The sequence below is a fragment of the Amborella trichopoda genome, chromosome 4 (genome assembly GCF_054954075.1).
Source record: "Amborella trichopoda isolate Santa Cruz 75 chromosome 4, AtrichopodaSantaCruz75HAP2 v2.0, whole genome shotgun sequence".
Lineage (NCBI taxonomy): Eukaryota > Viridiplantae > Streptophyta > Magnoliopsida > Amborellales > Amborellaceae > Amborella > Amborella trichopoda.
The window spans coordinates 37,621,716-37,731,946 of NC_142339.1; the positions used below are offsets into that span (position 1 = coordinate 37,621,716).

Sequence of the window (110,231 nt, forward strand, 5' to 3'; positions counted from 1 at the left end):
TTGGACACTTGATACCATTATGCTATTTTGTAGTAACTTTTGTCTATGGGTATTTTAAGTAATTAGTCAAAAGTACAGTAGAAATTCTTAATTAAAACAAAAATATTTAGTAACTATAGTTGACAATGACATAAGCGATATGATGTGTGACATCATCCACATGAAATATTCATTGTTTTTTAACCATCAAACAAAAATATTTATTAACTATAGTGGACAATAACATCATCGATATGATGTGTGACACCATCTACATTGAACATTAAGTATTTTTCAACTACTAATTGAATGTTACTATTTTTTTATGTAGAAATATCTATTCGACCTTTTCTTAATGACAAAAAATGCCCTTGCTTAAAAAAATTTGTATTGCAAATCAAGGCTATTTAAGGGCAAGTTTGTTTTTCTGAAAGATTTATTTCAGAAAGAACATTCGACTTTCCACAAGATTTAAAAACATTAAACTTTTCAGAAGATATCATTTAGAAAAACAAACGTGCCCTAAGTGGCCCTAAGTGTCCAAAAGTATTGAAGACTTTAAGGGCACCACAAGTGGCATAGTATAACAAAACCTTTTAAGTAAAGGGGGATACAAAAGAAAATACTGAAATATTTTTTGTGCTTAAAACAAAGTCCCCCTTATACATTTTATGTTAAGTCCCCACTTTTTGCATTTTTAATTTTTCCCAAACTTCCCATGTTTGAACTTCAAGGGCCAAAATATTTTTTCTATTTTTTTATTACATGAAAAGCCTTAGAAGTTTAACTTCCAATCCTATTTTTCCAATGAAAACTAGGTTTGATCTTAAACTTCAAGGCCCATATTTCACTTAAAAAGTCATGTATGCTAGGATAGGGCTTAATTTTCAAAGTCATCACTCAAGTACTTTTTTCGTTAAATGGTGACTTTTTGTTGGACTTTTGAGGGCAAAGATGAACCCACCAAACTCCCAGAAATTGATGGCAGTGTCATGAGACTAGGGATCGCAGAGATCAAATGTAACGACCCTGAATTTTGGGAACTGAAAAATAATGTTAATATTGCTGATAGAAATAAATACAAACAATAATAATAATAATAATAATAATAATAATAATAATAATAATAATAATAAATAAATAAATAAATATAATATAATATAACATAATACTTACATAAAGAAATAATTTTTGAATGAGAGTCCATCATACTAATATTATATACCATGTGGACTATTTACATAGGGTGGTCCATAAAAGACCACTCCTTATTTTACTCCTTTTAATTAATGTGTTAGCTTTCTCTTTTGTTACCTATAATACCAAAATTAACGTGTTTGGCCCTCTCTCTTGTTACTTTTGACGTGGCAGGTTAGTATGCCATCTCCCATTTTTCTTTTTAACAAACAATACCGAAGTACCCCAAGGTGACATACTGGGTCTGATAAAACCTTTATCTAATAATTCTTTCAATTGTTGTTTAAGTTCCTTAAGTTTCACATGTGCCATTCGGTAAGGAGCCTTAGAAATTGGGGCTGTCTCGGGAAATAACTCAATAGAGAATTCAATTTCCCTAGCAGGTGGTAACCCTGGCAATTCCTCAGGAAATACGTCAGGACGACCGGAATGGTGTCCAAGTTTATCTTTTCCTTTTTATCTTCTTTAATATAGGTAAGAAAGGCTTAACATCCTTTTCGAAAGAGGTGATTAGCCCGAATTGAGGAGATTAAAAATGGTGGAGAGGCTTCCTTGATACCTTCAAGGTATACTGGTTTATTCGGAATATAAAAAGTAACCCTTTTCTTGTAACAATCAATACTTGCATGGTATGCAAAGAGTCAATCCATGCCTAAGATCACATCAAAATCTTGAATTTCTAGGATTATTAAATCCACTAACATTTCCTTTTCTTCTATCGTTATCACACAAGACTTGTATACTAGATTGGTATTAATTGAATTCCCCATAAGTGTGGCTACCTCTAGAATGTATTCCTATTGTTCTGGTTCTACCCTTAAGTGGCATGCAAAGTGTGGTGACACAAATGAATGAGTAGATCCAGGATCAATCAAAACATGAGCTACTTCTTGAAAGATAGTAAGAGTACCTTGGATTACTGATTTTGAGGCCTGAGCATCTTGCTAGGTAATTACAAATATACTTCCCTTCGTCTGAGGTTTCTAGGCTGCCTCTTCAGGCTTCAAATGTTGTTACATTTTCAAGGCAGAACCATCTTTGATCTTGTGCCCCAACTTCCCACATTGGAAACAAGCTCTGATTTCCTAATAACAGGGTTTGAAATGTCTATTCCCACATTTTTTACAAGGCTCTAGTGGGCTTTGAAATGGCGCCAGCCTTGTCCTTTTATTTGCTCCTTCATATTATTGTCGATTAGGTGGTGTGGGCCTATACTAATTTCTCTGGCTATTTCTCTTTTGGTAATCTTCGCAGTCTTTTTTAACAATTTGCGCTCTGTCCACTATTTCAACATAAGTCCTTAGTTTTAAGACTGATATTCTGTTTCTGATGGCTAGTATGAGGCCCCTTTCAAACTTTTTTTACCTTTCTTGCTTCGTTGTTGACCATATGTGGAGCGAACCTGGCCAATTCAGTATACTTGGCCTCGTACTATCCTACTGTCTTACTTCCTTAAACTAATTTCAGAAATTCCATTTCATTTTGGTCTCGAATAAAATTTGGGAAGTTCTTTTCATTAAATGTCTCTAGAAATACCTCCCAAGTCAAGGGTTTATTTTCTTGGACCAATACTCCTTTTGCCATTCGCCACCAATGTTGTGCTTCACCTTCAAATATAAAAATTGCCAAGGCCACCTTCTTATCATCAGGACATTCCATTACCTCGAATATTTTCTCCAATTGTATAATCCATCCCTCGGCTTTTAGTGGGTCTACAGCACCGTTAAAAGAATGTGGGTTCAATTTCTTAAATTGTTCGATATTACATCCACCATTCTTTTCAAATTTCCTAGGGATATTAAACATATTGCTCTGAGTCCAAATACTTCCTACCGACATAACTGGATATGTCCTAACGATCACTACAGGTCTACTTAGACTCAAATTATCTCTTTCACTCTTTAAACATCAGAAAGCAACAATATCATATATGCGAAGTATCATTGAAAATATTAACATGAATTCACTTGAAGCAATTTAATAACAATCACTTCTATTGAAATATCTCTAAGTAGCCACTTAAACAATTTGTGCAATAATTTCTGAAAGTAATAGTTCTGAAGGACATTCTTGAAATCTAACATGATAACAGTCTAGTATCAATAGACGAACTTTTATGAGAATCCAAATTAAATACGGAATTATCACAATTTATGGAATTGCCAATTTGTAAATAATCATTTCATAGGCAATACTACAATCAAGTGCAAAAATATCAGTTTTTCAAATAATGAGGTAGACATTTGCATATAAATTTTACAATGTCTAAATATTCAAAAACAGTAGAAGGAAATCTCATAATTTTATTAAAAGTAGAAATATCATATTTATTTCTAATAATTTACAGTATTTAAAATTTTGAACAATAGACAGGAAAATTAAATTTATTTCTAAGTTACAGCGTTTAAAATACCTAACAATAGATAAAATATCACAATTTTACTATAAAAAAATGGATTATTTTTCAAGACTATGAAGTCACTTACGAACAAAACTTATAAAATAAAGCTCCTGGACCGAAATATCACTATTTATTAAAAACAGACTATTTTTCAAGAAGATGATGTCACTTACACATAAAACTAATAAAATAAAGATATTGGATAAAAATATCATTGTTTTATTGAAAGCTGACTATTTTTCAAAAGAATGTGATCACTTACTCCTTAAATTACCCTGATATGTAATTATCGTTGCCCTACAAGCATCTACCAAAATATATTACTGTTGCTGGGAACCACCTCAAGCTTGGCCGGTATTACCTGAGTAACATACTCCTCCGAACTCTAGGAGGTCTACCATTCAAAATCCATAAAGCTCCAACCAAAAGCCCAAAATAATATATAAGATTTACCTCACCATCTTCCAACTCCCATCCAGTAAACACGAGAGAGAATGAGAGAGCGCGTTTGATGAAACAGAGTCCCAGCCTCTGTTAAAACTAAGCCCGGTAAGGGTTTTTTTGAGAGAGTGACACCATTAAAATTTTAAGACCTTTTTTAAAGATGTCTCAACTACATGGACAGGGCTGCTGAGTTAGCCACGTCCAGTGATGAACCATCAACTTTTAAAACCTTTTTCTTTATTATTATTATTTTATATAAAGCTCATCCAAGATAGAGAGAGACTTTGTTTGGGAGATAGAGAGAGAGGTACTTTCATGACACCTCAAGTAAGGGGTGTCAATAAAATATTAAATGAGAATATAAAATGGGTAATAGATTATAATATAAAATGGGAGATGGCATACTAATCTACCATGTCAAAAGTAACAAGAGAGAGGGCCAAACACGTAAATTTTGGTATTATAGGTAACAAAAGAGAAGGCTAACACATTAATTAAAAGGAGTAAGATAAGGAGTGGTCTTTTATGAACCACCCTAAGTAAATAGTCCACATGGTATAATATTAGTATGATGGACTCTCATTCAAAAATTATTTATTTATGTAAGTATTATATTATATTTTATTTTGTTTATTTATTTATTATTATTATTATTGTTTGTATTTATTTATATCAACAATATTAACATTATTTTTTAGTTCCTAAAATTCAGGGTCGTTACATTCTTCCCCTCTTAAAAAAATTTAGTCCTCTAAATTTATGTACCTGATTACTGAAAAAGATAGGGATATTTTTCTCTGATTTCGTCTTTTAGTTCCCAAGTCAACTCCTCTCTTGAATGGTACTTTCATAATATACATACTAAAGGAATCTCCTTGTTGTGTGACAATTGCACCCTCCTATCCAGTATCAAAATTGGCTGCTCAATAAAGGATAGGTCCTTTCTGATCGGTAAATGTTCATATTTCAAGACATGGGATGGGTCGGGCTAATATTTTCGTAATGAGGATACATGGAAGACATTATGGATGTTTTCCAATTCGGGTGGTAAAGAAAGTCTATAAGCGACACGTCCGACTCTCTCCAGGATTTCAAAGGGTCTGATGTAGTGGGAGTTCAGCTTTCATTTCTTGTCGAATCTCATGATGCCTTTTATTGGTGAGATTTTTAGGAAAACTCGATCACCTTCCTCAAATTCAAGGTCTCTCCGTCGGTTATCGGCATAACTCTTTTGCCGACTCTGAGCTGTTCTGAGCCTCTCTCCAATTAATGCTATCTTATCTGAGGTTACCTGGACGATTTCTGGCCCCAAAAGCTTTCTTTCACCAACCTCGTCCCAACAGATGGCTGACCTGCATTTTCTTCTATACAGGGCTTCATATGGTGCCATCTGAATACTGGCTTGGAAGCTATTATTATAAGCAAACTCAATCAGAGGTAAATGGTCATCCCAACTTCCTGTAAAGTCAATGACACAGGCCCTTAGCATATCTTCTAAGGTCTAGATGGTCCTCTCCGATTGTCCATCAGTTTGGGGCTGAAAGGCAGTGTTAAAGGTGCATCGCGTCCCCATGGTTGACTGTAGCCTAGCCCAAAATCTAGAAGTAAACCGAGTGTCCATATCTGATACAATACTGACCGAAACTCCATGTAACCACACCATTTCCTTAATGTACAATTGGGTTAGTCGTTCCAAAGTGTAAATCGTGTGGATCGGTAGAAAGTGGGTAGCTTTGGTCAGTCGTTCCACAATGACCCAATTGTTGTCATGCCTTGAATTTGTTCTAGGCAAGCCGGAGACAAAATCCATAGAGATGTGCTGCCATTTCCACTCTGACATGACTGAAGGCTGCAACAACGCAGCGGGCCTTTGATGCTCAGCTTTTACTTGCTGGCATGTAAGGCACTTAGACACAAATAATGCTACCTCTTTTTTCATATCATTCTACCAGAAGGTTTTCTTCAGGTCCGATACATTTTAATACTTTCGGGATGAATAGTATAGCGGGAGTGATGTGCTTCTTCCAAGATAACTCTTTTCACACTCTCATCATTTGGATCACAAATCCGACCTCTGAATCTCAACAAATCATCACTGCTTATAGAGAATTCGTCATTTTTTCCCAGCATCACCTCTTCTACAATTTTTATAAGCTGAGGGTCCTCCTTTTGTGAACTTACACACAAAACTTATAAAATAAAAATCCTGGACGGAAAGATCACTATTTATTAAAAACAGCCTATTTTTCAAGAAGATGATGTCACTTACACATAAAACTAATAAAATAAAAATTTTGGGTAGAAATATCACTGTTTTATTGAAAATTGACTATTTTTCATAAAAATGTGATTACTTACTCCTTGAATTACTCTGATATGTAATTAGCGTTTCCCTACAAGCATCTTCCAAAATATATTACTGCTGCTAGGGACCACCTCAAGCTTGGCTGGTATTGGCTGAGTAACATAGTCCTCCGAACTCTAGGAGGTCTACCATCCAAAATCCATAAAGCTCCAACCAAAAGCCCAAACTAATCTATAAGATTTACCTCACCATCTTCCAACTCCCATCTAGTAAACACGAAAGAGAGTGACAGAGCGTGTTTGATGAAAGAGAGTCCTAGCCCCTGTTAAAACTAAGCCCCGGTAAGGGTTTTTATGAGAGAGTAACACCTTTAAATTTTAACACCTTTTTTAAAGGTGTCTCAACTACATGATCGGGGCTATTGAGTTAGCCACGTTAGGTGATGAACCATCAACTTTTAAAACTTTTTTTTTTTTAATATAAAGCTCATCCAAGATAGAGAGAGACTTTGTTATAGAGAGAGACTTTGTTTAGGAGATAGAGAAAGAGGTACTTTCATGACACCTCAAGTAAGGGGTGTCCATAAAATATTAAATGAGAATATAAAATGGGTAATAGATTATAATATAAAATGGGAGATGGGATACTAACCTGCCACGTCAAAAGTAACAAGAGAGAGGGCCAAACACATTAATTTTGGTATTATAGGTAACAAAAGAGAAGGCTAACACGTTATTTAAAAGGGGTAAAATACGGAGTGGTCTTTTATAGACCACCCTATGTAAATAGTCCACATGGTATAATATTAGTATGATGGACTCTCATTCAAAAATTATTTATTTATGTAAGTATTATATTATATTATATTTTGTTTATTTATTTATTTGTTTATATTATTATTATTATTATTATTATTATTATTATTATTATTATTATTATTATTATTATTATTATTATTATTATTATTATTGTTATTATTATTACTATTATTATTATTATTATTATTGTTTGTATTTATTTCTATCAACAATATTAACATTATTTTTCAGTTCCCAAAATTCAAGGTCGCTACATCAGACTTTACCAGAACTTCATGATTTTTATGTATACCTCTCCATAGCCATACTTAAAGAGGGATAAGAGGAGGACGTTCTCCAACATTTCACTTCTTCCTAGAATCTCTGAGAAACATCACCCTCTACTCCTATGAGATAGGTAGTTATTTTCTATCTATTGGATAGTGGCATCTTTTCTCTCTAAGAAGTCTTTAAAGTGGTAAATCTGAAGAAATAATAATAAGAAAGAAAAATATGAGACATGTGAGGCCCCATAGCCACTCACACGTACCAACATCTCCCACTTGGTCATGACGGCCAAATACATTAAAATATCATAAAGTTTATATTACTTAGTGGGTTTAACATTTATGAGCATATCCTTGCCATGAGGCTTTTCACGCTAGAGAGGTTATATATCTTATAACAAAAATATTCAAAATCATGTCATGAGGCTTTTCACGCTACTACAACTTTTCCTCTCATAACCAAGACATCAAAGAAAAAATATCGTATTTGGGAGAGTTCTTGACTTAGATATTTCTAAGTCTCATCAGAGCTATATGCTTTGATAATATTTCTGAACGTAATCCCTTTGTTAAAGGGTCTGTAATCATATCTGAAGATTGCAAAAAATTACAATTATTTTATTCTTTCCAATACTATCATAAACATAATGATAATCAATTTTAATGTGCTTACCCTTGAAACTATAAGCTCCATTTCTAATTGATGAGATACCAGCCTAATTATCACAAAAAAATTTAACAGGTCTGTCGGCTATATCCCTCTTCAAATCATTTATGAAGCGTCTAATCCAGATGGCATTAGTTGTAGCAATGCTACAAGCATTAGACCCAGCTTCCATGGTATACCGAGTTACACAACCTTGTTTCTTACTAAACCAAGAAACACATCCACCTTCAAAGAGGAATACAAATCTCGATGTTGATTTTCTATCATCTGAGTCTCCTGCAAAGTCTGCATCAAAGTACCTAGTAACCTCTAAGTTATCAGCTTGGAAGCACAACTTGTAATTTTTAGTTTTCTTAATATATCTGAGTATCATTTTTACGGCTTGCCAATGAGTCATCTCAGGATTACTCTGAAATCTACTTACAAGATCATATGCATGACTCAAATCAGGTCTTGTATGCAACATAACATAACTTATGCATCCTACAGCTTGAGCATATGGAATTCTATCCATTTCAGCTTTGTCATTATCATTTAATGGATACATTTTCTTTGACAATTTCAAGTCTTTACAAATGGGGTGTATCTATAGCTTGCAATTTTCCATCTTAAAGCTCTTTAAAATATTTTCTAAATAATTTTCTTGAGATAAACATAGAAGTCTCGAACTTTTATCTCTTGTTATTTTAATGCCCAATACATATGAGGCTTCTCCCATATCTTCATCTCAAAATAGGAACTTAGCTATGATTTGGTATGGTTAATCATGTCAATATCATTACCGACTATCAAAATATCATACATATATATAACAAAATTACTCCCATTATTCCAAACATATATACAATGGTCTAACTTATTTGCTACATAACCAATTTCAGTGATTGCATTATGAAAAGTAATGAACCATTGCTTAGAAAACAGTTTTAGACTATATAAAGAGTTTTTAACCTCGGCTATTCTGGATCTTGACTTTGTCCCGGTCTGTACACACAATAAATGTGATTTTAAGTACATTCTTTATAAATTTCCTAAGAATCTTAAACCTATTGCTCTGATACCATAATTATCACACCCCAAGAATTTACAATACTGTTATTCCTGAGATGTGACAGACAAAACATATATACATCTATTGATAAGACAAATTTACAGTGGCGAGGTCTTACAAAGTAACAAAAGAAAGCTAGCACAACAGCAATATCTTCCAAGGTTGATCTTGACTAGCACTCAAAATGAATCCGCAGTTATCCTGAAAAAATGTTTACCATAATTTGATGAGTTTGGCTACTCAGTAAGTGATCATCATAATCCTAAAAATAATCATGATTGAAAGATATCAATATTTTCTAAAATGAGATCTATTAACAGAAATGCATCAACAGTTTTACTTTCAATAAATGCATGATTAAGTATAATCTGAGTAATTGAAATGCTTATAACACTTTTAACGGCAGTGCATAATTCAAAGGATTTCACAAAATACCCTACTGGCGTCCCAAGTAGGTCACCTATATACCCCATCAGCGTCCTGATGGGTCCACTTAATCCCTATCGGCGTCCCAGATAGGTCCACTTAATCCCTGCAGGTCCACTTATACCTCACCGGCGTACCGGATGAGTCCACTTAATCCCTACCGGCGTCCCAGATAGGTCCACTTATACCTTAACGGCGAACCGGATGAGTCCACTTGCATATTTAAATTATTTTTAAATCTCTTTAAACATTCGAAAGCAGCAATATCATGTACTCAACATATCACTGAAATCATTAATATGAATTTCACTTAAACCATTAATAACAGTCACTCTCTATAACATTTCAAAAAGAACCAATCAAATATTTAGGGCTCAAATTTAGAAAGGTAGCAGTTTGTAAAGGCACTCTAGCATAATTGCCAATTTAATATGTATAGAAAAACTCTTATAGAAATTCAAGAATACAGAATTATCACAATTTATGGGATATCAATCCACAAATAAACATTTCACAATAATACTATAATCAATTGCAAAAATGTCAATTTTTAAATAATAAGGCAGTCATTTGCACATGAATTTTACAATATCTAAATATTCAAAATAGTAGAGAGAAATATCACAATTTTACTAAAAGCAGAAATATCACATTTATTTCTAACAATAGACAAGAAAAATAAATAAATTTATTTTTCATAATTTACAGCATTCAAAATTTCTAACATAGATAAAATATCACAATTTTTATTAAAAATATTATTTTTCAAGATAATGAGGTCACGTGCGCATAAAATTTATCGTGCCTAAAATTCATGATAATAAGCAGAAATAATTATTTCATTTCATTTTTAAAAAGAATGGATTATTTTTCGAGACAATGAGGTCACTTACACACAAAACTTATAAAATAAAGATCTTGAACGGAAATATCACTATTTATTAAAAACAGACTATTTTTCAAGAAGATGATGTCACTTACACACAAATATTTGAGAGGGAGCTTCCGATAAAAATTCGGCTCGAGGGTGGAGTTCACCGTGTTTCGATCAGAGAGAAAAATCTCATAAGTTTTCTAAGGTAGGAGTCTTCACCTCTCTGAATTTAAATTCTACTAACATATTATTTTATTCTTTTATTACGTTACAGGTGTGAGCGTTAGTTTACGCTTTAAACACCTAAAGCTTTTATTACGTTACAGGTGTAAGCATTAGTTTACGCTTTAAACACCTAAAGCCCATATCCTTTAGTGGACGTGGCAAGGGCAAGGAAACATAAAGCTTTTAAAACAAAAGCTTTTAAAAGCATTGATGGTCCCTAAGGACCATCATGTTCAAACGAATTGTCATGTATTAATAGTTTTTTTTTTTTTGAAAGTTTAGGATTGTTACAATATATCTTCTTTTAATTCTCTATTTAAGAAAACTATTTGACATCTATTTGAAATAATTTTAGATCATAATATACACTAATGTAAGGATGATCCTAATACATGAAAATTTTGCTACTAGAGAATGAGTCTCTACATAATTTATGCCCTCCCTTAGGTGAATTCTTTTGCTACTAACCTAGCTTTATATTTATCAATGGATCTATTTGCATTAAACTTTTTCTTTAAGACCCATTTGCAGCCAATGACTTTTCTATATTTAGGGAGGTCAACCAACTCTCAAATATGATTTCTTTTAGTAGAATCTAGTTCATCATCCATGGCTTGAGTCCACTCAGCTGAGTCATCTGAGTTAATAGCTTCAATATAGCTTTGAGGTTCATTTATTGAATCCTCACTCATTGAAGAATAATTATCTTCATTCATAAATATATAAAATTCTTCTAAAGTCGTAGGTAGGGCTCTAGTTCTTTTAGGCCTATATGGTATACTTGATTCAATTGAATCATTCTCACCAATTGTAAGTTAATAGGTTTACTTAAATTATGTTCATCATCTATATTTTCTAAGAAATGAGCATCACGACTCTCTACTAAGGATCTAGTCTCATGGTTATAGAATCTATAGCTCTTAGAATTGTTTAAATAACCTATAAATGAGTATTTTATAGTTTTAGTTTGTAATTTGTCTTTATTTTATTGTGGTATAAGTACATGTGCCCAAAAACCCCAAACTTTCAAGATAGTAAGGTTAAGAATGGACATTAGATCACTAGATCGGAAATCAAAATTTCATGAGGACCCAAGTAAAGTGATCTTGTGTGCCTGCTCAATACCCATACAGTAGTTCTTGTATACATTCAAGGGGTTGCAATAGTACGTATGCCTCTGTGATAAGATACACATTCCAAAGGAAACATTCCACATCTAATGGTGTGACGCTTGATTATTGAGGGAACTGTTTGAACCTTAAAGTTCGTCCTTCATGTGCACCATGCTAACCTCCCTTACAATGGTTGCAATGTGCAGCTCAAGGGAATCTCAAGATTTACCTCAAAGATGATACTTGCATGCTAACACAAATCAATGGTCTCAAAGGAAGTATGATGTACCTCAAGGCAGTAAGCACAAGGTCATCCATGTCAAAATGGAAGGCAATAACCCTTTGGTGCTCCCTCAAGTGGATCCAAATGCTAAGTTAATACCACTCGATTACTGTACCCTACAAGAACTACATCATGTTGGGCTGATGGCCTCTGCTTCAATCTTGTTTATATTGATTTTCACTATCATCTGGAGATGCTATCCATTCAAGCCACAAAAGGTACCACAGGTTCATCAATGTGCCAACCATCAAATGTAAGAAGTACTCTACCAAGTAAGGTTCACAAATAAATGCATACATTAGCCAACTAAGTAGGCTCCTCATGTCAATGGGTAGAGGCACTAAGTAGATGCCTCATGTCAATGAGGAGGAACTAAAATTATCATAAGGAAATTACTATAAGATGAAGATGCAAAATAGAACCACGAGGCACTTCTTCAAGATTTGCAGGATGTAAGCATCACCCGACCACTTGCTATAACGTTGAACTAGTTTAAAAAGCAGAAATGCTACACAAATAGGCTACAAGAACAAGATATGGTAGATGATGATCATTATGCTGATCTCTCGATTGTCAATACTACCATCAACCTAAATTATTATCAAACAAAATAAGTATCCATGAGATAACAGTTTGTTCACACAACTTATCACGGAGTATAAAGTATAAACAATCAAAATTCCATTAGAGACTTCAGACAGAGAACATTGTAAAACCTGCAATGAAATACACATCATTCATGCTTTCCCACTGAGTTTTCACTATTCTTATGAAGAATCACTGAGAAAAAAAGGAGACAAATTATGCAAATACATCTTATAGTGAAGTTTACAGCTATATGAAGACCAATAAATCGGTACGAATAATCCTGGTTAAATTTCAGAATACATTGAATATTTGAGGTCGAATATCAATTTTACCAATAAATTAAAAGAAAATTTTCAAGCTTAGGAAGCTAATATTTCCCTTATGTACATGTTATTCTTAAACAAAGCTTGGAAAGCACTCCAAGCATTCCGAGCAAAATGTTGATGTCAAATGCTTCCTAATGGTACATACGTTTATTCTATAAATAACTAAACACGATTTAAGGAATCTTACCTGATACAATAGGTAGTAACTGTAAAATGAAATAAAATATAGGCAGGATAAATGCACCCATAACCTATTGGAACCTCTTCCAATGTTGGACATGGTAAATGAATCCATGGAATGAGATAATGTTTTTGTTGGTTCATGTATAATTGATAGGGAAAAGTACCAATAATCCAATGGCTAAGCAAGCTGTAAAAAGCTTGATGCCAAGTTTGAAAAGTCAAAGAATGATGAGAGCATCAAGGCTGCAGGTATCGTGATGGACCCACCAAACTCCCAAGAATTGATGACAGTGTTGTCAGACTAGGAATAGCAGAGATCAGGCTTTATCAGAACAATAAGAACTTTGTGATTTTTTGTATATCTCTCAATGACTATGAAACCCTTCTTAAAGTGGGATGGGAGGTGGCCGTTTTTCAATGTTCAGCTTCCTCCTCAAATCTCTGAGAAACGTAGCTCTCTAATCCTAGGAGGTGGGTAGTTATTTTCTATATGTTGGATAATGACATATTCTCTCTCTAAGAAGCCTTTAAAGTAATAAATGTGAAAAACATTTAGATAACTAATAAGAGAAAAATATGGGATATGTAAGGCCCCATGGTCACTCACACGTACAACAGTTTTGAGCTTGAAGTTCCAAAGAACCATTTCAACAACAGAAAAATATGGTGGGGAAACTTGAAGGTATGAACCGATCATTTCAATAAAATTAAGAATGTGTCATATCAACAGTTTTGAGTTGAAGTTTGAAAGAACCATTTCAACAACAGAAAATTATGGTGGGGAAACTTGAAGTTATGAACCCATCATTTCAATAAAATTAAGAATATGTGTCGTGAATTCTACCATTTCACCAAAAATAATATACTAGTTTTGGGTAAGGAACTTGGAGTTCTCAACCTCGCGAAGAAATCAAAAAAGGCGAGAGTGAAAGAGGGATAAGCGTGTGAGTAATGAGTTTGGGGAGCTTTGATCTTCAGACCTAGAGATTCTAGGGGGTGTCTTTGTAGAGACTTGCTAATTATGATCTAAACTTACTCTTAATAGCGTGTTTGACAACAAGAAATTAAAATGTTCCCAGTATGTAACTGATTGTTTTGAGTGCTTGACATCAAGTTCCGTGACAATCTATCCGAATTAGAGGGCTTATTGGTTGTTTGCATGATAAGATATTAGAGAGCTTGTTGGTTGTCTGCATGATAAGAATATGGATGCACAATCATTTGATAGTTTGGGTTCTTGTTGGAATCAGTATACTTCATTCCAATCTGCTGTAATTTTGATTAGCTCGATTCACTGTGAGATTGCTACATTAGCATCACCCTAGTTCATGCAAACCTTAAACTTTGTTATATTGTTTTTATTATGAAAACAATCCGATAAAAAATTGAAAAAATTGAATTAGAGCTCCAAAGAATGCTCAACCCTGAAACTCAATTTTGGACAAATGCAAAAGATTTAAATCTTTTGGAGCTCCAAATGAAATATTATTTAGAGGAGCCACTCCAAAAATAGTTTATTTGAAAAAGAGGATTAGAAAAAAAAAAAGACTTACTTGGTTCAGATTTTCAGATTAGCTTGGGTAATCAGTCAAAAAAGTAGTTTTGATTAGCTTGGGTAATTTATATCTTCCTGTATCTCTCTCCTCTATCTCTTCTCCTACTTGCTCTAACCGCAGGTGAGATCTTGGGTCTCTTCTTATATGAGATATTTCCCTCTTCTGATACTTATCTATTTCTATGTTCTCTAGTCTATTCAATGCCCATTTAGCTCCTTGCTGATTGTGTATACCTGCCATATTCTGTAGACCTTTTGCTTGGGTTTTTATGAATGTGAATTTGAATTATAGACAACTAGAACTTAGAGAAACCTATGCTTGAAGAATATGCCCTTACTAATTATTTTGCTTTCTTTTATAGGATTTGATTAGATTTTTGTTATTGTGCTCTCTTTTGTTATGCTTTATTTATGGTCAATAGTACAGTGTGGTTATGTTTCTAGTTGAGCGTGTACATTTCCAACATTGTCTTTTTTTGCATCCTTGGGAACGTTTTGTGTGCTAAATGCTAAACAGTTCAACATGTTGAATTGTGGTCAATGCATTCTTATTCTTATATTTTATGTTGAATTCTATGATGGTTTTACTTTGTATAGTTTTGGCATATTCAACGCATTGAGTTTCCTTAAGCTCTATATGACAATTTTATGTGTTGTTTCTCTTTAAAGTGTCTAGACGATATTGATCTACATTCTCGTTGTTGTAGAACTTGGTTACTGGATTGTACTTCGAGCTTCCAATGATTACTAAAATTCGTTGTGGTACTTTGTCCTGGCTTTCTCTGTATTTTCTCTATTTATGTTTGAGCTGTAATGCCTTGTACTTTTTATTATTTATTTATGCTTACTATTTAGTGCCATCTAGTTTAAAGAAATCAACCTAACGAGGCTTTATTATAACTACTAAATATTACCAGAACAATTTGAACCGGTGGAACCCTATAGAGGAGGCCCAAGAACTTCTTTAACTTCCTAAGAGGTTATCAAACACAAAAACCATAAACTTCTTTAACTTCTCATGAGGTTATAAACACAGAAACCAGGAATTTCTTACAACAACTTATATCTTCCCAGCAAGGAAGAACTTCCAATTTACAGTTCATGAACTTGCTTTCGGCTATCAAATAGGCCCCAGATATTAGCGAAGGGAGTAGATGAACAATATATGCTCTTGCAAGAGCATGGAATCTTTTTGCAAACTTTTCGAGTACGATACGAGTACGGTCAGGTTCTTCCTCACGCGAGTTAACCCGCATCTGTTGTTGCATACACAGAGTTTGGTAGGTCGGTTTCTTTCCTCTCGTTCTCTTCTGTCAGTCGCAACTCAAACAATGGAGGGGCCATCCAACCTCAAGCGCCCACGCCCGCCCGAGGAATTCTCTGATTCTCACAAAGAAGACAACCGCCCTAGGTTTGTATTCCTGAAAAACCCTAGCCCCCTCTATTAACTTCTTCCCTTTCTTTTGAATTACTGGAAATCTTCTAACTGGATTCTTCTTCTGATTTCTAGGGTTTCTATTTTTCCTCTCTCTGTGGCTCTATCTATTGTTCGTTGAGTTTTTTTGTTTCTTCATGGCATTTGCAGAGAGAGGAAGGTGCGATTTCCTAAGGGGAAGAAGGTGAAGCGGACAGATGGGACTTCTCTGGTTAAAGATGAAAGCGGAGAAAATGTGATTGGATTGACCGACCCCAGATTCGCTGCTAAAGAGAGAGCGAATCGGCGTAACCAGATAGAAGCTGAGCTTTTAAGCGATGAGAACACAGGCATTCTCGATGATATCGCTGGGGCTGAAGAGGAGTATGAGGTATGCCATGTCTCTTTCATAAATTTGGTACACGTTTTCTTTGAATGTTTGTTAACCAATTAGAGTTATGGTGAAAACACACTCAAATAGATAATACTCTCTCTCCCCTCCTTTTTGTTTTTTTAAATGCGTTCCATTTGAAATTATTGTCCATTGGAGAACTAGATAAAAGCTTTCAGCTTTTTGTTGATTTTCTTTTAATTTTTTAATCCTCTCAGGGAAGGTAGCCATTAAAGTGAAATCTAGAAGTGGGTTGAGAGCAAGATTCCCACAACAGTAGGCTTTTTCACTTGATGATCCATCATTCTGTTGTTCTCAATTTGTTAGTAGCATGTGATTTCCTCAACTCTTACATATATTTATGTGACCCATAGACATTGGCATTTCTTATTCTTGATTTGAGTTAGATAAGCTTTGTAATAGTTTTGACTTTGCTTGTGTTAGACTCTTCAAAACCTTTTATTGCTCTGGGTTAGATAGTTTTCCAAACGTGATAGCATTCCTTCTAAATTTTTTAATTTGGTTGTATATTTTTCATGTTCCCCTATCATTTTTTGTTTTGGTTCATGGTGTTAAGACTGGAACGTGGGCCAAACTGGTGAGATCACAGGTCCGGACAGGTTGTTGGTCATATCGGTTAAATAAATTCAAAAATAGAAGATATGGAAAAATAAGGAAAACTTAGGAAAAAGAGAATCATGGAAAGATCAGAAAAAGTATAGAAAAAATAGATTTTTTCTTAAATATTAGTAACAAAAAAAATATAACTTACCTAGTGTTTTTTATCAAAAGAATGCATGTAACGTACCAAATAAACAAAAACATTGCCTACAATACAATCATTAAAGCAAAAACAACCATTAACATGAGTACAAGAAACAACATAATGCATTGATTTGGAAAATAAATTAAAATATCCTTTCTTGCAAAAACCATTGACGTTACTTGGACAGTAAAAAAAGAAGTTAACAAATCATTTCTTGCAAAAACTGTTTAAGTGTTTTTTCTATTTTTTCCGAATATAAACAAATAATCAGAAAATGGTGTAATGAAGTTACTTGGAGAGTTTACATATCCAAAAAAAAAAGGGTTTCTTGGAGTTGAAATAAAGCAAAGTGATGGTTGAATCTGCTAATATTTGTTGGATTTTTGTCCAAAAAAAATAGTGTTTTTGGGTAGAGAGAGAGTGCAAAAATTGCCAAAGTATCTCTCTCTATAAAAAATAAAACCACTTTTTTTAACCCCCAATCCATCTCTAGTATGAAAAAGACTGGAATGCCCCTAAAACCATTTCATTGGAATGAAAAAAAAATCCTAAGAATGACTTTTTTTGGATAAAGAAGGGGGTCTTTGGTGTCATTGTTAGGTGCCATCGGGACCAACTGGTTCGGTGCTGAACTGGTGAACCTACCGGTCCAGACATTGAGATTGGTATGTCCATTCGTTTGGCACCGGTTCACTGGACCATTCGATCCAGGGAGTAGACCAGACATTAGGATGTTACCTATTCACTGGTTTCTGGTTCAAACTTGCCAGTCTTTTTGGGTCTTAATGTCATTGGTTTAGGTTATTTTGCTTTCTTTTTTATTTGCGTAAGTTTGGTCATCTAAGGATAGATTTCAACCAAAACCAGAACTTGCTAAGTGAATTGAATATGTTGTTCTTGATAGGATGATGGTGAATTTGAGGAAGATGGAGTTCAAATTGAACCTTTCAACTTGAAGCTAGAGAGGGAAGAAGGTTATTTTGATTCTGAAGGGAACTATGTTGAATATCGTAATGAAAATGACATTAAGGTATCTTCTCCAGTCATACAATGGTTGCTTTTAATATGGTCTTTGTCCTCCTAGAATTAATATTTTGTGGCTTTTTAATCTAGGATGCATGGCTGGATAACATTGATGTTGATGGACAATATGCGAGGAAAAAAATTCCTCAAGAGACTAAAGAAGTGGAAGAGGTTAAAAGTTTTTCATCGGCAGAGATTGCAAAGATCAAGAGGCGCATAGCTAACTTACTTCGTCCTGGAGAAACGGTAATCTTGACATACATTTTTTTGTTTTGTTTAAGATCTAATTTTTATTTTTTTGTCTGTTCTTTTGATGCACTTTTGTTTGAGATCTGATCATGCATACTTTTTGGAATATAAGAATATTCATAAGAGCTTATTTTTTCCTAATGCTTGGTGGCTTTGGTTGTATTATGTGTTTAAATATTCCCATGGATGTTCTCTTTTATAAATGATATATTTATTGGTTGGCAGAAGGATGTGTTATGTGCTTATTTAAAAGTAAAGGAAATAAAATTAAGCTGATGGTTTATGAACCGAACAGTAACACTGACCAAAAAAATAATAATTAACAAGACAGAAACTCATAAGAACAAATGAGACATACAAAATTATTCGAACTATCGAGGGATCGAACTTATGAGCCATACTATGAAGCTGTGGGAGAGAGTGATTGAGCAACAACTAATACATGAAACAAGTGTATCACAAAACCAATTCGGTTTTATGCCAGGGAGGTCAACAATTAAGGTTATTTTCCCACTTAGGTAATTGATTGAGAAATTTAGGGTGAAGGTAAAGTACCTCGAGATATAATTTGGTGGGTGTTAGAAAAGAAGGTTGTCTCCAGATACTATATCGACTAGGTGAGAGATATGTACAAGGGTGTGCTAACAAGTGTACAAATTCTAGTGGAGAGATGAGTGAGTTTTCAGTAATAATAGGTCTATATCAGGGGTCAACGTTGAGCCCATACCTCTTTGTCTTAGTTATGAATGACTTAACTAGGCATCCACAAGATGAGGTACCGTGTTGTATGTTGTTTACGGATGACATAGTTTTGATCCATGAGACCCAAAGCGTCATCAACACAAAGAACTTTGGAAAGATGCCCTCGAATCTAAAGGTTTTAAAATTAGCCGGATTAAGATAGAGTATATGAAAATAAGTTTAGTAATAATAGAGTAGAGACGAGGAAGTAGTTAAGATTGACGGCCAAGAAATACCAAAAAGAGCACACTTTCGGTATCTTGGGTCGATAATTAATAAAAATGGAGAGATTGAGGAAGATGTCGCACATAGAATTAGAGTTGGGTGGGTGAGGTGGAGATGTGCATACTGGAGTTTTATGTGATATGTTGCATACTAATGAAGCTGAAGGTATAGCTGTGAGACCAGTTTTGCTTTATGGACAAAATGTTGGAAAGTCAAGAAACAACACACCCGTAGGATGAGTGTAGCTAAGATGTGAGGATGTTGAGATGGATGAGTAGCAAGACAAGAAGGCAAAAAATTTGAAATGAATCATAGTTGTGGGAACCTTGAGGGTAAGGCCATGGTCCTACCCATACTTACCGGAATCTCTCTTGGGATCCCGTGATTCCGGTTCGGAAACCCGTTTCCACATTTCCGTTTAGGAAACTTCACGAAAACCGTTTTTTTGAACCTCAAAAACTCGATTCCTTTATCTTGGAATCTCGATTCCATACCTAGGTGGGAACCTTTTTTTACAACATAGGAAACTCGATTCCTTGATTTCGGAATCTCGATTCCTCACATATGTGGAAACCTATTTTAGGAACCAAGGAAACTCATTTCCTTACTTTCGGAATCTCGGTTCAACACTTCTTTTAGAAATATTTTTCGGAACCACAAAAACTCGATTCTTTAGTTTTGGAATCTCGAATCTTTAAATTCGGAATCTCGATTCCTTAATTTCGGAATCTCGATCCTTAATTTCGAATCTCGATCCAACAGATATAGAGAAACTTGAACCCCCCTAAATGTGGGTAGACACTCCCAAACAGATTGAATCTGGCGTCCAGTGTAGTTTAAATCTTGATTCCATGATAAATGTTACACGATTCTACATGTAATGAAACTCGTTTAGTCAGGGTTTTGACTTTTGAATTATCTACCGTATAAAACGTTGGTTTCTTGTAAATAATAACCACGAAAGTAATGTTTTGTTTTCTAGTGGATGTCATTAGGTGGCATGTGTAGTAGAAGGGGGTATTATTATTTATAAAACATGTATTTTAGAAGGAATTTAATGAGATTGTGGTGCTTTTTTTAGTTATCTTTATTATGTTTCTTATATTCTTCTTTAACTTGTTCGTAGTTATGTGAATTGCTTAAGTGAACATCCACCATGTCTTGTCTTGGAACATTGCTTAGTGTTGTACTACCAATTGCCAAATGGTTATTAGTAATGTTATTTTTACTTTTTTTTGCCTGATTTAAATTCCTATAGAATAATGTTCCTTATATTTGCGGTGATATAAATTGCCTTGGTTTCTAAACTTGCTCATATGTTATGTCAAATTATTTAAATGGCCATAGAATAATGTTTCTTATATTTGCGATATGTAAACGGCCTTTGTTTCTGAATCTTGCTCATATGTTATGTGAAAAGACTGCTTAAGTGATCTTACACCATGTGTAGCCTCGCGACATCGCTTAGTATTTGAATACTGAATGTAAAGTGGTTATTACTAATGCTAACTGAATTTTTTCGCTTCTAATTTAAATGCTTATAAAATATTGAAACCATTTATTAATATATAAAGCAACAAACATGGACTGATAAATAAAACTCTAGAATTTATGCATTGTGTAATAAAAAAAAGTTACAATACTTCATAATAGAAAGTGAGAGAGAGATAGAGAGCGGGGAAGGGGAGGAGGAGGGGGAGGGTGCCTATGACTTGTTCTTTCTTCACTCTTTTGAGTTGCTGCGAGGAGCTTTTGTGTAATGGTAGAAGATATTGGAGGAACTCGAACTGTAGTAGACGATGGAGACACTCTTGGGGTGGAATATGATGGTTGCACTATTGGGGCGGTGCTTGGTGAAGTCTGGCTGAGGACGCGCTTGATGGTACCTTCAGTTGCCAATACATTGGGTTGGCTTGGAGTACTAGGTGGCTCTCTTGAAGTACCCGATGGAGTGACAGATCCCAAAGGCACTGGAGACACAACTCTGTCGTCATCAACATCGAGGCATGCATCCAATGATTCGAGAGCCACTATGTCATCCTCGAGGTGAGCATCTTCTGGATGAGAGTCCCAATTCTTCTCTTTCTCTTTGTAGTCCGCTCGCAATCTACTCAACAGTCTGTCATTGTAATGAACATACACTAATGATTCAGAACGATCCGCATTCAGCCAATTTCGTTTAACATTGTATATGTGGCTATACGTGCTCCAACATCTCTCTATACACAAGGAATTAACACTTTGTGACAACACCTTCACCGCAATTGCATGCAATTCTGGAGTACCACCACCATACATGTCCCACTATGACATTGCTTCCATAGAACTCGTATCAGCAATAGATGGGGAGAGGGCGAAAACCCCTTTATTTCCAAGGAAATCACCAATTTGTTGCCGCACCCTTCCTCATTCCATATCATCTGGAATCAGTGCATCAAGGGCTGTGTGGTAACATGCAGAAATTTCTGTGTCCTGGTGGGATTTCATCCTCCTTTCACCCCCAGGTGCTGGTGTAGCCAACCACTCTCGTGAATAATACTTAGAACTGAGAAGGAATGCCAAACAATGCAACGGAAGATTTGACCGGTCCCAATGAGCACCCTTTGAAATAACACAGAATCATCATATAGAGCCACCGCAATTTCCCCCAATATGGTATCCATGCGCTTGTATGCATCTCCCACGGCAACTCTGTCGCTATCAGCAAACTTTATTGTCTTCCATATTGGCCTTGTAAAAGACAATATCAATTTATTCATCTTCCAAAATTCATCGTCCATGATAGTATCACTTATGATACCATGTTGGTTATTTGATGTGCCTCGTTTCAAACCTTCCCACTCATTACCCAACACTAAAGATGTCAAGGCGACTCTCACTTCCATCAATCTTCTTAGCATGATATAGTGATACCCGAACCTCGTCTTCTTAGCCTTAAGAAGTTCTAAATTAGAATGAGTCTGAAAAATGTACAGACATCTTTTATGATTACGAATGTACTTTACCACTGATTTTGTCTGCTTACAATTCTTGCGAACGAAAGCAAAAGATGAGTTTCTCTTATTTTTGTCAACAATAGCCTTCATTAGCAGACTCAAAGTATGAGTCAAGCAACCCGACCAAAAAATGTGGGAATGACGGTGTTGAATTATAGTACTTGCACCTTTGCAATTGGCCGCATTGTCGGTTACGACTTGAACCACATTATACGGTCCAATCGACTCTATGGCTCTTAAAAGGATATCGGCAATCACTTGACTAGTCTTTTCAACTGATGAACAATCAAAGCTATTAATGAACATGGCCTTCCCAGCTGATACGGCCATGACATTAATCAAAGACTCGTTCTTAATATTACTCCAACTATCAGATACAATGGATACACCATAACTTCCCCACTCACTCCTAACTGCACCCAAAGCCTGATCGATCCTATTTCTCTTTGTCAAGCAATGTTGTTCGAATCCTTTCGTACTTAAGTGCCACATAGCCTTTTGGGCCGTTATTAACAGCGTAAATCATTTCATGGAACCTTGATCCCTTCGCAACATTAAAAGGGATGCCGTGGGCATAAAAGAAACAAGCCACCGCAACATCCACGTCATCTCTTGCTTGAACATTAAATAAATGTGGGATCTTGGCTTGGGTACCCTTTCTTTTTTTCATCAGGACTTTTGGTTTGCACTAATGATGGAAACAATGATGTATCCACCGAACAACCAACATCATTTCTATTTTGGCATTTTCTCACATATAATCTTTGGGCTTCATCCTCCTCAAACTTTAATGCCTCTCGCTCTTCTTTAGATTATTTTGGACAACTTGATATCCCTTATGACCCCTTAACAAATGGTGGTCCTAGAAAAAGGGGTTTCTCTACAATTGAAATTACATGTCCACTTTTTCGTACCACCGCTCCCCTTGCCATAATTGCCTACAACTGTCACGTACTTCCACAATGGAGTGGAAGTAGGCTCTTCGACTTCATCTTCATCCAACACCACAGTCGCATTATCAGACCCCAAAAAATCGGCATACCCAATTTCCTCCTCCATACCAACACCCAAACAAATTAACTTTGAAAACAAGTTTAGAGGTAGAATTAGTTTAAGTATGATGCTTTCTAAAAATCAACATAATAATAATAATAAAAAAACGTAATTTCCATTCTTTCATCCTTGCACAATCGCATTCTCAACCCCCATATCCATCAATATCCATTATTGTCTCCCCATGGATTGAATCTTTCCCTCCCCCCAATTTGGATTGCTCTCTCTCCCCTCAATTTGGATCTGTCTCTCCCCTCAATTTGGATCTCTCTCTCTCTCTCAATGGGTTATAAAACAAAAAGTAATCTATATTAATTGATGACGTCATCATTAAAAAAGTTGATGACATAACTAACAATTTAAGCCACATTAAATAAGAGTCATTGCATGAACAATAAAGTATAACAATAAAGTATAAGTCATGCACATGTAAACCACAAGAGAGTGAAATAGAGAGAAAGGGGATAAAAAGATGTCTGTCAGGCACAAAAAGCCCATACACCATACATATTTGACCACAAAATATACCCAATGTCTATGTGGTACGAGTAGCCCATGCAAAAGTATAGATCTCCATCAAATTTCATAAAAACCTGAAAAGAGGAGGCCAAGGGGAATGACATGAACCAAGAGTAAGCCAAAAAAGTCCCACAATTCATGATTGATGCTTAAAAATACCCCAAAATACCCAATCAAAGGTTAGAGGTTCGCCCAAGTACCCACACTCCCCACCCAAAAAACAATGCCCGAATAACACAAGTCCATAACGCCCTAAAACATTGTTAGCCTAACACAAATATGGGTTACATGGAAAAAATAGAAAGAGGCTAGTAGGTCCGACCTACTGATCCTCTTCCATTAACCTATGGACGGCCCCACTTGTTTCACCTTGCTCACTAAGGAGCGGTCGGGGACAAACGGGCATGGCACTTGTGCGATCAACAATTGAGCTTGAAGAAATATCGAAGTGGGCATCACGAGCAACCCAAAAAGAAGATGTCAACTGCTCTAACTGGGAGGTTAGGCTTAAAATCTCATGCTTTAAAAGTGATATTTCTTCGTTCGCTCATTGGGTATTGGCAACTTCTTCCACTAGCCTAGCAGTTAAGTTTGTATTTTCAGACTTAAGGTTTTCTTCAGGAGTTGGGTCAAACCCTACAACTTTAGCGTAGATATAGGCTTCTTTAGCTGCAGATTGCTCTGTCGCCTTTCTTCTAAAGCATTGCCCACCATTAAAGGTGCGCTCCCTAACAACTACAGATGCCCTAAAAATACGACATTGAGGGGTCCTTGAAATTTCTACGCTATAAACTGGTAAAGAGGGGTCCTCCTCGTTTTGCGATTCCTCTTGGAGAAGATTTTCGAAATAGGGTGGAATTGGTTTGGGTTGCCGTGGTCAGCGAGCCCGACGGCGAGGACGAGATGGCCCAATTGACAAGGCTGCATTGCGAAGATTTTCCATTGTACCTAAAAAAAAAAAGGGCCAAACCAATAGGGTTCTCTATAATGAATATTTAAAAATTAACAAATACCTTGTGATATATGCATTAACATGCAAATATCTCGGGGGCTACCTCAGGTAAGCTCTGAGATACTTGCAATTGCAATTAAATGCATATACAACAAGGTATAATACAACATGCATGAATCCGAAAAAAAAGCTATCAAACCAGCACAAAAGATACTAAACAGCCAACAAGACATAATATACTAACAAACCAACATATCAAATAAACAGTAATAAAGCGGTCTCACACTCTTGAGTTATTAAGAAACAATAATAAGCATCGCACATTAAGTAAACAGTCCTAGTCCTCAAGTGAAAATTGAGGGGCTGCAAACACTCTAGTATTGGTAAAAAGAGGAGCCGAGCTCCTCAACTTAGTCCTCTAGAACCTTGGCACCACGTACAACAGCCTGCACTTCTACGGCGTTCTTATTAAGCCTCACACTAAGTACATTTAGATGCCGATTGAGGCGCTCATAGTCCTCGTCAAGACGACGATTGAGACATTCAAACTCTTCCCAGAGGCGCATGAGATCTGCTAAATAACGATCAAACCTCAAGATATAGACCTCAGTTTTCTGAATGAGGTCCTCAGCCTTTTTGACCCATGAAGGATGTCCATCATTTGCGGGAATTTCCATATTCTAGTGTTCAACAAAAGTCAGAAAACATCACAAGGCAAAGAATAACATTAAACCAAAAAACAAGGGACATGTTGCCTATTTTTCTTCATCATAAGAGTGGTTCTACAATCTTCTACTAAAGTCCCTCTTAAGAGAATTCATGACTCACATTCCTAGAGAATGTTATCCTTATTGTCATTGTTCAGCCTACTTAACTGAGAAATTGACTAACAAACATAACGTACCATGTTAGAGGGAAATGTTTTGCAGTATACTGAACTTTGATAGTGACTCTAACAAAACCAATACTTTTCATGAGTGATGTATTATGATTAGAAACGCCAAAAAGACATTTGCATTAAGGGCCACGTCATAATATTTCAAATCTATCTAGTTAGAATTGCAAAAAAAATACATTGCATTACACAATACTTAATTCGAATTGAAATAAAACACTACACAGATTGTTAACCAGTACCAAAAAGCAATAGATACATAAAATGAGAAACACAATACACATTAGCAATTAAAAATAAAAAACCATAACTATTTCAGGATATTACGGCTCAGGAAATTGAGTCGATAGAATACAATTTCATTCATGAAAAATTTCACTCTTTCCAAATTAAACATCTCGGCCAAATGCTTTAGAAAAAACCAACGACAGAGGCCATGCCAAACAAAAGAACAAAACTAAAAGATGCAAAGCCCATGGTGATAGTTGATACAGACTGTATAAGAGAGGTATGAAAATTTGCAGTTCTAACAGAAGGATTCTTGTGACAGCACTATAAAGGAGATGAAAGGAAGCAAAGTATTGAGTCCAAAACAAAAACGACAAGCTCATATGCATTACACAAGAGGTAAACTATACCACAGATCTCTTAAGCAATTTTCTCACTTATAAAACAAAATACACGTGATATATGTTTACCACTATCACATTTTTTTTTAACAAAACCTCACCACAGAGAGCCATTCAAGATTTTTCACTCTAAAAAGACGCAATAAACATGATATTATTCTCCCATATCACAAATTTTTTTATACAAAAAAAAAAAAAACCACAGCATAGAGCCATTAAGCATTTTTCTTACTCCATAAAACCAAATCCACATGATATTTTATACCCCTAACACTTTTCTTTTTTATTGAAAGATTGCTCTCTTTAAAAAACCCATTAAAGATTACAAAGAGATCACTCACGGAGCCTTACCACAGAGATTACTCAAAAACATTTTCGAAAAAGAAATAAAGCGTTACACAGAGATTACTCACAGAGCCTAACCACAAAGATTACTCTAAAACATCAAGAAATTTTTTATACAAAAGAAATAAACCATACTCTAAAAAAAACCCAATAAACGTGATATTGTTCACCCATCCACATGATAATCTATACCCCTAACAAGGCATACCTTAAGGATGTGGTGCTGCGGTTGCGTCCACCTTCTGCACTCCGGTGAAACCCTGAAAATGGTGTTGTAAGGGTTGCTTCGACGCTTTGCACTATGGTCTTGAGAGATAGATAGAGGAGGGGCGGTGGTCTCTTGAGAGAGGAACCGATATGGGAGGGGTGGTTGTCTCTTGAGAGAGAGATAAAGGAGGGGCGGTGGTCTCTTGAGAGAGAGATCGAGTCTCAAGAGATAGATAGAGGAGGGTGGTGGTCTCTTGAGAGAGAAGAAAAAATGGCACGATAGAGAAGGTAGAAGGGAGACGTGATTGAAATGATGGATGGGGGTTTTATCAAGGCATGAAGAGGGAGGGGCATGAGTGAGAGAGATTTTGAAAAGATTTTCATGATGGCTTCATTAAATGAAGCAATCATGTAATATATAGACAGATTGGGTCGTATGGGTTTGATCGAGTCCGATCAGTGTTCAGATTTCAGACCCAATTCGATAATATTAAATTTAATATCAGTAAGACCCAAGTCGATAATATTAATATTTAAATATTAATATTTTATTTTATTATTATCTAATATTTTATCAAAAATATTACATATTATAATACACTACCGGGTCGTATGGGTTTGATCGGGTCGGATCAGTTCTCAGACCCACTTTGATAAATTAGATTTAATACTAGTATGACCCAGATCGATAATATTATAATATTTAAATATTAATATTTTATTTTAGTATTATTATATTTTATCAAATATATTACATATTATAATACACTATTGGGTCGTATGGGTTTGATCAGGTCAAATTAGTTCTCATACCCAATTCGATCAATTAGATTTAATATTAGTAAGACCCAAATCGATAATATTATAATATTTCAATATTAATATTTTATTTTATTATTATATTATATTTTATCAAATATGTTACATATTACAATACACTACCGAGTCGTATGGGTTTGATCGGGTCAGATTAGTAAGTCTGTAGGGGAGCTACCGGATTGTGGACTATGGAGTAGCGATTCACTCTATCCATGGGTGTCCAAGCCACATGACCTACAATTAGTGTATGAGACACTATACCAGTGGACTATAATTACAGTGTCATATTTCCCATCATCTATTGTACACTTTAGGTCTCTAGGGGAGCTAACCCGACTGTGGACTATGGAGTAGTGATCCACTCTATCCATGGTTGTCCAAGCCACATGAACTACACTTGGTGTATGGGACACCATACTAGTGGACTGTAATTACAGTGTCATATTTGCCATCGTCTATTGTACACTTTTGGTCTGTAGGGGAGCTAACCGGGCTGTGGACTATGGAATAGTGATCCACTCTATTCATGGGGTGTCCAAGCCACATGAACTACAATTGGTGTATGGGACACCATATCAGTGGACTGTAATTACAGTGTTATATTTCCCATCGTCTATTGTACACTTCAGGTCTGTAGGGGAGCTACCGGACTATCTTTACATTCCACGATCCCTTACTATAGTGTAGAGCACATTTATTGTAATCCTAGACCTGTAGAATCCCTAAGCCTTGGAGAGTCTTGAATACCTTTACATTCCATGATCCCTTACTACAGACTAGAGCTACCGGACTACTTTTATAAAGGGCTCGTAGGGGCCAACATGGTTAGCCTTAACATTCCAATATTAAATAGAAATCAGCGTGGGATAGATATACTTGTAAACAACGTGGCATAAAACACGTCATTAGGAGCATTTAATTTGTTAAATGCTCAATATTTTCCCAACTTTAGATATAAAACCAAAGCTTAATATGTTATTATCATTGTTTCACGGTTCACCATAGGGACTACAATTTTAGGTGGACTTGGTGACCATAACAAAACTTGGTGGTACATCAGCACATCACCACAAGTTGCTAATTATTAACTATGGGATCTTATCAAGTTTTCTGTTATTATTAACTATAAGTTATGGGTTATTATAATGGTTGGAACTTGAAACACAATAAATGCTCATCATTATCCCACTAAACAATAAGCTTTAGTTTGGTTGTTGTGGATTATTATCCATGGTCCATCACCTCACCACAGGGACTATTGATTTTAGGTGGACCCATAGCCGTCAATAAATGTGTGGTATGGCAATTTTATAACTCACACGTGAATGGCCATAAAAGGTAAACGGTAAAGGGTAAGGGTAAAATCACAATATTCGTCATTATTAAGTTTTTAATGCAAAAATCTCATGCAATCTCTCAATTTTTACCTCTTCCTCTCTCTCTCTTTACGTGGATGGTAATTTCTCCCTCTCCCTTTCCCTCTCTTTAGGTGGATGGCTCTTGAGCCTGCCACATGTATCACAATTTGAAGGTGTACAATCTCTCTTTCACCCCCTCTCAACATTTTCACCCCCTCTCAACAGCTCCCTTGCATCTCTCTCATCAACAAATCCTTCTCTCTCACAACCTCTGTCCTCTCTCGCCCTCTCTCTCTTGCCTCTCGCCACCACCTATCTCTCTCCCTATGGCAAAATACATCGACCTACCTGTTTTCTGCCCCATTTTACAGAGAGCTTATGAAAAATACGGCTTCCACTTCAATGACATTATCATGTTTCCATGTGATATGTAATACAACAATATAAATGTTATATATAATATTAAATTAATATAATAATTATATAAGATATATGATATTTATTATAATATGAGAATGATTATATATTATATAATATAGAAATATAAATATTATATATAATGTTTATTTAAAACTTGTACGTGAATTTATGAAGGACTCATAGGGCCTAATATGATTAACCTTAACTTTCCAATATTAAATAGAAACTAGAATGGGATACCGATACCGTCCAATTTCATTAAAGCAAAAAAGAACCATAGCACGGAGAGAGACACCTGTAATGGAATTCTGTTTACTAAATTAGTATAATAGGAAAATGCGCACGCACGTCAAGTACATTCTCACATGCATTGATGGTAAGGCCTACTCATTTTCATAACCTTTTCTCCTGGTTCTCATGACTTAAATGGTTGAAGCCTACAAAAGGCAAGCAACGCTCACTATGAACTTATAAGGCCTAATCATTTTCATTACCTTTTCTCCTCATTCTCGTATCTTAAATGATTGAAGCCTACAAATGGCAAGCTAGAGTATTACTATTAGTAGTCTGACACTTCGTTTTTTCACAACCTTTTCTCTTCATTCTCGTAACTTAAAAATTGAAGCCTACAAATGGCAAGCTCCAGTATGGTTAATGATTTACTCTCAACGCAAGGACTATTCATGCCATCAAAAAATTCGATGACATGGTCAATCGTAATCATGAGCATTTAATATTTTCCCAACTTTAGAATCTTATTGGGTTGTCATGGTTCATACTCACCATAGGACTACAATTTTAGGTGGACCCAGTGACGATCACAAAATTGGTGGACATCATCTTGAGTTGGTTACTATTAACTATGCTATCTTATCAAGTTGTTTATTATTAACTATGGGTTACATGTAGGATTACTATTTTTAGTGGTACGGCAACACAATAAATGCATATCATTATCTCACTTTTCAAATCATTATCCTACCTTTTCAAAAGTGTGTGAAAGTGTGAATTAGGTTATTGGATTCGAACAACTAAGTCGAGTTTGGTTGTTATGGATTATTATGCATGGTCCATCACCTCACCATAAGGGCCATTGATGTTTGGTGGACCGCCCCGTCAATAATTTTGTGGTGGATGGCAATAAAAACATATTTTAATGATCTTGAGTATAAAGGTTATGTACAAGTCTCGATTAATAGAATGTTAAAATATATTTACCCAATCATAATCGCCTATGTCGATTAATACAATGTTAAAATATATTTACCCAAACATAATCGCCTATGTCGGTAAGGGTAAAATATCATTAAAGGTCAAATCGAAAAAATCCATAGGTCATTATTAAGTTTTATATGAAAGAATCTCATAAAATATTATCTTGCTAGTACAATATCCCAATTTATCAAATCCCACTCATTGTCTCCCTCTCTCTTTCCCTTCCCTCGCCCTCTCTCTCTACGTGAATGGCTTTTAAACCTACCACGTGCGTCACTATTAAATCTATGATGTACCGTGGCCTCTACCCTATCACCCTCTCTCTCTCTCTCCCCCAAAACTACTTTAAGTTGTAGAGGAAAAACTAGATTTGGGACTACCCTGCCCCTCACAAACTCCTTCAGAGATTCATAGACTCAGAAAAATCATCAATATTTGCTTTAAAGGATTTGATTCTTATTGAGGAGAAAAAATGATGAATTGTTTATCATTTCTTCCGTTCCATTTTGTTCTCTATTGATGTTACTCTTTGATATTAATTGGAGACAAATTTCAAAATCAGAGGGAACAATGTTTTCACTGGATTTGTAGAATCCATCACTAGCTGGTTTTCTTTTGCAAGTAAATTGCTAGTCCATGTATCAATTTGCGCCTTTGTGTTCTTGAAAGTTTTTTACTTGTACCCACTTTCCTTAATTTTTCATGGGTCATCTACCATGTATTTGCTCATGACATTTCTTGAAATTTCTTTCTTATAATTCTTAGCAACCGCTCTCTATTCTCTCTTTCCCTCGTCCCCTATGCTAATCTCTCTCTACTTTCTCTCTCTACCCCTTGCCAATCTTTTTCACTCACCCCCTTGCTATGCTTCTTCCATTTTTTTATATGTCCTCTCTCTCTCAATGGACTTTCTCTTGCTTCTTCCATTTTTTTTATATAACCTATCCCTCTCAATGGACTTTCTCTCTCTTTTACTGGGTTGCTTTCATGGAGGGAGAAACTAAAAGCAGATAAAATGCAAAGAAAAATAGAAAACCTCTAATAAATAAATGGACTTTCAATCTCAGTCTCCTATTGTCTCGAACAAAACATCTAATAAATAAATTCACAAGAACCACTTATACTGGTCCCAACATCATCAAGACCAGCAATCATTACGGGGGAACCCAATATCACATTGACAATCACACTATCATGGTTGAAGGGAAGTCCACCGTGTAAGCAATAGATCACACTACCTTGGTTGAAGGGAAGGCCATCTGTAAGCGTTAGTGCTCTCTTGACCTAGTGCGCAGTCCACATTTTGATGAAATAAGCCAAGGATGCATTTATATGCAATCTCTCGGTGGATTACGTCCCACACTTAATAGTACACTTCATTTTTTATTGGTCAATACTTGCATTAAATGAGTAAAAGAAAATTGCATGATGTAACTTGTATATAGTCCAATTTCAACTCCAAAAATCTGATGCTCTTGTGTCGTGGGGACTCGGGATTGCTTCTCCTAAACTAAGAAAATGGTTTCAAAGATAAATGCTGTTCTCAAAAATAAAATTTATTATGAGAAAATCATTGTGCAAAACAATCATACACTGTTATGTGCCAACTCATAAATGAGCGAGAAGATGTGAAATATTTAATTATGAATTACTATAAGATTCTTGCAATCTCTTTGTGGAATACATTTCACAATTATTGAGTGTTCAATAGTTATGAAAAAGATGAGTAAAAAATATTTGCATCTTCCATCTTTTGATTAGGTGAAAAAGAACACGTATACGATCATTGCTTGTAACTTGTGATTAGGTGTCCCTGTCGAGATAATTTGATGATTTGGTCTAGTAGGGAGTAGGGACTGCTTCTCTTAAACAAATAAATAAAAAGGAATTCACATAAAACACATCTTCTCCTAAACAAAAAATTATTATTAAAAAAACTCAGTGCAAAAGTAACAAACCGAGTTGTATACTTTTTAATGAGGGTAAAGATGTGGATTACTTAGTTTTAACTCTTAACTCTAAATAACTCTTAATGACCACATGGCCACGTCCACTTAGTTCCAAAAAATTATATTCCAGAAAAATCTAAACTTCAAATGGTCAGATAGTTATTAAGTTATAACCGCCTTTGTTATTTGAAAAGACATCACGGTCATGTTTAATAGTTAGTAGCTTAGTACTTTAAAACTCTTAAATATTTAAATTTGATAGTTCGTTCTCTTGAAGGGGTACGTTGGTGTTCCAGTGTTAACTTTGCCAACCGCGTTATCTCTCAAATGATACACTAACACGTGTTGATGCCACCATCTTTCCTTCACGTACAACATGCTGCCTTGTAGTTGCGATAATGCTTATAGGCCCTATACCACACACTGCACAACATGCCGCCATGTAGCTGCGACAATGCCTATGGGCCCTATACCACATACTGTGATAGCTTGAGCTTGAGAAAACCCAAACTCTTCTAATGTCTAAAGTCTAAACAATCTAGTGACACCTGACACTTCCTAAATGGTATTGCAGTACTCCTAATGTCTAAAAATTCTACCCAGTGACACCTGACCAACTCACTCTTCAATACTTCAGAAACTTGATTCCAAATATGTAGGAACCACGATTCTACACAACAACATATCTATGTACCACATATGTCAGAAACTGGAATCAAGTGATGCCGGAAACTCAATTGCGCAATTGTAAATCTCGATCTCAAACCAGCATGGATCTCTTATCCACATAGTTTAGAAACTTTATTCCAAATATGTTACAAACACGATTCCTTAGATGATTGACACTCGATTCCTAATATATTAGAAGCATGATTCCATAAATGATGGAAACTCTATCCCACGTACAACGGAAACTCGATACCACGTATATTGGAAACTCGATTCTGTGTATATCAGAAACTCGATTTCGCATATATCGAAAACTCGATTCCGTGTATTTGTGAAACTTAACACTTGGAGTGTTGAACACAAGGGGATGGGAATCTCGATTCCAAGGAGGTCGGAATCTCGATTCCATATGTGGATGAAACTTAGACTTATTCCGATTGATACTCGATTCTTGAAAATTAGGAATCTCATTCCCAACGATTCCTATTGTACAGACACTGATTCCTACAACAGGGAACTTCTGGCCAGGGGCGATTCGGCGATTCTGGTTCCTGAAACGATTCGGGTTCCTAAGCGTTTCCAACAACTGTGGTCCCACCTTATGAATTCGATCCCGTGATTCCTCTAAGGAGTCTTAGAGGGAGTTGAGTTTAGAGAAATAGGGATCTCGCTCTCTATAAAGTGGGATCTCGGTTTACATGCTTGTAGAAACCCTCCAAGGAGAGGAGCTATACTAATAATTGAACTACTGCTCCTCTCCTTGATATTATAGATTCATTTATTTAGAATATGTAAATTGTGCATATCGAATCGCACTATACTTGAATTATGGTATTAAAAAACTATGTTTTGGTATCATTGTAAGATAATTTATGATATTATTAAACTGTATTATTGTAGTAAATTGGAGTACTATTGGCACTAAGCGAAGGTGTATGATAATGGATCAAGCGGGCATTGGTGTGATCCTAATTTTATCATATACTATTAATTGATCTCCTCTTATGTATAGTGGAGCTTAGATCCCCCCAAGTCAAAAGCTTGATCCCAGTGACTTGGGTTCTCGTTCCCTGGTATGCTAGGTTCTATCTCCTTAACTTGTTCGATGCATGGACGTCGATCCTAATCCCAGGGACATTCCACCCTAAGGCGGTTCGGCGTTCCCTGAATCGATCCCGCTCCCGAACCCTCTCTTGCCTTCAAACAACTAAGAAATGAATACATTTGGAAAAACTTAGGTTTGGCTCCAATACGTGATAAGATGAGAGAAAGTAGACTTAGGTGGGTTAGCTATGTGCAACGGAAACCCTGTACAACACTTGCTAGAAGGTGTGAGTTGGGTGGAAGGCTCAAAAAGAGCAAGGGGTAGGCCCAAAAGGACATGGTTGAAAGTAGTGAGAAAATATATAGCGAATTATGGCCTCACTGAAAGTATGGCCCTTGATAGAGAATGACTGACTAGGATTCCTGTAGCTGATAATTGGAAAAAGGCTATGATGTTGTTGACGAACATGACATAAATCATTCTTTTTCTTCCTCCAGGTACGAGGACTTAGGCCAATTGATCTGTTGAAATCAACATGGTGAACATTGTATTTGTAACATCAATCCATAGATTTTATTTGCAGGAATTAGAAACTAGAAATCTTGCGCCTGGTGATTGTGAATTTGGGGTTGTGTGAAGCTTGTAGACTAGTGAGAGTGGGATTGTGGGTTTTCATTAAGAATTTGCCTTAGGGGCTTCATATCTCTTTAAAGATTAGGAGTCTGTTTGGGAAGACCTCTAATGCTGATGTTTTCGTGCTCTATTTTGTTTAAGGGGTAGTCTCAACTCTCTTGAGTGAGAATTTTTTTGTTTTTTTGAATATGTTAAAACTCTCTTGAGCGAGAAACTTACAGGGCACTATGTGGTAGATTAAGCTGTTGAAAGGTTGTGCATAGTAAAGAGGAATTGGAGCTCCTGGGAAGGTTCTTTATAGCCTTTTTCTTGGACAATTGTTTTTTTTACTTAATATTGTAATTGTTTACTATTTCATTTTCTTCATAAGTAATAGTTAATTTAAATAAAGGACGCATGGAAATTGAAAAATAATCATTATCTTTTGCTTGATATGTAATACTTACTTTAAATACATAGGATACATGCAGTATAGAAGAAGCATATTGACGATAGTGGAATGAACTAATAAAGTCACATGACCCAAGTGTGTCACTTGTTGCATTGATATTTGCTGATCGTCAATCACATTGTTCACCTTCTTATGTTCCATTAAAAATATTGACAGATGCTCATTTCCAAGAGATTTGAATCTTTTCCCCAAAAGGCTGCCATATTAGGTTGGGTTTTTGTTGTAGCTCCAAAAGTAATTTCGCCATAATATTAATGTAAGCAATGTTCAAAAAGACGGACTCGGGCGCCTAGGCGATTTGGGTGCCTTGCCGCTTTGGCAGGCACCCAGAGACAAGGCGCCCTCACCAACATCAAACCCCCCCCCCCCCCATCCCAAACATAAAAAACAAGGGAGTACAAACATAACATACTTACGGATGAGACAATTATAGGGAGATTTAGGGCAATTTAGGGCAATTTTAGAGCCTTAGGGAGATTTAGGGCAATGTTAGAGCCCCAAACTCCTCGTGATCATGAAATAGACGAAAACATAATAGTACAACATTACAATACTTCAATGAGTACGATCACATAACAATTTACGGATGAGATAATCATACAAGTCTCAAAGAGATTGTAACTTGTAAGACATTAAAATGCTTGAAATCCCAAATGTCATTGAAGGAAACTAGAAATCCATACTAGAAACGAATACGACTTAAATGAATAACTGAATATGTAAAACATTTTAAGATCTTAGTTTGACTTTCACATAAGACTTAACCCATTAAAATATCACATAATCAATTATTATCAAATAAACTAAAACAAAAAAAAAAGAATATCAAAATAAGGCACATTGTACAAAAAAGGAATCAACTATTCATAAAAGAATATGATATATGCCCAATTTCATCGCCCAAGTGAGAAAAAATTCAATTAATCACCAGAAAAATCAATCTTTTAACTACAAACATATAAATATATCGTAAAAGAAAAAAAGTAAAAGAGAAAACACATGATTCATAACATAATGTGTTGTAGCAAAATAAAATCAAAACCCTATTTCAAATATGATAATACTTTAAAATGTCAAAATCAAATCGATGTCAGTGCAAATCTCGTCTATTGGGTCGCCAAAAGTTTTCAAAATCAACTAATAGAAGCTCCAAATCTGCCCACGAACTATTGCCTTTGTTTTGGGAAGAAATCAAAAAAATAAAAAATTTATCGATTTTTCTGTAAATCACAAAATAGTGGTTTTTGGGGGATTTTTCTCACTCTTAAGGCCACAGATTTTCTATTGGGGTTTAAAATACCGCCTAAATCATTTTCCCCCCTTTTAGAGGGGAAAATTGCATTTTTTACCCTCACCTAGGGTTTTTTTCCGCCCACTCGCAAGTTATCATGAGGCGGTGCCTAGGTGAGCTCCTAGACAATAGTGCCTAGGCAGCGCCTTGATTGCCTCGGGAGGTGCCCTGAGACAGGGCGCATAATGACCACACTTAGACTACGGCTAGGTGTTTTTAAATTTTTTCGCCAAGGCAGCCGCCGAGGTGGTTGGGCTGCCGAATTTTCGAACATTGAATGTAAGCATTGCAAATTTTATTGGTACCCTAATCATGCGTGCTCGGATTTTTTTGTGGTTCTGTTTATTATCTCTCTGGATAGCATGGCTGGCCCAGTTGGCCCTACCCTAGAGAGTAGGGAAGGGCTGAGTTGGAGTAATGGCCTTGAGGGCTGGCCCAGACCTGGCCCTTTTTTCTTTATTTTTCTTTGATTCTATTTGGCCCGTCCCGGCCCTAATAAAGCTAGGGCCGGCCAAGGCCGAGCCTAGGCTGACCCAATGGTAACTAGGGCCGGGCTATGGCTACAGCTAGGGCTAGGGGTGGCTTGGCCAGCTGCCACCCTAACTCTGTGCAGTGTGGCTATTGTGTTAACGTGATTCATGACTTGGCTGGTTTGTCTTTGCTCACAGGGAAGAGAGGATTTTGTGGATATGCTGGCACAAATTGGGTTCTCTCGTGCTCATTAGAACTATGGGTTCTAATTCCAGTTATTTATTACTTCTCTCTTTAAAGTTTGTATGTCTACTCCGTACTCTGCCCTTCGCTCTTGAGTGAGTCACCTTAGATGATTTCGCTCGGCTCTTTGCGCACTTGTCTCCTGCATGTGACCCTATACCTAGAATATACCACGTAACTTTTTCTAAAAGTTTGTATTTGGTGGATGTTCTTTTGGGTACACTCTGCATGGATCCTTTGAAACCGGTCATAATTGATTGGACTACCCCATTTGCCAAGTTGATTCATGCATGTTGTGTAATCAGTGTTCAACTCTTAGTGGCCAACTTGCCAAAACCAAGCTAATTGACCAAGTTGAATAATTAACTTGGAAAACTGGCAAGTTGTTCAACTTCTTTATGGGCAAAGTATGTGTCTTTAATGGGAGTCAAAGCCAGCTCATCACCTAAGCCTATCACCACATTGTCAACTCATCAGAAGGGACCATTTATATTTCAAATCAATGAGGAAACTTATATATAAGAAAAAAATCAGATACATTGGATTTTTATATTCATGAAACTTGTCCATGGGGTGAGTCGAGTTGAGTCTAAATTTTTGAGTTCAAGACGAGCTTTTAAACCATGAATTGCATTATGCGATGTTGCCTTGACCAGTGTTCACGGACTCTACCAAGTCCACTCGGACTCGGTTGAGTAACTCGTCCTCGGCCTATGGCTGAGGCGAGTCCCTATGAACAACTTCCCTAGTTGAAAACCAAAAATTAGAAATCATAAATTCTATTTAAAATACTATAATATGAGTTAGAAATATATTTTTATATGATTTTTATGTTTTTATGACGATGTGGGGACTCTACGTATTAATTGCCCTATTTTATTTTATTTTATTTTATTTTATTTTTTCATTTTTTTCATTTTTTTCATTTTTTGAAATACTTTAGGGTATAAATCAAAATTTTCGATAATCATCATCATCATCGCCCAAGCATTATCCTAACTATTTGAGTTTAGCTACTCGAATCCTGTTCCGCCATTCTACTCTATTTAGGGCCCTACCTTTAGTCTGACCATAAGTCATCGTATCTTTTTTACTACTTCCATCCATATCCCTTGGGGCCTTTTTCTTTCCCTTTTAGAGCCTTCTACTTGAACTAAATCACTCTTCCCAACTGGTGTTGTTCTAGGTTGACGTTACACATGGCCAAACCACCTTGGTCTCCTTTCCCTCATTTTATCATCTATTGGAGGCTGCTACCCTTAAGTTATCTTGAATGTATTCAATCCGTATTCTATCATTCCTCGTCTTTCTACTTATCCATCTCTACATCCTCATTTCAACCATATTCGTTCTCTGAATATATTGTTTTTTGACGGGTCTTACAGTTGTCTTATAGAACTTCCCCTTCAGTTTCATTAATATGAGGTGATCACATAAGACTCAAGAAGCACATCTCCATTTCGTCGAACTATCTCCGATTCTATGAGCAACAACTTCTTCAATCACTCCTTTCTCATGGATTATCGATCTAAGGTATCGAAAATAATCTCTTTTAGGTACTTCTTGGCCATCAATCTTAACTGATTATTCGTTTATGCTCCTATTATTAGTAAACTTGCATTTCATATATTCTGTCTTAGTCCAGTTGATTTTAAAATCTTTAGATTCTAAAGCATCTTTGCAGAATGGTAGACTAGGATTTGTGTAGCTGACCCCAATTAGTTGGGAAAAGGCTCTAATGATGATGAGATTCTAAAGCATCATTTATTTATTTTTTAAATTTTTATTACTTATTTTGGTTTCTGTTGATTTTAAATTATTTTTAACAATTTATTTTGCATTTTTTTTGAGTTTTTGGGCATGTTTTGTTGCTGTACAGGACTCGACGGCAAAGTCAATTTTCAAAACATTGGCCATGACCTTTAAGTGACTTGACTGGAAATTTCACTTTGTGGACTTGTTTAGTAACTGAAAATTTCACTTTGTGGAAAAGAGCAATTAAATACTTTTTACTTTTCCATGCTAAGAATAACTTCATGATCATAGTGCATATCCCCTTAACTGGGATTTTTATGCAATTGAATTATGTGTCAGTATTATTGTTGAATTCATCCATGGTGGGTATATGAGAATATGCTTATGTTTTATAGAGCATAGTCGATAATTAGATCTTAGTTATGTACGAATCAATTCTTCACTCATTTTTAATGACAGGTCTTGCAAGCTTTAAGAAGGTTGAAAGGGACTTCAGATACTACAACCAAGCGTGGAAAAATGTCAGCAGACGTAAAAGCTGTTTTTGACCAACTCACAGAGGATTCTGTTAAGCTGATGGACAACGGTGATTACAGTTAAGTGTATACCAAGGACTATAACATTAGAAGAATCTTAGGTATCCAAAAAAAAAAAATAGTTAGAAAATACTTCAGGTGGACTTCACAGGAAGCTGATATACCATTATTCTACATTGAAGTTTGAGTTTTCTCTTTCAAAATGTTTATTATAGTTAACAGATAAGCCATTTTTACCTTTCCTGCATAATTTATTCTACATATTCTGTGGTTTTTATGCTTAGTGCATGTCTTTTATCTTTTAAGTTTTGTAACAGCAGTGCAAAATGGTTTTGATTGCCTATATCAATATTAGCAAACTAGGACTCGTTTTATAACTCTTCATGGGCCTGGAGAGAGTCAGCTTGGCGAGTCTTGAGTGCAATTGCAGAGTTTTCCTAGTTCGGTGAGTTGCCCTGAAAATTTTTGAGAAAATGGAAAAAATAAGAAAAAATAAGACGAGCAAGAAAAAAGAAGAAAAGAAACATGTATGCAAAATGGAAAGTAATACAAATCGATGTTATTGGCGTACATAATATTACAATTTTAAAAAACTGACGTAAGAAAAAATTAGATGAGCAAAAAAATGAAGAAAAGAAACATGTATGCAACATGGAAAGTAATACAAATCGATGTTATTGGCTTACATAATGTTACAATTTTAAAAATTGACGCAAGTTTTTAGGTAAATAGTGTTTCAATTTTCAAAATCTTGCAGATCTGTGATTTTGAGTTGTTTTTTGTGAGAAATAAGCCTATGACTCGATAAAGAACTTGAAAATAGGGGTAGGTAACAAATTTCAACCACGATTGAGCCAAAGGTTGTGAAGAGATCACAAGTTTTTGAACTTGACCAAATCCTATTTAAAAAATTTCAATCTCTTTAAGTCTAAGAAATCAGATTTTTTCCCCCTCGAATCTCATCTATTGAATTGATAGATCATACAGAAACAACCCTACAGTTAGAATTGTGCTTGATTCAATCAATGGTTTAGGAGAAATGGGCAAAAAGGGGGTTCGATTTTACGCTCCTTGTAGACTCAAAATTTTGTCAGACTTGATAAGTCAGATAGACGAGTCTATTAGAAACTGGAAGTCTTTGACAAGTTGTGTGAGTTACTATAATAACTCAGGTTGTTAGGTGCGCAGCACCCCCCTGCCTGAGTGGGGGTGGTTCCAGGCTCCGCAGGTGCAAGCTCAAGTAACTCGGGCAAGTTTGAGTGGACTCACCTGAGTTTTCCAATGCTGCTTTATATAATGAAGTTCTGTCATGTCATATTTTTGCAGATGTGTATCATGACAAACGGGAAACATTTGAGCGGGAAGCAGGTGTGCGACTTAGATACTTCTCAATATTTACCCTGAAGCAATTGTTTTTCATTATCTTATTTACTTCTGTCCTAGTTACTATGTTGGCTTTGCAAATAAGCAGTAGAATATTGCTGTAACTTGCTTGAATGGTAGTACTTCCTCTATCTTTATTGTATTTTAAATTTTCTAACTGTGTAACAACCAAACCTGATCTGTCTATTGTAATAAATATCTAACATTTTCCCCATGATGGTAGTTCCGCACCATTGTTACAATGTTGGCTTCAAAAATGGGCAGGAGTGTTCATATAGCCTGCTAGATTAAGGGACTTCGTTGCGGTTTAAATCCCAAAGCTTGAAAAGTTACCGTCTCTGATTGATTTGTTTATCAAATCTTTGTCATGATCCTCCTTTTGTTATAATGGGCATATTCCTTCTATAGTTTTGATAAGTATAAAACAAGAACAGTTTCTTAGTGACAACTATTAATTCAACTTTTGGATTGCAGTATAGACATATTCTTTGTCATTCTTTGTAAATATGTCGCTTTTCTGCATCTGTTAGCAACAGAAATTATGTGGGTTGCGTGCATGCCAAAGCATGTGTAGTTGTTGAATGCTTCAAAACATTACCACTTAATATCATGTTAAGATGCAAAAATATACATGATGTAGACTCATATAAGATACAGTCTGACATATCCAAAAGAGGAAAAACAAAAAAGAAGAGAAAAGAAAATGTGGAGAAGCATTTCAAACCAAGAATGATCTTTGGTGCTGAGCTCAAAGAATACATCTTGCCTTCAATCTTGGACTTCTAGCGGGAATGAGTAATTTCTCTATGCTCAGGTCGTTTTATATGAGTGAGAGGGCAAGTGAGACTTCCTTGGAACTAACATGTGGCGAAACCTGTTGGACCTTGTGCCATAATGTTTAGTTTGTCTTTCAATAGTTGCTCATGACCCTGGACTTCTTTTTGAAAAGGACCCTAGCCCAACATTGTTGAGTCAAAGCCAACATTTGTATGATCTTTTAATTGTCTGCATGTCTTCATGCATTCTCTCAATGTTTTTCCATTGGTCATCAAGTATTTTCTTAAAAGAGGTGTGCTAAGATGATTTAACACTTTGTTGATCGTCAAAGGCCAAAGAATAGTTACAGACTGATGCTGTTCACTGCTTTCATGTATAAAATTGGAAAACGTGCCAAGCACCCTTTTAGCCTTTGCTACACTATGATTAACTTGAATTGGATAAACACGCACGCACACACAGAAAAAGAAAAGCACATTCACACACACATGCAACAAAATGTGTGTGCAAGCTCGATTTTGTTTTCGTGTGTGTGCATGTGTGTGAGTGTGTGTATGTGCGTCTGCATGCCATGCATGTGCGAGGCAAATATACCATGCTCTCTAGGAAGGAAACTGTAGTGTGTTGGAGCTTTTTCTTTTCTTTTTGTTGTGTTTTTTTTGTGTTGGGGGTGAGGGTGTTGGTGGATTGGGAGCTTGTGGGTTAAAATGGCCTTTGATCATCCGGAGTGGGGAGGGATTGGTGAAAATACCTTAAAAATGCCTACATACCTTTGAAATGTTGAGGGAGACTCCAGAAGCTGATCTGTGGGTAGCTGCACCATTTCTTATGTCCTTCCACTGAGTGTTGAAACTTAAAACTACATAACTTGAGATCTTTATTGCTTTTATGGTGTTTGGTGGTTGTTGTTTGGCTTCCTTCTTTTGTGATAACTCTTTCTTCTGCCATTTCTTTCTGGTCTGTTTTGCATTACTGGTCTATCTAGGGTCTCTTTTAGATGTCTACTGTTGCTATTTGGAAAGGATTAGTTGTTCTTCGAACTACAATAGTGCTATATGTAGACCTGTATGGTTTTCTTGGAGAACAGATCCTTAACATCCTGGTCTTTATGTGGAAAACTTCTATGAGTTCTTTGCTACGTGAAGATTTCATCTCTGCCTTCATTTGATTCAGAGGGATATGAGCGCTTGGGCTCTGCAAGGGAAGGTTCGTCTGCAAATGATAGAATTGGTTCTGTTGATGCTCTGGAGACAGATGGTATTCTTTCCACTGGAGATGAACTTGGAGTTGGCTCTGCAGTCTCAGCTTCAGCTCCTGAGGATGCGGGAATGCCTACTACCCAAGTTGCATCCAAAGATGATGGTGATACATTCGATATGTTTGGGGATGATGATGAAACCAATGCCAGAACAAACCCTACTGCAAATGACGTTAACTCAACTTCTGGGTCCACTCCTGGGGAATCTTTAACTGGAACAGAGAACCCTTTAGTGTCTTATAACTTGGAGCAAAATGGTAGTCCTGTTTCTGAAGTAGGTGAGTCCTTGACTGACAATTATTCTTCAGTGTTAATGGTACTTGCATGTAAATTCGATGGTGATTCAGTGTGACTACATTACAGGTGAAGGGCCTGAGACAGACTATGTGTATGATGAATCATCTGGGTATGCACATTTATTATCAAATTTTCTTGAGCTCACACGTATTGCCTACTTGTTTATTTTTATTTTTCCGTAGTTGATTATTTGTTTAGATTATTTAAACATGTATTTCTTGATGTGTGAATATCAAACAAATGATCTAGTCAAATAATCATTTGATGCCATCATGGTTTCATATATAAATTTATCTTTTAGTTGACTGTGTCATGCATATGTCTTTTAGCTTTTGTTGTTGCAAGATCTGCTGTACATCTGTTTTATGATTGTGAATGAGTTAAGAGTCTTGTCCACCATTTTCAAGTGAGTGCTTTATTAGTTGCCTTTAACCAGTGATTAAAATGTTAGTGACTCGAGCTTGGACTTGCCGGAGTCACTTGGACCTGGCAGGGTGCCCAATCTGGATAAAAACCTTGAAACTTGGGCGAGTCTCACTAAGTTGCAAACCCTCTGTGTATTTTTCAGAGACTTGACCGAGTTGGACAACCAACTCGGTTAAGTCATTGGCTGACTTGGGCTTGGAACCCTGCCTAGTCCGAGCCTGAGTCCAGGTTTTTAATCAAGATGATTTTACTGAGTGATACTTTTTGTTTTATCAGTCATTGATTGCCTTACCTGGATGTTAACACTTGACTTATAGTTATACAAAATCATAGAGATTCTTTAGCAACGATTACAATACTGGAAATGAGAATCCAATTGCTTGTACCATAGGCGCCGAAAAGAAAAAGAGAACCCAATTGCTTGGACCATAGGTGCAGTAAACTTCCATGTAGGCATATAACTCACCATTAAAAAGAATCGTATATGGGCAGGTAACTCCCCAATTAAAAAAAAAAAAAAAAAAACAGAGGAAGAAAGGGACTTGTTTGTTGGTGGATACCTCTTTTTCCTGGGTAATATGATTGGAAACTAGGACAAAATGTAGCTTCTCAATTGTGGGACATGTTGGTCGCTGCGTTGCATGAACATCTGCCTTGCGTCTTGTTCACACTTCTTTGTCTTCTACTATATGGGGTTTCCCTGATTTTTCTTGCACTTTTCCCAGGTTAGCCACATGTCTCTCTAATATATTTTCTTGCCTAGATTTTCAAGCGTGAACTATCTCCCTTGCATTTCACCTGTCTAGGCGCGCAGGAACCCGTCTAGGCGGCCGCCCAGCGCCCAGATGCGGAAAATAGTTTCAGTAGGGGCATTTTTGGTCATTTTTTTATACGAAAGGGTTGAATTTATTTTTCTTAGGTTTATTTGTAACCTAAAACATATTAGAGACCATTTTAGCAGTGAGGAAACACACCCACTTCCATCAAGTTCTCTTTGACAAGTTGCACGAACTCTGGTTGGGCTTGGATCAATCTTTTGAGCATCAATCAGATTTGACTTAGCACCTGAACTAGGTAGAATGCATCATCTCTCCTTAAGCTGAACTTCAGCGCATATGACTTCCTACAGTTATGTTAGCGGCCATTGTAGTTAATCCTTTTGAACTATCTTTTATCTCTAGCCCCGTCAACAATAATTTGTTACCCAATTTATGGTATCCCCAATTAGGTTTTCAACCCACCAACTTCTCTCTTCTCATCCTATGGTTCTCTGATTCAACACATCCTAAAACCGACTAGGAGACATGCAAGAGACAATACTATTTCTTTATTGGAACCGTCCTAAATACCCATGAACCAGGCATGCCAAATGGATTCTTATGCCTTACCTGAGGATCCTAGAGATTGCATGGCTTTTAGATGGAAGCCCATTCCCTCCATGATAAAGAGATGGAATAATACATTTTCATTGATATCCTCCTTGCTACTACTAACTACTCTTCATGAGTTCATTTAGAAATTAAATAAGTGGTGGCCTTGGTGTTGCTGATAATTTGTAGTGAGAATCTTGTCCCATGCCACAACTTACATTAATGCAAACACACTTAGAGGCATTGGTACACTCCTGACTAGGTAATGCAGGATAAACTATAATTTTGGAGCGGGAGCATGGTGGGGAATATGAGATTGTTGCTTGCTATAAGCTCCTTGCATAGGGATTGCCAATACAAATATATAAGTAAATAAATGCTACAAAAAAAAAAAGTAAGTGAAGGTGTTTGTTTTTTTTGGGTGAGTCAGTGGGGAGAGGACCCCTACCCTTGAAAGGAATTGAGCCTAGGATGTAGCGTTGCAAATCATCAAGCGCTAACCAATTAAGCTCGGGCTCTTTTTGATGCTCAGGTTCTCTTTCTATAGAATGACACCTCTTAAAATCGAAAATATATCTTGTAAAGCATTTTGTAGTCCCCACAATAAAGATTGTCAAAAGGAGAGATGGGCCTCTTCATCAACAACTTTAGTAGAAAGAGTTCCTGAGAAAATAGGGAATACGTTCTGAAAAGAAGGGAGCTTATTGGGAATGAGTTTCATCTTAAGGAACCATGTTCCTGGAGCGGGAGTACCACCTCAGATGGAAGATCCCATCAACTATGGATTCAACCATATGTTGTTCAAAGGGAATTGTAGAAAGATGTGAACGACAGTACCGCGTTGTTCATACAGATTCTTAACCTGATCTGCCATCATCTCCTTCTTGAGTACATTTGATGAAGCAATATCCCTAGGTAACCGAACTTCTCTTCCTTTAGATTCCTCCTAAATTTCAAGCCACCCACCTCCCTCAAACACTGTGTCACCCTGTCCACCTTGTTCGTATTTGCATTTGCTAGGGTTGCAAATCAGACTACCAATGGACTTCAGTCTTCATGCCATATGTCGTCTGCCCACGCTATCTCATCCGAACCCCAGTACCATCCCTTGCCAAAGTCTACCCCCAGAGAACATGGCTCTACTGAACTTCAGCTTCCTCTAGATACCTCTTATTGCATCTAAGATATTTATATTTTTTTCCTTAACTGCCTAGTGCCCATGCTTCTTTACGCGTTTGGCCTACACGGAATCCTCGTACATACTTTATTATTTTAATCTTGTACTAGCTCCCTTAACCTATTGTGCCCTCAGGTTCCTTAGTGATTCTTGATAGAAAATCATATCCTCGCCTACAATGATCTTCCTCCACAGATGCCTTGCAAGCACTTTTGCTAAGAATTATATGTCACCACCACTACATCTTTGCATAAAGTTCTTATGTAGGCCCTAAAGGTTTTTATATTGCCACCAGTACATAAAATGGACATTTGATGATAGAACCAATGACGTGAATTCTCCGATGGTGATCTCACAGTGTGTCAAGTTTTTGAATCAACCTCCATGATGGTAGACACCCTGCTTGAAATTTTGGCTAAGGGAATTCCAAAAATCTTTAATTCTGAACCATAGAACCACACTAATCTAGTATACAATGGCGTGTAGTCCAAAACCCTTTGGAAACATTAGAATCATAACCTAAACTGAGTCAAAATGACACTGGATCAACAATCAGACCTATCATAGAGGATCCAACACAGACTAGAATGAAATTGGACCAAAAGAGGATTTGAGACGTGATGCACGTCGCTAGGCCCAGAGGGCTCTGTGATGCTAAGTGCCACCTTTAGTTTGTAGTTCTAGAAAAATCGGGAAAATTCCAGAAAAGTAGGAATTTTTTATCTTGAAACTTTTGGAACTTTCTAGAACGTTTTGACTCCAGTTTTGACCCAATCTAAACCTAGGAATTCTAATAATAAAAGGGATATAAATGCCTTAATTTCATAAATCATAACCTAAATTCTATAGAAAACCTTAGGAAAATAACCTAAAATTCCTGGAAAAATCTTAGGAAAATAACCCAAACCTTGGAAAACTCTTAGGAATTAGACAACCAAAAATTCTAGGGAAATCCTTGGGAAATACTCCAAAAATCCCTTAAGCTAGAGTAATACCCTTGAAACCCTAGAATTAGGAAAAACTCTAAAAAGAAACCCTAGGAGATCTAAACCATAATTACCTACAATTTTAATATCTCCAATTCAAAACCCTAGGAAATCATCTTTAGGAAATCACATTCAACCATTTCTTTAAGAAAAAGAGAAGGCACCAAAAGTGTAAAATTAACCTGCGGTTCTGATATGGGTCCCAACTCTAAGTTTCTTTTCCTCTTTCTTTAGTTTAATTTTCAGTTCTTCTATTTTTCTTTGTTTTCGTTTCTTGTTTTCTTGGTTTATTTTTTGGGATTTGTGCGATTTCAATCTGGGGCTACCTGTGGTTCTCAGAAAGGGCTATCTTTCGAGATTAGGATCTGTCTTTGAACCATAATTTGACTGACCCCACGTTATCTCTACTGAATTTAATTATTTAAGTTGAAAGCATGAACCAGAGAGGGTTTCATATGAAATTCTTCCAGATTTTGACTGTAAACCATGATGCTAGTAATGAATCATTAGATAGAGGTGCCATTTAGATGTGTGAGAGGGCATATAATTCTAGGAAAAGACCAAGGTCGCACCTGGTGAATTACTTTCTTTTCCCTGAAAAGGCTCACTCTGTTGGCTGATAATGGTCTTTATCTTTTGCACTTTGAAGTTGAGATTCTTTTTTTTTTTTTTTTTTGAGTAAAGAGAGATTCCTTTGTTTTATTTTGTTGTAAAACTAGATGGTGGGAAAATTCTAGGAGTGTAATTCAGTCAACTCTGACTACTGGGACCCTTTTCTCTCTCTAGAAAACCAGAGAAGTGAACGAACGTAGGGAATACCGCCTTTTCCCCTCTGACCCCAAAAACTAAGAAAACTGAAACTGAGTTTTTATAGATTAAAAAATCCTCAATTTTGTTCAACTTACATAACGAACCTGCTCTGTTCCCCCCAGCGGCTTGACGCAAGCACACTCTTCTCTTTGGCACTCTTAAAACAGACCCTCATTTCATAAGCTCATCTCTTTCACCCTCTGTGCAGGACTTATACTTTACTGCATATTAAATTAGCGATTTGGGTTTCTTTGTTTTGCATTCTTTCACCTTGTTTATCCACCCAACTTTCTGTTTCTCTCTGGAACTCTTGTGTTATGTTTTTTATCATTTTCTGGTGTCTATTTTGAAGTTTCGCTTTACACTTTATGATGAAACCTCATAAGTGTTTTCTTATATTTTTTTATTTTTTTTTTTAGGAGTTTACTATTTTTGTGATTATAATATGTGTTTTGCTCTGTTTCTAATTATAATGCAAACTTGAAAACGTATAATATATTTGTGGCTATGTTTGGCTTTTACAGAGCAATTTAAAAACATTACTCTATGTTTACCTATATTTCTAATTTTTAATGCAGAATTGAAAGTTTATAATATAATCACCCAACTTTCTCCTCTTCATTAGGCAGCTGCCCCAGCGGCCCAGGCCGTTGGGCCGCCTCCATCTTCTTGGAGATTGCATGTGATTCATTCTCTTTCCTCTAATTACAACTGCATATTATAAAAGGAGTGAAGAACACAATTTGGATTTTCAGGGAAAGAATGTTAAAAGGGGGGATGGGCTTGGGTTTTGAGAATGTGAGAGGAGATAAGAACTGGATTTGTGAGAGAGAGAGAGAGCGAGAGAGAGAGGAAATTGGGGGGGGGGGGGGGGGGGGGGGGTTAGAACAAACAAGAGAAAAAGGTGATAAAAGGGTCAAACTAATGTACTGTGTGGAGTGGAGGGGCAAACTCAAAAAGAACACTTCAAGAGGTCCAATTCTTAAAAAGACTATATTAGAAGGTCTTTTTATTGGAAAACCCTAAACTCAATCATCTATAGTCAATGATGAACCATTCATATGAACTATTCCCTGCTCAAGTCTGTTGATGTCCAATTGAGAGAGAATTTTAGTTCATCTCTTAGGGTACGTGCAACATACTATTTGTCTGCTGCATGTGCCATAACATATGATTCCAATCAATAATTTATAGTCGAATACTTTGGGAAGGTATCCCAATAACTACATTTTTGGTATATGTTTTATTGTAGACACTTGGGCATCTTGTCAGTGATGAATGGTGGAGATTAACTTCCCTGGGTGAATGTTAATCTCTCTCTCTCTCTTCCTCCCTCCCTCCCTCTCTCCTCCCCCTCCCCCCTTTCTTCCCTTTTGTCTCTCCCTTTCTTTTTTCTCTCCCTTTCCTTCTCTCTTTCTCCCACTCACTCTCGTTTTCCCCCTTGGTTTTTAGCTGTGCATATGTTTATGTAGGTCAGTAGATTCAACTCCGAATTTCTAACTGTAAATAACACTTTCTTGCCAATCTCCATTGCGTGCTGTTTTACTATAGGTAGAGCTGATGTGATGGTGAATGACAAAGAATTACAAAAATGAATATAAACAATTAATTACAAAAAGTTGTTCGCCATTTCTCTATTCTGCTCTCTACCTTGTGAACCTCACACTGTTGGGTCCACTGGTCTCTCTAATATATTATTTTCATCAGTGAAAATATTGGTTTCTTTTCATTTGTTTATTTCAGGTTTTTGTTTTCCAAAACACTTATGTATAATTACTCATTTGACTTACACGAGTTTTCATTAATTTGAAATGATCTATTTTACCTTGTTGCCAGAACTTGGAGGTGCTGTTTTTAATTTTGCATCTTCATGGAATAACTTCTAAAGAAAACTATGTTCTAGTTATCTGTGGAATTTGCCCTTCTGATGGGCTCTGCCTCATTTTTTGATAAATAAGCACATCAATTTTTTGTTGATTAACAACATGCCTATGGCTGCTTTGGTTTTGATGCACAAAGGCGTTGCATAGATGACAACATTTAGGCTCCAAGACTTAAGAACTGAGAGTGAGGATATATATTCCTAAAGTTTATCTTCTAGAATCAAATCAGTCTTTCCATGAAACAATTGGTTATCCAGCCATGGAATCTGAATATCATTGTTACCATGAAGCAAACTTGACTTTGCTTGTTGATTTGTTTTGAAGTAAAGAAGCATGACTTTATTTGTTTCTGTTGAAGCCCTGCAGTGACTGTACAGTTTTTTTTTTCTGTTATTTTGGTAACTGATTAGCTTATTTATAGTTAGGTTAGAGCTGCATAAAATGTGGACTGATTGCTTGCTAGTTGAAACACTAATTAGTTCATGGGTTTGCTATGGATAAAGGATCACAGATTAGCCTATTTTTTGCCGAGAGGCCTGGCCTGTGGGCCCTCTCGATGGACTACTGTAATTCTTTTCTTTTACTTAATACAACAGTTAACTGCATCAAAGAAAAAATTATGACTCTAATCCCAAATCAAATTGGAGTGATATCCTTTGGTGAATCCTAGAATACGTATTTTGTTTAGTAAATGCGCTTGCAAAACACCAGTTATTTGATTCTCTCAATAGTACTTGTAACTCACTCATGGACCCATAAGTAACATATATCTTCATAGGCTTATTCTGGATAAATTCTTCTTTTTACTGTTCTTTCGCAATGTTGAGTATTGTTTCCTTTTCCTTTTCACTGCTGGTTGTCTATCAATTTACTTTCCTGTCGGAGTGCCTATTTTTTACGTTCGCAAAGAATGATCTGTAGTGATAAAAAACTATCATTAAGTGGGAGCTGCATTTAGTTTTGCTTTCTGTTGTCATTATTCCAATATCCCTTTTACTTGCATTCGTGCATTTTAAACTTAAAATGATACAAAGCTGTTCCGCTTTGCAGTTATTATTACAGTAGCAGTTTGGGTTATTATTATGATCCAGTATCTCAACTTTTCTGCAGTGCAGCAACAGGAAGATGGTAAATTGTTTCTTTACTTCTTAAGTGCCTTTTGAGGTCTTTACCTCTGTGATATGATTTTATCCACTTAAAGATGAAGAGTACTTGATTACAGATAAGTTTTATGGCTAGGAAATACCAAGATGGATCATGGCTATGTGGCTTTTAGTGAGAACCATTAGATCCATTTTTCTGGTGGGTGAAAGCTTAAATGTTTGAAACAGTGTTATAAAAACTGGTGAGTTGGGCACAGGAATCGCCCGAGTCACTTGGAGCAAGTGTCACATAGACACCGACATGCTAGTACATATTGGGGTTTCTATTGGGGGGGCTCAAAATTTAGTACTTCTGGACACTTCCGTACAAGGCACTACTTAAACCCATAGGTCTTGTCATATCTACCACCTACAAATAAGTGTTTTGAAGTCGACAATCTTTCTGTCATTGTCTCCTTGCTACACTATTTTATTATAGATAAACCTTCCTGTAGTAGTATTCCTCTTTCCTATCTAATCCTTACTAGTGAAGATTCAGAATCATAAATGATTACAGTCCTTGTTTCATTAGCTATATTATGCATTCAGTCTGTTCCCTTGTGGAGATGCATGTATGTATCTTGAGCTCATCTGCAAAAGTAACTCAGGAAGGAGTTCCTATAGAGACAAACTTGTGGTCCACATCAAAGTGCACCAGTTCAAGAAAAGTGGATATATATTAATTACTAGTTGGAGAACTAGCTCATTGTCGGGCCTAAGCCCGGATGAGAAAGGAGGAGGGTTATATTAGGTTGGTAGCTAACATAAAACTTTTGCCACATCCCTGTAAGCAACATGTTGTACCGGCACCCAGAAACAAGGGTTTAGCTAGGTGGTTCCTTAGAAGCGACACACCACAATTACACCTAGTTGCGGTGATAAGTAGGCATGGGCACCCGTGCACGGGAGAAAAAGCTAGTCCAAGGGAATATAATTCATCTGGCCACGTGGAATGCAAGAACTCTATTAGGCAAGAGTGTAGAGTTAGTAGATATAATGAGACGAAGGAGGGAAAAAGCTAAAGAAATTGATGGGTAACTTTAGTATACAGGAAAGGATAATAATAGAAATTATGTAGGTATAATATTAGACATAGATTTAAAAGATATAGTAGTAATTGTTAAGATAGTTGGTGATAGGTTCTTATTAATTAAACTCGTGTTAAGAGAGGAGATAATTAATGTAATTAGTGTTTATGCACCACATATAGGATTAGATTATAGAATAAAAGACAATTTTGGGAGGACATGAATGGGCTAGTCCAAGGAATACCAAATGGAGAGAGGACGCTTTAAGGAAGGGACTTAAATGGTTATGTAGAAAAAGATAGTATAGGATATGAAAGGTACATGGAGGATATGGATTTGGGGAAAGAAATGAGATGAGTGATGGTGTTCTTGATTTTTTTTTTCTATAGGTTACGATTTAACAATAGTAAACACATACTTTGAAAAGCAAGATGAACATTTAATGCCTTGTAAAAGTGGGTTATATAAAAGCTAGGTAGATTTTTTTCTAGTTAAGAAGACAACGGTCATTGATCATTGTGTAAAGACTGTAAGGTTATGCAAGGATAGAGTTGGACCACGCAACATAGGCTCATGACCATCGATGCTTGCATTGAAAGATGGAAGAGGAGTGATACTAATGGGTGTCTAAGAACTAGGTTGTGGAGCTTAAAAAAAAGGGAGAAAATAGACCTATTTAGGAATAAATTAATAAAAGTAGGAAAACATAAATTTGATAACGAAGTTAATGTTATGTGGCATGAGATTGCTGATTCTATTAAGATATTGGCAAAAAAAGTTTTAGGACATTCTAGAAGGAAAATACTTTTAGATAAGGAAACTTGGTGGTGGCATGATGAGGTTTAAAAATCTATTAGCATAATATGATGATGTTACAAAGCTTGGCAAGGGAACAAAAATGATTAGAATTTTGAAAAATACAGAAATGGCACGAGGAATGTTAAGGAAATAGATCGATACAACAAATTGGGACAAGATAAGGTGAAAAACTTGTCAAGAGAGAGGAAATGCAGGGACCTAGATAATGTTAAATGCTATAATGAGGGTCAAAGGGTGGTGGTGAGGATGACAAGGTCAATGAAAGGTTGAGAATTGATTTTCAAAAATTGTTAAATGACAACCACTTTAGGAGCTCAATATTAGGAGGAACCATTGACATAAATGAGGTCAGAGGTCATAGATACTTTTTTCAGATTAGAATATCTAATGTGAAAGAAGCTTTGAGAAAGATGAAGTTGGAAAAGGCTTTAGGACCAGATTGTATACCAATAGAGGTTTGGGAGGGCGTGGGAGAGATTGGTATATTCCGGTTGACCAAGCTACTCAAAAAGATTATTGAGAACAGAGAAAATGCAAGATGAATAGAAGAAAAGTGCTATGGTGAAAACAACAGAGACATAAAAGAGTTGTACGATTGAGGGATCAAACGTATGAGCCACACTATGAAACTGTGGTAGATAGTGATAAGGCAACACGACTACAACATGAAACGAGTGTATTAGAAAATCAGTTTGGATTTTATGTCAGGGAGGTCAATCATTGAGGGTATTTTCTTGCTTAGCAAATTGATTGAGATGTTTAAGGAGAAGAGAAAAGATCTCCACATGATCTTTATTGATTTAGAAAAATCATACTATAGGTTACCTAAAGAGATATTGGGTAGGTGCTGGAAAAGAAAAGAGTCTTAAGAGGATATATTTGGTTAGGGATATGTGGGACCGCTAACTAATGTGAGGACAAATGGTGGAGAGAAAGTGAGTTTTCAGTGTTAATAGGCCTATATCAGGGGTTAGCATTAAACTTATATATCTTTGTTTTGGTTATGTATGAGTTACTAGACATCTACAGGAAGAGGTCCCGTGGTGTTTGTTATTTATAGAGGACATAGTTATTGCTGAGACTAGAGTAAGAATAAACACATATCTTTGGATGGATACTTTAGAATCTAAATGTTTTAAAATTGGTCTGACTAAGATAGACTATATGGAATGCAAGTCTAGGACTAATAGGAGAAGAAACAAGGAACTAGTTAAATTTGATGCGCAATGACGTAAAAGATATTACTTTTATTGTCTTGGGTTGATAATACATGAGAAAGGAGAGATTGAGGAAGATGTTGCTCATAGAATTAGATTTAGGTGGACAAAGTGGAGATGTGCTTTTGGAGTGTTTTGTGATTGTTGCATACTAATAAAACTGAAGGGGAAGTTCTGGATAATGGCTATAAGACCAGCCATGCTTTATAGAATGGAATGTTGGGCGATCAAGAAACAATATATCCATAGAATGAGTGTAACTGAGATGAGGATGTTGAGATGGACAAGTGGCAAAACAAAGGATAGTAACTCAAATTAAATACATTTTAGGGACTTAGGAGTAGATCTAATGGGCGATAAAATGAGGGAAATTAGAGACTTGTTGGTCTGGTAATGTGCAGCATCGACCTTGAATGACACTAATTAGGAGGGGTGATTTGATTAAAATGGAGACTCTAAAGGCCCAAGGGAAAGGTCCTCAAAGGAAATGGATGAAAATAGTGAGAAAAGATATAGCGACTTGTGGCTTGACTCAGGGTATAGCCTTTGATAGAGCGGAATGGCATAATAGGATTTGTACAGTTGACCCCAAATAATTGGGATAAAGCTCGGATGATGATGTTATGATCATGATGACGATGAGTTGGAGTACTAGCTCATGATGCTTTCCTTTGTCAGAAGTTGTTTCACAAGTCATCTGAGCTTTGTACAAAATTGGTAAATGCAAAATAGACCTAGGTATTATTTATAACTCTGTGTAATGCAAAATGATAGTTAAAATTATGAAAATGAGAAGAAGTTAAATTGCATGCTAAAGCAAAATAGAAAAGCATAGAACTAAAGAAGTTATTTATCATAATCGTCAACTTTTGTTCTCAAATAGTGTTTATCAGCCTTTTTATAACTGAAAAGCACAAATATGGTTGCTTTGATAAACTCTTAAAACCAGAGTAAAGCATGGATTGTTCTGACTTCTAATTCTCAAAAGAGTACTTTATTTACAATTCTCATTTATTCAGGTATTCATACAATGGACAATCTGGTGCATATGACGAAATTCCTGACTCTGAGTCTGCTCCAAACTAAACTGGTACTTGGATTATCAGATGGTTGTAATATGTGACTTCGCACCAATCTGCAGTAGGCCAATAGCATGTGTGACTAGAGCCATCTATTCGACACTGGCTGATATTTGGTTGTGGTTTTGTGTGGCATACATATCTGTTCTAACTTCGCTGTTCATGTAGATAATGCATTCATAGATGGTGTCCTAAAAATTTTGGTAAGCTAGCTTCATCTGTAAAAGAGTTTTCCTTTTGTTGCTAAACGATCCTTCAAAAAATTCTTGGCTCCTTGCTCTCTCTCTCTCACGCACACATTTTTGGACCAAAATAACTTCATCTACAATGACATTGATTTTGTGGTCAGGACAGCGAAAGACGACCTATTTGCTGTCACAAGTAAATGCACGAGTTTTCAGAGCGATTTCAAAGAGAATGGGGATATGGAACACTTAAATTGTTTAGCCTGCCTGGGCAAGCCTGTGGGCTTTCATGCTGGACCTAGGTCGCTCAGGATTGAAATTTTTTATGTATATATACTGTATTTATTAAATAAATAAATTTTCTTTATTTATATTGGGCCTGCCCATGGGCTAGACCAGGCCTGATGGACACTATTTTGGGCCCGGTTCGGGCCAGGTGAGGCCCATCCCCCTAGCTCCCCTACTTATGGTACATATTTATAACCCGAACTTTAGGTGATGAATTAAATGTATTTTGACAATCTTCTATTTGGTCCTTACTCGGAGGTGCGAGGTGGTTTGGGATCGAATGTGGGCAGTGAGAATGGCAAGTGGGCATACGAGACTATAGGTGGGACGATTTCCACAAGGGAAAATGAGAATATGTTAATGGCATGAGGCGCAGAGAAAGTGCTGCATGATGCCCTCGGCCATCGGGTTACCGACGAGGGTTACCAACGAGGGTTGATACGAGTTCTTTCTTTTTTTTGGGTAATTCAGTGGGGAAAATAGCTTCTTACCCGTTCTTTTGTATTGATTTGGGAGTTAGCTGTTTTGAAGGCGGTGTCAAAAGGATTGGAAACCACCACGGTCGATACGAGATGCTCATGCTACTGTGTGATGCATGCATGCATCATGATATAAGATTTCAAGAATACATGAAAGGAATCTGATAATTAGGAGAATTTTTTTCAATATAGAACTGTGGGAGCCATTTTAGAATCATTGAGTATTTCAATTGAAAGAAAATACTAATTTTGAGCTTCTAAACACTTCAATATGTACGGGCAAGTGTGGTTACTAAAAGGGTCGATATCATTGAACTACTATGAACACACTGGCTTGGGTTAGTCACTGCATGGCAAGGTATTGTTACGAGGGGAAACTACTCATGGATGGGGCCTGCCAAGAGTTGACCGAAATTTGAAATCTTGTAAAAATATGTTTTGATGATCAATTCAAAAAATAAAATCGATTTTGTACTCTTCAAACGATGGTTATGCAAATGGACAGTAGCAGCAGGCACCGCTGTGCAACTAGCCATTGTTGTACCAAAGACCATTGCTTATGTTATTTATCATATTTTTGCAATTTTCAGATAAATGGTCGAAATTTCGAACCATGGGTGCCCCCCACATTATATTTTAGATAGATATCTACGGCACAGCAGTAGGTTTTACAGGTTTCCAAAGTTATGTAATTAACATTTTTAAAAAAAATTATAATGTAATTTTCATTGTGCATATAAAAGTTTAATATAATATACATTTTTATTATTAAAATAAAATTAAGAGGAAGACATGTGTTACAAGAATAAGAAAAGACTTTATTGTTAGAACAAAAATAAAGTAAAAGACCTTGAAAGAGAGGGATATAGAGTAGGTGACGTTGAAAGAAAGGGATAGAAAAGAGAGGATATGGTTTCAATAGTATATTTTTCTAAAAATTTCCACAAAATATTTAAAATATGCATGGAGAGAAGCAAGGCGCTAGGGGCAGTTCCTAGGAACTTGAATAAGAACCAACCTGTAATAGTGGTCCCTCTCTCCTTATTTATATTTGAATAGGGAACCTTTTATACCCATATTTGATTATATTCAAATGATAATTAATATATATATATATATATATATATATATTAAATTAATAATTAATATATCTAGATAATATAATTATTATATCTAGATAATATAATTATCTAATATAATAAATCTAAGTATATAAATAGATAAATCGTTAATAGGATTTTTTACACTTAATAACCTCTAAAATAGCATCGGATGGTATCGGTTAAAGTTAGAATCACTTGTGAGTTGTGAATGTTATTTTTACATTCAATACCCTTGTATACCTAAGGCCAAAGCTAAACTAAAAGGGTATTTTAGTGTTCTTTTACAAATCATAAAAAATAAAATTAATACATGGGCAAAAATTCTCTCTCTAACTCTCTTGGCATCACCCTGTCTAGGGGTGGCAATGAACTCACCAAACCGGGGACCTAAAGGGTAGACCCGACCTCGAGTTTGAGTATGGGTCCAAATTTTAGATCCGAATACTATTTGAATCTGGGTTTGGGTCCAGTTGGACCGCGTGTCGTAATAGGGTAAATGATGAAAAAAAAAAGGGGCAAAATAAAATAAAATAATAAGCTCATATTCATAGGGTGGCAATAGATCCAACCAAACCCGATGGGCTGACCTAGAACTTGACAGGTTTGGGTATGAGTCCAAATTTTAGACCCGAATATTATTCGGGTCTGGACCCATACCCACACCTGATCATGTCTCTCATCGGCCCTTCTCTCTCTCATCTACCTATCTGCTCATTGCCATCCAATATTTATCTCTCTTCATCTCTTTGCTCATGCTACCCATCTCTCTCTCTCTCGTTTTGCTTCTATCTGACACCATGGTTCCTATGTCCAACAAAAGTTCAAGAACAATCAGATGAGGTTAACAACATTTGGAAAGCAAGAAGAGCATTTTATTATGGTGGGTCAAAAGGGCCACAACCTCTCTCAATCCAAGGCAAATTTCTCTTTGATAAAAGTACATGCTGCCTCCATTTCCCCCATAGCGATCGGCGGCTCCATATGTGTTGTGGCTGTGCCATAAAACTGCTCACTAAAATTGTGCTTCAGATGCATAGGAAAGAGAGAGGAGCCAGCTTAGCTATGGGAAGATTTACAGTGATGTGTGCCTGAGAAAGATAGATGGGGTGGCTCAACAATGAGATTCAAGTGGATTATAATAGACAGATGGCTCGATGAGAGAGAGAAGAAAGAGAGATATGGGGGACTCAATTGATAAGAAGATTTAAGGTGGATGAGAGAGAAATGGGCAGATGAAAACGAACCGGAGACATGAAGGTAGAAAGTGAGAGTAACAAGAATGATAATCATCTAAAATATACGATCTTGATAAAGATTACCATGGTAAGGATTATCATGATGTATTCATGATATGGATTACCGTGATATATTGTACCCTCTTTTCATATTGGTAAAGATTTGAAGTAATCAAATCCTTGATTGAGTGAATCAAGTATAAGTACATAACTATTATAAATAAAACCCACATACCTCGCTATTGGTGTGGAGAATTTTGTAGAAATATTATGTCGTCTAAAATTTGGAATAAGTAACTGTAAACCATCACCAACGCCAATGATCACAACCAAAAAATTATCTGTTAGAGATGATGATCATGTTCAAGATAAAAAAAAGTAAATAAGTCTTGGCCTACAATACCTTACATTCACTCGACCAGATATCACCTATGTTGTCAATCAAGTATGTCAATTTATATGCATGATCGTCATAAGATGTACCTCATAGCAGATAAAAAGATTATCCGATATGTAAAAGGTACCTTGGGTGATGGTCTCTTCTTTTCTATTGGTGAAAGATAGGTTAACCTTATTGTCTATTTTGATGCTGATTGGGCTGAAATCCCGATATAAGAAGGTTAGTATCAGAATTTTATATTTTTTTTGTAGGATCTCTTGTATCTTAGAATAGTAAAAAAACAAATGACTATTTCACGCTCAAGTTCAGAAGCAGAATATCAAGTAATGTCTTCCACATCTACTAAAATCACTTGGTACCACTACATTCTATCAGAATTGGGTATTAGAATTCAACGTGCAATTCGTCGTTGTGATAATTAGAGTGCAATAAAGCTTGTATTTAATCCTGTTCTTCATGCTCAGACCATATACATTGAGTTGATTATCATTTTATTCGAGTTCAACCACAGAACAACTTGCTGATATATTTACAAAAGGTCTTCCTACATCTCAGTATGCTTCAATAGCAAGTAATTCGTTCATGTTTCACATCGACAATAGTTTGAGGGGGAGTAATAAGATTGGTAATTATCTAAAAAGATATGATCTTAATAAGGATTAACATGATATATTCATGATAAAGATTACTATGATATATTGTGACCTCTTTCCATATCCGTATAAATTTAATTTAATTTCATTCTTGATTGAGTCAATCAAGGATAAGTACATAACTATTATAAAAAGAACCCACATCCCTCTTTATGGATGTGGAGAATGTAACAAAAATATTATGTCCTCTAAATTTCTTCAGAGAGAGAGGGTTATATAAGGGAGAGAAAATGGGTGGACGTGAGTGAGAGAGAGAGAAAGAGAGGCTTTTAAACTTGGGAGGGAGAGATATGGCAACGAGAGAAGCAAATGATAATGTGGTTTGAGAAATTTATGTACGAACTGGGTTTTTATAACATTATAACAAAATGACTTGAAAATAGTTCGTTATTACTTGGAAGGACAGATCCCCAATTTTTTTTATTTTTTTCAAGTTTACTCTCGGTTTGATGTTTGCAACATCTTACCACATGTAACCCCCAATAATTGAGGTATTTCTTGTATTCCATTATCTTCTTAAGATGATGATTTTAGTTGGGGGAGTAAAAATTTGAATATAAAAACCTTGGAGGCAATAATTTCGAACATGTGTTTGTCACCTTGAGGATGTTGCCAGTGGACTAGAGAGAGAGAAACCGCGTTTGGGTTTTCCCTCTCTTCTGAAACCTCCTTAGATTCATGTACTCCTGATGATGCAGAGCGAGAACTATGAACCAGACTCATGCTCTCTTCCAAACCAGATAAAGAACCCGGTGTTATCTCCGAATTCTCCAGTGAACTAGTAGTAGGACTTATGGTGGACTCCAAATTCTCCATCAAAGCAACATAAGTCATCAAAATATTTATTGAATCAGTCAAAGAAGCACTTCTTCTAGCATTCTTGTGTCAGGAGAAGAGTAATCACCATCTCTTTGTAGAATTGAAGGTCTATCTCGTTTGTTTCTGAGGGCATTGGATGTGTCCTCTAAGGATGGAACATGGGCAATCAAGTATAATTACATAGACACAATAGAAAGAGACCAAGAAAAGGAAGGGGAGATGGGAGAAAGAACAAGATTCTAGAGCAAAAGTGAGTCTATGGAAAGAGAGAGAGTGAGAGCTGCAATATAGGGGAAATGAAACAATATCAGGAAGATGGTGCAAATTTCAGAGAGAGAGAGAAGACATGGTTTTGCTTTTTTTTAAAAGAATAAGATTCTAGAGAGAGATGATTTACTAGTGAAGACAACAACTTGGCACCATTGGATGTCACATCTAATGACTTTGATACACGCTATTTTAGTGACTTGATGCACAGGAGAGGGCTACTGCACTCCGAACAGGAGGTGTTCAATGGCAGCTTGGCTGATGCTATAATGAGGCAAATTCGACAAAAAAAATTGAAAGTATTGGGGTTGCCATGTGGTTTGATGTTGCAAACATCGGACCGAGGGTAAATATAGAAAAAAAAATTAGTCTATTCTTTCAGGTAATAATGGCCTATTTTCGGGCCATTTCATTATAATGATATAGAAACCCGGTTTGTATGTAAATTTTCTTTCCTTTTTTTTTTTTACTTTGTGTCAAAAGATTATATTGTTAATGATTGATGTCTTGTATTTTGAGAAAATAAGGATATATATTCGTATAAGGGTATTTCGGTAAGGGTATTTCGGTAATTTGTACCATCTATCTAGGACTCGATATATATTGTTACAATGAGGGGTTTTTTAGGGTCAAGGGAAAAACGTAGATCTTTTTGTAATTTTGTAATTAGAGACAACAGATAGACGTGAGGTAGAGAGCGATTGTAACCCTATTCTTAATTGCCAATAAAGACGCTCTTATCTCCCGTAGACGTAAGCACGTTGCCAAACCACGTATATCTTTACGTTGTGGTTGATTGTCTTTTTATTTTGTGCTTGTTTCTTCTTTCTTGTTTTCATGGATTGTATTTCTTTTCTACATATATTGCATAGATATTGTTTACGAAATAATAATGCAAGGGCAATGTTGATAATGCCATCAGACTTGAACCTGAATGCTAACCATTTCCGCAGTGTAGTTACAATAGAACAATCTGTAATAAAGAGTTTTTCACATCACCATGCTATCGACATCGAAATCCCCTGCGAGAAAACACATTCAAGTAAAATATGGCAAATATTATCATCATTATGATGACAGAAAGGGCACATAGAAGCAAGGGCGAATCCCCTTTGCTGCATGAGAGAAGCGGTAGGAAGACGATGATGAATGCTCAACCACGAGAGCCATTTAGCCCTTGGATGACACTTAGAAGACCATAGTGCCCTAAATACCAGTTGAGAAGAGCCCTTAGAAGACCATAGTACCTTGCATGGATTTGATTGGGTTCGGATCAGGATCGAGATCTCATGTATATTTTTTGGATCTAAATCTGGATATGAATATTCTGGATCCAATCGGGCGCAGATCTGGATCCACATTCTATATATACTTTCCATATTCAAGTCCGAATCTTAGTAGATCTGGATTCGATCCGACCCATTCTCAACCCTAGGAAAAGGCATAGATGATAAAAATAATATTCACAAGTAATTATACATTATTTGAGGTTCTCAACCCTAGGAAAAGGCATAGATGATAAAAATAATATTCACAAGTATTTATACATTATTTGAGGGTTGTTACCTGCAGAAAATCCCATAATTATATACCCACTAACTTTTTGCATCTAACATAATAAAATTTTCATAATCCTATGATTCAGTTCCAAGTAGAAGATGCTGATATATTTATAATTGGATGGCCCTACCTATGCAAGTTAAATTAATAATTTAAACAAAGCTATATTTAGCTATGGGTTAAATATATTGTTACTAATATATAAATGTTAGGCGAGATAGCGGTTAACTACCCCTTTTTTGTGGATTAATAAGCGAATGTGTTGTAGCCAATTGGACTGCAAAAATAGAAAACCAAATGGTTTTTTAAAGCCTATGTTTAGATATGTACGAAAACTTGCTGACTTTTACGTTAAAGTGTTTGACATATATAGAAAATGTTATTGCTAAATAGTGGTCTCATAAATTTTAGGATATGGGTGTTTGATGGTAATTTTAGTTAATCGATTTTTCTTTATTTATGAAACTTACGGGCAAGCTGTGTTTCTATTTATCATTTTCTCACCCAGTTATGAATTGACAAAGCCACAAAATAAAAAGAGAAAATTATGTATATATATTTATTATATTTGTCGTTATTACAAAAATACTTTTTAATTTCCTTTATTACAAATATATCTGGTTTTTTGAACTTCATAATACTGTTTTTTAGAAAAAATGGAATTGCCTATTTTCGGTTTTTCAAAAACCGAAAATTAAAAAATTTAGATTCTTCAAAAACCTAACTTGGGTTTCTTCTTAAGACTCTTTGAGCTCAGCTCTTTTTCTCATCTCATGGAGTTGCCTCCCTCTACATAGGCGGGCCTTCAAGAGTTGCTTTGCCTTATTTGCTTGCATTCTCTTCCATTGCCATTTCGATACACCGCCCAGATAGGTTCTTGGGCCTCTTCCACTTGGAATGGTCAATGAAGCAAAGTTTTTCTTGGTCACTGTAAAAATCTAAATGAAGAAATTTGCAGGAAAAGATCGGCGTTCTAGATTCAAAACTCTAGACCATGAGATGTTTGAAGTGGGTTTTGGACTAGAAATGGGGATTTGCAGTATGAACATTCTCTCGCTTTAGATCATAGAGAAATCACTATTAATTCATAAATCACAAAACCCAGGATAAAATATATCAAATTATGCAAGAGACAATTATCACTACTGAGAAACCTCAACTTTATCTTATTGGGATTGATTATGGGAAAGATACCATAATTCTTGATCCAAGATGAGAGGCAAAAGTTGACGTATTTTTTAGAGAAAGAGGGACTTCAAGACCATTTTGAAGAAGAAGCCCAATTCAGGTTTATGGATTTTTGAGATGTATTTTTTAGTTGATATGTATTTTTGAGTTACAAAACCTTTGTAGTTCTACTTTAAAACTTGGTCAAGCATAGGCCATGAGTTTGTAAAGATTGATATGATATGGTCAATACGTAAGAGAGTGATAGGACTGACAAAATTATTGATGGAGTATAGAGATTCAAGGGTGCTTATGAAGTAGGTATAGAGATTCAAGGCTGCAGCAGGCCATAAACATTTTGTACTTGGCATTTTTGTTGTGTTTTTATGTTTGAATGCTTTGCAAAACATTTCATGTGTTGAGAAAGCTTCCAAACCATTTGTGCACTTTTTCCCTCTATACTATACTATTGGGATTTATTTGAGGCCAATCCATTGGGATTTAGTTTTGCATAAGAAGTTACATGTTCATATCATGTTCATCAAATTGAATACCCTGATAACCAGATATCATAAGAGGGATTTTTGCTGAGGAGAGGGGACAATTCAGCACTTAAAGAACGCGTCTGACACTTAAAAAAGGCGGACTGACGCTTCCCTAAAGAGCAGTCCGACACTTAAAGAAGGCGGTCCGACACTTCACTATAGAGCGGTCTGGCAATTTGCTTTTTGGAAAAATGGGTAGTCTGGCACTTGACTATCACGGTCTGGCAAATCTGTCACTGGAATCAAGGGCGCTCTGGTAGAATTCTCTCTGGCAGAAGGGCATTCCGACAATTCAAAGGATCAGTTTGGCATTACCGTGGAACAATCCGACACTTCACAGTGGCTGTTCGGTGATATCTTACTGGTAGAAGGGCAGTTCGGTACTTAAAAGGCACTGTTCGGTACTCCCTTAGATCAATTTGGCACTTACAGAGGGGCAGTCTGACAAATATCTTACTGCTAGAAGGGCAGTCTGACATTTCAAAGGTGCGGTCTGGCACTTCCTTGAAGCAATCCCGCACTTCACAAGGGCGGTCCAGCAGTTGTCTTACTGGAGGATGGCGGTCCGGAGTTTTAAAGCTTCGCTCCAACGCTTATATTACTGGAGTGGGCAGTCCGATGTTTATGGTCACAGTCTAGTGTGTAACTTACTAGAGTAGGGGCAGTTTGGAGATTTCAAGTATTGCTCCGGTGATTAAGTTACTGGAGTAGGGGCGGTCCGACATTTTACAGTAGTGGTTCTGTACATGTTCGGTAGTTAACATGTGCGTTCTAGCGTTTGTGTCTAGAATAATGTGTTGTCTGGCATTTTTAATCTACGGTCCGGCATAACGCTGTCTGGAATAAGTAGTCCGGTAGAATTGATATGTTCGGAAATTTACAACTGTAGTCCAGCGAAAGTAATAATGGGGTTTGTCATAGCTGGAGAAATGATTTATTCTGTACGGGGAAGGTACGTAAAAGGGTATTTTAATAAAATTTTTTTTTTTTTTTGAGTTGGGGGTATTTGCTAGGAAAACATGGTTTTGGAGAAAAAGTTGTTCGGAAAAATCAAGATGGGGTAAATTATTTAGAAAGTCCATTTTTGGGGGTTTTATGCAATTTTCCTAATATAATATTAAAAAAATAAAAATTAAGTTATATTTTGATCAAAATGTTTTTGCATGAACGTACTGTAGAAAATATGGCAAACATTCAAAGGTATAATTATCATAGATTCCAAAATGGAATTATTTGGGTTCCTCTTGCTTTCAGATAATAATCGCAAATATAAAGGTTATTTTTTCGTATAACCATTTACTTTTGATACGTGGTCACAAGTACTTACAACCATCTATTGTGAAGTTTCCATCTATTGTGAAGTTCGATAGATTGGATGTGTCACAAAGTTTCAAAAAATTTCTTTTGAAATTTAAGCTTGGTTATTGGAATAATTACAACAACCTAATATCACGTCCAATGATTAAGATTAATGTCTCTCCTTATACCAAAGGGAAATGATCTCATTCTATATTTTTCTTTTTATCTTTTTCAACCTCTCGCATTCTCGATTTCACTCTCGTGCTTCCCGATTCGAGTGACTTTCGGCCTAAATAAAGAGCGAAATATTCAACGAATTTAGGCTTCTTTCATAATCTCCGCTAAGCCGCCGCACGAAATTTCGCCTTCGAAATCTTCCGCGTTTACTATCCCGCCGTAATTTTACAGCTTCCGCTTGCGAAATTTCAGTTAATTTCGCCACATCGTCATTTCCTGCACCTCAAGCCAAGCCGGGAACCATCCCTGCAGTTACCACCAATCACCACGTGTCAAATCCGGAAAATGGACCGCCTCCCCTCATCAACTACAATAGGATCCTGACCGTATCGAATGTAGCCAATTGGACACTGCCACGTCGCCCAGTCTTCCTGGGTCCCGCATTCGACGCAGAGGTCCTCCGCAGCTACTCATGCTTGCCGGACTTCGTCCCTGGAAATGACGTCCACCGGCAAATTTCGCCGGTAATCGGCATCCGAAACCAGAAGGTCTCGCTTTCACCCGTGACACCTTGGCGCCCAATGCCCCCTCCGCCATCGTGTGGGAAAGGTAACGAGATTGAGGAGGGGGTATTGGTGATTGATGGTGAATACGCTTATGAAGCAGCAGAACAAGTCGTCGTTGATGGAGTCGGCGTCAAATTGCTCAGGAGAATGGGCAATGGGGACTCTGTATAAGAGGGCTTGGGAGGACAGAGGGGCTTGCCGATAGGGCTCCAAGTGTCAGGTCAGTTCATGCTCTGCTCGTACTCCTCTTTTTCTTTGGTTTTTCGGTGCAGAAGAAATGAAGTAAGTAGTTGGTGATGTGGTGGTGGTTTTGATGTGCATGAAACTGCAACTGGTGATGCGTTTTCCCAAGAAGTCTCTCTTCTCTTCCCTTCCCTTCTCTTCTCTCTTTTGTTACTCAGGTAGAAAGAGATTACAATGATTTGAAAGAGAGTTAAAGCTAAATTTTTGCCCCTGATTTTGAACATCCATTATGATACGCAAAGATGGGACGGTGGGTAGTTCTCCTACCTAAATCTGAGCCGTTCAAACTGCTGTTTCAAATTAGAAACCCATTTCAGATTTTTACTTATCTTTCTTACCAATTTGAAGTCCCGAAAAGATGTATGTGCACGATGCACGCGCTCTTTTTCTTCACGCCCACGCTTTTCTTAGAAGTAGAGGCTTTCCTTTTTTAAGTGCGAAATCAATTGAGATTTTGCAGTTATTTATATATTTCCAGTTGTCCATATCCCCTTAATGACCTAACATATATATCTATTATATATATATAAGATCCCCTTAATGACCTAACATATATATCTATTATATATATATAAGAAAGGATGGGGGGTTTTTGCAGCCTAGGCTCCAAACCGCAGAAGCTCGTGCAGTTTGGGTTCGTGCAAGCATCTAAGAAAGTGCAGTGCAACCATCCTGTACCCTTGGGCCTCAAATCTTACTTGCACCATCCTGTACCCTTGGGCCTCAAATCTTACTTGCACCAGCAGTGCAACCGCGCCGCTTTGATGCTTGGTCTCGCCAAAAATGACAGTGCTGCCGATAGTAGCCGCGGTGGCAATGAATATACCCATTGTTACTCCTCACCATCATCTTACCGTCCCAACTCAAACCCCTCCGTCATTCTCTCCTCTCCTCTTTATGCTGATTATTCTATGGGGTTTACAGTGAGGATAGCGAGGGAGAATTTGGTGAGCAGGGGAGGTAATTTCTTGAGGGCCGCGGAGGCCTTGGATTCGAACATCAAGAGAGAGGGGGCGCCATTGATATTGAGGCTTTGAAGCAGGCCGGAGCCCCCTTTTCCTTAACGGAAGCAGAGGCCCTTTACGATTGCCTGAGGACAAAGTTTTTTTGCGATGACTGCCTGTCGCCTGTTATGGCTTCTGCCCGTTGCTTGAGGAAACGCCTGCCCATCTTTTCTTTTGGGGTACTTTGTACTTCGGATTGTTAAGGTGTAGATTATTTTTCTTTTCTTTTGGGGTACCTTGGACTTCGGATTGTTAAAGTGTAGATTCTTTTTATGAAGAAATCCTTTTTCTTCACGAGGAAATATGGGTTTTCATGAATAATCCAAAGGACAGTGTGTATGCCTAATTTTTTTTTTTTGTGTGAAAAATGTTTAAAAGTACAGGTAAAATCAAAATGGCCAAACAATCATTGTGGTTTATATAATATTTGAAAAAACTTTAATGTAATAGAAAGAGGGAAATTTTATCAAAGAACACATGAGAGATATACTATTTAGTATTGGGTGCAGTTTGTATAGAGCCTAGGTTCTAAACAATCAAATTAGAGCCTACCTTCAAATAGTGTCAAGAAATGTAATTTCAATACCTTCAAATAGTCTCAAGAAATGTGATTTCAATACTGAAAATCATTGTGATAGCTTTAAAATATATTTTTATCTTTATTTATAAAGTTTAAAGCTTAAAAAATAGTGTCAATCAACTGATCTATGAAAACCTGAAATTCTTGAAAATGGACGGTCTAAAAATGTGTTACAAAAGATACTATTTCCAAAGCTTGAATCCATTTTTTTCTCATGTCTATGTAACTTGATGTTGAGATGATCAATTTGAGGATATTTGGGCATCAAAACAAACTCTTTGAATGAAATTTTTGAGGTAGGCTCAAATTTAATTGTTTAGAGCCTCAGTTCTATATAAATTTTTCTCTTTAGTATTTAGTGTTTGACACATTTATAACTATTCTAATTCATTGATCATGTTTTTGTTTATGAGTATTTTAAAATGAAATCAAAAGATATGGATAAAATATTAAATAGTTCATCTCTTATTTGATTAATTTCCTTAAAATATATATATAATGTCTAAGCTCAATGAGAAAAAGTAAGAAAATGGATTTTTGATATGCAGCTAGAAAATTTATTTCCACTCGTGAATTTTTTTATGATTAAATTTGGAAAATCCAGGATTAGAGCACATCTAATAGACTTGTAAAAACACCTGAAAATAGCGTTTGTATAACGTGCATGAGATCTCATGGACTGATTTCAGATCTTTCAACTTTTCTTTTTTCTTGCATAATATGAAGGAAAATTATAAATATCCCCAAAATCAACTTTCTACCTTTCCTACACCCAATACTTTTTTTGTATTCTCTCTATTTCTACCCTCCCTCACCGTTTCTCCATTTTTTTTCTCGCATATGTTTTTTGGTCCAGCAAGCATTATGCCGTACCGCATTATGTGATAAACTTATTGGGATTTATGCGATCTCGAACACATCTTGCTGGACGAAATTTTTTTTTGAGGTCCGGCACTGTTTATGTGTGCCGGACCACACTTCTTTTTTTTGATCCAGCACTTTTTTGTGCAGGACGGCAAAAAAATATTTCGGTCTGGCTATTTCGGTCCGGACCGCATAAATTCTAATAAGTTTTATCCTCATATAATGCGGTCCGGCTTATTGCTTGCTGGATTGAAATTGTTGACACGTATGGCCAATGAGGCATCACATGATTTAGCTTACAATTATGGGCTTTGAGGAATCCTATGTTTTATTATAATTATCCATAATTATCTATATTTTTCATGATCCAACGTTCATATGGATGAGTTGGATGAATATTTCATATGGATGAGTTGGATGAATATTTATGAGATGAGGGAAGAATTTTTCTCAAACCCATTGGAGAAAGATATACCTTAGCCCATCTTCTCCCTATAAAAAATGGAGAAAGATGTATGTTAGCCCATTTTCTCCCAATAAAAATGAGAAGCCAGAGTAAAGAATATACAAAAAAAAAAAAAAAAAAAGGGGTACAAAGCTTCATTTGTAAACATATAGTTTTTCTTCTCTTTCTCTAAAAGGCAAAAGGGGTTCCTAATCTAGGGGGTACAAAGCGTCATTTGTAAACATATAGTTTTCTTCTCTCTCTCTAAACGGCAAAAGGGGTTCTTAATTTAAATTCTGGGCTTTACGATCACCAGCTTCACGGTCACCCTCCTCTCTAATCTCGGGTTTCATCGATTACCAGCCTCACGGTAACCCTCCTCTCTAATCTCGGGTTTCGTTTCATTCGCACCATCAATTTTCACTAACCATCAATTTTCACTAACATTGGTATCAGAGACATCCAAGTTTTATCTTACTCATGGAAATTTTTTTTTCTTATGGTATAGCATATGTTATTTACCATCCACCCACACACCAGAAACCTCCAAAAAAGCTCTGGAGGCATAGCAATGGTGAAAAACCCAGTTTTGCCATTTTATGAAAAGTACTTAGAGGTATTTTTATCATTATTTCTAAAAACGGGATTATTATTTTAATTTATTAAATGTGTAATTTCTAGCAATTGTAGTGGTTTTTGTGTATCCACCCATATTTAGGGGATACTCTATATAAGCATAAGTGAAGTCATTTATAATGAGAGTTTTGGAAATCAATTGAAAAGGCTTGAGAATTTAAAGAGCATAGGCTTCTTCTTCTTCTTCTTTTTTTATCCAAATTCTAAACTCAAAGAAAGAGGAGAGAGAAAAAATTGTTAGATAGAGAAACTACCTTTGGTACCCCTCACTCTCTAGAACACCAAACCTCATCTTTCGTAGAATCCCTAACTCCCTACTCCCCATTGTATACACCCTAGCTTCCCCATTGTATACACCCTAGCTTCCATACATCGTGCCTTCCATACACCCTAGCCTAATCCATATATCCTAGCCTAATTTATACACCCTAGTCTACCACGCACCCTAACCTTCCATACACCCTATGCTAATCTATTCACCCTACCTTATCCCAACCCACCTAAGTCCATACACCTAGAGGCTAGACACTAGCTTTAGCCTACAAAGACCAAGACCTCTCTCTAAAATGCATGCAAATGGACCCTCAAAGGCGAACCTAGGCTTAAACCCACTTTAGGTCCACTCTATCTCTCTCCCTCTCTCTCTCCTCTTTCTCTCTCCACTCGGACCCAGGGTGGGTCTGAGCTCTCATTCTCTCCCTCCCTCTCTCTTTCTCTCCTCCCCTCTCTTTCTTTCTCTCTGTTCTCACTCTCTCCCCCCCTCTCTTTGCTCTCACTCTCTCCCTCTCTCTATCTTTGCCCTCACTCTCTCTACTCGAACCCAGGGTGGGTTCGAGCTCTCACTCTCTTCCTCTCTCTCTCTCTCCCCCTCTCTCTCTTTGCTCTCTTTTTTTCTCTCTCTCTTTTCTCTCTCTCTCTCTCTCTCTCTCTCTCTCTCTTTCTCTCGCCTAAGTCATGAACTCGCGCCATAGATGGGTCCGACCCCACTCTCTATCTTCTTCTTACTCTCTCTCGTGCCTAAGTCAGAGACTCGCACAATAGGCTGGTCTGCCTCTCTCTCTCTCTCTCTATTTCTCTCTCTCTCACTCTCTTTCACCCCCTAGTGACGGATGTGCGCCAGAGGCAGTCCATCTCTCTCTCACTCTCTCTACCCTTCTCTCCCTCTCTCACCCTCTATCTATCCCCCTAGACACGGACACCCACCATAAACGGGTCTACCTTCTCTCCTCATCTCTCTAATTCTCTTTTCTCACTCTCTTACTCCACTCTCTCTAACTTCCATCCCTCACTCATCCATCCTTATCTACTCTCTCTCATCCATTCTATCTTTCTCTCACCTCTCATCCAGACACCTTTATTTCATTACTTATTTATTCTCTCTCTTCACTTATCTCTTCTCTCACCCTTGATCACTCGAGCTGGAGTCCTCTTGAGATAGTTTATTAGGGTTCTAACTCTTGGGCTGCTTCTTTAACCATCAATTCACATAGTGTTTTTGGTCGTAAGAAAATTAGATTTTCTGACACTCAATCACTCGAGTTGGGTTCCTCTTGAGACAAGTTTTTTAGAGTTTCAACCCTTAAACTATTCTAACTACCGGATTACATAGTGTTTGGGCTGCAAGAGATTTCTATCTCTTTCACTCTCTTTCATTCTCTTCTATTCTCTCACTGGGTCACTTTTTGAAGGCTCTTTGGGTTAGTGACATAGTCACGGGCTAAGTCCCTTGACTCCACTTTCTGAACCCTTTGAGTACTAAGGCTTCGAGCTTAGTACTTTCCCTTGTCTTTAGTAATACCTCTTTGGAGAAGTTACGTTGGGAGGCTGCCCAATTCCTAGGTCATCTTCTTTCTTCTTCTTCTTCGTATCTCTAAACCAAACCCTCATCAACCGATTCTTATTCTGCCCTTTATTCTCTTTCTTATCTATCTTTCATATCACTCTAAACATTAAGACTAGAACCACTATCACATACGCGCATTAAGAGGAAGTTACCATAAGTGGATTCTACCAATAGTCTCTTAGTGAGAGTCCAAGTGAGATATCAATTTCTGTGGGGTTCAAATTAAAACCACGTTGCTGGACATTCGGAGAGCTTTCGTAATTGATCTAAGACGGCTACGGCCTGGTCTCATCCCATGAACTCAATCACTGTGAGGTAGGTGTTCGAGTCCACCTCTTTACTACTTTAAAATCCTCTCATTGTTATAATACCTATTTGCACGTGGCACGTGAGCACACATGCTCGTACAGGTTGAGCCGTTGTCCGAAAGAGGGTTCATCGAGCCCAAATCCCCAAGGGAGCTTGAGCGACAGTAAAGCCAGGGCCTACCAATCCCCACTGAATTACCAAAAAAAAAAAAAAAAAAAAAAAAAAAAAAAAAAACAAGAGCTGAGGTTGCCATCCAAGTGTTTGTGTTGGTATTTAAGTAAGCTTTGTGCACCCGATTTTGATATACGTGTGTTGAATTTTACGTTGTGTGAATTGTCTTGTTCATAATAATCTCAATTATGTCTTCGGAAAAGTGAGTAGGGGACATATTAGAGGTGTGTATTGGTGTATCAGCCACATTTGTGGTGGTTTAAGGATTCATCTTTGCTTTGGCATTTTACTATAAATTGTATTGACTATATTCTGCACATGCGTTTATGAAACGTTGTTATGTATACATTTTTTAGTAATTTATCTACTGTCATAAAATAGGAAAATACGAAATAAGCTAATTTTTGGTTAAAGGATGGAATCCTGACTGCTTTGCAATTTTATTTTATTTTATAAATTTTTTCGTTAATAGGGCAGTGCCGAGAAGGTGGTCCGAAGTTGAGCTAATGTAGTCCGACAATGCCAACCTTGGACCACCCTAAAGTTCACCAGAAAAGGCGGTTTTTGAATGGGCAGCTTGGACCGCCTTTGAATGTTTAACCAAGTTAGTCTTCGCCATCCGAGGATGCCAATCTAAGATCTCTTTGAAGAGCACCACAAAAGGCGGTCCAATGCTAACATTGAATCTACTGGGCACTGCCCCAAAGATTCAGGCACAACCTTCCTATCGAAAAATCTGAAAAAATAAAAAAATTAAAATGTGTTATGAGGATACCATTCTTAGACATCGGGGCTATTTTAAAAAAATAAAAAATCTCATGTTGACCGACCTTACGGATAATTTTTAACCCAAAATTGACATATTTTGCATTTTAGTATTTTTGTGTCCGTTTGTAATTCACTCAACATTTTTTAATTGTACACCGTTGTCATAATTGTACACCGTTGTCATACCATAAATAACCAACTAGTTGCGGCATGGATCACACAGTTTTCTTGATAAAGAGATTGTGTATGATGCTCCTAATGGAGCATATACTGTAGGTTTACTCTTGGATAAATTACATACTTTGAAGCATCTTTTGGGCGTGATATTTGCGATCCACAACTAAATTACACTATGAGTATTCCTAAACATATTTTTTTTTCAAGTTCCAAAAAAAGTAGATCTGACCAACTTTAAATTGAACAGACTATTGAATATGAGAACATTATTTTTTTTTCAAACGCTTACAGTCTGTATAGAAAAAATGGTGGATTGCTTGCTTGATTGAGGAATGCCCCTAATTAGAGTTTATCTAAGGGAGTGGATCTCCGACATGCTCCCCCATGAGCATAGAATCTTTTATGCTTGATTAAAGTAATATGTACTGAAAAAAAAAAAAATATAAAGCATCAACCTTGTGCAATAAAAATTAGGCACACCTCCAAAATCTGCACGATGATGTTGTTTCATTACCGGAAGGTCATCAAATTGATGATGTCAATCTCAAAGATTTCAAGTCCTAAGAAACTGTGCATTTCATACGCATTATCTAAACTGTTATTTTTCAAGAATTTTAAGTATTTAGAGATCCGCAGAATCAGCATCATTTTTCTATCTTTATATTTTATAATTAGAGCTGAAAATAGATACCAGTTGCATTTGCCGGGTAGCCGTTGGTGTCCTGAGGAGGGGCACGTCATGTAACCCACATCAAGGCAATACAAAGGGCAAACTTGGGTTGGCCTCGTCCCATGCAAAATCGCGCCTTCCATGCACGACACCAGTAGATATACATAAGGGCTCGGTGACAAGGAAAATCTCTCTCTCTCTCTCTCAGCGCACAAAGGCAAACACTCATTAAATCAAAACCAGTAATCGACTGCTCAGGACTTGCTTGAGTAATTCAGGCTCGCCACCCTCTTAAGCCCGACTATCCATGAGCTGGGTGTCCAACTCAAAGATCTTAAAAAAAAAGAAGAAAAAAGAACTTTTATAACTCAATAAAAAATTCAAAAAATGAGGAATTCATTTGTAATATAGTTTTTTATGTTTTCTATCATTTTGACAAAGATTAAAAAGTGTTTCGGCCATAAGTAATTATTTTTACATTTCCCCTTCTTTTGGATTATTTCAAAAATACCCGTAGCGGAAATAGATTTTTTCAAAATTTGTTTTTCACATGTAGCTGTGTCTTGTTTAACTTTACTTTAGATATATTTTATTTTTTAATATTTTTTTTAATACCTTTTTGCTGCTACAATACTTGGCCTAACTCAGGCCAACTTAGTAGGACTCAGGTTCAGTATTTCCAACACTGCTCAAAACAACTAAAAATTCAATGGGCATGGTTAAGTACCTGTACACAAGAATTAAGTTTACCTGCGATGACGAAGAAGAAGATGGAGAGCATGGAGCCACAAGTGCCCATGACTTGAGAAAACACAAATGCTATTCTATAGTGTGTCTAGTGACTTTTGCAAGGAGAACAATGGGAGAATGCCAATTTATGTAAACACCAAAGGTTGATGTATGAATGTATATGAGTAATTTCTCTTAAGTTTCAATTAATAGGATTCGTTAGGTGGTGATAGACTTTCCAGTTTGACTATTGAACTTGACTCACTGTATTTAAGCTTAATTTGACTTTTCTAACAACATGTGGCAACCACTCATTCGAAGTCAAAGCCCCATCAGTTTGACGACCTCTTGGATTCTCAGAATTTTTCGATGCAGGTTAGAAAAATCATGTTGCATTAAATTACTGTACTTGATCTCCACCGTATAGCACTCTAGTTTGCTCACAATTTAAAATTGAAAAAATATCTCAATACCGCATATTTTAACGTTTTATTTCACAATAGATCCAAAGTTTTAAAAGATATATTAAACACAATAGATCTAAAGTTTTAAAAGATATATTAAAACATAAAAATTATAGATTTTATTTCTTCTAATACCTTAAGCTTATTTAAACTTGTTTTTTAGGTCAAATAAATCTAAAAAGATATGTTTTTTCTAAAAGCAATCCTCCCAAATTTCTTTATCTGTCTCTCTCTTCCCACACCCTTTCTCTCTCGCTCTCTGTGCCTTTTCCATCTTTCTCCCTTCACTCTCTCCCCCTACTCTCTCTCTTCACGTTTTCTATCTCTCTCCCCTCTTTTTCACGAGCTTCACAAAACCTACCCCCCTTTCTCTCCATGAATGAATCAGACATACTCCTTTCTCTCTCCTCCAACAAATGATTCAACCCACGTAAACCCAGCCTGATATCAGCACAAAGAGAAACATGGGGTTGCTTGATTTTGCCTATCTCAGCTGGGTCTATATCGACATGAACAATACTCGCCCTACTTGCAAAAGCCTCCAATTTTCCAGTCACTCTATCATCAAATCTAACCCCAAAAGCTAACAAAAGACCAGTTTTATCAACAACATAATTTGCATAAACAGTACATGCATTCCTAACATACGCAAGCTGAGATCATCTGAACATGAATACGATCCCAACCCCATTAAAGTGCTAGCAACTGGTATTCCAGTTAGCTCAACAAACCTCCTCAACTCCTCACTAGGATTCAAACAGCCACCCCCAATCATAAAGAACAGGTCTTTTTTATCCCAAAATCAAACGTACAATCTATTCAAGCTGAGAAAGTGCAGGATTTTTCTCGGCAACCGGTTAACATAACCATGAATTTTCATGGGTTGATACCAATCGGGCACCGCCATTTGTTGCTGAACATCTTTAGGCACATCGATCAACACAGGGTCAGGTCGACCCGATGAAGCTAAAAAGAAAGCTTAACTAACAATCCTAGGTATATCATCGACATTAAGAACAAGATAATTGTACTTTGTTATAGACCTGGTTACCTCGACAATAGGGGTCTCTTGAAAAGCATCAGTTCCCATCATTCTTCGAGGAACCTGACCAGTAATGGCAACTAAAGGAACACTATCAAGCAGTGTTTAAAAAAACGCCGAGTCGAATCGGACTCGTCCTGTTCGAATCGCCATGGACGAATCGAATCGGCAAAAAAAATGGGAATCGTCCGGTTCTAGAGAAAACCGGACGATTCTGTACAGTGACTCGCCGATTCATTATACGGAATCGGCGAGTCCGTACAGTGAATCGGCGAGTCCCGTACGGATTTTTTTGTTTTTTTGTTGTAATCCATGATAGATTTTTTTGTAATACTTGATCGATTTTTTGTAATCCATGATCGAATTGATTTTTTTTTTTTCTAATCCATGATCGAATTTTTTGTTTTTTTTTTGTAACCCATGATAGAATTTTTTGTAATCCATGATCGAATTTTTTGTAATCCATGATCGAAATGTTTGTTTTTTTTTCTTGTAATCCATGGTCGAATTTTTTGTTTTTTTTTTTTTGTTTTGTAACCCATGATAGAATTTTTTGTAATCCATGATTGAATGTTTTGTAATAAATGATCGAAATGTTTGTTTTTTTTTTGTAATCCATGATCGAAATGTTTGTTTTTTTTTTGTAATCCATGATCGAATTTTTTGTTTTTTGTTTTTTTTGTAACCCATGATAGAGTTTTTTGTAATCCAGGATTGAATTTTTTGTAATCCATGTTCGAATTGTTTTTTTCTTTTGTTGTAATCCACGATTGAATTTTTTTTTTTTTTTTGTTTGTTTTTTTTTGTAATCCATGATTAAATTTTATGTAATCCATGATCGAATTTTATGTAATCCATGATCGAATTTTTTGTAATCCATGATTGAATTTTTTGAAAATTTGTGATTTTTTTTTTTAATCCATGATCGAATTTTTTTTGTAATCCATGATAGAACTTTTTGAAAATTTGTGATTTTTTTTTTTTAATCCATGATCGAATTTTTTTTTGTAATCCATGATAGAATTTTTTGAAAATTTGTGATTTTTTTTTTTTGATCCATGATCGATTTTTTTTGAAAATTTGTTATTTTTTTGTTTTAATCCATATTATTCAAAGAGAAAATGAGAGAGATGATGATTCTGAGGCCACCCTATCCCAGCCATATTATTCACATATCGAGTCCCAACAGCAACAGTGTAGGGATGAGCACGACAGTGCAGGTGAGCATGAAGGATGGACAATCTTCGGGGATTTTAGATTGGGAACACAACAAAACACTAACACTCAGGGATTTGGGAATAGTCAGACGCCTGTTAATATCGATGATTCGTTTTTAGATCGAATCAATGAATTGTTAAACGAATTCAATCAATGGCACCAACGTGACCAAGAAGAACAATAACGTCGTCTATCATTTTATTTTTAGATCATATGTTACTAATTTTATGCTTTATTGTAGTCCATGTATGTTGATATACTTATTCCATGATAATTATATGTTTATCCTTTTGTGTGATGTAAATTAAATGCTGAATGGCGGTTCATGCAGGGAAAAGAACATATCAATATTGGCATATTCATTCAAAAACATAAAAATTCTTAATGGAGTACTCTCATTTCTTATTGAATTCCTAAAAAAAAATATTTATAATGAATTTTAATAATTTTTTCGAATTTTTTTTAAGCTTTATTATGACCGATTCACCTGATTTTCGATCCGGATCGCTGATTCATCGATCCAGATCGATTTTTTGGAAACCCGATCCGGGTCACTGATCCGTTTTTTAAACCATTGCTATCAAGCATTGCGTCAGCAAACCAACTAACCAGATTGGTGGTTCCCAGTCCAGAGGTGACTATACAAACACCCACCTCACCAATAGATCGGGCATAGCTTTCGGGTGCAAAGATCTCACCTTGTTCATGGTGACAAAGGACATTGCTAACGGTTTTGGACCTGGTTAGGTCCTGATGGTTCTCAAGAGAAGCACTGCCCGGATAGGTGAAAACATGTTGAACATTTTCTCTCTCTAGACCTTCAACCAGAATGCTAGCTCCCTTTCGAGGCTCTTCATCAGCGAAGCGAGATAAAACTCGAAGGCAATGGGGAATGGAGGTTTTTTTGATGGGCGGGTGGTCGGGGTTGCAGGGTCGATGGGGGGTCGGAGAGGACAGCTTTTAGAGAGTGAGGATTTATTTGGGGGTGGAGTAGGCGGAGGAGAGAAAGCGTTGGTGGTGGTGAGGTGGAGTGGAGGACTTTCTCTCTCTAAAGAGAGAGAGGAGGGCTTGGAGAGGGAAAAAGTTACAGTAGCCGCCATAGTTGAAGAGAGAGAAAGAGGGGTTGGAAAATGAAAGAGAGAGTGGGTTTTGAAGGGGAGTGAGCTTTCTATAATGACGCTCTCTTTCCCTCTTTCTCTCTCTACATGTGGCCACCTAAAGCAAAAGGGAAAGACCCAAAAAGCAGAGTGAGAGGCGGCTAAGGGGAAAAGAGCAGATTTTGAAACGAGTTTCGGGGCCAAGGGTTTCTTTCTCTTCTCATTGGCGTTATTTTAATGGTGTTTGCAAGGGTTTCTTCCTCTCCTCATTGGCGTTACTTTAATGGTGTTTGCAAGGGTTTTGGCCATGGCCATGGCCTCTTCTAGAGAGAGAAAAGGGTTTCATGGAGGTGAGATGGTACGGGGAGGAGAGAGAGAGAAGTGTTTAGAGAAACACAAGAGGAGAGAGAGAGTGAGAGACGTAGGAAGAGAGAGATGAGAGAAGTTTTGAATATATAAGTGAGGAGAGAGAAATTATTGAGTTAAAAAAGAGAGTGTCTTTTTCATATTTGTTTAGGTTAAAAAATATATTTAAAATGGCAAGGGGTTAGAAGATATCTTTTTAAACCTTAATTTTATCAAGAAATGAAACCTAAAAATAAAAAATATGGAGATATTTTCTCATTAAAATTACATGAAATAGTCAAGCATCAATTGAATAAATATGACGATAGTCAAACATTAATTGAATAAACATGAAGATAGTCCTTCCTTTTTCTAATTTAATGGATCCCTTTAAAATTTGTGTTTGTCATTCGAATAAAAAAGACATTTTTTAATAAAAAAAAAGAAAAAAAAACAACCACTCTTACTTTTTATAAGGGGGAGAATTGTTCTTCTTGCGTGAAGCAATAAAAGTGTGTCATAAGAAAATGTAGGAGATAAAACACCATCTAAGTTTTAATATCAAGTATTAATAGTTGGTGTGTCTCATTATTTCGGGCAAATGAAATTTCAATTGAGCAAAAGACTTTTTTTTTTTGGAAAATTTCTCCGTACCGTCAATATTTGGAACCCAATTCTCAGGAGCCCCAAGGTTTCAATGCCTTTCAAACCCCAATTTCCAAAATCTCAGTTTTTCTCTATCTTTGTTGCTACACTCCTACCTTTTTTTATCATATCAACAACTGCAAAAACAAAGGAATTGGACTTGGACAAAGAGTTACCATTTACACTGAGGATTATATCCCCAGAGTGTAATCCTTCAACAAGTTCTAATATAACTAGTACCCTATCAATAATTGGTCTATTCTTTAACAAATTATCATCACCAACTAGGGAATTACTCTCGGGATCATTGTCAGAAAAACCCACAAAATCACCTAGAGGAAAGGCCATGATAGAGAAGTTCATATTCTTGGAATTGAATTTTGCTAACACATGAACGAAACTCATAACAAATTTACTCACATGAATTCCTTGAAGATATGTAGCTAAGAAATGGTCACTCTCATGGACTATGATAATGGCTGTCAAGACTGCGACTGCCTCAATAACAGATTGGGGTCCTTCTAAGCTTCTAAGAGAAAGGCCTGCAATGGTGGAGAGCCTCAAATCTCTGTTGCTTTGAATTTTTTTGACTGAACGCGTTCGAGTTATTGGCTCGTCCGACCCGGTAGCATTCATGAGTCTCTCATTCAACTGTCCCTCGGAGATAGGGTCGAGAAGTGCCATGCATTGTCGTCCCTCGTCCTTTCTTTCTCTCGGTCCCACCGGCTCCCTGCAAAAAAGGGGGGGGGGGGGGGGGGGGGGGGGGGGGGGGGGGGGGGGAGGGACTTTTGCAACGGGCTATGCCACCCATAACTTATGAGGGAAGTCGCGTCCCTCCTATTGCAATTACCTACAATGTCGTGATCGCATTGGTTTACCCTTTTTTTTCTTTGGTAGTTCAACGGACGGTCGCCCCTCCAACAAGAAAAAGTAGAAATATTGGAACTTCTCTGCCATTTGGATCGGAGAATTTATGGAGGAAATCAGCTTTTAAATTTCCAGAAACCGCACGATTATATAGCCAAAGGGAATACGCCGCGCCTAAAATCATCCCAAGCGCTGCTAATGTGGCTACTAAGTTATTTCTTTGGAATGCTCCTACTAAGATGGGAAATTCCCTGATAAAGCTGCTAGTATCAAGTAAACTCATATTGGCCAAAGTGGAAGAGAAGGAAATGGTAGTGAGATTTGACATGATGCTCACTAAACCTTCGTAATATCTAGCAAGTCGAGTCTTATGTCGGTTATATAGAACACCAACACATAAAAAAAGGGCTGGAGGAACCGGTCCATGACTTGACATCGATGGAATGCTACCTCCAATTCCTTGTATGTTAGATAGAGCCAAATATTCCCCCCCACCGGAGTACGCTGATTACCCCCCGAACCGTACAAGATAGTTACCACCTATCATACGGCTTTCTAACTCCACTTCTTGTTTTTTTGGTCGTTCCGCTCTGTCAGATCGATGGTAGTATCTAAGATCCCATTTCTTGGAGCCTTCTTTAAAGCCCAACATTGAGAGAAAAGCCTGGTATTGGAGAGAAGAGTTGCAGAGGAAGAAAGAATGGGATTTGAGAGGAGGAATTTGGGCTTTTTAGGCCATTCTAGAACAAATTATGCAAAATAGAGCTTTACAAATGAGAAGCCAGAACTTGTGTGTGTGTGTGAGAGAGAGAGAGAGAGGAGAGAGAGCGATGTGATGCTCCATCTTGAGAGAAAGATGGAGAGAAGTTAAAGAGAAAAAGGGACTCAAGGTTTGAGAGAAAAATGTGCAATTTTATGATTGTTTGAGTCCATAATATGTGGTCAAAGTGGGTCAAGGGGTTGGAAGATAGAAAGATTAGAACCTATGTAGCAAGAAAGGTTTTGAAACGTTGGGTTTCCTAAGAAATGGGTTCCAAAAATATGGGGGACGGAGAAAGTTTCCCTTTTTTTTGGGGTGTGGATTGTATAGAGCCGAGGCTCTAAAATCAAAGTAAACCGCACCTTCAAATAGTGTGGAGAAATGTGGTTTCAATACTAAAAATCTTTGTGATAACCTTAAAATATATATATTTTTAATTATTAAATTTAAATCTTAAAAAACAATATAGTTCGAGTAGATCTATGAAAACTTGAAAATCCTAAAAATTAACGGTTCAAAAATACGTTACAAGATGCACTATTTTCAACACTTGAAATCCATTTTTTTCTCATGTCCATGTATCTTGATATCAAGATAATCAATTTGAGGATATTTTGGCATCAAAACAACCTCTTTTAGTGAAATTTTTGAGGTGAGATCTAATTTGATTGTTTAGAGCCTCGACTTTATATAAATTTTTGCTTTTTTTCTTTTAGGTAGATCAACAGGGATTATAGGCCCCTACCCTTTTTGAAAAGAGCCAATTTTGAAATGAGTAGAGTTGAGTTCGAGTCCATTCATTTTGAAAAGAAATGTGAAAGAAATGCGATCATTTCCTTTTTTGAAACAGGAAATACAATCATTTTCTAGTGGATCTTAGTAAGACCAATTTGGATGGGCTCTAATTTAATTTGATTTGAGGTATGGAGCAATAAAATAAATAACTAAATGCTAATTCCTCAAAAAATTTAACATCAACTCTATCAATAACTTCTTTCAAGTTGTTTTTAGGTTTCAAACTTTTATTTTTCTGTCAATATTTTCAACTCAAGGTCGGCATTGTTGAATAATTGAGATAACACAATCACCCTTTTTGAGAAAATTGGGATATCTCAAATCTCACTTTCACCACTCAAATAAAATGCCTAAGATGCACTAACAAGTACAATATAATTGCAAAAAAATATAGAAACAATAAAACAAACAATATGGGAAATCTTCCAAGCACAACACAAATGAAATTTAGAGAGGGATATGCACATATATGTGGTTCACCCAAGGTGGGCTACATCCACGGGCAAGATGGCAAAGATGTATTTACTATCAAAAGGAAAAATTACAGGATTGGGGTTATACAAAGATGCCTCATACAATATCAAGGAATGTCCAAACAAAGAACTTCCTATCATAAAATCACATACAGTCGATCCCTTTTTCGATTCACTGTAGCCGCGAAGAAATGCCAACAAAATGACTCAAGATGAGCCCCAATGGTGGCGTTAGGGTTTCACAGTAAAACCCCAAATTTTCTATCTTTGTTTTCACGCCCAAAACCTCTCTATCAGTTCACTCTTCGGGTTTCCCCTTTTTATATATCTCTTCAATTTGCTCCCACGCACCTTTTTCTCTCTCATGCCCGCGCACCTTTTAAACTAACGTTTGCTTCCTCTTTTTACTCATGCCCGCGCACTTCCTTCTCACGCCCGTGGGTTTCCTCTTCCTTTTTTACTCGCTCACCCGCACATTCCTCTTTCTCTCTCTAATACCCCTTTTAAGAGACTTCACCTAAAAGGTGCATTTTGTTGATGAGAATACCCTTTATCCAAAGGGTGAATACCATGGGGCTGGTGATTTAGCATCATGCCCCAACAATCTCCACCTTGATGCAAAATTATACCCTTGCCTTGCCAATCAATTGCTTCCTTTCTTTCTTGAAACCAAGAGAGGTTAGACTCCATTCTAACTTTTCTACTTGGATAGGATTCGTATGTATATCCGCAAGGTTGTCTTCGATTTTGATTTTGACCAATCGAACTCTTCCATATTCAACAACTTAACGGATATAATGATATTGGACCAATATGTGCCTCGACCTCCTATGGTGAACTGGGTTCTTGGCCAAATGGATAGCACTCACATTGTCTCAAAATACTTCCATGGGCTTGCATACAATGCCCATCTCACCCATCAATCCTTGAAGCTACACGACTTCTTTTGATGCCTCCATTGCCGCCATGTACTCGGCTTCGGTAGTTGACAATGCTACCGTGTCTTGCACCCTTGACATCCAACTTACTGGTCCATTTGTAAATCAAAAAACAAATGCCGTAGTCGATCTACCTCTATCAAGATCACCGGCAAAATTTGCATCCATAAAACCTTGTATCGGAGATGAGCCCTTGCCAAATGTGATTGCATAACTAGTTGTACCTCTTAAGTTTCGAACCACTAATTTTGTTGCTTCCCAATGAACCTTTCTGGGGTTTGCCATAGACCGATTTAGAACTCCAATCGCATGCGCGATATCCGGTCTTGTACATACTATGAAAATATTAAACTTCCAATCGCATTTGCATAAGGAACCTTAGCCATGCTTCTTCTTTCTTCTTCCTTCTTCAGACTTTGTATTGAAGACAATTTGAAGTGAGACGCTAAGGGTGTCTTCACCGGCTTTGCATCTTTCATTCCAAAATTTTCAAGCACCTTTCTATGTAACCCTTTTGAGATAATGACAAAATTCTTTGGACTTTGTATTGAAGAAAATTTGAAGTGAGACACTAAGGGTGTCTTCACCGGCTTTGCATCTTTCCTGCCAAAATTTTCTAGCACCCTTTCTACGTAACCGTTTTGAGATAATGACAAAATTTCATTTTGTCTATCCTTTTCAATTTCAATTCCAAGGATTTTTCTTGCTGGTCCGAGATCCTTCATCTCGAATCTTTTGCTAAAAAACGTATTGAGCTCATCAATTTTTACCTTAACTTTGCACATCAAGAGCATGTCATCCACATATAAGACTATAATCAAGTATGTACCATCATCAAAGAACTTTAAATAGATGCAATGGTCATACTTACCTCTCTTGTACCCAAGGCTCAACATGAATATATCAAATATTATATACACCATTGTCTTGATACTTGCTTGAGCCCATACAAGGACTTCTTCAATTTACACACAAGTCCTTCTTTGTCATTCCTTATAAATCCTTCCGGTTGTTGCATGTACACTTCCTCTTCAAGTTCTCCATGCAAAAAAGCTGTCTTCAAGTCCATTTGCTCAAGCTCTAAATTATGCATAGCAACTAACCCAAACACCAAGCAAATTGAGACCAACTTGACTACCAGTGCAAATATTTCATCAAAGTCAATCCCTTTCTTTTGAAAAAACCTTTTGCCACTAATCTTGCACTATATCTTTCAAGCTTGCTATCGAGCCCCTTCTTTATCTTGAACACTTATTTACAACCAACGGCCTTTCTACCTTTTGGTAGCTCCACCAAATCGCAAGTTTTGTTTCTTGGAAGGGACAATTTTTCTTCTTTTATTGCTCTTTCCAATGCTCGGTACAATTGCTATCAATGGCTTCACGAAATGATGTTGGTTCTTCATTTTCGGCTATCAAAGCATGCAGAGTATTTGGATCCACATAATCTTTGTGCAACACGGGTGCACGAGTTTCTCTAGTAGAGAGCCTTTGTGCAAAAGGCACAACTTCATCATGATGGCCATGTGGTTCTTCATCTTGACTTCCTAGTTTTTCACCATATTCTTCACCATGATCAATGAGTATATTGTCGTAAGGCATAATTGTACTTGGGAAAAGTATTTCGGGGTTGCTTTGAAATTCTTGGCTCTCTCAATATTTGTAGCACACCAAGTTGTCAAATTTTAGATAGAGAGCTAAGAATGAATGTGACTTTCTATACCATAGATAAATGGTCTTACGGTATATAATAAGTTATCACGATTTAATTACTTAAGTCACTTAAGCCAAATGGCCTAAGTACATATAATTACTCCATATTTCAAATCTATGATATGGTTTATTTAAAAATTGTATTCTTGATTATGTTAAAAATCTTATTTGGGATTTGGAACTAATCACTTGATGGGGCCAAATTAATAAAATACCTCAATTTGTTCAAAGTTTGGAACCAAAACTAAAATTATTTAGTAAAAAGATATGTTTTTAAGTTTAAAAAAAGCAGGGGTTATTTGGCTAAAGTTCTTGCAGTGGTTCAAATCAATGGCCAAGCTTTCATTAATATTATATAAGAAAAACGCAGGGTTGAAAGACTCAAGCTTTAATAGGAGTGCATCTCATGCACCTTATACAAACTCTCTATTTTCAAGGGTTTTTATGAGTCTATTAGATGTGCTATAATCTTGGAGTTCCAACTTTAATCATAAAAAAAGTCAAGAGTGGAAATAAATTTTCTTGTTAAATCTCCATTCTCCTACTTTTTTCCATGGAGCTTACACAATAAATTTTTTTGAGTCGAGAGAACGAACTATTTAATAGTTTACCCATTTGTTTTGATTTAAGTTTGAAATACTCATAAAAAAAAACATGATCATGAATTAGAATTGTTGCAAATGTGTAAAACGCTAAATTGTTTATCTCTCATGTGTAGTTTACTAAATTTTTCCTCTTTTTATTACATTAATTTTTTTAAACATTATATAGACCACAAGGATTGTTTGACCATTTTGATTTTTCCCATACTTCCAAACATTTTCCACAAAAAATAAAAGAAAAAAAAAAAACAAAAACAAAAAAAATAGGCATACACACTTCTGCTCTTGATTATTCATGGAAACCCATATTTCCACGTGAACAAAAAAATTTCTTCACAAAAAGAATATACACCATAACAATTTGAAGTGCAAAGTATCCCAAAAGAAAAGAAAAGAGGCGACTGGCAAGCATTTCAGTCCGAGCAAATACTAGAAAAGATGGACAGGCACTTCTTGGAGCAAAGGGCAGCCCTAGCAGGGGACGGGCAGCCATGGTCTAAAACCTTTGTCGTCAGGCAATAGTGAAGGGCCTCTGCTTCCGTTAAGGAAAATGGAGCTGCGGCCTTCATCGAAGTCTCAATGTCAAAGGCGCCCCCATCTCCCTTGATGCTCGCATTCAAGGCCTCCTTGGCCATCAAGAAGTTATCTGCCCTCTCCTTCTCTATCATCACTATCAAATCATTGGCATAAGGATGATGATGAGGAGGAGAGAGAATGGTGGTGGGGTTTGAGTTGGGGTGGTATGTTGACGGTGAGGCGTAAGAATAAGGAGGAGGAGGGGAGAGAGTGGTGGTTGGGTTTGAGTTGGGGTGGTATGTTGATGGTGAGGCGTAATAATGAGGTGGAGGAGGAGTTAGAATGGTGTTAGGGTTTGAGTTGGGGTGGTATGTTGATGGTGAGGCGTAAGAATAGATGTATTCATAGCTGCTATCGATGCTATCGGCTGCACTGTCGTCTTTCGCGTGGCCAAGCATCAAAGCGACGCAGTTGCCCTGTTGGTGCAAGTAAGATTTGCGACCCAAGGGTGAGAATTATTGAGAAGTCTTGCACCAGAATTAATAAGAAGTGTTGCACTTTGTGGGGTTTCATGTGAAGGAGATTAGTGGCAAATTTTATGAGAGAGAGAGAGAGAGATTAAGCTCCACAAACAAGTTTCTGTGCTTTGACGTTAGAAAAGAATTAAAGGATTGTGCTTTTTCTTTTGTGCACATGAAATCAATCTGATTGGAATGAAGAATAAGTTGCAAGAACTCCTCTTTGAGGATGGGGAGTAGAAAACCCAAAATTTCAAAATAAAGTTCCATGTCCAAAATTTATAATTGACTAGAAATTTGATGCTAAAATCCTCTGTGAAGCTTACCTTTCCATAGTCTGATCTGATGCTGAAAGCATGTTCATCCCTAGAAGCCATAGAGAGAGAGAAATAGATAGAGATAGGGAGAAGATAGAGAGAGATGGTTATGCGATCGATGATGAATTCTAAAATCTTAATATATACCACCACAACCCCTACGATACGTTGTACGAGGATCCCATTAAGACTCCTACTCTTTTGGAGACTTTTAATTGGTAAGGAGTTTTAGCCACATGGAAAGATTTAAGTAAAAATCTGAAATGGGTTTCTATTTTGAAACAGTAGTTTGAACGGCTCAGATTTAGGTAGGACATTGTGTAAGAGAACTCCCCATCTTTGTATATCTTTACGCTAAGATAATGTTGTTCCAAATCTTTGCATATCTTCTCATTAAGATAATGTTGTTCCAAATCAGGGTCTAAAATTTAGGCAAAGCCAACGAGTTTTTAGTGCAAAACTTATCTTATTCATTATGTAATTAAGATATATAACCGCTAAAATTATCAAATTTGTCATTGCTTAATGGTTAAGGTATGTATTAAAATACTTTTTTAAATAAAAAGTAACAATATGTTTTATAAATACCCCCATTACAACCCTTCTAATTTTAACTTTGTATTTTGAGGGGTTGTTAATTCTAGATAACCTCTCTCTCTATCTATATTTATATAAAAAGCTATGTTAATGAGTTTTTTTTGGAGGGTGATTTTTTTTTGGGTAAGTTATCTTAATGATCTTACATATATATCTAAATAATTAATATGAAAAAGCTACCAACAGGTTTTCTACTTAATCTCTCTATCTATTTCTGGCTTTGAGGGATGAACATACGTCCAGCATCAGATCAGACTACGCAAAGGTAAGTTTTGGGGATGCTTTTCTTTTGCAGAGGATTTTAGCTTCAAATATCCAGTCAATTATAAGTTTCGGGCATTGAATTTTATTCTGGAGTCTTGGGTTTTCTTCTCCCGACCCTCAAAGAGGATTTCTTGGATGTTTCTGCAACTTATTTTCTCCTCTTCATATTCATCGTTTCAATCAGATTGATTTCATGTATCGAGAAGAAAAACCATAATCCTTTGATTCTTTCCTTTTCTCAAAGCATAGAAACTTATTTGTGGACCTTTGATTGGCAGATACCCTAATCTCTCTCTCTCTCTTCTTCCATAGGATTTGCGACCTTATTTGTATCGCTCTCTTTCACGTAAAACACCACAATGGGCAAGAGTTCTCATTAATTCTCACTCTACATAAAACACCACAATGGGCAAGAGTTCTTATTAATTCTCACTCTTGCAGAAGCTCGTGCAGTTTGGGTCCGTGCAAGCTTCCAGGAAATTGCCAACATCCTGTACCTTTGGGCCTCAAATCTCACTTGCAACAGCAGGGCAACCGCGCCGCTTTGATGCTTGACCTCACCAAAGACGACAGTGCTGCCGATAGCAGCGGCGAAGGCAATGAATACAACTATTGCTACTCCTCACCATCATCATACCACCCCAACTCAATCCCCACTACCATTCTCTCTCCTCCTCCTCCTTATGCCGATTATTCCCTGGGGTGACGGTGAAGATAGAGAGGGAGAATTTGGTGGGTAGGGGAGAGAATATCTCCTTATGCCGATTATTCCCTGGGGTGACGGTGAAGATAGAGAGGGAGAATTTGGTGGGTAGGGGAGAGAATATCTTGACGGCTGCGGAGGCCTTGAATGTGAGCATGAAGAGAGAGGGGGGCGCCAATATCGAGGCTTTGAAGCCCCCTTTTTCTTTAATGGAAGCAGAGGCCCTTCACTATTGCCTGAGGACAAAGGTCTTTGGCAGCGTTTGAAAACTCGACGAGTCGTGCCGGACTCGTCCGGTTCGACTCGGAAATCGCCTGCTACCGAGCCGGTTCCATGAAAAAACCGGGAATCGCCCATGTCTAGAGAGAACTGGGCAATTCCGAATAGTGAATCGCGAGTCTTGGGTTTACACGTGGTAGCTTCAATGGGTGAGGCATGGCAACCGCTCAAGAGTGACACGTAGCCACACGTGGTAACCCATTTCACGTTTGCCTCCCTCACATTTCTAGAGGCGCAACAAAAAGTCTAATACACATCTCTTTATCGAGAACCAAGCAACACTCATCCTTCGATGTGAGATAATTCCCACAAAAAGTCATTAAAGCAATATCATTGAATATATATTATTATGGAAGCTAGAAGAATCACATGTGGCGACGTGGCCATGTTGGTTGACAACATTGAATTTTGGGTGTGTGTCTTGAGTTTGAACGCCATAGCGAATACTAAAAAATATTCTGCATTCGAACCCCTTAGCACACAACAATTTTTTTTTTTTTTCGAGTTCGAACCCCTTAGCGCACAACCAAAAAATTCAAAAAACATTTTGTTGTCAAAAAAATAAACAAAAGTAGAAAATACTGTTGTAAAAAAATAGAAAAAATATAAAATAAAAGGCTTTTCAAGATAAAGATAAAAAAGATAATACAACATTTTTTTATTTTTTTTGTAAAAAAAATACAAGGTAGGATAACAAGTATTTCTAGCAAAAAAAATAAAACAAAAGGCATAAAAAGAAAATGTACTTTGGCAGCATCATTTTTTTATTTTTCTTGTAAAAAAAAATAAAAAGTAATACAACAAGCAAAAAAAACTGTAGTACAACATCTTCTTCTTTTGTAAAAAAAAAACAAAGATAATCAACAAGTATCATATTTTTCTTGTAAAAAAAAATAAAAGATAACACAATAAGTATTTCTTGTCAAAAAAATAAAAGGTATTTCTTCATACAACCTAAGAATAAATGGTCTAATTATATATTTTATTTTTATAACAAGATGGTCGTTAACATAAATTTAGTAATATTACTTTAAAGATAGGATTCATACAATGAGACCATTTGAAATCTTCCTTTTTACTAACAATCTCTTCCACTAATTTATTCTAGAAACCTAAAAAATTAAAGGAAATTGGTACGCATTCTAATATTATCTACATTGATAACCAAATCTTTTATTTTATTTATTAATTTTTGTATTATAAATCATGTAGTGTACTATTTTTCTTACAGTTGTCAATAATACATTTTAAATTAGACGATATTATAAAATATTTTGGATTTGTTATTATTTATATAATAAAATAATTATAAAATATTATTGGTAGATAATATTATAGTAAGTTAGGTTGTAATAATTTGTGTTTTTTTAGCGGATTAGGGTTTTCCTCCAATTCGAGATTTTAGTGGCCAAATTTTCATCGATTTAGTCAACTCTTTATTGTAGTCCATTTATGATTATGTAATTAATCCATGATAATTCTATGATTTATTTTGTGTGATGTAAATTTAATGGTCAACATAAGTTCATACAGGGAAAGAGCATCTCAATATTCACAAATTGATGAAAAAAATAGAAGTTAATAATGTAGTACCCTCATTTCTTGTTGGATTCCTAAAAACTAATATTTATAATAAATTTTAATAAATTTTTCGGATTTTTTTGAAGCTGTAATCCGACCGATTCAGCCTATTCCCGATCCGAATCACCGATTCGCCTATCCGAATCGGTTTTTGAGGTGCCCGATTCGGGTCACCGATCCGCTTTTTAAACCATTGGTTTTTGGCGATGGCTGCCCGTTCCCTACTACGGATGCTCGTTGTCCGATTAAGAGGCACCTACAAATTTTGGCACAACATGTAATTTTATTGTAAAAAAATCTTAGGATTATCTTAAAATCTATTTTCATATCTAATTACAAAATTTTAAACTAAAAAAATGGTTAAAATCAAGTAAATCTATTCGCATATGAAATTCTTGAAAATGGAATTCTTGAAAATAGACAGTTAGATAATGTGTTGCAAGATGCACTATTTCTGGGACTCAAAATTCTTTTTTTTCATATTCATAGATGAATTAGAGGGTTTTTCGGCATTAAACAGCATTTCCGATAGAGTTTTTAGGTGCATATGTAATTCAACATTTTAGGGTTGCAACCTTACATAAATTTTTTGAAGCATAAAAAAAGTAATGTAATAAAAAGAGGAAAAACTTATTAAAGAACACATGAGATATATACTATTTAGGGGTGTGGTGCGTATAGAGCCTCAAGTAAAGTGAGAAATGTGGTTTTAATACTGCTTAAAAGATATTTTCATCATTAATTATAAAATTTATAGCTTGAAAAATAATGTCATTGAGCATATCTATGAAAACTTGAAAATCTTGAAAATTGATGGTCCAAAAATGCATTATAAGATACATTAATTAAAAAACTTTAATTCCATTTTCTTCTCATATTCATGCATCTTGATGTCGAGATGATCAATTTGAGGATATTTGGGCATCAAAACAACCTCTTCTAGTGGAATTTCTAAGGTACGCTCTAGTTTGATTGTTTAGAGCCTTGGCTCTATATAAACTTGTTCCCATAGTATTAGTTGTTTGACACATTTGTAACTATTCTAATTCATGGTCTTGTCTCTTTTGATTAGTATTTTAAAATTCAATCAAAATATATGGATAAAATATTAAGTAGTTCATCTCTCATGTATTTTGATAAGTTTCCTTAAAAAAATATATAATGTCTAAGCTCTATGAGAAAAAGTAAAGAGAATATAAGAGAATGGATTTTTTAGATCCAGCTAGAAAATTTATTTCCACTCTTGAAATTTTTTTATGATTAAATTTGGAATTCCAAGATTAGAGCACATCTAGTAGGAGAAGCATGTAGTTAATTGAGGATGGTGAAATTGAGGAGGGTGAGATTTGCTCAAGGTGTGGGCCATCTTCCTTCTCTGATTCTTGATCGAGGTGTAGACACCCCATTTTAAATCTGGCAAATTCTATAGTTTTTTGAACTCTTAGAACCACATTATCCTAGTAGACTCAATTTAATTATCCTAAAACTACCCAATCCTATCCCAATTTGAAGTAGAGCCCAAGAGCTTTCTAACGGTCTTAGAATCGCCTGAATCGGACCTACAGATAAAATAATTTAATAAATGATAATTTAGTCCCTATGACTGACGGGCCGCAGGCCTGCCTGTAACGGGCCCGACATGCCCAGATGTAGACCGATGATGCAGTCAATGCATTTGATGATGCAGTAAACACGTTCTCTTTAATTAGATAAAAATAAAACTTCAAAATAAATAAAAAAAATTCAGAAAACACTCCAACAAATTTAGAAAAAATCACCAATTGAATCTTATAAATACCCCCTCTCCCTAGCCCAAAAGAGAGAGATAAAAAGAGACCAAAAAAACTTTAGAAATTACGGAAATTAGGAAAATTATCCAAAAATACAAAAAATAAGAAAAACCGTTACGAAATTCCTAAAAATTTAGGAAAAATCCCAAAAAATTAGAGAAATCTCATAATTCGTATTCAACTTCTAGAGACCCCAAAAAGACCGACAGCTTTAGAAAAATCACTAGATTGAAAATTCTAGAGAAGATAGAAACCCTAGCCTTTTGATGTCCTAACCCCCAAGATTGAGAAAACCTAGACCTAAGGCACAAAAACCCTACATCAAAACTAGAATTAGGGCACAACAACCCAAGATCTAACCCTTTACACTAGAGATCTGCTAGTCAACATCCGAAACAGAGAGGCACAGATGACCGATTCTGATACGGGTGAGCCCTTGAAGGCTCGGGAATCCCGGGCCATCTGGCCCGTTTGGTATTATTTCGTCCTCTCTCTTTCTTCTTATTTTTACTGTTTCTCTTCTTTTATTTATTTTTTATTTGTTAACATGTCTTAAAAATCGTATTTTAAAGCTCTGGATCATGCTAGCTCTGTCATAGATCAGAGAGTAGATCTGCTCGTTTCCTGGCAAATCTGGTCTCAAATCTGAATTCGATCTGTCCCACTTTTTCTTTCAATTTATTTACATCGTTTTAACTAATTTAAGGTGTTAAAATTTGAGAGATCTTCATCGAAAGTTCTGTAAGATTTTCATTGTAAACAGTTTAACGCCCACCGTGGGGCTATTTCGAGCTTGATCCAAGCTTCAAAATATGATTTTTATTCACCTTTTTCAGCCACAAAAGGTCCCAAAAGTCGGTTGTGACCAGAACCCTGCTTTTTCTGGGCGACACTCCCAGTGTCGCCCAAATTCAAAGGTCTCAGAAACCTCTGAAACTTTGTGGATCTCTAAAGACTCTTTTGTGACTGCATAAAAATATTTTTATTTCCTGCTTCTTCCAAGTTTAAAGTAGTCTTATTTCATCAATATTAACAAGATAAAAATATAAAAAAAAATAAAAAATAATAATTGTTTGGGCGACACCAGCCATGTTGCCCACCCAGCAAGGGCGACGCCACTAGTGCCGCCTGGGCAACACCACCCATGTCGCCCAACTGCAAGTATCGCAGAAAACTTTTGAGACCCCACAGAACCATTCCAGAGACTTTTGGCTCCTCTTGACCAATTTTTTACCTAAAACAAATTTTTAAAAGATATAAAATATATATATATATATATATTGCTTTAGATAGATCTATTATGTTTCTACCCTTTTGATTTTATTTTAGTTTGTTAATTTTGATTAAAATCATAATTTTCCTGCTTTCATTATCCTTAGTTTAATTATGTTTCATCCAAATTTAAAATAAAAAAAAATAAAAAAAATAAAAACATTAGGGTTGCTTACCATTCCAAACCTGGACCCACTCTTGGTCCGAGCCGAGACTCGTGCACCATCTAGTCTAGATCTTAGTCTAGGTTCTAGCATTGGTCTAAGCTTAAGAGTGGCCTCTAGAACTAGACTGGGCTTACCCTAGTTCAGGGTCTTAACCAAAATCCATTGAGTCTAGTACGTCTAGGTTCCAGTATAGTCTTAGCCTAGGTCTTAGCTAGGGTTTTTGGCCCTAATGACAAGCTAGTTTTGCCCTAAGTCGTCAAGTTTAGATCTTACTTAAGTCAAGATTTTTGAACCCAGGTAAAAGAAATCACCATGTCAGTCACTCAAGGTGACCATGATGACTGCTCGATGGCCGACTCTAAGCCTAACCTACCCAAACCTAGGGGCCAATATGCTGCAATCCCTTGGAGTTATCGACAAACCTCAGGACAATCTATTATCCAACACCTAAGTCTTCTATTAGAGGCAGAGTCCTAAGCATCCACTCCTAATCCTGAGATCTGTGTGGCCCAAAAAGCCGGCTCCGACAGAAAAACCATGAATAGTCAGGGAGTCTTACCAGAAGTCGTCCGACAGGGGATTTTAGGCAACTAAAGTAGAAGTCGAGTGAGGGAAGAAATTCATGCAACATCTAAAGCCGATTCCTGTAACTCGAACCAAGATAACTCTAAGGTGCAACGATCTCAAAACCAAGACCCACCTAGGTCTAGGGGATCTAACCCAACCTCGAGCCACCATAGTACAGCTCATGATATCCTGAACACTGTACGAAGCAAAGGTGTCGACTCAAACTAATCCTTAACACAACCGAGTCAGCCGATTCTTCAATCGGTCCCTCTAGTTCATCTAGTCCAACAAACAGTGCAATTTTCGCAACCAGTGGCGACACTTATGGGTCAGTACTCCCCTCCGGTGCTAATGTATAAAACCGCCCCGATGACTGCGATTCATCAATCTCAAACCCATGCAGGCCAACATCTACATCAAGTTTCAACTTATCAGTCTACACTTGGGAACCCACTAACTAGTGGGCCTACTGTCATGCCTAATACTCGACAAGAAGGTACCTTAAAAGCAATGCATGATATGCTTGTAAGAATGAGCATGCATGAAATTCTACCCCCAAAGGCCTATGTTCATGAGACCCTTGGAGGCATGAAAGACCTTCCCCTGGGATTTGTTGTCCCAAAATTTAAAACAAGTTCAATGGGAAGAGCAATCCAGATACTCATGTCAACTTGTACCTCCTCTCCATTCAAGCTTTGCGAGACATGCCTAACCAACTGAAGGCTATCTTTTTACAAACATTGACCTGTGAGGCCTTAAACTGACATCGGATAACAATGTCCGCGCGACCGCACATCACTCCAGACGAAATGTTCAACCTATTCATCTCTCACTATCGCGAGTCGACACTAAGACCTCTTTCTCTGGGTGAACTCAGTGCAACAAAACAAAATCCAGGAGAATCCTTTGAGGATTTCATCGATCGATTCCGTGAGGCGGCAATGCGGGTCATAAAATGTCTACTTACTGACTCAGCCAAGATCTCTATAGTCCTAGAGAATGGTGCTCCTGAGTACAGGATGTTCTTCAATTAAGGTCTTATCCCCCACTGTTTCAACTCCATGATCGAGCGGGTGACACGACATGAAAGGGCTAGAGGGACACCCCTCAACACCAAGCTCGATAACAAGCCGATAACAGCTCCCCAAAATAAGAACAAAACAAGGGCAATGCTTCCGGTCATCTTAATGAGATAGTCATTAACGGATCAGCCCAAGGTTCAGCTACTCAAAGCAGCAATCAGAATCAAAACCGAATGGGTCAACCTAGAGCCAACGCTTAAAATAATAACCAAAGGCGAGAGGATAATTTCACCCATCTCAAAGACCCATTAGAAAAAGTGTTGGAATTACTCTTGGCTAAGAATATGGTTTATCTCCTGCCACCATCTGAACCACCATTTCAAGTCATTGATAAGAGCAGGTGGTGCAAATGGCATCAAAACCACTCTCATATTACTCAAAACTGCTTATATTTGAAATGGATGATTCAAGGGTTAATCAATAGGGGGGACATCACTGTCCCATCTAGAAATCAACCTGACATCACTGTCGCACCTAGAAATCAACCTATTGAAGAGCCTAATCAAAAGATGGGTATCTTCACAAATCCTCTCCCTAAAAATATAGTCACAACGACCGAATAGCCAGGAGCTCAAAACGACTTGAAAGAGAACGACGTTATTCACATGATTGAGTGTGGAGACGAAGAAGAGGATCCCAGTCAGTTCATATTGGCTTGTGATCATCTCTTTCAAGAACCTGAAGTAGATCGTTTGACCCTCCTAAGAGGAAGCCCTTCATCTCCAAACGTCGATAACCTTCCCAAATGGGACCGATATGACGAAGATGACACATTAGAGATTGATATGGTCAAGACCAATGAAAAGGTGTCATATTCCAAACAAGGGGCCAACACCCCAAAGTCTCTCATTACTCTTGCTAGGGCTAACTCTATCGAGCTTCAAGGTAAGGTCGACTCCTTAACCCAAAGAGGCCAAGTGTTCAAACCTATTCAATTGATGGTTGATATTTTTGATGACAGAACGAGAAATACCTCAAAACTTAAACAACCAACGGGGGTCGTAGATCATGAGCCGAACAAGAAAATTCAAGGATCTACACTCACCTACGATCTACCAGCTCATCTCGGGAAGATCAAGGCTCAAATCTCCATCTTGGAGCTACTCGTCAATTCACCAGCACATAGAGCCCAGATCGAGAAGGTCCTTGCCAAGACACACATCCCGAGCAACGTACAACCGGATGAGTTGTGCGAAATGATCAACCAGCTGATGGCACCAGCACCAATCGTGTTCACAGACGATGACATCCCAGCCAGCTTCAACCGATTTTACGTCCAACCTCTGCACATCACGATCTTCATGCAAGAATATGAGATACGAAGAGTGCTTGGTTATAATGGGGCATCACTAAACATTTGCCTTACGAAAACAGTGAAGCAGATAGGTCAAAGCCCAGATGACTTCGAGCCATGTCAACTAACTATCGCTGCATACAATGGAACCAAAAGACAAGTTGAAGGCATACTTCCTCACACACTCAAGATCCGCCCTACCGTCCAAGTGATAAAATTTTATGTCTTGGACATAAAACCTTCTTTCAACACGCTGTTAGGAAGATCGTGGCTGCATGAAAACCTCGTGGTCACCTCTACACTCCATCAATGTCTCAAATTTCCAACTAAAAAAGATGTCGCAAAGGTATGTGTTGAATCCCTTGCTTTTCTCAATCGTAGTATACATAACAAGAAGCTAACTGTAGGAATCGAGCTCGAAGAAATCCCGCTCGCTTCCTTCAAGCAAGCCGATTGTGCCACCTTACGCCAAGAGGTCGGCGACCCTGTTCCTCAAATTTTGTAAACTTTTACATCGATGCATGACATTATCCAATGTCAACATCGATACAGTTTCGGGTCACTCGAAGCTTGGCACATGCTCTTCTCCCAAAGCTTCTAATCAAGCCAAGGCTTGGGTAGTCAATGGCAAGGCGTAACGGAGGCAATTTTTGAATCATTCGAAGCCAAAACTGAAAACAGAGATCGAAGATGTCTTAGGTGTTCTCTCACTTTATTGCAAAGCCGAATGAAGCCTTCAAGCTATCCGGGCTTTGTATTTGGAGAAATGCAAAGCCTCGATCCTCTCGATGCTCGTCCTTCAAAACGGCCTAAGGTGATCCTTGAATTCCCAATGGGGAATAATTCTTCTTTTACATCTCAACACATACAAGAACTGGGAATTGAAGACCTTTTTGCTGACCTGGATTTGAAGGTATGCACACTCGGCTCTAACATAGCCAAGCGTGCTCATCCACCAATTCAAACCCAGGAACCGAATTGGTCGATCACGACCCTATCTTGAGAATTGCTGAAAGCATACTAGCGGCACCTTCAAGTCCCAGTGTCAAAAAACAAATAGGCGCAGGGTGGACATCTAACCACCTGTGTGTCCAATCCCCAACATTTCTCGCACGAGTCCCATAAGGGACACCTCTTGTGTTATTTCAAAAACCATTGAAAAATAAAAACATAATAAAAAGGAAAATCATGAAAAATAATTTTCATAAACAGCGAACACTCAAGATAGCCCGATAACGGTGCACAATACCCAAGATGACGAATTGGATGACTAAGACAAAGATCAAGAGTGCCAATAGTTTGAAGAAATCCCTCAAGTTGAGAAACTCGCTTCCCATGTTGAGCAATTTAAGAAGAGGTTCAATGGTGACCCAACGGCTATCATCGAAGAGACGATCGACATAAACCTAGGAACTGGGAAGGACCCAAGGTTCACCAAGATTGGAACCTCCCTATCTCCTAAGGAGCGGGAAAATATGATTTCCTTTCTCAAGAAATATCGCGATGTCTTCGCCTGGTCATACGATGATATGTCAGGGCTAGATCCCCCATTAGTGTAACATCACCTCATATTCAATGATGGGGCAAAGCCTGTAAGGCACAAACTCCGACATCACAAGATCCACCTTGAGCTCAAAATTGAGGAACAAATTGATAAATTCCTCAAGGCGAAGTTCATTATCCCCGTCGATTACTCAGAATGGTTGGCCAACATAGTGGTCGTACCCAAGAAAGACAGGAGGATCCGAGTGTGTGTTGACTACAGAAACCTCAACAAGGCACGCCTAAAAGAGAATTTTTCATTACCAAAGATAAATGCCTTAGTCAACAACATTGCGGGACACGAGATGTTGTCATTTATGAACAACTTCTCAGGTTACAGCTAGATCTTCATCGCAGAAGAAGACCAGACCAAGACTTCATTCATAATGCAATGGGGAACTTACTACTACAAAGTCATGCCTTTCGACCTAAAATATGCAGGGAAACTTATCAATGGGCAATGACTAGCATCTTCCACGACTTAATACCCTATTTTGACGACATTCGTGTCAGTTGAAGACCGGGCATGATCATCTCACCAACTTGAGAACCATTTATGAAAGACTCCGGAAACATCAACTCAAACTCAATCCGCAAAAATGTACCTTTGGGGTTGAATTCGGTAAATTACTAGTCTTTATAATAAGCCAAAGAGGCATTGAGGTGGACCCGTCCAAAATACGATCCATCACTAAAATGCCCTCTCCACAGAACATCAAAGAAATTCATGGGCTGCAAGGTCGCATACAAGCCATAAGGCGTTTCATCTCACAACTAGCAGACAAGTGCGCACCATTTAATAGACTACTCAAGAAAGATACTCCATTCATATAGGATATTGAGTGCTAAGAAGCTTTTGATCAAATCAAGGAGTACCTCACCATACCTCCTATCCTTAGCCCTCCAAGTTCAGATAAACTCTTGTTCTTATACATGTCAGTGAGAGATAAGACCATTGGGGCAATGTTAGGATAATACGATGACCATGGAAAAGAACAAGCGATATACTACATCAGCAAGACTATGGTGGACTATGAAACAAGATACAAGGATGTGGAGAAGCATTGCTTGACGCTTGTGTGGGCTATGCAGAAGTTATGACACTATGTCTTATCTTCAGTCAAGCTTATCCAAAAAATAGACCCACTCAAGTACTTATTGGAGAGACTAGTCCTGAACGGACTTTTGGCGAAGTGGAGAATGCTATTGAGCTAGTTCAAGATCGAATATGTTACTAAAAAGTCGATCAACGGACAAGTCATTACTGACCACTTGGAGGAACACGCACTATGAGATAACACTCCCATCAACACGGATCTCCCTGATGAAAACCTCTTCACAATTGAGGACTCAATTTGGAAGTTATACTTTGACGGTGCAAAAAACGAATATGGATCAAGTATAAAGTCATATTATGCTCACCCGAGAAGATTCTAATGTCAACAACCATCAGATTGAATTTCCCATGTATCAATAATATTGCTGAATATAAAGCCTTGATAGCCAGGCTCGAGAACGCCATGGGAATGAAAATCCAATAAATACGAATGATTAGTGACTCCTTACTCATCATAAACCAAGTTCACGGGATTTGAAAGGTGAAAGAAGAAAAGCTCAAGCCCTATCTAGAAAAGGTGGAAAAGATGATCCCATATTTCAAGAAAATCACCTTTCTGCATGTAACTAGGGAAAATAATTGGTTCACTGACATCCTTGCGACCCTTGCTTCAATGGTTGATACTCCTCCAGAAATCACCACGCTGTCATTCTATATTAAGAACAAACATGATCCTTCCCTCACCAAGGATCAAAGAAGAAATAGAGCAAGAAAATGAGAACATTGGGGAAGTGTCTCTTGTGACTTTAGATGCACTAGTTAAGGCAAAACCATGGTTCCACGACGTTCTATCCTCACTGAAAGATGGGTTATACCCTGAAGGAGCTACCAAAAAGGATAAAGAAGCCCTTCGAAGATTTTCTATGAGATTCTTCATGAGAGGTGATCTCTTGTTTAAAAAGTCATTCGATGGCATCATTGTACGGTGTCTTGATCAGCCAGATATCGACTAAATACTGACAGAGTTACACAATGAAGGAGGTCATTCTGGCGCAGCCGCCTTAGCTCAGAAAATCAGCTGCCAAGGCTATTACGGGACCACCATGGCTAAAGATTGTTGGAACTTCGTAAAGAGATGTTCCAAATGTCATTTTATGGAGACCTCATCCATGCGCCGTTTGTACCACTCAACTCAACACCGCCTGTATGACCCTTTCCTATGGGGGATCTTGATATCATCGGAATGATCTCACCAAAAGCGTCAAATGGTCATCGTTTTATATTAATGGCTATCGAGTATTTCACTAAATGGGTAGAGGCTGCATCATTTGTCAAAATTGAGGGACAACATATTGCCCGTTTCATAAAGAACAATATTGTATTCAGGTTCGATATTCTTGAGTCAATCATTATTGACAATGGATCCAATCTCAAAAATGAAAAAGTCTCTAAGGTGTGCAAAAAGTTTGGGATAACACAAAAATTCTCCACACCTTGCTACCCTCAAGGAAATGAACAAGCAGAGATTACAAACAAAGAACTTCTCAGAATTATAGATAGAATAATAGAAGGTGGTGGCAATGATTGACACGAAAAGCTAAATGACGTGTTATGGGCCTACCGGACAATTGAGAAGACTCCTACTGGCATGACCTCGTACTTATTAGTGTATGATATGGAAGCAGTGTTACCCATTGAAGTGGAGATACCGTCTCTCTGAGTGCTTATTCATAAAGATTCAGATGAGAAACAAAAAAACGAAGCGTGAATCGCTGCCCTCGTTAATTTGGATGAAAGACGACTACGAGCAACACAAAATATTATTATTTAACAACGTAGAATCGAGAGGGCATACCAAAGTAAAGTTGTTCCTCGATAGTTCAGAGAAGGGGACATAGTACTCAAGAAAATCTTCCACACTCCTACAAACCCGCTCCCCTTAGGCAAGTTCAAACCTAATTGGGAGGGCTCATTCGTGGTCACCCGAGTGCACGCAGGCAACTCTTACAAGATCAAGAATCATGAGGGGTACGAGCTTAACGACGCCATTAATGCGATGTATCTCAGAAAATACTACCCGTAACGGGCTCAAAAGAGTAGTGAAAACCTGAAAAGGCATCAATATGGCACAAGCAGACCCTGAGGATGAAGACTCCTCCTAAACCCTACAGGTTCCCAACAGAACCAACTCAGAAAGATGCAGGAGCGTGGTATGAATGGAAAGCTAAAGAAATTATCTTCGAGTCCCCAAAAAGACCGACAGCTTTAGAAAAATTTCTAGATTGAAAACCCTAGAGAAGATAGAAACCCTAGCCTCCTGAAGTCCTAACCCCGAAGACTGAGAAAACCTAGAACTAGGGCACAAAACCCTAGATCAAAATAGAATTAGGGCACAACAACCCCACATCTAACCCTTTACACCAAAGATCTGCTGGTCAACATCCGAATCAGAGAGGCAAAGATGACCGATTTTGATACGGGCGAGCTCTCGAAGGCTTGGGAATTCCGGGCCGTCCGGTCCGATTTGGTATAATTTATTTCTCTCTCTTTCTTCTTAATTTTACTGTTTTTCTTCTTTTATTTATTTTTGATTTGTTAACTTGTTTTAAAAATTGTATTTTAATGCTCTGGATCATACTGGCTCTGCCACAGATCAGAGAGTAGATCTACTCGTTTTCGGACAAATCTGGCCTCATTTTTTAATTCGATTTGTCCTACTTTCTCTACCACTTTATTTACATCTTTTGAATTAGTTTAAGGTGTTAAAATGCGAGATATCTTCATTGGAAGATCTATCAGATTTTCATCGTAAACACGAGGAGAAAGAGATGGATTGTTGATCAAGGCTAAGTTTTTTTGTGGTATGTTCCTTTTCATTTCCTGTGAATGATTTTTTTTTGTTTGCTGGGCTGAACTAAAAGAAGTTGGGGTTTGGACTATGTTCTAGAAGTGAAAGTGATTGGATTCAATAGAGTCGTTTTCATATTGCGCTCAACAGAGGATGTCTCTAAATCTTTTTTCTGTAGATTCTATAGGATCAAAGGCAACCTTATAGCACTGGTGCCTTGGAATAAAATATGGGGAATTACCCTCCATGCTTGGAACCTGAGCATAATTCAGAAAATTGCCTACCTTTGTGGAGACTTCTGTGAGGTTGATTGGGATTCAATTAAGGGGTCTGACTTTCACTTTGTGAGAGTGAAAATCTGGAGAGTCTAAAGCTTTAATATTCCCAAGAAAATCAGGTTGCATGTAGCAAATGACTCTTTTGTCATCTTCATTGAAAAGGAAGCTCAAAGTGTAAAGCAGAAGCATATAGAAAAAAAAGAGAGTTCTATTATCCCTACAAAAGATCATTTGTCTTGGCAACAAGTTCCTGGTTGTCATGCTTTCAAAAGGATAAAACATCGGCTGGCACCTGTGACTCAGTCTAGGAAGGCTCGTTGGAATTGTAAGAAATAGAAACACCGAAGGTTTCCTGACCAAACTAGGAATTTTCAAATATTCAAAATTGTGAAACGGTGAATTTCGATAGGTAAGTTTCCGAATTCTTGGCCTACTTTGATGGAAGAATCACCTCAGTTTCGGGATTTGAATTTGAATCTCAAATCTTCGAGCTCTAAGTGTGCCGATATTATCTCCAAGGATAAGGAGGCCTTAGATGATCCTCAGGGTTCACCGAAACATGGTAGTTTGACAACCTGCAGGAAAATCGATCCTTGGGAGTTGTTAAGAGCTTGAATGTGTCGTACCTACCCATATCCCTAGACTTCCCTCCCCATAACAGTCTGCCTAAGTCTGCCCACCCCGATCTTGCCCTTTTGCTTGCCTGAGCTGCATATTATCTCTGTTCAAATTGGGAGATTGGCATTGGAGGATTGGGTTGCATGCGTTGATCAAGATGTATCCACTTCCCTTCTGTGTGGCAGTTGTTAAAGGTCAGGTTGGTAGAACCAAGACTCAGTTTAACCCCCTGGATATTGATCTGCTTGAGAACAGTCCGAGCCAACTATAGGCGGCATGTCCCCAGTGGAGTTGTCAATTGGTCCGATCTGATTTTTCTTTGTACGAAAGGCTGGAGAAAATCCTCTCTCAAACAACCGTAGAGGGTCCGTGCGCACCGCACGTTTATTTGTGTGCGCACGCGTGCTCTCCTTTGTGTGGATAGGAACCAACAATGAGAAAGATTTTACGACTAGGGTGCTTTAGGCACCTACCTTGTCGTTTGGGGGTTTGGGGACATGCTTAGGTAGTTTTCCCTCTTAGAACAGTTACGAAGCCCTCCGGCTATCAGCCAACACGGTTTGGACATGAATTCTCCTCAAGCTTTAACACGTTGCCCTGTTGTCTTATACTGGAAACTGCAATGTGAATTCGACGATATTCCTTTGTGATGGTTCACTCAAATGAGAGCTGGCTGGCAAAAGAAAGAACGAGGGGAGAAATAGCCTATCTACACAAACGCTGTGCGCTTAGGTGATCAGAGCAACGTAAGAGAACCCCCTCGATGATCGACTCAAGAAGACTCCACTCGAGTGAGTGAGGGAGAGAACATAAGTATTTCTCATGGTTTAACTCAACTGTATGGAGAGAAAGTTAGAGTGATGGTCCGAGGGTTAGAACTGTTGGGATAACTATGAAAGGTATTAAATTGAGCGTACAACGGATAGCGGGATGTTATACGGAGCCGCAGGTTTGTTGCGTTTGTGCTCTAAACACTAAGGGGAAGATCGCAAAGAGAGACAGGACCACGTGTTCTGCGTCTTCAAGACCCACAGTGCGACGAGAATGGCAGAGAGGAGGGAGAAGAGACGGGGCTGCGTGTTTGTTGCAACTCTAAGTTACTGCGCGAGGCGAGCAACGAGTGGGGAGAGAGAGGAAGGAGGAGAGAGAGTGGGCTTGAGGCATGGCTTAGCTTAAGAGAGGGAGAGAGAACAGGTCCCTGTGATTAGGATGTTTCGAGGGTAGTTTCTCTCTCTGAAAGTTTTCTCTCTCCTTGCCACTGGATGCAAGGGTTTGAAGCAAAAGACAAGTGGACACAACCTTAATGCCTCGATTTTGTTAATGAATGATCCATCTATTTTACAATTGACCTAAGCTTGTTTATATAGATGATTCACCATATGCTCAAAACTAAGCCAAATTAAAATCCTGAATTTAGGAGTAATGACCAAAATGCCCCTTAAACCTTTTGTGCCAATGATAAAACCATCCCTTTCTGAGGGGCGTTTCACCATTGCCAGATCTTGGGAGATTTTTTGAATGCTTGTGCCGATGGTTCAGACGATCCATCATCGTATTCTTGATGCTTGCTTGATTCTGAAGAGTTTGATGTCTTTTGATCGTTTTGAGACATACTTGGTAAAAATTCGGCTACTTTGTAAACTTTGACCGTCAATGCAATGCGATCCATGGTACTCTGAGTATTTATTTTATTTGCAAATTAAAGAGGAGACTGTTACAATTGTGTTGTACCAAATTTTTTCTGATTTGGTTCTTACTTGAAGTATTTCAGAATTTGAGAAGTCACCAGAAAAAGGGACTCTGGTGACCAAGAAATTTTGCCTTCTTCAACCTTGGAATTTGCGCAATTTTACCTTAGATTGTGTACAAAAATTGCACCATCTTGTAGCCCTTCGTGATACGATCGCATCGGGCCCGACTTTGCGATGATCCGATGTATGGATCTCAAGTTATCCATTCACGAAATTTGAGATGTCTTTCTTTCAAAACTCTTATTTCTATGGTTTCGGGCTCATCTTCTCTCTAGAAAATATTTGTCTCTGGGTCACGTCATTACACGTGATATATGTTAAAATGACCGGGATGTCGAGACCTAGCTTGTGTCCGAATTTGAGCTCGTTCCGATTCCAAACGGGGGACTTACGAGCACTTGCAGCTCATCCCGATATGTAAAAACATAGCCTCCTAATTGGGTCAAAACTTATTTGAATGTGACGAAAATTTGCGAATGTCCTTCAAGCATCTGAAACTACCATTTTCATGTCTTTCAAAGCCGTTATAATACTTTTTCAAAGGTTTCACAATTTTAGGCTTATTTTGTAGTGTTCCCTTAGTCTAGCGGTGTCTTGGGTACCGGCGGGACCAGGTTGTTACTGGCTCTCTTCTTATTTGTAATAAGGATGTAAGTACGTTAAAAATAACGTATAACAACTCATTAAGGAACACATTTAGATGAGGACCCTGGACCTTCCACACAAGGTCTCAAATATACCTCTTCCAGCATAAGGGCTTCATTCAATGCCTCTATACTAAGAAACACCTGAATCTGTAGAGGAATCTGAATAAGAAGGTCCACCGCTAATCTCCAGCAACTTAGATTTCTCCACTGGTGTCTTTTCCCAACTCTTGATGACGCCCTTAGCAGCCAAGAGAGAAAACAATCTAGAGTCCGGGGGCGGGGGGGAAATCTTCGGGGTTGCTACTTTCATAGCAAGGGTAGTTTCAGCCATATTTTTTCCTTTGTTCTTCTTAGGTTGGTCAGACTTCACAGTGGTTGATCAAGCCAATTTCTTGGCCAAACTTCTAGCTCTGATCTCCTCATTGAATACCCCAATAAGAACATCACAATCCATGCTCATATCTTCCATCATTTTCTCCACCCCTGCCAACTGAACATCATCTTTATCCCCACCTCATAAGTATTAACAACAGGGTATCTTTCTCATCTCCGGGTGGGCTTAAAGACAAGATAATATATCCATGCTGGGGCACCACATCAAGTGGCATAGAGTCATCAACCTCAACCAAAGCATGCATCAGATCGAAGAACACCTCCTCTTAAGGATCCATATGGATGTCTTCATTAACAGAAGGATGCAATTCTACTTCTTTCTCATTCTAAAACTGCAATGGGGTTTCATTACTCCGCTTTTGTCCAAGTTGAGGACTTCATCATCCCATATTTGTGGCCAAAAAGGCATTGCTAGAACTAGCGCGTCACCGCACGCACCACACTCTAGTGATTCCTACGCCAGTTCGGGAGGCCCCAAAGCCACCCCACACACATTCACGGATGTCACAGCTGATGGTTTAACCATCACCGTGATAAAATGGGACATGCAACAGCTTACCCCAATCTCCTCACCAACTTCAGGTCTCTTGGGACCCGAACTCACCACAAGTGGTCTTCAAGCCACCAATGCATCGCATGATGATCTCGCAGCTCAGGGCAATCTAAAGGCTAGAACCAAACAAGCACACGAATTTAAAGGTAATCAAAGTCTTCCAAGAAGATGCACATGTACGCCAAAGCCCTAAGACTACTCTGATTAACAAGGCGAGTATTTCAAATACTCAGCCTTTCACTTCACCAGGTGTTGGTTCACAAACCACCCCAAACACTACTGTGGGCCATGCACACACCTACAGGTCCAGTGATGCTATCAGCAAAAAAGGAAAAGGAGCGTCAAACACGCCCCTCACTACCACGAAGCCGGTTACTATGTGGCACTCAAAGAAATTCCCTTCGAGCACCATCCCGTCTACTCCTCCTTCTTTATACACACAAGCTACCCCTTAGAACAAGGCTCGGGGCAAGAGGATACCCTCAAAGACGACCAGTCAGCACCCCGCTTCTTCAGGCAAACCTAAGCTTCCAAAGTCCACTATGAGCTCTCTTCTCCCATGATGTCATACATTACATGAGCATATCAACTTATCCCTCATCTTCGTAGGGCAAGCCAGTTGAACCGGAAGTCGAAGTCTGTCCCGATTTTGGGAGAAGATCTATTGCAACTTGAGACAAAAGCAAATGAAGGAGATGAAAATGCCACTCGGAAAGCAAGAAGTAGAGTCTTCAATCTAAGAAGACCTACTAAAAAAAATTGGTTCTACGAATTGCAAGTCACGAGAGAGTCTGAGATAGGTGGCGTTGTTTATTGCTATGTCTTCGAGGTACATGAAGATGAACTCACGTCTTCGATCCGCGCCCGAAGGCCGTCACGAGCAGGTAGAAGAGATATGGCCCCAAGGCTTACAAGCGTCAAACTCGGCAGTAATCCATCCCCAAGGCCATCTAGAGCCACTACTCACCCGAGCTGCAAGACAATCTCAGGCTCAATTTGGGCAAGATCAGCCCCTATTGCACGTATTGTTGGATCGAGGTGTGACGAGACCAGAATCACCCCCACTGCCAAATTACCCAACCCGGTCAAGCAAGTCAAGGTAATGGTAGTAAGCCATGATGGGCATGGACTTGAAAATCCAATGGCTCGTTTCGAGAACATGTTAAACAACATGGACAGGATCAAGGGACTCGAAGATGCTCAACCCTCGGTTCCTTCCCATCAAGAGGCAAATTCCCCTCTCGAACCCAACGTGAAGAGGAAGAGAGACCTCCACCTCCTCCTATAGCTTGAACCCCAAGACCTCTAAATTCTCATGTCTTTTTCAATGACCAACCCAGCGCAGCTTCTCAAACTATGCCATCAGTGGTCATGTAAGAAGACGTCCATAGAATGATCAATAAAAGCATCCCGGGCTTACAAGCTTCAAAGAAACAAGAAAGTGTCAATTACAAAAATCCTTACCCGCCTTTTATTGATCAAATCGTCTTTCCATTTGATATCAAAAAGGAAGGCTACCAATCTTCGATGGCATGGGCTCGCCTTAGTAGCACGTGGCTCATTTCATGTTAGCATGCTAGGAATCGGCCTCGAACTCCAGACTACTTCTTCGCCAATTTGTTGAAACTTTGATTGGACCACGTTTAAGTGGCATGAACGCTTGCCCCCAAACTTAGTTCATTCCTGGGAAGAGATGGAGCAGTTGTTTTAGAAGCGCTTTTAAGAGCTAGAACTACATGTAGCAATAATCGCCTTCCAACTAAGCAATGAGTTTGAACCCAGGTCTACTCTCTACCTCTCTAACTCCAACTCTCTCTCTCTCTCTCTCTTTCTTTTTATTCTTTTGGATGGGTAGGCTGGATTCAGTTAGACAAGCTCAATGTTCAGCTCACACTTTTCCTCTTTCTCTCTATAGCTCTTTCATTCCTTTTTTGAGTTAGGTCTCATAACCTCAAGCTCGCAACAATGATGCTCGCCACATGAGCCCTGGGCTTGGACCCAACTCATCCTCTCTCCAACTCTTTCTCGCTAGCTCTTCCCTTCTCTTTTCTTGTTAGGGTGATCGGAAATTATTTTCAGGCTGCCGAAAAAGAGGCGAGCAGTATACAACACCGAACAAGTTGATGGATTAGCATTCTAGGCCCCAAATATCAATATTTTTAAGGATCCAAGATGGGGTAGAGGGCAAGAAACACCAAGAGAAGATCCCACTGTTATGAGAAAATATATAGTAGCTTATATGAGGGGTTTACAGGGTGATTCCATTGATGGGTCCAAAGGGTATACAGTTCGATTGAGTATTTAGGCTTGTTGTAAACACTTAATGGCTTATGATTTAGATAAAAGGGAAGGGACCACGCATTATACATCCAAATAGTCTACCAACATAATAAAATAAGACAACAATGTTTCTCAATTGAGGATGAAAAAACTTGCAATTTTTTTTCTTTGTGAATATTTTTTGTTTGACATCCAAACTTGCAATTGTTTTCTAGGATGGACTATGGTCTAATGTTTCCTATTATATGCGAGGGGGGAGGAGATCAATCAAAAAAGGCATCTTTTCATACATCATTGGCCATGCTTGCTAAAATTCACCTTAAAAACTAAAAAACATAAAATTTAGAAAATCTTAGGGAAAACAAAGGATTTTGAAAGTTAATTTAGAAACATAGAATAAGAAAATAAATAAATAAAATGCAAATAGAGAGTAAGTAAGGAAAATAGAGGAGACATGAACCTACTTGGAGAGAAGTTGGGTGCGCGGGCCCAGCATCTAGACATGGCCGCTTGAGTTAGACATGTTGGTGGAAGGGGACCCTTCCCAATGTCTTTTGGAGAGATGAGCCAGAGACACTCAAATTCAGAGTGATGGTTGAGGTGAAGAGAAGCTTTCTAGGCGGGTGTGAATCAGGATTAACCGGAGTGTTGGTTTTAGGTTTTTGAATACCTTTGAAGGTCAAGGATGTCAGACAATGCTATTGTAGTTACAGTCAGGGTGGAATGGCTTAGCACTAGGGCAAGGTCAAAACTAGGTTTTGAGGGAAGCAGAGGTCCGGGCTTAAATTGACTTTGTGGTATGGTTTGGAAATTGGGTCCCAAAATAGTTCCCAAAGGTCTTATTTATAGGGAAAAGAGGGGCAAAATGCCCTTGGGAGATGATGGCTCGTAGTACGGTGTGCATGGACAATGTCGACCCCCAGACAAGAGGCAACTTCCTGCCATCTATCTCCCATGTCCAAAGGGCCCTAAAGTGCTTGTTTTAGGTCAAAATGGGGCGTTATTTGGGACAATTTGGGTTGAATTATGACCCGTTTAAATAAGTTGAATTTACATTTTTATTATTCATGGGTCAAATTAGGGTTTATGGCTGTCAACATTCTAATTTGGTTTGTAGGCTCGTAATCTAAGGTTTACATAAATTTACAAGGTCCTTAAGGGGTAGGTTATCTTAATTAAGTAGATTTCAAAGTGGGTAAGGTGGATTAGCCTAATTATGCAGATTGATGGGTTGCTTAGGCTTATTTAGTGTAGACACCCTGATCTTGACTAGAGAAATTATTGATAAGTTGAAATGTTCCAAGAAAACCACCCCGATATTTTTAACCATTCAACCCACCAAAACCCCTTTTTCGTAAAACCTAACCTCCACCAAACCTTCGTTGTCGTAGTGGGACCAAAGGAGCTAAGAGGCGAGACTAGGCAAGATAGACTCAGAGTGTCCTGGCCATGAAGAACTTTAGAAAGGACAGCTCTAATATTGCCCCAATGACCATTAAAGCCTTACTAAAAATCAGAAGGCAAAGAACCAAAAGCACCTCAGTCACTGAACAAGCAGCCATGAA

General features: G+C 37.3%; 1 protein-coding gene and 1 pseudogene across 10 annotated transcripts; one reads left to right on the forward strand and one right to left on the reverse strand.

Moving 5' to 3' along the window:
- Positions 1-15,971: 15,971 nt before the first annotated feature.
- LOC18423823 (CD2-binding protein-like protein) lies at positions 15,972-55,960 on the forward strand. 10 transcript variants are annotated; one of them, XM_020675380.2, is made up of 12 exons: positions 15,972-16,111; positions 16,286-16,505; positions 18,176-18,301; positions 18,385-18,540; positions 26,475-26,551; positions 37,624-37,729; positions 39,884-40,019; positions 41,287-41,328; positions 43,294-43,656; positions 43,742-43,784; positions 51,378-51,455; positions 55,553-55,960. In XM_020675380.2, the coding sequence occupies exons 1-12, from the start codon at positions 16,032-16,034 to the stop codon at positions 55,617-55,619; spliced, it is 1,494 nt and encodes a 497-aa protein (XP_020531039.1). In that variant the 5' UTR covers positions 15,972-16,031; the 3' UTR covers positions 55,620-55,960. The 10 variants fall into 10 exon arrangements, with proteins under 10 accessions (XP_020531039.1, XP_088721260.1, XP_088721258.1 ...); XM_088865134.1 differs by lacking the exon at positions 51,378-51,455; XM_088865132.1 differs by lacking the exon at positions 43,742-43,784.
- A 17,123-nt stretch (positions 55,961-73,083) lies between these two features.
- LOC18423821 (acetolactate synthase 3, chloroplastic-like) lies at positions 73,084-80,289 on the reverse strand (annotated as a pseudogene).
- Between the last annotated feature and the right edge of the window lie 29,942 nt (positions 80,290-110,231).

Coding starts and splice junctions, on each gene's coding strand:
- LOC18423823 (XM_020675380.2), top strand. CDS start 16,032: ATGGAGGGGCCATCCAACCTCAAGCGCCCACGCCCGCCCGAGGAATTC. Junction 18,302..18,384: donor GTAATGAAAATGACATTAAG/GTATCTTCTCCA, acceptor TTTTTAATCTAG/GATGCATGGCTGGATAACAT. Junction 18,541..26,474: donor TACTTCGTCCTGGAGAAACG/GTAATCTTGACA, acceptor TTCTTGTGACAG/CACTATAAAGGAGATGAAAG.